This window comes from Haemaphysalis longicornis, unplaced genomic scaffold (assembly GCF_048455015.1).
Source record: "Haemaphysalis longicornis isolate Haplotype H1 unplaced genomic scaffold, Haemaphysalis longicornis Haplotype H1 scaffold_8, whole genome shotgun sequence".
Taxonomy (NCBI): Eukaryota; Metazoa; Arthropoda; class Arachnida; order Ixodida; family Ixodidae; genus Haemaphysalis; species Haemaphysalis longicornis.
Genome location: NW_027526445.1, coordinates 69,551,118 through 69,695,296, shown reverse-complemented (window position 1 = coordinate 69,695,296; position 144,179 = coordinate 69,551,118). Strand labels below are relative to the sequence as shown.

The 144,179-nt window shown below is 48.8% G+C and overlaps 1 long non-coding RNA gene and 1 other non-coding gene across 2 annotated transcripts; both read left to right on the top strand.

The window, feature by feature from the left end:
• Positions 1 to 73,924: 73,924 nt before the first annotated feature.
• On the top strand, positions 73,925 to 117,604 carry LOC144149636 (uncharacterized). The gene is made up of 4 exons (XR_013318343.1): positions 73,925 to 74,126; positions 74,234 to 74,413; positions 82,806 to 82,994; positions 117,356 to 117,604. It is a non-coding gene; the product is annotated as an uncharacterized LOC144149636 (long non-coding RNA).
• Trnat-cgu (transfer RNA threonine (anticodon CGU)) lies at positions 115,573 to 115,645 on the top strand. Its single transcript has one exon. It is a non-coding gene; the product is annotated as a tRNA-Thr (tRNA).
• Positions 117,605 to 144,179: the final 26,575 nt, after the last annotated feature.

Sequence of the window (144,179 nt, the reverse complement as noted above, 5' to 3'; positions counted from 1 at the left end):
TGCGCGGCTCCGATCGTCGACGAGGTAGGCCTTGTTGCGAGATCTCGGGTTTCCGGCACCATGTATTGGACCTCGAGGTCCTCCGGTTGCAAGGCCATCGAGAGAGAGCGGATAGCGCACGTCTGATGAGACTGAGGTCTTCAATCAAACTGGTGCGCGTGGAGTGCGGGCGCGTGCCACCGCTCGGTCCGTGCTGGTGAAGGTGATGATGATCGACGTCGTCAGTTATGTAGGAAGAGGAAGGTGTTCCCACAGAGAGGGTTCCAGCAGGGAGGAAGAACGTCCCCAAAGTTGAAGTGGAAATCCCTTCCACTTTGAATAGTAACAAGAGCTAGAAAGACTACACCAAATCCGTGTTATCTTTCTAGTCTATTGATTGTAGGGTTTAACTCGCCGACGCACAGCAGGCGATGAGGCGCGATCTAGTGGAGCGTTCCGGATTAATTTTGACCACCTGGGGATGTTTATCGTGCGCCGAAATCTTGAACACATGGGCGTTTTTGCCTTTCGCCTCCAGCAGAAAAGCGGCCGCCGCGGCCGGAAATCGAACCCGTGACCTCGTGCTCAGCAGCGCAACGCCTTAGGCACTGAGCCACAGCGGCGGGTTTTTGTCTTTCTAGTCCTTGTTGCCGGTTGCCGGCGTTGTTGCCTTTCAAATCCTTGTTGCTACTATTGAAAGGATAAGCGTTTTCCATTGCATCTATGGCATCACGCAGTACCTACAGATTCCACGTCACCGAAGTTCCACTGTTAATTCAGACTGCGCTGCGTCAACTGCAATCATCACCGAAAGATCGCCGCACGTCAGTATACCACCATGTGCTACGCCACGCCCGCGCTGTAGCTTTCGGTTTCTTAACTACATAATAAGGATGTGCCACTGCTGGTTTAACACTTTCTATTTATTCAAATGTCGCGATGCGGTGTCGCACTGGAATATCGGAACTTCCTGTTGTTACACTTACGATAAAATTTGAGCAAAATAGCCGCGAATAAGAACCGTCCCGACATTCTCACATTTTAAAGTGATGCGGTACTAAATATCTTGCAGTGTACAATGGTTTATTGGTAAATAATAGTGTTACAAAAAATGCTTGGAAGTTAAGATTCGGTACCTACTTATATCAGAGCTCTGGGCGACTTTTAATGTGTTGCATCCTCTGCCGAGTACCCCCACAGCCAGTACTGTGTAACGCCCTGCATTTCCACAAAAATGAAGATTTGGCGGGAGTAACGCTTTTATTCGTTAAAATTCCGTAAATGGGGGCAATTGTTCGGACAGAATTTAAAAACCAATAAACAAGAATAATATCAAAATTAGTGGTAATGGTGAACCGTCTAAGGTCGTGCCAGAAAATGTGCATTTGCCGAAAGTAACAACGTCAATCGTTATCATTGCGTAAATAGAGGTATTTGGTCCTTGGAACTTTGAAACACCAAAACATAATATAAAACAAAACTAACCAAAATGGCGCACCGTGTGATGCCCCGCATTACCACGAAAATGCAAATTTAGCGGAGGGTATACCTTCATTCGTTATACTAACGTAAATGGAGATAGTTGGTCGGGCAGAATGATGAAAAACCAGAAAATGAGAAAAATAGAAAAAATGAAATTTCAACAAGAATGATCACACAAAATAAAAATATTCGTCTAATACATCTCACCCCAAAACGGAATATTAAAAAACTAAGTCTCAAAAGAACGTTGAACATGTCGTAAGTGGACCCACTCTGCTGCGCACCTTGCATCTTCAAAAAATATATATTAGCGATGTGAAGGCACTTTATCCGTACATTGGTATATATTTACATCATTGGTGAAAGGAAAGAAGCGGCAGCTTACAAAGAACAGAATATTCCCATGTCCTTTTCTGCTCATAGTTATATTTTTCTGTAAAAACTTTCACTCCAGACAAGCGACATCAGGATGCTGCGGATTCTGCGCACCGTTATCTCACTTTCTACAGCTTTTAAAATCAGAAACAATATTACGCAGCGGCAAGTTTTATAGGAGTGCTTCACATTTGGCGTTTGTAGTTTTATCGACCGGGAGCAGTCTAAAAATATAATTATTTTTTGCCGCTTTATAACTATACTGACACATTGTCGCTTTGACATCGTTCGATTGAAACGAAATAGTAAGAATATGGTATACCGTCTATAAGAGAACGAATGGCTCGTGCTTTTCATTCTGAAAGGGCACTATATATTAGCTGGCAATTGCATCATTATATTGTAAAAAATGGGAAAAAAATTATATTATCCGACTTCGTTGTTTAATATCCTGTAAATTTGATGTTAACGGAACTTGTGCATGTCCGGGAATCCGCGTGAGTGCTTTCAACTTGAACTATATGCAGGCACTCCGGTTTATTGACACGGCGCCACAAGCGAGCACTTAGTATAATGGCGTATCTCAAATACTGATACAGAACAAAAGATTTTGTTGCTAAGTTTAAATGGAGCAAGTAAAAAGAGTTCATTTTCGTCTCCGCAGTCTGCAGTTTACAAAAATTGTGCAAAATATGTTTCGCCTATTTTCCGGTTCACTATTTGTAAATGCTACTTAGATGCCAGCTTTCCCTCGAGCTCACGAGCAGTGTGATTCACGTTACCCGCCAAATAATGCCTAGAAAGTAGAGGTACTAGTTTGGTACGTCAGCAAAGCTTAGTAGTTTCCGTGCGTGTGCTTAAGTTCAGTCGTGTCGTTTCTGGTATTAAAAGAGAGGCTGTTGCCATCTGGCTGCCAGATATGACCTATAAATGCTGAGTGGCCGGACCGAAGACACGTTAAAAAGCGTTAAGCGGCAATTCAAGCCTGATATTTGTCCCAACGACTGACAGAATTTTTTCTGGAGATTTCTTTTGCAGCATAGGCGATATGCTCCTTATTTTGATACAAGTGTGCCTCACCTGCATTGCCAAAGCCTTTATTTTTAGCGCCACCACTCACCAGAAGTTTTAAATTATGCTGAAAATACTTAAACAACTATCACCGGCGCTGAATTGCACCAACGCATTCTGGAAGAAAACGCAGGCCAAGTTTTAAACAAATGACTACCATCCCTTATTTTATGCTGCTGTTTTCTTGCATTGGTGAGTGCCGACGACCGTTTACACAATAGAACTGGATGCCTACAGTTCCTTATCTTCGCGCTAAGAGCACATTTGTACGTTTTACCTCTCCCTGGCTGGACTTTATTTTATTCTTCGAAGGACGAAATCATGTGCATGATTTGTTCCTTATTCAAGGTGTTTGCTAACCCTAATACTTCGCACTGTCGTGTTGCTTGCACGTTTCAAGTTTCACAGTGAACCTGTTTTCCGTACCTCTAATCTTCGCTACAAGCAGAAACTCTGAAACTCTCTGGATGAACTAGCCCAAAAGCGAAAACGCGCTTGCGTTCAAGATTTCGGCGCACGTTAAATACCCCTAGGTGGTCAAAATTAATCTGGAGCACTGTACTAAGGCGCGCCTCATCGCCTGTGTAGCGTCGGTGCGTTAAACCATATAATAACTGAATCATATTGTCTGGACGCTTATATAAACAAAGGAAGCAGCCAAAGTACTCCGCTCAAGGAAGAAGCTTTGCATTGGATAATTATACTTCAACTTCAGTGCGTTGACAAACGTCCTTAATGTACAGAAAGCAGAACGTAGAGGAATACCCAAGCGTCTGTTTATATAAACTGGGGATGTGAAAATGTTTTTTAGTTAAGCTTTAATTCACATTTATTTTTGTGCGCGCAGAATACCCATTACGATTAATTACAAAAGAAGAAACATAATCAATTTTTAATAGAATTATAGGTCATTGGCAATTTAAACGGCCATATTATGGAGTAAACATAATATGACAAATTTTGATTCTAAATTTCTGTAATTTTACATTACGTAAGAATTTTTTTATTTATTTCTTTAACAACCGCACTACTAATTGTCTGTGCACGAAGTCGCGGTAATTAACAATGGTACGTAACATATTTCTTTCAACTACCGTTAAACTGCTTGCTCTTATTTATCACAGTAGCTCCGACGGCGCAAATTTTCGGGGCTAATATTATTTTACAGTTCGATTCCATAAGTAAACATAACTTGAAGTGTCAATGGCGTCAGGAATCTTGGTGGAAATTGTAGAACTGAGGAGAAAAGGTGAAGATAACAACGTAGTTCTCCGTCAGAGGAGGAGCGAAAGCTTAGCCGACATGTGGGAAAGGACGAAGACAAGGAAACGGTTGGTGGAAGGGGCCGGCGTGTGAGGCGACCTGACGGGGCGGCACTTCCAGTTTGGGAATACCGCGAGGCAGCAGCGGCCGTGCCCCGCTGGCCCTTCGAGCAGCTGCCGCGGGCCGCCACGCAGACTCGACCATAGGCGACCCTGTGCCTCTGACAGCCTGGACAATCTGCTGGCGTCACAGCGTTACTGAAAATGCGGTAGGACAACACCATATAGGGACGAGTACTGTAGTGGCTAGGATATTTGTATTATTGGAACTGACATGGCATGCCGGTTTTGTTATTTATTACCTGTGAAAGTTTATTAATGCAGATATTTTATCTGTTTTGATGTTTTTCGTACGCTTCGTTAAATTTTCTTGTATTACGTTCCGTGTCCCCGACTTCCATTCTTTTCGCTACAGTGATAAGGACAAATGGTCTCCGATGCCCATGGAACGTATTTTGATTTAACCTCATTTATCGGCCGACGGAACAAGTTTCAGAACAGCGCGCAGAAAATCGACATTGGCGTGACGTCAGCACTTGGCTGGGACGTGGATGGCGTACCCAGGATTCGCCGATGTTTGGTACGAACTCGTGACCTTGTGACGTCACTTCACTAGCACGGCTCGGGGAGCAGCCGGCATGACGCCGGCGGTGTTCACAAGCTGATGCTCGCAGCCCCTGTACAGGTGACACCAGTGACCGTAATAACACCCTTGGCGAAAAAGGCAGTTCCCCATGCGGGAAAGAAGCTGATTCTGTAGCCGACAATCCCAACAAAAGTAGCCATCCTCTTCGTTATTGCAAAAGGTTATCAAATATTTCCTGAGATGTTAGGCTTAACTGGTCGAGCCAGATAAGGACTTCAGAAAGAAATGCCTCCAATGGCGTCTGGAGTGTTATGGTGTGTTCGCAAAATAGGGAGGTCATGTCCTGGCGAAGCCATCCGCCCCGTCCCGGCTCAAAGAATACGAAACCGAAACTAACGATGTTAAGACCGTTATATATCAATAATTATCGCGCGATCAGGTATTTAGATTGGTGTTTCAGCCTTCGTAGGCCAATTAGCATCGCTAAAAGCAAAAAAACACAACATAAAAATTTTATGTCAGTACAACGTCAAAACAATCTGGCAGCTGACGTGAACCGAAAAGCACTGTCACTAGATGAGGTTTCAGAGTATCGGAACTTTTCCCTCCTATTGTTCCGTGCTGCCGCCATGATCATTTGTCAGATCGCACCACATGACATTTGTTTCCACTGCGACGACTCATGGGCGTCGCCAAATGCGCATTTTGTGCGTTTTAGTGAATGAACTGGGGAAGATTTGCCTTGACCTCTCTGCTCTGCGGCTGCGCGCGACTGACGTTTCAGCATTTCAGCAGCAGAAGTGTGTCCGAAGATGCCATTCTGCTGCAGCGTCGGCAGTGTTCTGAAAAAACAACCAAGTCGAATTCAGAAGCGAGGTCGCAGAAACGCCAATCTCGCAACACTGGTAAACCCCAAAGGCCCATCAGGACTTTTTTTTCCATCTTGCTCACCTCGGCGCCAGGCCAACCATTCGAAAGGTGAATCGTAAGGTCTGGTTTGAGGCAAAGACGAACGACCGCTAAGCTTGGTTATTTAAACTTGGGAGTGGGGGCACGGATGCAACAACGTCGCCTACCCACACCTGCATCGCTTTGCAGGTTTTCCCACTTTTTCAAGCTGCGCGCTATCAACCAAATGTGCCCACTTTCTGCCGTCGTCATCGTGGGTTGAAATGGGTAACGCTACCGAAAGCGACCAATGGATTCCATCAACAGAATGCACGTCACCAACAGACTCACGGCATATAAAGCCCTTCCTTGGCTAGAGGGCCTTCAGTGGGAGGGGTGGCACGGAAGCATCAATGTCTCCTAACCATGCCTGGATCCCTCGGCAGGTCGATTTTTACTCGCCTACCTCCAAGTTTCCTTCGAACTGCCCTTGTCTTATCGTGCTGCCACTCCCAAAATGCTGCTTTAAGCCTTTGAGTACGCTGTAGTCTGGTGCTGCAGTTTTGCATTCCGGGGACATTAGGACAAATCCTGGTCACACGATAGAAGAATTACGCGAAAAAATTACAGCCAAGCAATCCATTGGTGCAGCTTGCACTAGTAGTGCAAGGCCGGAGAAACAGCACAAGTGGCTGCCCCTTTCCCTTCGTTGTAAACCCCGCTATTGCACGTAACATTTATTCCCGAACTTGCAAATGAAAGTTCTTCATGACTGGTAGGCCTTAATCGTTTCGTTCCAGGCTGGCACGTCTCCTCAAAAGTGGAAGCCGTTAGCACTCGCTAGAACCCGTGGCCCAAGCCCAAAGCCAACGCCCGCGCTACAAACACAAAGGAAATGCTTTGCGCCCGGAACGCCACGATAGCTCGATCGCAGATGCCGCTTTTACAACGTGAGTGACGACGGTTTGATTCCGACCACGGGGAGCATTTTTTTTATTTGCAATTGGCTGCACATGTTTTTGTTCCCCGCCGCAGCTAACACCCTACCCCTTGGGCCTTTGAGGTGGCCCAGTAGTTAGGTTGTGGTTTCACGGATCGAAGCCGGGATCTCCCTAACCACATTTCTTTCTTGAGGCTTCGAGGCTTTTTGGGGTGACCGAGGGTTAAACGTCGGCCTAAAGAGCTCAGCTTTTATAAAGACTTTGCGATATCGAACAAAAAATAGCTTGTATCTCTAACAGCTCCGCCAAGTTGGTTTCCTTAGAGGGCACTGTGCGAAACCTTGAGAAAGTAATTCAAAGTTAACAATACTGGTTGACTGATATGGGGAATATAACTAGAAGAAACAATCTCATAGTTTTTGGCATTCCAGAGAGCGTAGATGAAACGCGGGAAGCCACTGAACAGAAAGTACTTAAAGGTGTTTATTCTGATCGCCTTCGCGCCCTGGTATCGTCTCTGGGCCGTATACACAGGAAGTCTTTTGAACTGCAGACGTAAAACGGAACCCATATAAGCATATCAGATGATTACTCCCAACAAACATTTGAAGAGCAGAAACCTTCTGCTGTCTGCGCCCAAAGAGACAAGCAAGGCGGAACGAAGGCTAAACTCGTAAACGATAATCTTCTTATCATGATAGTGCGTATAGGTGAGACCTTTAGCCTAATCTTCGTGTACAACTTGCACTTCTCCAAGGCACCGCCCGTAGTAACTCTGGTCGTCACGATCAACACTCAGAGCCATGCGAACTAAGGATAACCAACGTGACATCCCAAAGCATTGCTAAAACAACCCAACTGCTGGAATGCTTGTCGTTGCTAGTCTACCCACACTTGAAACCTGGCTAAATAAAAATATCAGCAGGGGTAAAGTTTTTCATAAATTGTTTAACGTTCTTCGTAAGGACAGAACGGCGAAAGGTGGGTCCGTGGCATTGCTCATAAAAGGCACACTCAGATACGATCTCTTTCCGTTAATCGACTAGCCTGAAAGTATGTGAGCAAGCTTTTTGGTGCCGATATAGTGATAGCAATTGGAGTGGTGTATTGGCCTCTCGGCAGTTCCATAAACGTTTTGAGAAATGTATAGCCATTTATCAACATTAACTAATGAAAGAAGCAGAATGGACCTTCTCCACTACGCTAACAGCGCTAGTAGCGGCGAATACGAACATCACAATTTGTAGCTCTTGCATGCGACAACGAATGCGACAACGACTGCCCGTCACGCTGTTGTCCAACAATAAAAATCGTGGCGCTCGCCAGTTGTGATACCTAAGAAGCTTTCTTTGCATGTGTACCGCGCTGCGCATACTGCTGAAACGTCACTCTTTGGCTGCGCTGTTGACAAATTTCAGAACGTTTCCTAATGGCAGATTGTTCGCGCAATGACCACCTAATGCCGACCAGAGTCTGTTTCAAATTCGTCCCGGCGTGCCCACAGCATCTGTGGAAAACTACACTTGCGATATGAGCGCGAGCTGCGATATGAGAGCGAGTAATGGCGGCAACTCGTGGCAAAGGTCCATTGTACTTACCGAAGACTTTTATATATCTAGTGCGGCGCAGGAATTGCAGGGCTTACAGAGCGGTCGCACGCTGATAATATGCTAGAGATTATGGCAAAATGCAGCCTCAGTAAAGTTCTCAACAGGCCGACCCGAATACAGGAGCAATGCCAGACTACTCCTGACTTGATTGATTGAAGGGTTGAACGCGCGGACGCAACGCAAGCGATGAGGCGCGCAGTAGTGCAGGGCTCCGGATCGATTTGGACAACCTGGGGTTCGTTAACGTGCGCCGAAATCTCGTACAGACGGGCGTTCTTGCTTTTCGTCTCCATCAGAAAAGCGGCCGCAGCGGCCTGGACTCGAACCCGCGACCCCGTGCTCAGCAGCGCAACGCCTTAGCCACTGAGTCACCGCGGCGGGTACTACTCCTGGCTTGTTATTCTGATCAGATAAAACCTTAGTCCACCTTAAAAACGGAATTTCTCATTGTATGGTGCTAGCAGCTCGTCCCAGAATTTAACATAATTTAAACAAAGGAAAAGCTTCAACTTTGAGTGTTTATGATTTCGAACATTCCTATGATCAATCCTCGATTACCTTTAACAGGCTTTTGACAGCATGCACTAGGAAGACGATGTCAATTTGCCCTGGACATAGCCCTAATCTCTCGTCGGGCGCAGCCTCTCTCGATTTGTGCCTCTAAAACGCAAACCTGTTAAAAAGGCCAACCCCCTGGATAGCGCCAAATCTCATCCATTGAAAACGAAGGATGTAAGCGCGCGAGCAAAAAAAAACTGCGAAAAATTTTTGGCCTCGAGGATACCGTGGCGATACCTCCGAATGACGTCACTTGTAGGACACCGGGTTATGTTTTCGTCTGCTAGAACACATTTTCTGTGTTTATGCGTCCGCGTGTTTTTTGTTGTGGCCACCGTGTGCCCCTCCACGCTGTTTTGACGCATATTGCAGAAAAAAAATGACACCACCTCTCTACGAGGGAAGCCTGAGTTGATGCGAAGCATCTCGGAGGTTCCGAAACGTTCACGAGATTGGGTATCCAAATAACCGAAAATGACGAAACTCCGGCCGGCGCAGCGTGACGCAACCGAAGCAGCAACTGAGGGAGCGGCGCGCAGACCGGGTTTATTATATAGAGCAGATGGAGTGGAGAGGGGGAGATGAGAGAGTAGACGCGCATGCGCGCTTATCGCGCAGCTGGGGTGATGAGTAGCGTGCGCGCTATCGCACAGCTGGCGTGAAGAGGGGGAGGGGAGGAGCAGCGCGCGCGTTATCGCACAGCTGGCGGGGAGAGAGTGAGAGGAGGAGAAGCGCACGCGCTATCGCACAGCTGGTGGGGAAAGGGGGAGAGATGCGGACGGACGACGGGCGACGGACGGACGACGGACGACAGAGCCGAGAGCAAGAGGTGCTTTGCATCTAAAATGTCGTTTGCAGACCGAATAATCCGGGCAAGCAATCAGCGACTCGCTTATTCCCGGCGGCACCGGCGCGTCTAGGTAGTTGCGACCATCGCCACCGACAGCTCGTACGCAGCCAGCTAACGCCAAGGACCACGCAACTGATGCAGAGGAAAGTACGCTGTTAATTCGTTATGAAATGCTTGCAACGTGCCATGTACGATACTGTGTCGCAAAGAAAATAGACCTTGCAACAGCGACGGAAAGTTGCCGCTCAGTTGTGATCAAACGGCGCGTAGTGCACGCATTGCCCGGTAAATGAACGACTACATTAGAATGGTGAGCGGATTGCTGCGCCGAACATGCTTGAAAGTGCTGGCATGATCTGCAGTTTGGTTTAAGCAGTGCTTATTTCCCATCCCATGGTTTTTTTTCATGTTTATGCCTTGATTTGATTGACTATCATTATTCTCTACGCCTGATATGTTTACTTTTCGGGGCAACTTGTACGCAGTGTATGAACGGTATTGACGCAAGTTTTGAACGCCTTCGCTCGCATTTAGACATGCCTATGTTTACTCCGAATTACGACGCCACCGTGTGAATTTATAATTAGAACGCCGACTTTTGACTGTTTACAATGTGCTTGCGCCTTTCTCTAGCTTCAAGTTCCACAACTCACGACTTCTCACAGAAGGTTCGGCTGTGTACGAGGCGAAATACGTCGTGGGGTAATGGGGAGTTTAAGAATATGGAAACCACGTGTTGGGGGTTCCCAGTAAGTTAGGGGAACCGAAACACAATACGCTTGCGCGCGGCGAGCTTCGGAACAGGGTCTGCTCCATCAGCTCACAGCCGGCATCGGATACGTGAAGTCGGATATTGGGAACTTTAGGCTTAGCGTCGCGGCAGATATTTCATCGCCGCTATTGTTACAGTAGCAAATTTCAGTCCCTAACACAACTTTTATTCACACTGCCACCCCCTTTCTCGTATGTCGAACTGTGTATCCTTGCTGATAGCCGTTTAAGCGATCGATGCCGATTATTGCCGATTATTGCGAGAAGCCGATTACTGCGCGAAGCATCGCCATCCTTCGGGCGCTCGCCGCACCGTGCCTGTACGGGCAGGCGGTGGAGGGATCAATCCGCGGCCGGATGACGTAGATCGCGGCAAATATTGAAGCATCGCTTTGAAAATAACAGGTGATGAAACTACGTAGCACAATTTTTCACCACACTAACATCCACCTTCGCGAATGTGGAATAACTTTTCTTCGATCGGTGTGATTTTAAAAAGCGGCAACAACGTGTTGCTGCCGCGGCCTGTGTCGCTTCGAGCCGCCGGCGGGCAGGCCCGGCGGAGGTGTGTACGGAGCGTTTCGGTGAGCGGTAAGCTCTTCATGATTTCCTGCTTTACCCATTTCTTGCAAACGACAAGCGAAGTCTAGAAATTTGGCTCGGCAATCGTCGTAGCCAAAAATGTTGATCGGGGTAACGAGCCGCAGCTTACGCTTACACCGGGTTCGGTCGCATACGTCCGTATACAACACAACGCCCAAGTCGTTTGAGGGCAGCCAGCCCCAGTTGACACTGTTATAAGGTCCCCATGAGGTGGAACCATGCTTCACGCCCTGATAATTTACTTCAAACACCAAAAATTAATACCAAAATACACTCAAAAGTCACGTCCTAAAAAAAGTGTCACGTGCTGCAATCCAACTGCGCAGCAAAGTAGAAGCGGGGATCCAACAAGTGCCGTCAAAACGATCGCAGCGCTGCCGGCCTTTCCACTGGTGGCCCTCGGGCCCAATACTTGATAGCTGAGCTTAGTGTCGAAGTGCGAAAGGAGTTGAATGAGACTAAAACGCAATTCTTCCGTAATACATTGACCAAAGAAACAAAAGATTCGCCTGAGTAATCTTGGCGATAGCTATCTGGCAATCAACCCTCAATAAACGCAATTTTAGGGAAAGAAAACGTGTGGTCAGCCGATGGGCATTGCACAGGCTTTTAATGATTTTGCCGGTCCGTTTCTCCTTCACAGATAAACGAATTTTTCAGAAGAGCCAGGGGAAGAATTCAATGATAGCGCTGTTGTATCGCAAGAGGCGTGCGTGCATTGCCGTTAAACTTGGACATAAAAAAAATACACCATCTTCCTGTGGGGAACCCTGATGAGGATGCGAAGCATCGTGGTGGTTCCGTGTGGTTCTATTGTGTTGCCGTTATGTTGAGTGATCTGGTTTTTACTAGCGCCAGAGGGAATTCCGCGTCCGGGTCCACACCGGTGGCAAAGGCACGCAAGTGCAGTTGTGTTACGGTGAGTAGGCGGTGGTTCTCGAGGCGCCGAAACTCGTCCATCATGTACTTGTCGATGTTGCCTCTGTGGTAGAATCGGTAGTCTCCGTCAGCTTTGGTGAGGTAAAGGTTGTTGACATTGGTGCACCGGCTGAGAGCAATGTACACGCCCTCCTCTTCGCAGCTTTGTCTTCTAGTTCTTCTTCTTCGGCGGTTCCCCTACGGGAAGATGACGACGGTGATTAAACGCGAACCTATCTCGTGATGGATTCTTTGGTTGGCGAATCCCTAGGGGCATCCTTCCACAATCAGCATCAGAAGCGCTGCGGACGGGGCTGGTTGAGCTGCAAGGCGCGTGGCGCTTCCCGCCACAGCTTTCCCACAGGAAATTCAGCATCCCCCTGTAAAGTTTTCAGTTCGTCGTTTCCGTTGACGTTCAGCTTCGCGTGCCTTCGTTGTAGCAGTAGCTTCTTGACGTAGTTTGAATGAGTCAAGAACATAAGGCGCGTTCGTAGCACTTGCTCCTGTCCCGTTCCGAACGGCCGTGTTTTTCTATGCTCTCTTCTGGGAACAGCGCATCGGCCTTGTGCCGAGGTTCCACTTCGTCCGGAACTGACATGGATAACTGCAAGATCATTCTTCCCCGTCTCCCAACCTGTAATGTTGTCCTGAACACCGTTTTCCTGCATGCGGAATTGAAAGGCCGTCCGTACCGTGCTCCCGACTTTAGGGATGCCCTGGCTCGCGTGATAAACCTTCGTGCTGTAGTGTGCATTTGTCAATACCAAATGAGTCACGTGTGGATGCTTAATTGCGCCTCGAGCGTCGTAAAGCACAAGTTAGTTCAGTTTGAGCACATCACCGTCAAGGGACTCAAGTGTATGGTGTTTGACCCGGACACAAGGAACATCAAAATGAAGCTACTTTGGGTGCCGCGTCACATGGAGAACCGTCGGATTACAGAAGCTCTTGAGCCATTTCGGACTACCCAATCCGTCGTACGCGAAATGTGGCGGTGTCGAGGTATGGACCACATGGAAACTGGAGCTCGGGAAGTGTCCCTTACACTTAAGGACGGCGTCTCTGTCGCAGAGGTGCCGCATATGATGGACATTTATGGAAGCCAGTGCCTTGTTCTGATTCCTGGTCGGCCACCTCTTTGTCTGCGTTGCAGCAGGATTGGACATGTGCGGATACAGTGCCGAACACCTCGGTGCAGCGAGTGCAGGCGATATGGTCACACTGCTGAGGGATGCGTCATGACATACGCTGACAAGCTCTTCCAAGGTCAGGAACCATCGACCGATGAGGACCTCTCCGCCCCTGTAATGGACGTCACGGAGGTCGTTGATGCGACAGGGGAGATTAGCCAGTCGATGCTGTCGGAAAACATGACGGCTGTGCCCACGGCTCCTTCAGCAGGAGAAAACAAGGATATGTGTCCACCTCCAGTGTCCCTAGATTGTGAGCAGGATGGGGGCTCCCATCAAAGCCAGTCTAAGGTAACGTCATGCGACCAGCAGCAGGAAGAGCAAATGGACACGCATCTACTGCCTCCAAATGACGCGGTGGTTGATGACCACACTGTAGTGCCCCTTCCGGCAAGCGGTAGCGATCGCAGCGACATGTCTTCTGGGGATGTTGAAGCTGACGACGTTTCATACCCATCGTGGGCGGATGCCTCGGTACTGCCTGAGGACGTTTAGGGTGCCAGCAGTGGACCGACGAAGCGACCAGCTCCAGCTGCCAGCGAAAACAAACCATCCAGTGCCGGCAAAAAGCTGGCGTCCACTGTTTTGGACCATGCTGACACGGCCACCGGGGTTAGTGGAGGCGTGCCGCTGGCCGTCTCCAAGAAGCAAGTTAAGCCTCAATCGTCCCAGGCTGGCCGCAAGGGTGGTTCAGGTGGAGGAGGAATTACGTAAGCTGCTCCAACGGGATGGCAAGTGTCACGGCATTGCACGCTGCCACACTTAATGTGAGAGTATACAGGAACAGGAGAAGACAGTATCAGATCTTACGTCTCCTTAAACGGATGGACGTAAGCATCGCCGCTATTCAGGAGACAAAGCTTTGCGGTGATGAGGACACAGCGGCCGCATTGGAACCCTTTTTAGAACATTATAGTGCACGCGTCACTCATTCCGCAGGCTTGTCTGGCGGATGTTTCCTCCTCATGAGCAAGCAAGTAGGGTTATCTTGTCTCTCCTGCACTGTAGATAATTCAGAGCGTTTGATTTGCTTTGACCTTCCCCTTGGGGGTGTTGAATGGCGTATCATTTGCCTCTATGCACCAGTTAATTGTCGAGAACGTGATACCTTTTTCTTGTCGCTGGGGCAGTTCCTTCGAACACAACGAAAGCTCCTCTTTATGGGCGATTTCAACTGTGTCTCCAGTGAGCATGATCGTTCTAGACCAGCTGCGCGCTTTGACCGCAGTGCAGCCACACTGGCCGATTTAGTGCATGAGCATGGTCTTGTTGATGTCGGTCAGATGAAAGGAAGTGCAGTGCATTTTACTCATTTTCAGTGCAGTTAAAATGCCCGCCTTGACAGGATATATATATCAGCATAGGAAGTTTCTGGCTTTTCGGACTATAATGTACGTCCAATATTTTTTACTGACCACTGTATGGTCTCAATCTACTTCGGTAGGTCAAGACCACGTAACAAGCCCACTCAATGGGATCTGTGGAAACTTAATACCTCTCTACTGGCTGACGAAATTCTTTGCAAAAGGGTATCTGATTGCTTACAGCATATTCTAACAACTCCCGAACAATCTCTTTATGAGAAATGGGATCTCTTTAAACAGGAAATTAGGAATGACGCAATAGAGGAGTCAGCTCGGCTTTCGTTTTTAAAACGCTTTCATGTACGTGAACTTTCCCGTACATTGGTTGCGCTTCACGAACTGGAAGCAGTCAATGCGGGATCAACTTTGGAAGAAATTGGGATTGTTAAAGGACAATTGCAAAAATATGTAACTGAAAAGTATCATGGTGCCTTAATTCGGTCCAGAACTGAAAGGTTCTTTGATAGTTATCCATCTCGCCGGTGTCTTAGTGATGAGCGCCAATCCGCACTTGCAAAGGAGATAATTGAAATTTATTATAACGGTGTTAGGTAAACTGAAGCTAATGAAATAGTCAGTGCTTTCCACGCACATTACAACACGTTATTTGGGGGGTCCAGTGTTAATACTCGGCAATTAAAGTTCCATTCCCTCATTGACTTACTTCCCAGGCTTACAGAGGACGAGTGCATGACGGTTTCAGGGCCTATTACACTCGAGGAAGTTAAGAATGCCATCTCCGCACTTAAGACTAACAAGACCCCAGGGCCAGATGGCCTTGGTGGGGAGTTCTATCAAAAGTTTTATCCTTGCTCCAGTTCTCTTGGCCGTATTTACGGCTGCCTATGATCATAATATCTTACCGCCAACCTTTTATTCAGGATACACGGTGCTAATCCCCAAAACTGCGGATGCAGAAAAACTAAGGTATGTAGAGGGTTACCGACCAATCTCCCTCTGCAACGTTGACTACAAAATTTTTGCAAAAATTTTATCTAGGCGCCTTCAATTTGTAATGACTAGTTTAGTGGGGTCCCACCAAACTTGCGGTATTTAGTGCAGGAGTATTCACACAAATATTCATATCGCTCGTTCTGTCTTGGAGTGCGTGTCTGATTCGGTAGATCAGGTGGCCCTAATACAAATTGACCTTGCAAAAGCGTTTGATCGGGTTTCTCATGATTTCTTATTCGCACTTCTGGCAGCAGTCAACTTAGGTGATGTGTTATATAAGGGCATCAAGCTGTGCTATGATCGGTGCAGTACACAGCTTATCGTCAATCGTATTCTGTCTGAGCCGATTGCGATCAAGTCGTCTGTCAGACAAGGCTGCCCCCTGTCACCGTTGCTGTTTGCATTCTACCTCGAGCCTCTTTGTCTCAGCATTCAGCAGAGTCAAAAAGTGAAAGGTTTTTGCTTACAATCGTGCGAAGTTAAGGTGCTTGCTTATGCAGATGATATAGCGTATTTTTGCGCTGACAAAAGGAATGTCCAGGAAGCCCTTACAGTGACTAAGCAGTTCTGCGATGTGTCTGGAGCGGATGTTAATATGGAAAAAACGAAGGGATTTTGGATCGGACAATGGGGAACAAAACCATCCAGATTCGCTGGTATTATTTGGGATAGCGCCCCACTTCAGTACCTCGGCGTGCCGTTACATCAAATACGGAACACAGGGCCTCATTGGTCATCAGCACTCACGCAAGTTAAGGGTGCATCGCCGGCATCGAATGGGCGAGACCTCTCTGTGTTTGCACGTGCAAGAGTGTGTAACGTCTTTCTTGCCACAAAGCTCCTTTATGTGCTTCAAGTGCTTCATTGTGCGCGAGCAAAAGTTCAGGCCCTACATAGAGTTTTTGCAACATTTGTGTGGGGCTCTCAATGGGAACCTATGCGCAGGGACAACTTGTTTCTTCCTTTAAAGGCAGGGGGTGTTGGGCTCATGCATTTGTTTGTGCACCAACTCGTGTCTCGTTTTTTCTTCTACAAATTGGTTAATCACCCACTTTTACTAACTGTACTTCAGCAGCGCATAAGTTTCCATTTGCCTTTTTTGCTTGTATGTACGGGCGAAGTCAACAAGAAGCCTCCATGAGGATTTTTCAAAGAGGTCGTGGAGTCATTTAACTTTCTTACCGCGCGGTTTTGCTTGGAATATCTGTTCAGCATGTCAAGGAAAACTATGACGAACACTCTTATTGAAAGTCTATTCCCGGTGCCTGTTTATCGCCAGCCTTACTTAGGCCACCAGAAAAGCAATGTTTTAAAACGCGTAATGAGCATGTGTATCCCGCCAAATGCAAAAACATTTTTCTTCAAGCTTCATTCTTCCACACTCCCAGTTAAGACATGGCTACGCGAAAAAGGAATGTCTATTCCTTGGTCGGACAATTGTCGCCTCTGTAATCAACCAGAGACAATTGATCACTGTTTTGTGTTGTGCTGGGACGCTGTGTTCTTCTGGGGCGTTTCGCAGCGGACACTAAAAAAGGACATTGACATCACTCCGTACACCATTCGCTTCCTGCCATTTGAAGGTGTTAATCGGGTGCCATATGACGTTTTCGTTCTCCTAGGATTGTTTAGCTTGTGGAAGTGCCGCATGACTGATCGGCACGCGGAACCCCCTAGGCCGACCAAGTGCATCTTTCGGGAACAGGCAGCGTTGGTGCGGAGCGTTTAAGCTGCGCAGAGTGATCCACCAGAGTGGCTGCCCCTTTTGGATGAGTGCGTTTGCTTGCCTGAGTTTTGATCTTTGTTCGACTGATGTCCTTGCCCTTTGCTGTCTGTTAGTGTTTATATTGTGTGTTAAGTGTCTTGTCTTTTGAAGTTTTCTAAAATTTCCATGCATTAAAGAAAAAAAAATTGTAGCGTAGTGGGAAGAACACCGCGTACCTCCCGTTGCGGCCAGAGAGTCGTGGGATCGAAACCGGGCGCCGCTAACTATTTCTTTTTTTTATAGTGTAGTATCGCGGAGCTGTGGGTGTAAAGAGGAAAGTTGCGCATGCGCAGTGTGAGTGTGGACGGCGCCGCCATCAACGACGGTGGACCAGGCGAGCCTAAGAAATGCTCCGCATTTAAAAATCATGCCCGCCTGATATACTACGTTCATTTCTGAATCGGTATTCTGAATGCGTTTCATTTTCTTGTTAGAAAAAATGAAACCCAGAAGATCGTGTCATTGCAGAAAGTTCTTGAGCTGAGGGAATGGCTTAAAGCGAGAATCATGTCGGTATTTAAAACAAATATTACTCCCACTCCTGTGTGAGAACCCCTGTGTAGATGCGACGCATAGGGGGTTCCGTTGTTGTTTCCGTTAGGTTGATTCTCCCATCCCGTGAAACGTGCCGTGAACCCCCTGTACGGCTATGACGCAACGTGGCGCGGCTATGACGCAACACAATCCAACACAATCCACTTTAATCCAATCCAATCCAAATCCAATCCAGGCCAAGCCAAGCCAAGCCAATCCAATCGAATCCAATCCAATGACCCTCGCGAGAGAGTGTTCGCTATTGTAAAGGAGAGGGGGTGAGCGGCTGAGAGCGCTGCTCGCGCGGCGAGGAGAATGGGGGAGGGGTGTGGACAGACAGCAACAACGCCGTATGGAGGGACAAGGCGAGGGAATGAGATGCAGTCGCATCTAAAAACAGACTGGATGTGGAAATTACCGCTCAATTTATATGACGTGTGCAGTGTGCAAATTGGTAGAGCACATGAGCAGTAAATATTTGGCGGAATTCATTGAAAACAGCAACAATTTTATGCAAAACACCACATTTTTCACAGGCTCCTTTGAAGTATAACCCAATCATATGAAATTTCGCACTGTTTAGCCGAAGCCATCAACTCGAAAGAGCAAATTGATGCAATTTAGACCAATATTTCGAAATGCTTTGACGAAGTTTGCCATGTTAAACTTTTTAATAAGTTGTGTGATTTCGGTATTAACCCGGGGATTATTAATTGGATTCAGAACTTGCACATAACCAGCCACAGTTTGTCGAAATTGCTGGTGAACGGTCGTCAAGCTTACCCGTAACATTAGAGTACCTTAAGGGTCCGTTTTGGGGACTCTTTTATTTCTTTTTTATGTCAATGACATTGCGAACTCTGTACCTTCAGATATTGAAGTGATAATATCCACTGACGAATGTTTGCCGTTTGGTCGCATTCCGAGCGTTCGGGGCCAGGAACTGCTCATCGATTCTTTGAAAGTTTAGATGACCGGTGTGTCCAGTGCAATATGCAGGTAAATTACAGAAAAAGGGTTTGTGTAACAGTTACACAGCAGTCTCCTTTGTTATTTAACAGTAACATGAATAGCACAGAACTTATTGGTCCCACAATTTCATTGGTCCAACAATTTTCACAAATTTCAATTGGAATAAACGTATTGATAATATGTGTGCTACCGCCCAAAAAAAGCTAGGTTTTTTTTAGACGAAAGCTCTTCGACGCAGCTGTAGAAGTCAATACCCCTGTCACACGATCCCTTTCCATCGCGATTGAGTCGATCCGAATCAAGCTCAATCCGGATCGGGCGCTGCTGCACGCCGGTTTCAATCGCGAACGAGCTCGAGCCCGCTCGAATTCAATCCTGGTTCCCCAAGAGCGATTGAGGTTTCCATGATGATGATGATTGTCTTTTTATGACGCAAGGCCGACGAGGGCAAAGAGCGCCAGAAACAATTGTGATTTAATAAAAGCGATGAGAATTAAAATTACAATTGTAAACTAAAGTGAAGCAGAAGCTGTTTAAAAACAAATGAGATGGCTGGTGTAGAGGGCCAGGTTGTAATTACGTGCAGTATGAAATGAGCTGTAAAAAATTAATCTCTTTTAAAAACTTCGAAACATACTTAAAAGGAATTGTACCATTGTCGGCTAAAAAATGTGAGGGGTGGAGTGGGATGTGTTGTCTGTATAGTTGTGGAAAGTGTTTGCGTCGAGTTGTGGTGAGTGCGTTACATTGAATTAGGATGTGGATTACGGATAGGTGTTCTCCACACCTGCTACACAGAGGTCTTGGGGATCCAGTGAGCAGGTGGGAGTGTGTAGCATGTGTGTGGCCTATCCGTAATCTGGCTAGTGTAGCTTCATTGAATCTGTTGTGTGTGTCTGTTGTGTATCGTCCCAAGTGTGGTTTTATTAGGTGTAGTTTGTTGTCTGTCAGTTCGCTCCACTGTGTTTGCCATGTTTTACGAAGTTGTTCTCTGATGTGTGGCTTGAGGTATGTGTAAGGTAGTGTTGTTATGTCCACTGTGTTCGTCAGTGCAGCAGCGGCGGCACTTTCATCCGCCAGCTCATTTCCGCGTATCCCACAGTGGCCCGGAACCCAGCACTTGTGATGGGTTCCGGAATCCCAGCACTTCGAGATTTGAGGCGTACACCGACATAATAGTCTTAAAAAGAAGATTGATCACATAATTTTTAGACGACTTTCCAGATGATAGCGCGCGCACAACACTCAAAGAATCTGTGTAAACGATGGATTTGGGTATTTTATGTTGAAGGTTGTGATTCAGAATGAGGAGCACGCCATACGCCTCTGCCGTAAAGATACTACTAAGTAAATTCATAGTCTTAGAGATGCTTAAGTTTGGTCCGTGTGCCGCAGAGGACACAGCGGAAGCAGTCTTTGAGGCATCGCTATAAAATTCTAAACACTGATACTTTTGCTGTAGGGACAAAAAGTGCTGCAGAATCGCACTTTGTGGAACCCGGTTCTTCTGGATTTGTGTAACAGATGTATCACAAGAAACTGGGCGGAGATGCCACGGTGGTAAAAGGTCCGTAAACGATGAATTGTATAAGTCTAAAAACGAGAAGTCATAGTCAGAAGCTTCCTTCCTCGCTCTAAGGGAGAAAGGTACAGAAACAGATGGACGATTTAAAAACAGTTGCAATGAGGAAGTATCGTTAAATACTGGTTTAAAAGGATGGTTACTAGTTGATGACATTTTAAAAGCATATAATAGGTCTATGTAGATTCGCTGATGTTCTAGGCACCATTTATCACACTCAGCGTACAGACTGTGGACCGGGCTAGTGCGAAACGCACCTGACGCGAGCCGAAGCCCCAAGTGCAGCAATGGGTCCAGCATTTTCAATGTGGTTTTTGTTGCTGACCCATACACCACACTCCCGTAGTCCAATCTTGAACCTACTAAGCTGGTAAATACACGCAGCAGGAGTTGTTTGTCTGCACCGTATGCTTGGTGTGAGAGGACCTTTAAAATGTTCATTGTTTTTAGGCATTTATGTTTAAGTTGTTTAATGTGAGATATAAATGTTAGTTTTTCGTCAAACACTACTCCTAAAAACTTGTGTTCCTTTTTAACAGGAATTGATAGGCCGTTGAGCTTGATCTCAGGATCGGGCCGGATCGCGCGCAATTTAGAAAACACAACACAGGTGCTTTTAGCTGGATTAAGTTTAAACCCATTTCGGTCTGCCCAGCTAGCTAGTTTATTGGCACCAAGCTGAATTTGCTGTTCACAGATAGACATGTTACATGATTTAAAAGATATTTGAACATCATCTACATACATAAAACAGGATATTGTTGGTGGCAATGCCTTTCCAAGCGAGTTCATCTTCACTATAAACAATGTGCAGCTCAAAACTCCACCTTGAGGCACGCCATTTTCTTGGACATGAACCCTAGAGAGTGCAGACCCAACTCTCACACGAAAGGTTCGCTTGGACATGTAACTGCCAAGTGTGTTTAGCATGTTGCCCGACAAACCTAACGACTTCAGATCGCTGAGGATGCCATAGCGCCAAGCGGTGTCGTAGGCTTTTTCAAGATCAAAGAACAGTGTAATACAGTACTGCTTATGAACGAATGCATCCTTTATATATGATTCTAAGCCAACGAGTTTATCATTTGTAGATCGCCCTGCCCAGAAGCCTGCCTGGCAGCTCTCAAGACCGTTGTATTCCAGGAAATATACAAGTCTCTTGTTTATCATCTTCTCGAGAAGCTTGCAGAGGCAGCTTGTCAGGGCTATGGGACGATAACTTGCAGGGGAGGTGGGATCCTTCCCCTCCTTGAGGAAGGCCACTACTATGGCCTCCCTCCAGGACCTAGGTAACCGCCCCGAAATCCATATTCTATTGTATAGGTGTAAACGTGTTTCTAAAGTGTCTCGGTGTAAGTGTTCTATCATAGTGTATGTGATGTTGTCTGCGCCTGGAGCTGAAGGCTTACAAGTGTTGAGAGCAGCCCTCAGCTCAAAAAGTGAGAACTCAGAGTTGTAAGACGTAGTTGATCTGTTCATGTCACGTAGAGAGTTCTTTTCGGCAGATGTTTTGTGTTTCATGAAAGTGTCTGTGTAGTGTGATGAACTGGAGACGTGTTCGAAGTGTTGTGCAAGTGCATTAGCCTGGTCTTCTAGTGTGTCCCCTGTTGTGCTGACCAGGGGCAGGCTATGTGTATTTTGTCCTTTCAGTTTACGTATCCTTGTCCATACTTTACGTGTGTCTGTGTAGGAGTTTATTGATGTAAGAAAAGCGCGCCAACTCTCTCGTTTTGCCTCACGGCGCGCACGCTTCCCGAAAGCCTTTGCCCGTTTAAAAGAAATCATGTTTTCTGATGTGGGGTACCGGCGAAGGATACCCCAAGCTTTGTTCTGGGCCTCTCGCGCCCGCCGACAGTCGTAATTCCACCAGGGCCTCCTTGGGTGCCGCACGGCTCCGGAGGACTGGGGAATGGACTTTTCGGCGGCATCGAGGATGTGCGCCGTGACGAGCTCGGTTGCCTCCTCTACGTGTAGGTGTCTAATGTCTGTGTAGTGGAGTTGAGATGTTTCTGTGAATGTGTTCCAGTTCGCTGTAGCTTCGTTGAACCTACTATGGGAAAGAGAACTGTTTGGCCCTTTACCTATATATGTTAAGGATGTTGGGAAGTCGTCACTACCATAGGGGTTTGTGTCCACTCCCCATTCAAGAAATGGAAAGAGTACTGCAGAGCCAATAGCAAGGTCAAGGTGTGAGTAGGTGTTGTGCGCTATATTATAGTATGTAGGCTGTTGCTTGTTAAACAGGCATGCTCCCGATGATGTTAAGAACTTTTCGATGAGGCGACCTCGGGCATCTGTTCTAGAAGAGCCCCACAGAGGATTGTGTGCATTGAGGTCACCCATTAAAATGAAGGGTTCAGGTAACTGATCCACAAGAGCCTCGAACTCGGAGCTCAACAAGTGATAGTCTGGTGGGATGTAGAGGGAGCACACCGTGATTAGCCTATTAAAACTTATTACTCGGATTGCAACAGCCTCTAGGACAGTGTTCAGCTGGATGGTGTGACATGCCAAGGATTTGCGGGCAACAATGGCCACACCACCAGAAGAGTATGTGCAGCCGTCTCTGTCCTTTCGGAACACCAGGTAACTATTTAAGAAATTTGTGTGTTTTTTATTCAAGTGCGTTTCCTGGAGACACATGACACTTGGCTGATTGGAGTGCAGTAACTCGCATACATCATCCAGGTTCTTAAACAGGCCTCTACAGTTCCATTGTATTAAATTTTCTTTTCCCATTATTTTATGTTAGGAGTGACTGGAATGTGTGGTTATGTGTCGCTCGGTGCGGTTACTCTGGCTGGCTTCTTTCTTTCTTGGGATTGTGACGTCCGATCCCGTACCCTCCGCTGCGCAGCAGCGACGAACGGATTGACGTCCATTTTCTCTTCAGATGTCCTCGGAGTTGCCGACTTTTCGGGCTCCTTGGACTGTGGACCCTTTCGGGGGCCCTTTTCTGGGGCCACGACCGCCAGGGGTGCCAAGGGTGGCACAGGCGGTGGGGTGGAGGTGTAAGCACCTGCCGGTCCCTCCGCGTCCATTTCCTCCGTGCCATCAGGTGAACTGGGGGCCAGAGGAGTGGAACCGGAAGGAGCGGCACCACTCCCAACCGTGTTGGTTGCCACCGCAACCGCTGAAGGTTCCCCCTGCGGCACGGTGACGGATTGAGCTGCCAACAGAAACTCAGCGGGGGGCTCTGGCCGGGCACAGTCTGCGCCGCAGTACTGTGTCCCTGCCGAAGCAGAACGCCGCTCCGCCCCCCGGCGAGCTGCGTCTGCGTACCTCCCCAGGGGGAAAGAGGCGAACCTCTTTCGCGCCTCCGGGAAGGAAATGTTCTCGGTTACTTTTATGTTTATGATTTTCTTTTCTACTTGGAATTTTTCGCAGGTGCGGGAGTATGCTGGGTGGGGTCCCTGGCAGTTGGCACAGGTGAAGACCTGTGTGTTGCAATTATCAGTGGGGTGATCGTTCTGGGCGCATTTGGCGCAGGTTAGTCTTCAGCGACAAGCGTTAGTGCTGTGACCGAACCGCTGGCACTTGAAGCAGCGGCGCGGGTTCGGAATGTATGGACGGACTGGGCAACGGATGAATCCTGCATTTATGTGTTCTGGAAGTGTGGATCGGTCGAATGTTAGGATGATGTGCTTCGTAGCTATTTCTTTGTTGTCTCTCCGGATGGTGATCCGCCTCACTGCCGTCACACCTTGATCTTTGAGGCCCTCGAGGAGGTCGATGTCTGTCTCGTTTAGGAGATCCGTCTCAGAGATCACACCCTGCGAGCTGTTGAGGCTGTGGTGGGGTGTGATCCTGACATCTAGATCGGCCATGCGGGTTTGGTTGAGAAGACTTGTTGCCTGTTGCTGATTATTGAGTTCTACTAGGAGTTCACCAGTTCTTTGTCTTTTAGCCTTATAAGATTTGCCCACAAGGTTTTCAAGGAATTTCGAGATCAGAAATACAGACTTGGAAGTGATGGGGTTTTCTTTTTCTGTTGATTCGATTATTAGGAAGCGGGGGTAGTTGTCCGGTTTAGGGGCAGCGATTGCAGGGAGTAGTGGGAAGGAAACTTCGGTGCGGCCCCTTTTCAGGGACCGATCGTGTTTGGAGCGGGGTTTTGAAGAAGCCATGAATTAATAAATTCTATTCGGCCGTGGTGCATCCGCCCACCCCGGGGCCCAACAAGGGGACGCGACAGGTACTTGCAAGCAAGGCCTGCCTGCGCCAGATTTACACCACGGCTATAACCACATATGGCGTAACACAGGGTTGTTAGCCACACCAGGTTAACCCTAGCCGCCAAGAAAAGGAGAAGAACCAAGAAGAGAGAAGGTGACAGGAAAGTTGTTAGAAAGAGGATAGGAAAGTAAAAGATGTAGAGGAAGACAGGAAGAGGCGACTGCCGATTCCCTCCGGTCGGGTCAGGCCGGAGGTGCCGTCTACGTGAAGCGTGGGCCAAAGTGGTGTGTTGCCTTTGCCGAGGGGCCTTAAAGGTCCAAACACTCGGCATTGGCTCAACCACCAGGTTCCCCTTTTCCCCGGACACGGCTCTGCCACGCACGGCTAGACGTGGGTGCTCGGGGTCCGTGGTGTCGCACATACACCAAACATCTGCTTGCGCAGATGCCCCCTGCGGGGGATTGAGGTTTCCAAGTCCGGTCGGACGAAACAGGTTATACCCTCGTCGCTGCTGAGTAATGGCACAGACGCTGACAACGTCAAAAAACGCCCCAAATTGTATCCAATAACTCCACTCAAATAAAGGTTCGGTAATATCTATATAATTACATATACCTACGACCGCCCAAAGTTACCACGAGCCGGCCGCGAAATACATTTCTGACGCCATCTGGCGTACGTGAGTGCAAACGGTGCAATTCTCAATTAGGAATGAAACACGCTGTGTAGCAGCAGTATATTATCTCTATGTTTGGCTCAGCGGCGCGCTTTCCCTCTAGAGTCAGTATATTATCTCTATGGTAGCAGCGGTGATGCGTCGAGCGCGCCCGAAAGGTCAATCGCGCTTCGCTTCAATTCGGATGGAAAGTGCCCGTACAACTGTGGTATCAGACGATGGCATACAAAACGTTACTGCGGCCTTCTGTGGAATACGGAAGCATATTCTGGCAGCCGTTTCAAATGTATCAAATAAATAGGCCCTAGCGAGTTCAACGAATAGCTGCTAGGTTTATTTCTGCAACATAACGCAGGAATCAGTCAGTGACTGCATTCTTTGGCAAAGCTGAACTTCACTTCTAGCCTCGCGCAGAAAAATGACGATGCTTCAATTTTTGAATGAACACTACAAGGGCAAACTGAAAACTACAGTTTGCAAACACTGGTTCTTCGGCGGTATTGTTACGCCATCTATTAACGGTAAAAGTAACCAGGCTAACAAAAAGTGTGTTTTTGCCGTTGGCGGCACCCTAAGTGAACATACTAACTTTTGGTTGATAAACCTGCCCTCAATATATCATTGTCGACATCACGAAACACGCGATGCCGCGGGAGAATTGAAATTTCGGCCTAAATTGTTGAATTATTTAACAAAATTGTTTAACGAAATGAAACTCGCATGAGACTGGCCGTGATTTGACCCCGATGCAACGAGCAATGCTTTTGCATTCTCGAGCGACCGACATCGCCGTATGGGAAAGCCATACACCCCATCGCGCCAGCCGCGAGCGAGCCCTTGCTCAAGCGACAAGCGGGGTCGCTATCCGCCGGAGAAAAGGTTGGACATACATAAGCAAAAGCACGCAACCCGCTTTACGGGCAGGGGTGCCGGGGCGCACGAAGTTCGAATCGGTGGAGTATAAGTTGCAGTGTCACTAATGGAAAAGTACCTCCGTATCTTTCGCGGCTAAGTGCCGTGTGCTGTGCTCTACCAAACGCCAACGCAGACAAGTACCGCGATCAAGTGGAGCCCGACTTAACCAGGGGCACACCTAATTTGGAGTGCATGCTCAGGAATGGACGACTTCGGTCATGCTCCAGCTAGTTTGCGTTAACTGCATTCACTAAGTACGCCTCTACTACGGAATTGTTTCCTCGCACTATCCAACACCGGCAACTAACAGTAAGATGCGAGTCAGGCGCGGGCAAGGAGTGCCTCAATGGCGCGCGCGGGCTTTAGCGACTGGTTTTCCAAATCAGCAAGTGGGGAACGGAGGGTTAGACGGATCGGCTAACTACCTTTTGCCGCTATCTGTCGGAGATACTTTGGGTGTTAAAGTTCGTATATTATTCATTTCGGTAATTGTGAAGTCAAGTAAAACACGTTTTAAACTAAAGCGAAACTGAAAGCGTAGCTGACTCAGTCGGGCGGCCTACGGCACGAGCGATGTCGCGATGTAGAAAGGCTGTCGTCTGTATTTTAAATAATGTGAGCTCACGGAAAGTTTTGATTTATATTTATTTCACGGGCTCTACCACTTAGGAACAGTGTATTTCAGGAAAGGATTTATACAGGCTTCTACAATGAGCTTTCCCCTTTCGCCGCTTTTGTGAAGTGACAAACCGTAGCACCCAAAACCGTACGCGTCGTCGACAACTGTATTCACGGTTCTGGCATTCTGTACCTATATAAAGAGACGATAGTTGCGAGAATGGTGCATTTAGTTTCTCAGCACCGTAATACAGGCCAACTTGTTTACACTCTCTTAATACTCGTTCGCATGTGATAGAGCCCAGGAAAAAATACCTGGCTCAGGTCACCCGAGCGAGGCCAGTGCAGCAGAGACGTTCCCGCCGTACCTTGTCAGTGCGGCGGCGTGCAAAGACTACGTCATACAACACATGGCCGTCCAGCAAGTGTCGGACGCCCTTGAGCTTCAACGCCCGAAAGTGTCACCTCCACCCGGGGGTAGGCATGAGTAGGTGACGGAAGCCGAGAGGCCGGCTGACACGACGTGAGGCCGCGTCGCGTTTGCAGGACAAATAAAGATGTTTTCTCTCTCTCTGGCTCAGGTCGAACGAAGCCAGAGATAGAGAGAGATAAACAACTTCATTTTACCCGAAAAAATATTGAGCGCCTACGATCAGCGGATCGCGTTCGCATACGGTGGCTTCTCGTTTCGTGCCAGGTTGAGGGCTGCTACTTTAGTGTTGCCCTGCGCCATGGGCTGTAGCCATTTTGGCGAGTTCAATCCGCCCTAGTTGAGTAGTACACTGGGACCTATGAAAGTAGTCTCTCAGTGTTTTGAGTGGTTAGAAAACTTGTCGGGACGTGTCCGACTGCATTTCTACATTAGGTGTCTCAGCGTGGCCCAGTCTCCTCAGGCGTGACACGAGAGGCTGTATGAGTCTGGATATGTATTGCTGTGTGTACTAAATTAGCTACAGTGTCAGTCTGGGTCTGTGTTAGGCTGGTAGCTTGGCGTCGCGTAAGCTAGTCATTTTGGTGGGGGACGTTGAGTTGTGGTGTTCCGGTATCGTCCTGTAGTCGTCTATTGGTGCGGAATCCGCGGTGCATGTCCGGTGCGGAATTCGCCGACCTGCTCGCAGGCAAGCTCGCTTCCTTCGAGTTCAGAGTGTGCAGGCACCCACCTGAGTCAAATCGTCGTGCTGTCGTTGTTTCTCGTGATTTCCTTTCCGACGATATATTGCATTTCGAGTTGTATTCTGTCCCTTGCGTAGTTCTGATGGACGCCTGTGAGTCGGAGACGATTCTGCCGTCTGTTTTGCTGTTGGTCAGACGGGCTATTGCTAAGACGGTGGGTGTTTCTTCTGCCGCTACTATGTAGTCGGTTAGTACGGTGCAGAAAACTTGGGCGTCCTAGAGGAAGTTGATCGACGCGGCACCGAGCGCTCGTCGGAGTTAATACGGGGTGCATCCACATACCATACGAGGGGTAGTTTTAAGTGCGAATGCACTTCTTAAGCGACCCTGAATCACGCGTCCACCGCCGTCCGTCCGTCCGCACCACATACCCACTTAGGGCGATTGGCCAAGTAATCTGAATCACGCGTCCACCGCAGTCCGTCCGTCCGCAGCACATACACACTTAGGGCGACTGGCCAAGAAGAGTTCCTAATTTCTTTAGCACATACCCACTTAGGGCGATTGGCCAAGAATCGGGCGTGAGAAGGGCTAATGCACCCGCTTAAAGGAGTACTGACACGAAATTTCAAAGCTGAGATCTGCTCTAGCAATCAAGTACAACGGCAACACAAATAGGTGTCTGTGCATGGCACACACCCACGTGGTGGATTGGCCAGGAATCGGGCGTGAGAAGGGCTAATGCACCCGCTTAAAGGATTACTGACACGAAATTTCAAAGCTGGGATCCGCTCTAGCAATCAAGTACAACGACAACACAAATAGGTGTCTGTGAATAAATGCATCTTTCTTTCTTTGTAGTTGTGTGTGTGTGTGTGATCTCTCTTTCGCGAACATTACCGAACCGCGCAAATTCAACTCCTGCATTCGCACTTTCACATTCTTCCCCTCGGGGAAATGCGGGGAAATTTTTTTCAGCTGTTTTGTTAGGTGCTTCCATGTGGTTCTCCGTTTGTCCGCGGCCTGTAGTGCATGCACTTTTTTTCGAAGGGTTTCAATGCGAACGGTATTTATGGCTCCCCTGGTCGTTCCAAAGAGCAGGTTATGCCCATTTACTCCAGGAGGCACCTGGCCGTGTTGGTCCTGTAAAATCTGCCGAGCTGTTCCATCCTGTGGGCGTCTATGAGTCCATCTACCGTGTTGTGCACTGCCATTTTCATAAGGCTGCGTGGGGGCGGACTTCGGTATCGGTACACCCTCCTGTCCTAAGGGGGCCGTTCACTTCGTCTTTTACCAGATTACCAGGCTGGAAGAAGAGTGTGCGTATATCAGTTGCGTAGCCATAAATAAATAAATAAACATATATTATATATATATATATATATATATATATATATATATATATATATATATATACATTGTAAGCGGGAATCTTAAATGTCCCGTCATCAGGCCATAGCTCAGTATTATGCCTGGCCAATACCGCCTTCGTGTTTCGTCGTCGTCGCTGCATTGTGTGCATCCATCATCATCTCATCGCTCGTCGTCTTTCTCGGCCACGCGATCATCGCCATCATGGTTGATCCTGTTCTGGCCAGGGTGCCACTCGCCGAATAAACGTCGTCCTCCAAGTCTCCTAGCATTGCCTCTCAAGTGGTGGAGCGTGCGGTTTGATCCCTTGCCCTCCATCTCTGAGTGCACCCCTGGAGCTCCGTTCGGGTCGTCGCTTGCCGCGAGAGGTCATGCCTATGACGGCGGAATCTGCCAGCGAAACCGGCAGCCGAACCGGTGGTGCGGATCCAGCCGCTTTCCCACCTTACTTCGTAACCAGCCACCAGCGGGATCCGCCGATGTTCACTGGCCTTCCGGGTGAGGACGTCGAGGAGTTCCTTGATACCTTCGCACGCGTCAGCGCTTTTAACAGGTGGGACGACCACGCGAAGCTTCAAAACGTCTCGTGGTCCCTGGACAAAGCAGCCAGGACGTGGTTTCTGAACAATGAGCGCCGTATCAGTGACTGGTCGGACTTCACCACGGAACTGCGCCAGATTTTCGGCTCTTCCGCTGCTCGCTCCGAAGCCGCAAAGAAGCCGGAAAGCCGTGTCCAGCAGGCTCACGAGACTTACACCTCGTACATTCAGGATGTTCTTGCATTGTGCCGCCGCGTTAACAGCGACATGTCGGAGGGAGACCGCGTTCGTCACATCATGAAGGGCATCAATCAGTTTGCGTTCACGGCTCTCGCTCTTCATAACCTGCCGACCGTCGCTGATGTAACCACGACCTGCCAAAGGCTGGACGAACTGCAGTCTATCCGTCTGCAGCAGGAGGTCATCACGCCGCAGTACCCCAGAGATGACAACCTGCGCGCGCTGATACGGGCTATCATCCGTGAAGAGCTCCGTGATTGCCGTTCTCCTTGTGCTCCTTGTGCAACTGGCCTGCGGGAAATCATTAAAGAGGAGCTTGCCACTATGCCAGGCCTCACTCTTCCCGACCCTTCGACTCCTCTGACGGTTCCATCCTACTCAGAGGTTGCTCGCCGACCATCTATGCCACTGACGCCGATCCTGGCTCAACCTGCGACCAACTATGTGGCAGCCATTCCTACGGCCCTGGGTTCCCGTTCTCCTTATCAGGCATGGCGACCACCCCGACAAGACATAGCTGTGGGCGGACCGGTTTGTTATTACTGCGGTATACGTGGCCATATCTCCCGGTTTTGCCGCCGGCGTCAACAGGACGAGCGACGTGGCTACGACACCTACGAGCGCGACAACATGCGTTTTAGCTACGGCTTCCGCCAACAGCGGTATACGTCGCCGCCACGTCGTTCTCCCTCTCCACCTGGCCCCGCTGACTTTCCTCGCAACTCCCGAAACGAACGACGCCGGTCACCATCACCATACCGTCGGGCTGTGTCGCCTCTGCGACCAGTCTTGCGTGATACCAGCCACGCGCCGGGAAACTACGTCCTGCAGTTTTGGGGGGCGAAACTGAACACAAAGGGAAAATGTAAGACCCCCGGACCGGCCATGGAACACTTTGACTGTCATCGTTGAGGGAATTCCTGTTGACGCATTGGTAGACACGGGTGCCAGCATATCTATCATTCATGAACGTTTGTGCTCTCGACTAAAAAAAGTGAGGACTCCTTATTCGGGCCCAGCTCTGCGAAGTGCGAACGGGGATATGATTCGGCCTTCAGGATATTGTACTGCGCGCATACACATCAATGACAGTCGTCACCACGTTCAGTTTGCAGTCCTCTCTGCGCGCGTCTATCAAGTAATTCTGGGTTGGGACTCTTTACGTTCGGCATCTGCTATCATCTCCTGTGGTCAACCAATGATTGATATCGCTAGAACAGAGCTCGCAAGTGTCGATAGCGCGTCAGATCTACGTTTGGTGACGACCTCTGATTGTACACTTTTCCCTGGCCAAGAAGCTCTTCTTTCAGTGTCATCACACCAAATTGTTGACGGCGACGTGTTGATTGCACCAACGGGAAAATTCTTTGTTAAAGGACTGTTAATACCGCCGTGCCTTGTCCGTTTTTCTCGTGGATCTGCCTATCTCGCCGCTATCAATTTGACGTCGGAGACCCTCTTGGTACCACAACACGCCGCTATTGCTTCTGTGCCCCCCGATGATGCCATAGACGTTTGTGCTCTTGACTCTTTTGCAACAGTGGATAATTCTGCTGATCATAAACCACCGGCTGTCCCTATTGGTGCGAATATCAATCCCGACCTTTCCACTGAGCAAACGAACACCCTATTGACCCTACTGGAAAAGCACAAAGCTTTATTTGACACGAACTCTTCTGTTCTGGGGCAGACTTCTCTGGCCACTCATCGTATCGAAACGGATGGTTTCTGTGTCGTCCGTCGGCGCCCGTACCGCGTTTCACCTAAAGAACGTAAAATTATTTAAGAAAACGTGGACGACATGCTGAAGAGAAATATTATTCGTCCCTCAGAGAGCTCCTGGTCATCACCTGTGGTGCTAGCTCAGAAGAAAGACGGTTCCGTGAGGTTTTGTGTGGATTACAGGGCCTTCAACAAGATCACTCGCATGGATGTTTATGCGATGCCGCGCATCGACGACACGCTCGACACCTTGCAAGGGGCAGAATTCTTTTCTAGTCTCGATCTTCGATCGGGATACTGGCAGATCCCCATGCACGAAGCTGACAAAGAGAAGACTGCTTTCGCAACACCCGATGGCCTCTACGAATTTAATGTAATGCCATTCGGGCTTTGCAATGCTCCCGCTACATTTGAAAGAATGATAGACAATGTCCTTCGTGGCTTTAAATGGAAAACGTGTCTCTGCTACCTGGACGACATTGTTATCTTTTCGGCCTCATTTGCCGAGCACCTTCAACGCCTGGACAAAGTATTAACTTGCCTGAGCGAGGCCGGTCTCCAACTCAATGCAAAAAAAAATTCCCTCGCACTTCTCCGAGGGGGAGATTAAGTAAGTGAGAATGCACGGTTGCATTCGCACTTATGGGAACGCGATTCTCGCCCGGAGCCACGTGCAGGCTGTGAGACTGGTCGACCAACTTGAGCGCGGCGTCGGCCGCGTCCAAGTCGCTCCTCCGCTCGCTGCCGTCGTCGCTCACCACGAACACGCGCGGTCGCTTCGCTCCTTCTCCTCCTCCGTCCGATCTGCCCAGTTCGACTCGCCTCGGCCCGCAGTCGCCCTCCTCGTTGAAGAACATGGTCTTGGACACGGCGTTGAGGGCGATCGCCAGCTGCAGCGGGTCGTCCAAGTCGAAGTCGGCCGGGACGGTTTCGATGTCCCCGTCGTCGACGGCCGCAGCCACCGCCTCTTCTCCTTCTTCGTCGACTCGGTCGTCGTCCCCTTGGTCGAAGGTCTCGAGCTTACGCCAGTCGACGCGCACGCCTACGACGATTCAGGCGGATGATTCAGGCGGACGATTCAGGCTCGCTTACGAAGTGCATTCGCACTTAAAAGGAAGCGTTTTACATAGTTATCTCAGCTTTGAAATTTCGTGTCAGTACTCCTTTAAGCGGGTGCATTAGCCCTTCTCACGCCCGATTCCTGGTCGATCCCTCACGTGGGTATGTGCCATGAGGAGGCGTCCAACAGCCGCAGTCACTGAGCGGAGAGAGGAGGAGGAGAGTAGCGCGCGCCCATCTCCCCCCGTTGCTAGGGAAGACGAGGAGGAAGACGAGGAGCGCGCGCACCCGCAGCTGTTGCTATGCGGACTACGGCGGCGGACGATTCAGGCTCGCTTAAGAAGTGCATTCGCACTTAAAAATGCCACTTTTCAACCACATCCATCAAAGTATTGGGCGCGTTGTGAGTAAAGATGGCATTCTCCCCGATCCGGATAAAACGAGAGCCGTAATAAATTTTCCGCGACCCCTTCGTCAGAAAGAACTTCGAAGTTTTCCCGGATTGGCTTCATACTTCCGTCGATTCATTCGGAACTTTTCTGCAATAGCTTCACCCTTAAACAAGCTCTTAGCTACTGGCACACCGTTTACCTGGTCTAACGAATGTGAATCAGCGTTCCTGGAGCTCAAAAAGGCTCTTACTTCTGAACCCGTACTTAGCCATTTTAATGACAACGCACCGACGATACTCCACACCGACGCCAGTGGACATGGTATTGGTGCTGTGATCCTGCAACGCAATGCAACATCTTTGGAGCAGGTGGTTGCCTACGCCAGCCGGACGTTGACGCCAGCCGAGCGGAACTACGCAATAACCGAGCAGGAGTGTCTGGCTGTAGTTTGGTCCGTTCAAAAGTTTCCACCATACTTGTATGGTCGTCACTTCACCGTTGTAACGGATCACCATGCACTCTGCCGGCTATCCTCTCTCAAGAATGTAACCGGACGCCTTGGCCGCTGGATACATAAGCTGCAAGAGTACAATTTTGACGTGGTGTAGAAATCCGGCAAAAAGCACTCGGATTCCGATGCACTTTCACGCTGTCCGCTGTGAAACAGAGGAAAGTTGTCAAGCGCCACCTCCGTCAGAGCCAGCTATTACTATTGCCTCCACCGAGCACGTCAGCCCGGCGTTACCTTCTAATCTTCTCTCCTTACAACGAGCCGACACGTACTGCCGCACATTTATCGACCTTCTAGACGGTTCAACCCAACCTCTCAACAGCCGTTCACGTCGACAACTGAACAAATTTAAACTCATGAATGGCGGCTGCCTTTATCACGTCAACTATCATCCTACTGGCGACAAATGGGTCCCTGTGGATCCGCGTTCCCTTCGGCAAGAGATATTACGAACTTTTCACGACGATGCCACCGCTGGTCATCTTGCCTACATAAAGACATACGATCGCATAAAAAGCCGCTTCTTTTGGCCTGGACTTTCAACAAGTGTTGCCAAATACGTTTCATCCTGTGAACCGTGTCAACGCCGTAAACAACCCACCTCGAGTCCAGCTGGGACGCTACAACCCCTTCCCTGTCCTTCGACTCCATTCGAAGTTGTAGGGATCGATCTGTACGGACCCCTTCCAGCCACCCCAGCCGGTAATCGGTGGGTTGTCACCGCAGTTGACCACCTGACCCACTATGCCGAAACAGCGGCTATTCGCAGGGGTTGCGCTTCAGAGGTTGCGGAATTCTTCTTGCAAGCAATCTTCCTGCGCCATGGTCCGCCTCGCGTTCTGCTTAGTGACCGCGGAAGAACGTTTCTTTTTACTCTTCTTTCCGAAGTTCTTCGTGCCGCTGAAACCGTTCACAAGACTACGTCCAGTTACCACCCGCAGACAAATGGCATCACAGAGCGCTTTCACCGTACTCTTTCCGACATGATTTCCTTTTACATTCGACCGAACCACACCAACTGGGACACCATCTTACCTTTTGTCACCTACGCCTACAACACCGCTGTACAACAAACGACAGAATTCTCTCCTTTCTTCCTTGTCTACGGCCGTTCCCCTTCTTCGGTACTTGACACATCTTCCCTTTCTGCACCCGGATCTTCTACTGCAAGGCTGCCCGATCAGTTTGTTTCACGACTTGCGCAATGCCGCAGCCTTCCCGTATGAACACGGCAGCCTGCCAAAACAGCCGCAAGTCCCGCTACGATGAGAGCCATCGTTCTGTCTCCTACCAACCTGGGGAAGAAGTCCTACTGTGCACCCCTCTTCGTGCCCCTGGGTTATGTGAGAAGTTCCTTCCCCGCTTCATTGGCCCCTACACAATCCTTGCGCAGACCTCACCAGTTAAATACCGCGTAACCCATACTTCTGGTGTCACTGACCGCCGGTGCCGTGGAACTGAGATCGTTCATGTTTCCCGAATCAAGCCTTTTATTCGACGGGCTTCCCCTACCTGACTGTGACGGCCAGGATGGCCGCTTCCGCGGAGGGGGAATAATATTGTAAGCGCGAATCTTAAATGTCCCGTCATCAGGCCATAGCTCGGTATTATGCCTGGCCAATGCCGCCTTCTTGTTTCGTCGTCGTCGCTACATTGTGTGCATTCATCATCAGCTCATCGTTCGTCGTCTTTCTCGGCCGCGCGATTATCGCCATCGTGGTTGATCCTGTTCTGGCAAGGGTACCGCTCGTCGAATAAACGTCGTCCTCCAAGTCTCCTAGCATTGCCTCTCAATATTAATACATATATATATATATAATATATATATATATATATATATATATATATATATATATATATATATATATATATATATATATATATATATATATATGCCGGCAGTCTACAACGCCAAAGAAGGCATGGGGGATTGGTTAGACAATTTTTTTACCGTTAGTGACGTTACATTATTTTATTTTGTTATTAATTACGTGAGAAAGAAAGAAAGAAAAACACGCGCCCAGAGTGGGGTTCGGTCCCCACTCTGGGCGCGTGTTTTTATTTCTTTCTTTCTCACGTAATTAATAATAAAATAAAATAATGTAACGTCACTAACGGTAAAAAAATTGTCTAACCATTCCCCTATGCCTTCTTTGGCGTTGTAGACTGCCGGCATTTCTTTCTGTATTTCCTTCCTAACGAGCCCCTCATTTCCAAAACCCTACATATATATATATATATATATATATATATATATATATATATATATATATATATATATATATATATATATATATATATATATATATATATATATATATATATATATATATATATATATATATATATATATACCAGACCGGTATTCTGGAGGTCGTGGGTTCGGATCCCACCTGGCGGGCATTCTTTCTTCACTTTCTTTCTTTCTTTCCAAATTCTTAATCTGTTTCAATGGTCTACCACATCCTCCCCTTTGCTTTCCGAGGTTTTCTCGACTGCCAACCCTTATTTCTATATATATATATATATATATATATATATATATATATACACTGGGTGATCAAAGTTAAGGCGAAAGGTTTTTTTAAAAATAAGCGCTTAGATTTACGGGAAGACGACCTCTACACCGAGACATAATTAATTAACATTGAATAATTAACTTTTAGTGGCTACAGTAACCAGGCATGTTTGTATTGGAAAGTTAGACGCAATCTTGTTTCTACGCAGTTTCAATTGGGAAAATTCTTCTAGTGCATCCGTAGTCCGAGATATCAAACGGCGAAGTTTAATTGCCGTTCGCATGATTACGCATGCAAGACAGTCTGCAACGGCGCAAAGCTCCTCCCTTCTGTGTCGTGCCTGCTGGTTACGGTGTTTAGTACGACAAAGGGGTGGAGGCACAAAAAAAGGGATAACTGGCACCCATTCATTCTTGCCGGGCGTTACCGCAATCTGCAGTACTCGGAACCACTATCGAAACACAGAACAAGAAGTAGGAGCTATGCACCGGTCTTGACCTCTAGCATGCGTAATCACGCAAACGGCAATTATACTTCGCCATTTGATATCTCGGACTACAGATGCGCTAGGAGAATTCTGTCAATTCAAACTGCGTAGAAACAAGATTGCGTCTAACTTTCCAATACAAACTGGCCTGGTTACTGCTGCCACTAAAAAGTTAATTCACAAGTTATAATGAATTAAGCCACCTACATCAATAATTACCTCCTAATTTGGTGTCCCCTGAGCGCATACCCTCATTGTAGAGGTGGTCTTTGCGTAAATCTAAGCGCCTATTGTTAAACAAACCTGTACACATAACTTTGATCACCCTGTATCTATATATATATATATATATATATATATATATGGAGGGTTGGCAGTCAAGGAAACCACGGAAAGCAAAGGGGAGGATGAGGTGTGTCATTGAAACTGGTAAACAATTTAAAAAGAAAGAAAGAAAGAAAGCGGAGGAAAAATGCCCGCCGGGTTGGATCCGAACCCACCACCTCCAGAATACCGGTCTGGTCCGATGGCCACTACGCTACCGGTGGGGCTATTTTACCCTCCCCTTTCTGGGGTATTTATGTTAAGGTATTTTTGTTTCCTGCGCTTGGGGGTCAGCGCAACTATTATATATACTTCCTCCGACTTCCTCTTCATCAGCAGCGTAGCAGACGATGCTAGTCCTCATCATTTCTTTATATTCCTCATGAGCTGTCGCACGCTCTCGTGGCTGCGCCGGCTCGCGCCGCAGCTGGAGGACCCAGAGGTCCAACAAATATATATATATATATATATATATATATATATATATATATATAGCGGATAGCTCGGGATAGCGGGGCGGTTTGAGATAGGTGGGGAGGCAGTTGAAGTGGTGAGCGAATATATCTACTTAGGCCAATTTGTGATCCCGGATCCCAACCATGAGGCAGAGATATTTAGAAGGATAAGAATGGGTTGGAGTGCATGCGGCAGACATTCTCAGATAATGAATGGCAGCCTACCATTTTCACTGAAGATGAAAGTGTATAACAGCTGCATCTTACCGGTACCCACCTACGGGGCAGAAACTCAGAGGCCCACTGAGAGGGTTCAACTTAAATTGAAAACAACTCAGCGGGCAATGGATCGGGAGATGATAGGTGTAACATTAAGGGACAACAAAGAGCAAAGTGGGTCAGGGAACAAACGCGTGTTAAGGACATCATAGTAGAAATTAAGAAGAAGAAATGGACGTGGGCAGGGCATGTAATGCGAAGGCAAGATAACCGTTGGTCATTAAGGGTAACAGAGTGGATCCTTAGAGAAGGCAAGCGTTGCAGGCGGCTACAGAAAGATAGATGGGCAGATGAGATCAGGAAGTTTGCGGGGATAAATTGGTGGCAGGTAGCGCAGAACCAGGGTAATTGGAGATTATTGGGTTTGCCCTGCAGTGGGCGTAGATGGGCTGGTGGTGGTGATATATATAAATATTTATATATATTTATATAGAGACCATGAGGTTCGATGGGCCAGTGCAAAAATAGTGAAAGAAGTCGACTGACAAGTTGAAGAAGGAGTTTCTAACTCCGAAACTGTTGGCAACAAAAACGGGAAACGTGTCAGTCGACTTCTTTCACAATATATATATATATATATATATATATATATATATATATATATATATAATGTGAGCGCTTACTCGTGCACTCGCAGACTCGTGGCACTGTCGTAGACCATGCCCATTCACCGTCCACCGCTGTGGCCAATCTCACACCTGTACATAACCATTATAATCGTCATCTGTACATGATCAACATCATGAGTGACTGAGTTGTGGAGTCACGATCCGACGAGTAAAGGTGGAACCGCTCGATCTTCTGCCTTCCTGAGAGAAGCATCCTGTCTCCTTACAAGTGGTAGAGGTTGCGCTTTCTCCCGGCCTCTACCTAGTCCAGCGACACCCCTGTAGCTCCGTTCCGGCCGCCTTTTGTCGGCGCGAAGCCCTCCGATGGAGCGAGAGAGCGCCCCGAACGCATTCGCTTCTGCCTCGCCGCCGTTCCTGGTGACCTGCCACCAGCGCGAACCCCCGTTCTTCCGTGGCCTTCGCGGTGACGACGTCGAGGACTGGCTGGAACAACACAACAGGGTCAGCCAGTTTAACACGTGGGACGACGGCTTTAAGCTTCAAAATGTCGGATTCCACCTGACCAAAGTTGCCGAGACATGGTATTTAAATAACAAGGAGAGGCTGACTGACTGGGCTACATTCATCGAAGAGCTTCGCAAGGCTTCCGGCGTTTCGTCCGCTCGCGTGGATGTAGCAAAGAAGGCACTAGAAACCCGCATGCAGCATCCCGATGAAACGTACGCGTCGTATATCGAGGATGTCCTCGCTCTTTGCGGTCGCGTTAGCCCAGATATGTCGGAAGGCGACAAAGTCAAGCCCGTCCTTAAGGAAATCGCTGATTTTGCCTTTAACGCCCTCGCGCTGCAAAATTCGTCAAGCGTAAATGGCATCAGGGCCGCGTGTAAGCGCTTTCACCAACTTCACGCGATCCGCCTACAGCCGACTACGGGACTCGCTCGTCTTCCGCCAGAGCCAGAGTTGCGAGCTTTGATACGCAGCATCATCCGCGAGGAGCTCCAGCAACAAAGCTCCCTCAACTCCTGTGCTCACGGTGACCGCTGCTCCCAGCCAGAGACTGATTTGCGAGAAGTCATCAAAGAAGAGTTGGCGTCAATGAATGGCAGTCCTCGCAACTGTCATCCAGTTGCTCCCATCGGTGCTTCTTACGCGGACGCACTGCAACGACCATCCGTTGTGCCAGTGGACCTACCGTCATCTCCAACCATGCTCGGCCAGTTATCAGCCATCTCGCCCTGACCTTCCGTGCAGAGTACTTATTCAAACTGGCGGCCACGCTTCGCCGTTCGTTTGAACGAACGCCCGGTTTGGTTCTACTGCGGCATTCGAGGCCATATCGCGCGTTTCTGCCGACGACGTCTGCAAGATGAACGGAGAGGCTACGCACCTTAAGAACATGACGTCCGCTTCAACTACACCCTTCAAAGACCTGCGTACTCTCCTGGACAGCGCTCTCCGTCCCCTCAGGATTCAATGGACCGTTGGCGCAGTGGACGTGACTCGAGACGTCGTTCACCCACGCCTCCCCGTCGTTTTGTGTCGCCCATTCGCCCCGTGTCTCGTGACCCTGATCTCCAACCGGAAAACTAGGCGCTGCAGTTTGTGGAGGCACTGCATCGTTTGGACTGACTGAAACTACTCCAGAGCGCCCGTCAAATGTTTTATCTGTGGAAGTGGAAGGAATTTGTGTGCAAGCCTTAGTTGACACCGGAGCCAGCCTTTCTGTTATGGATTCTAATCTCTGTGCTCGTCTACAAAAACTGAAGACCCCTTACTCTGGCCCTTCGTTATTTAATGCAAACGGACATGTTATGCGGCCTGTCGCCAGTTGTACTGCACGAGTCTTGATCGGGAAAGATCGTCATCACATCCAATTTGCGGTCCTGTCACAGTGCTCTCATGAACTGATTTTGGGATGGGACTTTCTGTCCTCAGCTTCCACCGTTATATCCTGTCGCCATCCAGCTATTCAAATTACAGATATAGAGTTTACAGCTGCTGCGAACTTGCGGCATCAGTTTTTGACTCAGCATCAGTTTTTGACTCTTCTTGACCACGTCCTCCCGCCCGGTTGCGAAGACGTCCTGACGGTTTCATCGGACAACATTTTTGAAGGTGAAGTGATAGCTTCTCCTGCGAGCCGCTTGATTCCCCGAGGAATCGCCATGTCTACCTGCCTCCTTCGCTTTTCGCGGGGATTTGCCGCTCTGGCAGCGCTCAACACCACCAATGAGCCCATATTGCTACGTAAGGGCATGACCGTTGCCTCAGTAGTCGACAGCGAGCCTCTTTCGATCTTGTCTGACACTGGTACACCTTCGCTGACGCGGCATCATGCCCCCTCGGATGGTGTGCCTGGCATTGCTCCAACTGTTAGCCCAGACCTCACGGCGGCGCAGAGGGAACAATTGCTGACCGTTCTGCGGAAGCACAGCGCATCCTTCGACGTGGCTTCCAGCACACTGAAACGTACGTCGGTCGCCGCGCATCGGATTCAAACCGACGGCTCAGCCATTGTACGCCGTCGCCCGTACCGAGTATCTTCGCACGAACGAAAAATTATAGAACAAGTTTCCGACATGCTAAAGCGCGATGTCATACGCCCCTCATCAAGTTTGTGGTCATCGCCGGTTGTGCTTGTGCAGAAGGAGGATGGTTCAGTTCGATTCTGCGTTGACTACCATGCGTTAAATAAGATGACTCTTAAGGATGTATACGCGATGCCTCGCATTGATGACGCGTTGGACGGTCTCCAAGGGGCAGAATATTTCTCTAGTCTTGACCTACGCTCTGGATATTGGCAGATCCCGATGCACGAAAAGGACAAAGAAAAAACTGCCTTCGCTACACCAGATGGGCTCTACGAATTCAACGTGATGCCCTTTGGTCTGTGTAATGCTCCGGCTACATTTGAGCGAATGATGGACACTGTGCTCCATGGGCTCAAATGGAAAAGCTGTCTTTGCTATTTGGACGACATCGTTGTTTTTTTCAACTACGTTTCATAAACACCTGCAACGTCTAGATGAAGTGCTTACGTGCCTCTCAAATGCAGGACTGCACCTGAATACAAAAAGTGCACTTTCGCCAGCAAATCTATAAAAGTATTGGGACATGTCGTCAGCAAAAATGGAATCCAACCGGACCCAGAGAAAATTTCCATCGTTCTAAATTTTCCCCGTCCACTACAACCGAAAAACCTTCGCAGCTTCCTCGGGCTAGCATCATATTTTCGCCGCTTCATCCGAAATTTTGCGACTATTGCTTCTCCCCTGCACCACCTCCTGCGCCCTGGCATCGCTTTTGATTGGAATGAGGAGTGCGAACGAGCTTTCCAGTCCCTTAAAGTCACCCTAACATCGAATCCAGTGCTTGCCCATTTTGATGATGCTGCGCCAACCATTCCACACACGGACGCCAGTTGGCAGGGCATCGGAGCAGTCTTGCTACAACTTGACTGTCATCAGCGGGAGCGAGTAGTCGCCTATGCTAGTCGGTCCCTCACGACAGCAGAGCAGAACTACACCATTAGAGAGCAGGAGTGCCTCGCTGTTGTGTGGGCCATTCAAAAGTTCCGTCCTTACTTATACGGCAGGCATTTTACGGTCGTCACGGACCACCACGCGTTATGCTGGTTATCCACGCTCAAGAACCTCTCTGGACGCCTGGGACGTTGGATTCCCCGTCTCCAGCAGTATAATTTTACCGTCGCCTACAAGTCGGGAAAGAAGCACATAGACGCAGACGCCCTTTCACGATGCCCTTTGCCGCAATCGTCTGCCTCTACCTTCCCTGCAAACCACGCCACTCTATCGGTCACACCTATTCTTCATGCAATGGTTGATAATCCAGCTAACCTGCCGGAACTCCAGCGAAGCGGTACTTATTGTCGCACAATAATGGACAGGATGTAAGGCTCCACACCACCTCCCAAAAGTCGCCTACGTCGACAGCTAAGGAATTTCCGGCTTGTGGATGGAGTCCTCCATCGCTGCAGTCATCACCCTGAAGGCAGCAGGTGGGTCCCCGTTCTACCTCAGCCGCCTGGGAGAGCCATCTTAGAGGCGTTTCATGATGACGCCACGGCAGGACATCTTGGTTTCGCAAAAACCTACGACCGCATCCGTAGTCGCTACTTTTGGCCTGGACTCTCCACAAATGTGGCCAAGTATACTTCCTCTTGTGCCAAATGCCAACACCGGAAGCGCAGTACGTCACCTGCACCCGGTCCGCTACAGCCGCTTCCTTTGAATCGGTGGGCATTGATCTGTACGGACCGCTTCCATGCACACCAGCCGGCAACCGCTGGATTGTGACTGCGGTTGATCAATTAACCCGACACGCCGAGACATCACCCCTAAGAACTGGATGCTCCCAAGAAATCGCCGTTTTTGTTCTACAATGCATCGTGTTGCGTCACGGTGCACCTCGCGTGCTTTTGAGCGACCGAGGCAGGGCCTTTTTATCTATAGTTCTTGCCGAAGTGCTTCGAGCTGCCAATACCGTTCATAAAACGAGTAGCAGCTTCCATCCGCAAACTAACGGCCTCACCGAACGATTTCATAGGACTCTCTCCGACGATGCTGTCAATGTATATTAAGCCAGACCACACCAACTGGGACCACGTTCTCCCTTTTGTAACATTTCCCTATAATACGGCTGTTCAGCGCACCACCGGCTATTCACCTTTCTTCCTCGTTTTTGGCCGTTCCCCTTCCTTTGTTATGGACACTGCTTTCTTCACTGCTCCGGTGTCCCTTGCAACTCCGTTTTCCGACCAATTCATCACACGGGTCAATCACTGCCGTCAGGTCACCCGCCTGAACACTGAAGCCACGCACCAACAACGCAAAACGCAGTATGTTGCCACTCACCGCGACGTCCATTTCCGCCCTGGCGATAAGGTGTTACTCTGGACGCCAATCCGCTCACCTGGCGTGTGCGAGAAGTTTTTGCACCGGTATATTGGCCCCTACATCGTCATCGAGAAAACTTCTCCGGGAAATTATCGAGTGTCCCCGGCAACTGTCTCCACAGACCGTCGCAGGCGCGCAAGTGAAATTGTGCACGTTTCTCGCATGAAGCGTTTTATCCACCGTGCATCTTAAATTCCCGAGGCCCGGCGGCCGCTTGCAAGCACGAGGGGGGGAAATATGGGCGCTTACTCGTGTACTCGTAGACTCGTGGAACTGTCGTAGACCATGCCCATTCACCGTCCACCGCTGTGGCCAATCTCTCACCTGTACATAACCATTATAATCGTCATCTGTACATGATCATCATCATGAGTGACTGAGCTGTGGAGTCACGATCCGACGAATAAAGGTGGAATCGCTCGATCTGCTGCCTTCCTGAGAGAAGCGTCCTGTCTCCTAACAATTTATATATATATATATATATATATGTGTGTATATTGTCAGCTTACGTTGGCCAAGGAGAGGTTTTGCAACGGGAAGCGGCCACTATCTCTTTTATGCTTCGTTGTCGTTTAGACATTGTGCGCGTTCATGATCACCTCATTTCATCCTCCTTCTCGTCGGTTCATCATCATCTCCGCTGCTGGAACGGTGGCTGTCCTTTTGTGTCCGTGCCCGGCGCTCGCCAATAAAGCGGACCTCAAGCGTTCCCGTCGACTCTTTCAAGTGGTGGAGGGTGCTTTTGATAGCGCTGCCTTCCTCTCGCGGTCGCACCACTGGAGCTTCGATCAGGTCGGCGGTTGCTACTGCCCACCAGCTCCTTGCAGCCCGAGAGCGGCCACTCGGGCAGCAACGCTGCGGCCCCGGTCCAGCCTCCCATCAGAATCACCAGCTGTCAGCGCGATCCTCCGTCTTTCTCGGGCCTCTGGGGTGAATATTAGCTGGATCAATTCAACCGGGTAAGCGCTTTCAATCGATGGGACGATACATTCACGCGGAGAAATGTCTTGGTTTTCCTGAATGAAGTGGCGAAAACCTGGTTTCTGAACGAGGCAGACATTCCTGATTGAACCACCTTTGTAGAAGAGCTACGTAAAATGTTCGGCACGTCGACTCGTTCGGATGCAGCCAAAAAGAAACTGGTGGCCAGGGTGCAGCACCGTACGACACATACTCTTCGTACATCGAAGATGTCATCGCGCTTTGCCGACGAGCTGACAAGGACATGTCGGAAACCGACAAAGTACATCGCGTCATGAAGGAAATCTCCTCTTTCGCCTTTAATGCTCTTGCGGTACAGAACCCTACCACGATTGCTGACGTACGCTCAATCTGTCAGCGCCTGGACCACCTGCAGTGCAATCGCATTGAACAAGATTGTTTGCCAACCGGCTCCTTTTCGAATTCAGAGCTCCGTACTTTGATTCGGACTATTATCCGTGAGGAGCTAGAGCAGCGTGACGGAACGTGCCTCCAGAACGCCCACGCCCACACTCATGCCTGCGTGACTTGATCAAGAAGGAGCTGGCATGTATGACCACTGTTCAGCAGCCAGGTCGTCCTGCTCCGCTACATGCCCAGTCCTACTCTCAAGCTGTTACAAGACCAAACCTGCCTATGAAGCCAATCACTCCTCCGACTGATCACGGCCACTGGACCGCTATTTCGGCACCTGTGCCTTCACCACCTTCCTTTCCTGCGTGGTTAGCAACCCGGCCAACGAGTGAACGACCAGTGGGCTACTATTGCGGCATACGAGGACACATTTCTCGTTTTTGCCGGCGACGTCAGTTGGACAAGCGCCGAGGTTAGGCACCATACAATCGCGACACCTACTCCGGTTACGCCCCTCGTCAACGCGTCTACTAGCCACCTCCGCGCCAACGTTTTCCTCCTCAGGATGCTACCAACTTCCCTCCTGACTCGCGTCTGGCTAGACGTCGCTCTCCTTCACCCTACCGTCGCTCTACATCGCCCTTGCGCCCGGCCTCTCACGTTGGTGAGAACCGTGCGGAAAACTAGAGGCGGCAGTTTCTAGGGGTGAAACTGCGTCGCCAAGGAACAGTGCAAGTCCCCCTTACCGGCCATGGAATACGTTGACTGTTACAGTTTAGGGAATTATGGTTGAAGCACTTGTAGACACTGGCGCCAGCATATCTATAATTAATGAAAGTTTTTCCTCTAGACTACCCAAAGTGAGAACTCCTTACTCTGGTCCAGCTTAAGGTGGTGCGAATGCCTGTATGCTTCAACCCTAGGGACATTGTACAGCGCGTGTGATCATCAACGGCATTCGTCATCACATTCAGTTTGCGATACTCTCTCCATGGCCTCATCAAATCATTTGAGGATGGCACTTTTTGCGATCCGCATCTGCTGTTATCGCCTGTAGAAAGCCGATGATTGACATCACCGAAACGGACATTGCTAGTGCCGCTGACCATCCAGAGCTCCGGTTGACCTGTACTTCCGACTTTACCCTGTCTCCTGGCGAAGAAACCGTAATCTCCGTAGCTTCAGACCACATTTTTTACGGCGATTTGTTAATTGCACCAACCGGAAATTTATTCGTTAGAGGACAACTAATACCCCCGTGCCTTGTCCGTTTTTCAAATGGGTCCGCCTTTCTCGCCGCAGTCAATAGTACAACCGAGACCATTTCGGTACGTCAAAACGCCACTATTGCTTTCGTTCCCCGCGCTGACGCTACAGCTGTTCTTCCTTTCAGCTACTTATCACCTACGAATAATTTATCGCATTACAAATTGCAGACTGCGCCTGCTGGTGGAGTTATCAACCCTGACCTTACCACAGAGGAAACCGGACAACTGTTGATCCTGCTGGCCAAACACAAGACAATATTCGACTCTCACACCTCGATTCTGGGGCAGACTTCAGCGGCCACCCATCGGATTGAAACGGGTGGTTCCTGCATCGTTCGCCGACGCCCGTACCGCGTTTCGCTTAAAGAGGGCAAAATTATCCAAGAAAACGTCGACGACATGCTGAAGAGAAACATCGTTCGTCTTTCTGCGAGTTCCTGGTTATCACCCGTGGTGCTTGTTCAAAAGAAAGACGGCTCGATGAGATTTTGTGTGGATTATCGGGCACTCAACAAAATCACGCGCAAAGATGTGTACCTGATGCCTCGAATCGACGATGCTTTAGACACCTTACGCAGAATATTTTTCTAGTCTTAATCGTCGATCGGCCCCATGAATGGGGACGATAAAAAGAAAACCGCTTTCGCAACACCCGATGGACTCTACGAATTTAATATCATGCCGTTTGGGCTTTGCAACGCTCCGGCACCTTCGAGCGTATGACAGACAATGTTCTTCGTTGATTGAAATGGAAAACGTGCCTGTGCAACTTCGACGGCATTGTTATCTTTTCGTCCACTTTTAAAAAGCACCTCCAGCTCCTTAATCAAGTTTTAACTTGCCTCAGTAATGCCGGCCTGCAACTCAACGCAAAAAAATGTCACTTCGCAAAGGAAATCTATCAAAGAGTTGGGTGATGTTGTTAGCAAAGATAGAATTCGTCCTGATCCCGATAAAATTACTGCCGTCATTAGTTTTCCCCGACCTCTCCGTCAGAAAGAGCTGCGGAGTTTCCTGGGATTGGCGCCGTACTTCCGTCGTTTTATTCGCAACTTTTCTACAATTGCTTCACCGCGGCACAAACTCCTCGCTGCCAATTCATCATTTGACTGGTCGGAAGATTGTGAGGCAGCGTTTACAACACTCAAGCAGGCCCTCACTTCTCCTTTACTCAGCCATTTTGATGAAAACGCCCCAACAATACTCCATTCGGACGCCAGTGGCCATGGTATCGGGGCTGTGCTCTTGCAATGCACTGCTTCTTCTATGGAAAACGTAGTTGCGTATGCCTGCCGCACGTTGGCGCAAGCCGAAAAAAACTATACCATTACCGAGCAAGAGTGCCTCCACGTCGTTTGGTCTCTTCAAAGTTCCGGCCCTACCTGTGCGGACGTAATTTCACTGTTGTTACCGACCACCACGCACTCTGCTGGTTTTCATTCATCAAAAACTTAACCGGAAGCCTTGGCCGCTGGTTACTTCGCCTACAGGAGTGCAACTTTACCGTGACATACAAGACCGGCCAGAAACACGCTGATGCCGACGCTCTTTCACGTTGTCCACTGTCGTCAACAGAGGACAGATGCTTAGCGTCTGCTCAGCAAGTGGCAGCTATCCCTATTGCCGTCGCGGAACATGTCAGCCCGGAACTCCCACCTTATCTCGTCTCTCTTCAGCGTTCCGATACGTACTGTCGCAACCTGATTGACCTTTTGGACGGCTCAGCTCGACCACCCAACAGTCGCTCACGCCGCCAACTTAAAACATTTAGACTCTTGATTGGTGGTGGCCTTTACAACTACAGTTATCACCCTACTGGCGGCAAGTGGGTCAACGTCGTTCCTCGTTGTCTTCGGTCACACATTTTGTGAAGTTTTCATGACGACGCTACGGCTGGTCACCTTGCCTTCCAGAAGACATACGACCGCATCAAAAGCCGTTGTTTTTGGCGCGGCCTCTCAACCAGCGTCGCCAAGTATGTTGCATCGTGTGAACCATGCCAACGCCGCAAACGACCCACTTCGGCCCCAGTAGGGACGCTCCAACTCCTTTCATGCCCTTCACCTCCCTTCGATATTGTCGGGATTGACCTGTACGGACCTCTTCCTGTAACTGCTGCCGGCCATCGGTGGGTTGTCACAGCAGTGGACCACTTGACCCGTTATGCCGAAACTGCTGCTATTTCCTCGGGCTGCGCATCAGAAGTTGTCGACTTCTTTTTGCGGGCCATTTTCGTGCGCCACGGTCCGCCTCTAGTTCTTCTTAGTTACCGTGGACGAACGTTCCTTTCTTCGCTACTTTCCGAAGTGCTTCGAGTGGCTGCCACCGCTCATAAAACTACATCGAGCTACCACCCGCAAACAAACGGCCTGACGGAGCGCTTCCATCGGACTCTTTTGGACATCCTTTCCTTCTCCATTTTCCCTGAGCACATCAATTGGGACACCATTTTACCATTTGTTACCTACGCCTACGATACCGCTGTGCAACGTACCAATCGATTCTGACCAATTTTTCCTCATGTATGGGGGTTCCCCTTCGTCTGTACTTGAGGCGTCTTTTATCTCCGCACCTATTGCACCAACAGCGAACCTTCCCGACCAGTTTGTTTCTAGACTGGCTCACTGCCGCAGTCTTGCCCGTTTGAACACGGTGGCCTCTCAAGAAAACCGCAAGTCTCGCCACGACGAGAAGCATCCTTCGGTCGCTTTTCAGCCTGGTGAAGAAGTTCTGCTTGCCACTCCCCTCGGTGTTCCTGGATTGTGCGAGAAGCTCTTGCCTCCGATTCATCGGCCCTTACAGGATCCTGGAGCAAACCTCACCAGTGAATTACCGCGTAACGCCTATTTCCGGTGTCACTGACCGTCGGTGCCATAGAACTCAGATCGTACATGTTTCCCAGATAAAGCATTTCATTCGGCGTGATTTCTCTATCTCACAGTGACGGCCAGGATGGCCGCTTCAGCCGAGGGGGAGTAAAAGTGTGAGCGTGAAATTGGCAAAGGAGAGGTTTTGCAACAGGAAGCGGCCAATATCCCTTTTATGCTTCGTTGTCGTTTAGACATTGTGCGCGTTCATGATCATCTCATTTCATCTTCCTTCTCGACGGTTGATCATCATCTCCGCTGCTGGAACGGTGGCTGTCCTTTTGTGTCCGTGCCCGGCGCTCGCCAATAAAGCGGACCTCAAGCGTTCCCGTCGACTCTTTCAAGTGGTGGAGGGTGCTTTTGATAGCGCTGCCTTCCTCTCGCGGTCGCACCACTGGAGCTTCGATCAGGTCGGCGGTTGCTACTGCCCACCAGCTCCTTGCAGCCCGAGAGCGGCCACTCGGGCAGCAACGCTGCGGCCCCGGTCCAGCCTCCCATCAGAATCACCAGCTGTCAGCGCGATCCTCCGTCTTTCTCGGGCCTCTGGGGTGAATATTAGCTGGATCAATTCAACCGGGTAAGCGCTTTCAATCGATGGGACGATACATTCACGCGGAGAAATGTCTTGGTTTTCCTGAATGAAGTGGCGAAAACCTGGTTTCTGAACGAGGCAGACATTCCTGATTGAACCACCTTTGTAGAAGAGCTACGTAAAATGTTCGGCACGTCGACTCGTTCGGATGCAGCCAAAAAGAAACTGGTGGCCAGGGTGCAGCACCGTACGACACATACTCTTCGTACATCGAAGATGTCATCGCGCTTTGCCGACGAGCTGACAAGGACATGTCGGAAACCGACAAAGTACATCGCGTCATGAAGGAAATCTCCTCTTTCGCCTTTAATGCTCTTGCGGTACAGAACCCTACCACGATTGCTGACGTACGCTCAATCTGTCAGCGCCTGGACCACCTGCAGTGCAATCGCATTGAACAAGATTGTTTGCCAAACGGCTCCTTTTCGAATTCAGAGCTCCGTACTTTGATTCGGACTATTATCCGTGAGGAGCTAGAGCAGCGTGACGGAACGTGCCTCCAGAACGCCCACGCCCACACTCATGCCTGCGTGACTTGATCAAGAAGGAGCTGGCATGTATGACCACTGTTCAGCAGCCAGGTCGTCCTGCTCCGCTACATGCCCAGTCCTACTCTCAAGCTGTTACAAGACCAAACCTGCCTATGAAGCCAATCACTCCTCCGACTGATCACGGCCACTGGACCGCTATTTCGGCACCTGTGCCTTCACCACCTTCCTTTCCTGCGTGGTTAGCAACCCGGCCAACGAGTGAACGACCAGTGGGCTACTATTGCGGCATACGAGGACACATTTCTCGTTTTTGCCGGCGACGTCAGTTGGACAAGCGCCGAGGTTAGGCACCATACAATCGCGACACCTACTCCGGTTACGCCCCTCGTCAACGCGTCTACTAGCCACCTCCGCGCCAACGTTTTCCTCCTCAGGATGCTACCAACTTCCCTCCTGACTCGCGTCTGGCTAGACGTCGCTCTCCTTCGCCCTACCGTCGCTCTACATCGCCCTTGCGCCCGGCCTCTCACGTTGGTGAGAACCGTGCGGAAAACTAGAGGCGGCAGTTTCTAGGGGTGAAACTGCGTCGCCAAGGAACAGTGCAAGTCCCCCTTACCGGCCATGGAATACGTTGACTGTTACAGTTTAGGGAATTATGGTTGAAGCACTTGTAGACACTGGCGCCAGCATATCTATAATTAATGAAAGTTTTTCCTCTAGACTACCCAAAGTGAGAACTCCTTACTCTGGTCCAGCTTAAGGTGGTGCGAATGCCTGTATGCTTCAACCCTAGGGACATTGTACAGCGCGTGTGATCATCAACGGCATTCGTCATCACATTCAGTTTGCGATACTCTCTCCATGGCCTCATCAAATCATTTGAGGATGGCACTTTTTGCGATCCGCATCTGCTGTTATCGCCTGTAGAAAGCCGATGATTGACATCACCGAAACGGACATTGCTAGTGCCGCTGACCATCCAGAGCTCCGGTTGACCTGTACTTCCGACTTTACCCTGTCTCCTGGCGAAGAAACCGTAATCTCCGTAGCTTCAGACCACATTTTTTACGGCGATTTGTTAATTGCACCAACCGGAAATTTATTCGTTAGAGGACAACTAATACCCCCGTGCCTTGTCCGTTTTTCAAATGGGTCCGCCTTTCTCGCCGCAGTCAATAGTACAACCGAGACCATTTCGGTACGTCAAAACGCCACTATTGCTTTCGTTCCCCGCGCTGACGCTACAGCTGTTCTTCCTTTCAGCTACTTATCACCTACGAATAATTTATCGCATTACAAATTGCAGACTGCGCCTGCTGGTGGAGTTATCAACCCTGACCTTACCACAGAGGAAACCGGACAACTGTTGATCCTGCTGGCCAAACACAAGACAATATTCGACTCTCACACCTCGATTCTGGGGCAGACTTCAGCGGCCACCCATCGGATTGAAACGGGTGGTTCCTGCATCGTTCGCCGACGCCCGTACCGCGTTTCGCTTAAAGAGGGCAAAATTATCCAAGAAAACGTCGACGACATGCTGAAGAGAAACATCGTTCGTCTTTCTGCGAGTTCCTGGTTATCACCCGTGGTGCTTGTTCAAAAGAAAGACGGCTCGATGAGATTTTGTGTGGATTATCGGGCACTCAACAAAATCACGCGCAAAGATGTGTACCTGATGCCTCGAATCGACGATGCTTTAGACACCTTACGCAGAATATTTTTTCTAGTCTTAATCGTCGATCGGCCCCATGAATGGGGACGATAAAAAGAAAACCGCTTTCGCAACACCCGATGGACTCTACGAATTTAATATCATGCCGTTTGGGCTTTGCAACGCTCCGGCCACCTTCGAGCGTATGACAGACAATGTTCTTCGTTGATTGAAATGGAAAACGTGCCTGTGCAACTTCGACGGCATTGTTATCTTTTCGTCCACTTTTAAAAAGCACCTCCAGCTCCTTAATCAAGTTTTAACTTGCCTCAGTAATGCCGGCCTGCAACTCAACGCAAAAAAATGTCACTTCGCAAAGGAAATCTATCAAAGAGTTGGGTGATGTTGTTAGCAAAGATAGAATTCGTCCTGATCCCGATAAAATTACTGCCGTCATTAGTTTTCCCCGACCTCTCCGTCAGAAAGAGCTGCGGAGTTTCCTGGGATTGGCGCCGTACTTCCGTCGTTTTATTCGCAACTTTTCTACAATTGCTTCACCGCGGCACAAACTCCTCGCTGCCAATTCATCATTTGACTGGTCGGAAGATTGTGAGGCAGCGTTTACAACACTCAAGCAGGCCCTCACTTCTCCTTTACTCAGCCATTTTGATGAAAACGCCCCAACAATACTCCATTCGGACGCCAGTGGCCATGGTATCGGGGCTGTGCTCTTGCAATGCACTGCTTCTTCTATGGAAAACGTAGTTGCGTATGCCTGCCGCACGTTGGCGCAAGCCGAAAAAAACTATACCATTACCGAGCAAGAGTGCCTCCACGTCGTTTGGTCTCTTCAAAGTTCCGGCCCTACCTGTGCGGACGTAATTTCACTGTTGTTACCGACCACCACGCACTCTGCTGGTTTTCATTCATCAAAAACTTAACCGGAAGCCTTGGCCGCTGGTTACTTCGCCTACAGGAGTGCAACTTTACCGTGACATACAAGACCGGCCAGAAACACGCTGATGCCGACGCTCTTTCACGTTGTCCACTGTCGTCAACAGAGGACAGATGCTTAGCGTCTGCTCAGCAAGTGGCAGCTATCCCTATTGCCGTCGCGGAACATGTCAGCCCGGAACTCCCACGTTATCTCGTCTCTCTTCAGCGTTCCGATACGTACTGTCGCAACCTGATTGACCTTTTGGACGGCTCAGCTCGACCACCCAACAGTCGCTCACGCCGCCAACTTAAAACATTTAGACTCTTGATTGGTGGTGGCCTTTACAACTACAGTTATCACCCTACTGGCGGCAAGTGGGTCAACGTCGTTCCTCGTTGTCTTCGGTCACACATTTTGTGAAGTTTTCATGACGACGCTACGGCTGGTCACCTTGCCTTCCAGAAGACATACGACCGCATCAAAAGCCGTTGTTTTTGGCGCGGCCTCTCAACCAGCGTCGCCAAGTATGTTGCATCGTGTGAACCATGCCAACGCCGCAAACGACCCACTTCGGCCCCAGTAGGGACGCTCCAACTCCTTTCATGCCCTTCACCTCCCTTCGATATTGTCGGGATTGACCTGTACGGACCTCTTCCTGTAACTGCTGCCGGCCATCGGTGGGTTGTCACAGCAGTGGACCACTTGACCCGTTATGCCGAAACTGCTGCTATTTCCTCGGGCTGCGCATCAGAAGTTGTCGACTTCTTTTTGCGGGCCATTTTCGTGCGCCACGGTCCGCCTCTAGTTCTTCTTAGTTACCGTGGACGAACGTTCCTTTCTTCGCTACTTTCCGAAGTGCTTCGAGTGGCTGCCACCGCTCATAAAACTACATCGAGCTACCACCCGCAAACAAACGGCCTGACGGAGCGCTTCCATCGGACTCTTTTGGACATCCTTTCCTTCTCCATTTTCCCTGAGCACATCAATTGGGACACCATTTTACCATTTGTTACCTACGCCTACGATACCGCTGTGCAACGTACCAATCGATTCTGACCAATTTTTCCTCATGTATGGGGGTTCCCCTTCGTCTGTACTTGAGGCGTCTTTTATCTCCGCACCTATTGCACCAACAGCGAACCTTCCCGACCAGTTTGTTTCTAGACTGGCTCACTGCCGCAGTCTTGCCCGTTTGAACACGGTGGCCTCTCAAGAAAACCGCAAGTCTCGCCACGACGAGAAGCATCCTTCGGTCGCTTTTCAGCCTGGTGAAGAAGTTCTGCTTGCCACTCCCCTCGGTGTTCCTGGATTGTGCGAGAAGCTCTTGCCTCCGATTCATCGGCCCTTACAGGATCCTGGAGCAAACCTCACCAGTGAATTACCGCGTAACGCCTATTTCCGGTGTCACTGACCGTCGGTGCCATAGAACTCAGATCGTACATGTTTCCCAGATAAAGCATTTCATTCGGCGTGATTTCTCTATCTCACAGTGACGGCCAGGATGGCCGCTTCAGCCGAGGGGGAGTAAAAGTGTGAGCGTGAAATTGGCAAAGGAGAGGTTTTGCAACAGGAAGCGGCCAATATCCCTTTTATGCTTCGTTGTCGTTTAGACATTGTGCGCGTTCATGATCATCTCATTTCATCTTCCTTCTCGACGGTTGATCATCATCTCCGCTGCTGGAACGGTGGCTGTCCTTTTGTGTCCGTGCCCGGCGCTCGCCAATAAAGCGGACCTCAAGCGTTCCCGTCGACTCTTTCAAGTGGTGGAGGGTGCTTTTGATAGCGCTGCCTTCCTCTCGCGGTCGCACCACTGGAGCTTCGATCAGGTCGGCGGTTGCTACTGCCCACCAGCTCCTTGCAGCCCGAGAGCGGCCACTCGGGCAGCAACGCTGCGGCCCCGGTCCAGCCTCCCATCAGAATCACCAGCTGTCAGCGCGATCCTCCGTCTTTCTCGGGCCTCTGGGGTGAATATTAGCTGGATCAATTCAACCGGGTAAGCGCTTTCAATCGATGGGACGATACATTCACGCGGAGAAATGTCTTGGTTTTCCTGAATGAAGTGGCGAAAACCTGGTTTCTGAACGAGGCAGACATTCCTGATTGAACCACCTTTGTAGAAGAGCTACGTAAAATGTTCGGCACGTCGACTCGTTCGGATGCAGCCAAAAAGAAACTGGTGGCCAGGGTGCAGCACCGTACGACACATACTCTTCGTACATCGAAGATGTCATCGCGCTTTGCCGACGAGCTGACAAGGACATGTCGGAAACCGACAAAGTACATCGCGTCATGAAGGAAATCTCCTCTTTCGCCTTTAATGCTCTTGCGGTACAGAACCCTACCACGATTGCTGACGTACGCTCAATCTGTCAGCGCCTGGACCACCTGCAGTGCAATCGCATTGAACAAGATTGTTTGCCAACCGGCTCCTTTTCGAATTCAGAGCTCCGTACTTTGATTCGGACTATTATCCGTGAGGAGCTAGAGCAGCGTGACGGAACGTGCCTCCAGAACGCCCACGCCCACACTCATGCCTGCGTGACTTGATCAAGAAGGAGCTGGCATGTATGACCACTGTTCAGCAGCCAGGTCGTCCTGCTCCGCTACATGCCCAGTCCTACTCTCAAGCTGTTACAAGACCAAACCTGCCTATGAAGCCAATCACTCCTCCGACTGATCACGGCCACTGGACCGCTATTTCGGCACCTGTGCCTTCACCACCTTCCTTTCCTGCGTGGTTAGCAACCCGGCCAACGAGTGAACGACCAGTGGGCTACTATTGCGGCATACGAGGACACATTTCTCGTTTTTGCCGGCGACGTCAGTTGGACAAGCGCCGAGGTTAGGCACCATACAATCGCGACACCTACTCCGGTTACGCCCCTCGTCAACGCGTCTACTAGCCACCTCCGCGCCAACGTTTTCCTCCTCAGGATGCTACCAACTTCCCTCCTGACTCGCGTCTGGCTAGACGTCGCTCTCCTTCGCCCTACCGTCGCTCTACATCGCCCTTGCGCCCGGCCTCTCACGTTGGTGAGAACCGTGCGGAAAACTAGAGGCGGCAGTTTCTAGGGGTGAAACTGCGTCGCCAAGGAACAGTGCAAGTCCCCCTTACCGGCCATGGAATACGTTGACTGTTACAGTTTAGGGAATTATGGTTGAAGCACTTGTAGACACTGGCGCCAGCATATCTATAATTAATGAAAGTTTTTCCTCTAGACTACCCAAAGTGAGAACTCCTTACTCTGGTCCAGCTTAAGGTGGTGCGAATGCCTGTATGCTTCAACCCTAGGGACATTGTACAGCGCGTGTGATCATCAACGGCATTCGTCATCACATTCAGTTTGCGATACTCTCTCCATGGCCTCATCAAATCATTTGAGGATGGCACTTTTTGCGATCCGCATCTGCTGTTATCCCCTGTAGAAAGCCGATGATTGACATCACCGAAACGGACATTGCTAGTGCCGCTGACCATCCAGAGCTCCGGTTGACCTGTACTTCCGACTTTACCCTGTCTCCTGGCGAAGAAACCGTAATCTCCGTAGCTTCAGACCACATTTTTTACGGCGATTTGTTAATTGCACCAACCGGAAATTTATTCGTTAGAGGACAACTAATACCCCCGTGCCTTGTCCGTTTTTCAAATGGGTCCGCCTTTCTCGCCGCAGTCAATAGTACAACCGAGACCATTTCGGTACGTCAAAACGCCACTATTGCTTTCGTTCCCCGCGCTGACGCTACAGCTGTTCTTCCTTTCAGCTACTTATCACCTACGAATAATTTATCGCATTACAAATTGCAGACTGCGCCTGCTGGTGGAGTTATCAACCCTGACCTTACCACAGAGGAAACCGGACAACTGTTGATCCTGCTGGCCAAACACAAGACAATATTCGACTCTCACACCTCGATTCTGGGGCAGACTTCAGCGGCCACCCATCGGATTGAAACGGGTGGTTCCTGCATCGTTCGCCGACGCCCGTACCGCGTTTCGCTTAAAGAGGGCAAAATTATCCAAGAAAACGTCGACGACATGCTGAAGAGAAACATCGTTCGTCTTTCTGCGAGTTCCTGGTTATCACCCGTGGTGCTTGTTCAAAAGAAAGACGGCTCGATGAGATTTTGTGTGGATTATCGGGCACTCAACAAAATCACGCGCAAAGATGTGTACCTGATGCCTCGAATCGACGATGCTTTAGACACCTTACGCAGAATATTTTTCTAGTCTTAATCGTCGATCGGCCCCATGAATGGGGACGATAAAAAGAAAACCGCTTTCGCAACACCCGATGGACTCTACGAATTTAATATCATGCCGTTTGGGCTTTGCAACGCTCCGGCCACCTTCGAGCGTATGACAGACAATGTTCTTCGTTGATTGAAATGGAAAACGTGCCTGTGCAACTTCGACGGCATTGTTATCTTTTCGTCCACTTTTAAAAAGCACCTCCAGCTCCTTAATCAAGTTTTAACTTGCCTCAGTAATGCCGGCCTGCAACTCAACGCAAAAAAATGTCACTTCGCAAAGGAAATCTATCAAAGAGTTGGGTGATGTTGTTAGCAAAGATAGAATTCGTCCTGATCCCGATAAAATTACTGCCGTCATTAGTTTTCCCCGACCTCTCCGTCAGAAAGAGCTGCGGAGTTTCCTGGGATTGGCGCCGTACTTCCGTCGTTTTATTCGCAACTTTTCTACAATTGCTTCACCGCGGCACAAACTCCTCGCTGCCAATTCATCATTTGACTGGTCGGAAGATTGTGAGGCAGCGTTTACAACACTCAAGCAGGCCCTCACTTCTCCTTTACTCAGCCATTTTGATGAAAACGCCCCAACAATACTCCATTCGGACGCCAGTGGCCATGGTATCGGGGCTGTGCTCTTGCAATGCACTGCTTCTTCTATGGAAAACGTAGTTGCGTATGCCTGCCGCACGTTGGCGCAAGCCGAAAAAAACTATACCATTACCGAGCAAGAGTGCCTCCACGTCGTTTGGTCTCTTCAAAGTTCCGGCCCTACCTGTGCGGACGTAATTTCACTGTTGTTACCGACCACCACGCACTCTGCTGGTTTTCATTCATCAAAAACTTAACCGGAAGCCTTGGCCGCTGGTTACTTCGCCTACAGGAGTGCAACTTTACCGTGACATACAAGACCGGCCAGAAACACGCTGATGCCGACGCTCTTTCACGTTGTCCACTGTCGTCAACAGAGGACAGATGCTTAGCGTCTGCTCAGCAAGTGGCAGCTATCCCTATTGCCGTCGCGGAACATGTCAGCCCGGAACTCCCACCTTATCTCGTCTCTCTTCAGCGTTCCGATACGTACTGTCGCAACCTGATTGACCTTTTGGACGGCTCAGCTCGACCACCCAACAGTCGCTCACGCCGCCAACTTAAAACATTTAGACTCTTGATTGGTGGTGGCCTTTACAACTACAGTTATCACCCTACTGGCGGCAAGTGGGTCAACGTCGTTCCTCGTTGTCTTCGGTCACACATTTTGTGAAGTTTTCATGACGACGCTACGGCTGGTCACCTTGCCTTCCAGAAGACATACGACCGCATCAAAAGCCGTTGTTTTTGGCGCGGCCTCTCAACCAGCGTCGCCAAGTATGTTGCATCGTGTGAACCATGCCAACGCCGCAAACGACCCACTTCGGCCCCAGTAGGGACGCTCCAACTCCTTTCATGCCCTTCACCTCCCTTCGATATTGTCGGGATTGACCTGTACGGACCTCTTCCTGTAACTGCTGCCGGCCATCGGTGGGTTGTCACAGCAGTGGACCACTTGACCCGTTATGCCGAAACTGCTGCTATTTCCTCGGGCTGCGCATCAGAAGTTGTCGACTTCTTTTTGCGGGCCATTTTCGTGCGCCACGGTCCGCCTCTAGTTCTTCTTAGTTACCGTGGACGAACGTTCCTTTCTTCGCTACTTTCCGAAGTGCTTCGAGTGGCTGCCACCGCTCATAAAACTACATCGAGCTACCACCCGCAAACAAACGGCCTGACGGAGCGCTTCCATCGGACTCTTTTGGACATCCTTTCCTTCTCCATTTTCCCTGAGCACATCAATTGGGACACCATTTTACCATTTGTTACCTACGCCTACGATACCGCTGTGCAACGTACCAATCGATTCTGACCAATTTTTCCTCATGTATGGGGGTTCCCCTTCGTCTGTACTTGAGGCGTCTTTTATCTCCGCACCTATTGCACCAACAGCGAACCTTCCCGACCAGTTTGTTTCTAGACTGGCTCACTGCCGCAGTCTTGCCCGTTTGAACACGGTGGCCTCTCAAGAAAACCGCAAGTCTCGCCACGACGAGAAGCATCCTTCGGTCGCTTTTCAGCCTGGTGAAGAAGTTCTGCTTGCCACTCCCCTCGGTGTTCCTGGATTGTGCGAGAAGCTCTTGCCTCCGATTCATCGGCCCTTACAGGATCCTGGAGCAAACCTCACCAGTGAATTACCGCGTAACGCCTATTTCCGGTGTCACTGACCGTCGGTGCCATAGAACTCAGATCGTACATGTTTCCCAGATAAAGCATTTCATTCGGCGTGATTTCTCTATCTCACAGTGACGGCCAGGATGGCCGCTTCAGCCGAGGGGGAGTAAAAGTGTGAGCGTGAAATTGGCAAAGGAGAGGTTTTGCAACAGGAAGCGGCCAATATCCCTTTTATGCTTCGTTGTCGTTTAGACATTGTGCGCGTTCATGATCATCTCATTTCATCTTCCTTCTCGACGGTTGATCATCATCTCCGCTGCTGGAACGGTGGCTGTCCTTTTGTGTCCGTGCCCGGCGCTCGCCAATAAAGCGGACCTCAAGCGTTCCCGTCGACTCTTTCAAGTGGTGGAGGGTGCTTTTGATAGCGCTGCCTTCCTCTCGCGGTCGCACCACTGGAGCTTCGATCAGGTCGGCGGTTGCTACTGCCCACCAGCTCCTTGCAGCCCGAGAGCGGCCACTCGGGCAGCAACGCTGCGGCCCCGGTCCAGCCTCCCATCAGAATCACCAGCTGTCAGCGCGATCCTCCGTCTTTCTCGGGCCTCTGGGGTGAATATTAGCTGGATCAATTCAACCGGGTAAGCGCTTTCAATCGATGGGACGATACATTCACGCGGAGAAATGTCTTGGTTTTCCTGAATGAAGTGGCGAAAACCTGGTTTCTGAACGAGGCAGACATTCCTGATTGAACCACCTTTGTAGAAGAGCTACGTAAAATGTTCGGCACGTCGACTCGTTCGGATGCAGCCAAAAAGAAACTGGTGGCCAGGGTGCAGCACCGTACGACACATACTCTTCGTACATCGAAGATGTCATCGCGCTTTGCCGACGAGCTGACAAGGACATGTCGGAAACCGACAAAGTACATCGCGTCATGAAGGAAATCTCCTCTTTCGCCTTTAATGCTCTTGCGGTACAGAACCCTACCACGATTGCTGACGTACGCTCAATCTGTCAGCGCCTGGACCACCTGCAGTGCAATCGCATTGAACAAGATTGTTTGCCAAACGGCTCCTTTTCGAATTCAGAGCTCCGTACTTTGATTCGGACTATTATCCGTGAGGAGCTAGAGCAGCGTGACGGAACGTGCCTCCAGAACGCCCACGCCCACACTCATGCCTGCGTGACTTGATCAAGAAGGAGCTGGCATGTATGACCACTGTTCAGCAGCCAGGTCGTCCTGCTCCGCTACATGCCCAGTCCTACTCTCAAGCTGTTACAAGACCAAACCTGCCTATGAAGCCAATCACTCCTCCGACTGATCACGGCCACTGGACCGCTATTTCGGCACCTGTGCCTTCACCACCTTCCTTTCCTGCGTGGTTAGCAACCCGGCCAACGAGTGAACGACCAGTGGGCTACTATTGCGGCATACGAGGACACATTTCTCGTTTTTGCCGGCGACGTCAGTTGGACAAGCGCCGAGGTTAGGCACCATACAATCGCGACACCTACTCCGGTTACGCCCCTCGTCAACGCGTCTACTAGCCACCTCCGCGCCAACGTTTTCCTCCTCAGGATGCTACCAACTTCCCTCCTGACTCGCGTCTGGCTAGACGTCGCTCTCCTTCGCCCTACCGTCGCTCTACATCGCCCTTGCGCCCGGCCTCTCACGTTGGTGAGAACCGTGCGGAAAACTAGAGGCGGCAGTTTCTAGGGGTGAAACTGCGTCGCCAAGGAACAGTGCAAGTCCCCCTTACCGGCCATGGAATACGTTGACTGTTACAGTTTAGGGAATTATGGTTGAAGCACTTGTAGACACTGGCGCCAGCATATCTATAATTAATGAAAGTTTTTCCTCTAGACTACCCAAAGTGAGAACTCCTTACTCTGGTCCAGCTTAAGGTGGTGCGAATGCCTGTATGCTTCAACCCTAGGGACATTGTACAGCGCGTGTGATCATCAACGGCATTCGTCATCACATTCAGTTTGCGATACTCTCTCCATGGCCTCATCAAATCATTTGAGGATGGCACTTTTTGCGATCCGCATCTGCTGTTATCGCCTGTAGAAAGCCGATGATTGACATCACCGAAACGGACATTGCTAGTGCCGCTGACCATCCAGAGCTCCGGTTGACCTGTACTTCCGACTTTACCCTGTCTCCTGGCGAAGAAACCGTAATCTCCGTAGCTTCAGACCACATTTTTTACGGCGATTTGTTAATTGCACCAACCGGAAATTTATTCGTTAGAGGACAACTAATACCCCCGTGCCTTGTCCGTTTTTCAAATGGGTCCGCCTTTCTCGCCGCAGTCAATAGTACAACCGAGACCATTTCGGTACGTCAAAACGCCACTGTTGCTTTCGTTCCCCGCGCTGACGCTACAGCTGTTCTTCCTTTCAGCTACTTATCACCTACGAATAATTTATCGCATTACAAATTGCAGACTGCGCCTGCTGGTGGAGTTATCAACCCTGACCTTACCACAGAGGAAACCGGACAACTGTTGATCCTGCTGGCCAAACACAAGACAATATTCGACTCTCACACCTCGATTCTGGGGCAGACTTCAGCGGCCACCCATCGGATTGAAACGGGTGGTTCCTGCATCGTTCGCCGACGCCCGTACCGCGTTTCGCTTAAAGAGGGCAAAATTATCCAAGAAAACGTCGACGACATGCTGAAGAGAAACATCGTTCGTCTTTCTGCGAGTTCCTGGTTATCACCCGTGGTGCTTGTTCAAAAGAAAGACGGCTCGATGAGATTTTGTGTGGATTATCGGGCACTCAACAAAATCACGCGCAAAGATGTGTACCTGATGCCTCGAATCGACGATGCTTTAGACACCTTACGCAGAATATTTTTCTAGTCTTAATCGTCGATCGGCCCCATGAATGGGGACGATAAAAAGAAAACCGCTTTCGCAACACCCGATGGACTCTACGAATTTAATATCATGCCGTTTGGGCTTTGCAACGCTCCGGCCACCTTCGAGCGTATGACAGACAATGTTCTTCGTTGATTGAAATGGAAAACGTGCCTGTGCAACTTCGACGGCATTGTTATCTTTTCGTCCACTTTTAAAAAGCACCTCCAGCTCCTTAATCAAGTTTTAACTTGCCTCAGTAATGCCGGCCTGCAACTCAACGCAAAAAAATGTCACTTCGCAAAGGAAATCTATCAAAGAGTTGGGTGATGTTGTTAGCAAAGATAGAATTCGTCCTGATCCCGATAAAATTACTGCCGTCATTAGTTTTCCCCGACCTCTCCGTCAGAAAGAGCTGCGGAGTTTCCTGGGATTGGCGCCGTACTTCCGTCGTTTTATTCGCAACTTTTCTACAATTGCTTCACCGCGGCACAAACTCCTCGCTGCCAATTCATCATTTGACTGGTCGGAAGATTGTGAGGCAGCGTTTACAACACTCAAGCAGGCCCTCACTTCTCCTTTACTCAGCCATTTTGATGAAAACGCCCCAACAATACTCCATTCGGACGCCAGTGGCCATGGTATCGGGGCTGTGCTCTTGCAATGCACTGCTTCTTCTATGGAAAACGTAGTTGCGTATGCCTGCCGCACGTTGGCGCAAGCCGAAAAAAACTATACCATTACCGAGCAAGAGTGCCTCCACGTCGTTTGGTCTCTTCAAAGTTCCGGCCCTACCTGTGCGGACGTAATTTCACTGTTGTTACCGACCACCACGCACTCTGCTGGTTTTCATTCATCAAAAACTTAACCGGAAGCCTTGGCCGCTGGTTACTTCGCCTACAGGAGTGCAACTTTACCGTGACATACAAGACCGGCCAGAAACACGCTGATGCCGACGCTCTTTCACGTTGTCCACTGTCGTCAACAGAGGACAGATGCTTAGCGTCTGCTCAGCAAGTGGCAGCTATCCCTATTGCCGTCGCGGAACATGTCAGCCCGGAACTCCCACCTTATCTCGTCTCTCTTCAGCGTTCCGATACGTACTGTCGCAACCTGATTGACCTTTTGGACGGCTCAGCTCGACCACCCAACAGTCGCTCACGCCGCCAACTTAAAACATTTAGACTCTTGATTGGTGGTGGCCTTTACAACTACAGTTATCACCCTACTGGCGGCAAGTGGGTCAACGTCGTTCCTCGTTGTCTTCGGTCACACATTTTGTGAAGTTTTCATGACGACGCTACGGCTGGTCACCTTGCCTTCCAGAAGACATACGACCGCATCAAAAGCCGTTGTTTTTGGCGCGGCCTCTCAACCAGCGTCGCCAAGTATGTTGCATCGTGTGAACCATGCCAACGCCGCAAACGACCCACTTCGGCCCCAGTAGGGACGCTCCAACTCCTTTCATGCCCTTCACCTCCCTTCGATATTGTCGGGATTGACCTGTACGGACCTCTTCCTGTAACTGCTGCCGGCCATCGGTGGGTTGTCACAGCAGTGGACCACTTGACCCGTTATGCCGAAACTGCTGCTATTTCCTCGGGCTGCGCATCAGAAGTTGTCGACTTCTTTTTGCGGGCCATTTTCGTGCGCCACGGTCCGCCTCTAGTTCTTCTTAGTTACCGTGGACGAACGTTCCTTTCTTCGCTACTTTCCGAAGTGCTTCGAGTGGCTGCCACCGCTCATAAAACTACATCGAGCTACCACCCGCAAACAAACGGCCTGACGGAGCGCTTCCATCGGACTCTTTTGGACATCCTTTCCTTCTCCATTTTCCCTGAGCACATCAATTGGGACACCATTTTACCATTTGTTACCTACGCCTACGATACCGCTGTGCAACGTACCAATCGATTCTGACCAATTTTTCCTCATGTATGGGGGTTCCCCTTCGTCTGTACTTGAGGCGTCTTTTATCTCCGCACCTATTGCACCAACAGCGAACCTTCCCGACCAGTTTGTTTCTAGACTGGCTCACTGCCGCAGTCTTGCCCGTTTGAACACGGTGGCCTCTCAAGAAAACCGCAAGTCTCGCCACGACGAGAAGCATCCTTCGGTCGCTTTTCAGCCTGGTGAAGAAGTTCTGCTTGCCACTCCCCTCGGTGTTCCTGGATTGTGCGAGAAGCTCTTGCCTCCGATTCATCGGCCCTTACAGGATCCTGGAGCAAACCTCACCAGTGAATTACCGCGTAACGCCTATTTCCGGTGTCACTGACCGTCGGTGCCATAGAACTCAGATCGTACATGTTTCCCAGATAAAGCATTTCATTCGGCGTGATTTCTCTATCTCACAGTGACGGCCAGGATGGCCGCTTCAGCCGAGGGGGAGTAAAAGTGTGAGCGTGAAATTGGCAAAGGAGAGGTTTTGCAACAGGAAGCGGCCAATATCCCTTTTATGCTTCGTTGTCGTTTAGACATTGTGCGCGTTCATGATCATCTCATTTCATCTTCCTTCTCGACGGTTGATCATCATCTCCGCTGCTGGAACGGTGGCTGTCCTTTTGTGTCCGTGCCCGGCGCTCGCCAATAAAGCGGACCTCAAGCGTTCCCGTCGACTCTTTCAAGTGGTGGAGGGTGCTTTTGATAGCGCTGCCTTCCTCTCGCGGTCGCACCACTGGAGCTTCGATCAGGTCGGCGGTTGCTACTGCCCACCAGCTCCTTGCAGCCCGAGAGCGGCCACTCGGGCAGCAACGCTGCGGCCCCGGTCCAGCCTCCCATCAGAATCACCAGCTGTCAGCGCGATCCTCCGTCTTTCTCGGGCCTCTGGGGTGAATATTAGCTGGATCAATTCAACCGGGTAAGCGCTTTCAATCGATGGGACGATACATTCACGCGGAGAAATGTCTTGGTTTTCCTGAATGAAGTGGCGAAAACCTGGTTTCTGAACGAGGCAGACATTCCTGATTGAACCACCTTTGTAGAAGAGCTACGTAAAATGTTCGGCACGTCGACTCGTTCGGATGCAGCCAAAAAGAAACTGGTGGCCAGGGTGCAGCACCGTACGACACATACTCTTCGTACATCGAAGATGTCATCGCGCTTTGCCGACGAGCTGACAAGGACATGTCGGAAACCGACAAAGTACATCGCGTCATGAAGGAAATCTCCTCTTTCGCCTTTAATGCTCTTGCGGTACAGAACCCTACCACGATTGCTGACGTACGCTCAATCTGTCAGCGCCTGGACCACCTGCAGTGCAATCGCATTGAACAAGATTGTTTGCCAACCGGCTCCTTTTCGAATTCAGAGCTCCGTACTTTGATTCGGACTATTATCCGTGAGGAGCTAGAGCAGCGTGACGGAACGTGCCTCCAGAACGCCCACGCCCACACTCATGCCTGCGTGACTTGATCAAGAAGGAGCTGGCATGTATGACCACTGTTCAGCAGCCAGGTCGTCCTGCTCCGCTACATGCCCAGTCCTACTCTCAAGCTGTTACAAGACCAAACCTGCCTATGAAGCCAATCACTCCTCCGACTGATCACGGCCACTGGACCGCTATTTCGGCACCTGTGCCTTCACCACCTTCCTTTCCTGCGTGGTTAGCAACCCGGCCAACGAGTGAACGACCAGTGGGCTACTATTGCGGCATACGAGGACACATTTCTCGTTTTTGCCGGCGACGTCAGTTGGACAAGCGCCGAGGTTAGGCACCATACAATCGCGACACCTACTCCGGTTACGCCCCTCGTCAACGCGTCTACTAGCCACCTCCGCGCCAACGTTTTCCTCCTCAGGATGCTACCAACTTCCCTCCTGACTCGCGTCTGGCTAGACGTCGCTCTCCTTCGCCCTACCGTCGCTCTACATCGCCCTTGCGCCCGGCCTCTCACGTTGGTGAGAACCGTGCGGAAAACTAGAGGCGGCAGTTTCTAGGGGTGAAACTGCGTCGCCAAGGAACAGTGCAAGTCCCCCTTACCGGCCATGGAATACGTTGACTGTTACAGTTTAGGGAATTATGGTTGAAGCACTTGTAGACACTGGCGCCAGCATATCTATAATTAATGAAAGTTTTTCCTCTAGACTACCCAAAGTGAGAACTCCTTACTCTGGTCCAGCTTAAGGTGGTGCGAATGCCTGTATGCTTCAACCCTAGGGACATTGTACAGCGCGTGTGATCATCAACGGCATTCGTCATCACATTCAGTTTGCGATACTCTCTCCATGGCCTCATCAAATCATTTGAGGATGGCACTTTTTGCGATCCGCATCTGCTGTTATCGCCTGTAGAAAGCCGATGATTGACATCACCGAAACGGACATTGCTAGTGCCGCTGACCATCCAGAGCTCCGGTTGACCTGTACTTCCGACTTTACCCTGTCTCCTGGCGAAGAAACCGTAATCTCCGTAGCTTCAGACCACATTTTTTACGGCGATTTGTTAATTGCACCAACCGGAAATTTATTCGTTAGAGGACAACTAATACCCCCGTGCCTTGTCCGTTTTTCAAATGGGTCCGCCTTTCTCGCCGCAGTCAATAGTACAACCGAGACCATTTCGGTACGTCAAAACGCCACTATTGCTTTCGTTCCCCGCGCTGACGCTACAGCTGTTCTTCCTTTCAGCTACTTATCACCTACGAATAATTTATCGCATTACAAATTGCAGACTGCGCCTGCTGGTGGAGTTATCAACCCTGACCTTACCACAGAGGAAACCGGACAACTGTTGATCCTGCTGGCCAAACACAAGACAATATTCGACTCTCACACCTCGATTCTGGGGCAGACTTCAGCGGCCACCCATCGGATTGAAACGGGTGGTTCCTGCATCGTTCGCCGACGCCCGTACCGCGTTTCGCTTAAAGAGGGCAAAATTATCCAAGAAAACGTCGACGACATGCTGAAGAGAAACATCGTTCGTCTTTCTGCGAGTTCCTGGTTATCACCCGTGGTGCTTGTTCAAAAGAAAGACGGCTCGATGAGATTTTGTGTGGATTATCGGGCACTCAACAAAATCACGCGCAAAGATGTGTACCTGATGCCTCGAATCGACGATGCTTTAGACACCTTACGCAGAATATTTTTCTAGTCTTAATCGTCGATCGGCCCCATGAATGGGGACGATAAAAAGAAAACCGCTTTCGCAACACCCGATGGACTCTACGAATTTAATATCATGCCGTTTGGGCTTTGCAACGCTCCGGCCACCTTCGAGCGTATGACAGACAATGTTCTTCGTTGATTGAAATGGAAAACGTGCCTGTGCAACTTCGACGGCATTGTTATCTTTTCGTCCACTTTTAAAAAGCACCTCCAGCTCCTTAATCAAGTTTTAATTTGCCTCAGTAATGCCGGCCTGCAACTCAACGCAAAAAAATGTCACTTCGCAAAGGAAATCTATCAAAGAGTTGGGTGATGTTGTTAGCAAAGATAGAATTCGTCCTGATCCCGATAAAATTACTGCCGTCATTAGTTTTCCCCGACCTCTCCGTCAGAAAGAGCTGCGGAGTTTCCTGGGATTGGCGCCGTACTTCCGTCGTTTTATTCGCAACTTTTCTACAATTGCTTCACCGCGGCACAAACTCCTCGCTGCCAATTCATCATTTGACTGGTCGGAAGATTGTGAGGCAGCGTTTACAACACTCAAGCAGGCCCTCACTTCTCCTTTACTCAGCCATTTTGATGAAAACGCCCCAACAATACTCCATTCGGACGCCAGTGGCCATGGTATCGGGGCTGTGCTCTTGCAATGCACTGCTTCTTCTATGGAAAACGTAGTTGCGTATGCCTGCCGCACGTTGGCGCAAGCCGAAAAAAACTATACCATTACCGAGCAAGAGTGCCTCCACGTCGTTTGGTCTCTTCAAAGTTCCGGCCCTACCTGTGCGGACGTAATTTCACTGTTGTTACCGACCACCACGCACTCTGCTGGTTTTCATTCATCAAAAACTTAACCGGAAGCCTTGGCCGCTGGTTACTTCGCCTACAGGAGTGCAACTTTACCGTGACATACAAGACCGGCCAGAAACACGCTGATGCCGACGCTCTTTCACGTTGTCCACTGTCGTCAACAGAGGACAGATGCTTAGCGTCTGCTCAGCAAGTGGCAGCTATCCCTATTGCCGTCGCGGAACATGTCAGCCCGGAACTCCCACCTTATCTCGTCTCTCTTCAGCGTTCCGATACGTACTGTCGCAACCTGATTGACCTTTTGGACGGCTCAGCTCGACCACCCAACAGTCGCTCACGCCGCCAACTTAAAACATTTAGACTCTTGATTGGTGGTGGCCTTTACAACTACAGTTATCACCCTACTGGCGGCAAGTGGGTCAACGTCGTTCCTCGTTGTCTTCGGTCACACATTTTGTGAAGTTTTCATGACGACGCTACGGCTGGTCACCTTGCCTTCCAGAAGACATACGACCGCATCAAAAGCCGTTGTTTTTGGCGCGGCCTCTCAACCAGCGTCGCCAAGTATGTTGCATCGTGTGAACCATGCCAACGCCGCAAACGACCCACTTCGGCCCCAGTAGGGACGCTCCAACTCCTTTCATGCCCTTCACCTCCCTTCGATATTGTCGGGATTGACCTGTACGGACCTCTTCCTGTAACTGCTGCCGGCCATCGGTGGGTTGTCACAGCAGTGGACCACTTGACCCGTTATGCCGAAACTGCTGCTATTTCCTCGGGCTGCGCATCAGAAGTTGTCGACTTCTTTTTGCGGGCCATTTTCGTGCGCCACGGTCCGCCTCTAGTTCTTCTTAGTTACCGTGGACGAACGTTCCTTTCTTCGCTACTTTCCGAAGTGCTTCGAGTGGCTGCCACCGCTCATAAAACTACATCGAGCTACCACCCGCAAACAAACGGCCTGACGGAGCGCTTCCATCGGACTCTTTTGGACATCCTTTCCTTCTCCATTTTCCCTGAGCACATCAATTGGGACACCATTTTACCATTTGTTACCTACGCCTACGATACCGCTGTGCAACGTACCAATCGATTCTGACCAATTTTTCCTCATGTATGGGGGTTCCCCTTCGTCTGTACTTGAGGCGTCTTTTATCTCCGCACCTATTGCACCAACAGCGAACCTTCCCGACCAGTTTGTTTCTAGACTGGCTCACTGCCGCAGTCTTGCCCGTTTGAACACGGTGGCCTCTCAAGAAAACCGCAAGTCTCGCCACGACGAGAAGCATCCTTGGGTCGCTTTTCAGCCTGGTGAAGAAGTTCTGCTTGCCACTCCCCTCGGTGTTCCTGGATTGTGCGAGAAGCTCTTGCCTCCGATTCATCGGCCCTTACAGGATCCTGGAGCAAACCTCACCAGTGAATTACCGCGTAACGCCTATTTCCGGTGTCACTCACCGTCGGTGCCATAGAACTCAGATCGTACATGTTTCCCAGATAAAGCATTTCATTCGGCGTGATTTCTCTATCTCACAGTGACGGCCAGGATGGCCGCTTCAGCCGAGGGGGAGTAAAAGTGTGAGCGTGAAATTGGCAAAGGAGAGGTTTTGCAACAGGAAGCGGCCAATATCCCTTTTATGCTTCGTTGTCGTTTAGACATTGTGCGCGTTCATGATCATCTCATTTCATCTTCCTTCTCGACGGTTGATCATCATCTCCGCTGCTGGAACGGTGGCTGTCCTTTTGTGTCCGAGCCCGGCGCTCGCAAATAAAGCGGACGTCGAGCGTTCCGTCGACTATCTCAATATATATATATATATATTAATATATATATATATATATATATATATATATATATATATATACATATATATATATATATATACACATATAGCAGGTAAGAAGTTCCGGACTACCGTAGAAATAGGTTAAAACTTGGGTGCACACACTTGGAAAACACTGAACAAGGGTTTTATTGTTCCCAACAGTTGCGAAAGGCAACTGTTGGGAACAATAAAACCCTTGTTCAGTGTTTTCCAAGTGTGTGCACCCAAGTTTTAACCTATATATCTATATCTATATATATATATATATATATATATATATATATATATATATATATATATATATATATATATATATAAATTATATATATATATATATATACCGTAGAGCGAACAGACGAACGGGTAACAAACAAACTTTATTGACGTTTCGGCCTGGGACAGACCTTCGTAAGAATATATATACAAATATATAGGGAGCAGTTGAACTTTTGAAGATGGTAGAGAACACAAAAAAAGAAAACTTTCAACTAGGTAAAAGCACGATTGTTGCCAACGTTTCAGCAAAGACACGTGCTTTCGTCAGGGCAGCGCGCCAGCCAGGCGAGAAATTGCCCTGACGAAAGCAAGTCTCTTTGCTGAAACGTTGGCAACAATCGTGGTTTTACCTTGCTGAAAGTTTTCTATATATATATATATATATATATATATATATATATATATATATATATATATATATATATATATAACACAGAAATAACACTTGGCAGTCAAGAAAACCTCGGAAAGCACAGGGGAGGATGGAGTAGGTCATTGAAACAGGTAAGAAAAGAAAGTGGAGAAAAAATGCCCTCCAGGTGGGATTTTTTCTCCACTGTCTTTCTTTCTTTCCAAATTTCTTATCTGTTTCAATGACCTACCACATCCTCCCCTATGCTTTCCGAGCTTTTCTGGACTGCCAGCTCTTATTTTTGTGTTATTTTCAACGAGCCCCTCATTTCCTCATCGAAATATATATATATATATATAGATATATATATATAAGTATATATGTGGGGAGTATATATATATATATATGGGGGGTATATATATATATATATATATACTCCCCAAAATTCACAAAACTGGCAATCCAGGCCGCCCTATTGTCTCTTGCAATGGTACTCCAACATAATGAATTTCTAGTTTTCTTGATTTTATTTTGAAAAACGCAGTTCCCACAATTCCGGCCTATATCAAGGACACAAACCATTTTTTGAGAGAGATGTCTGGACTGGTAATCCCCCCTGGCAGCTTCCTGGTTACAATGGATGTATCATCGCTGTACACAAATATCTCCCATTCAGACGGCATCAGGTATACCATGGAGGCATTTCGAAACGCTGATATGGCACTAGAGATTAATGAGCACGCCCTTATTACCCTACACGACCTGGTGCTTCGTTACAATTATTTCCAATTCGAAAACAAACATTACCAAAAAAAAGCGGCACAGCTATGGGCACAAAAATGGCACCAAATTACGCGAACTTATTCATGGCGGCACTCGAGGGACCCTTCTTGGAAGCTCAACCCATTCGCCCACTCATATACAAGCGATTATAGGATGACATCTTTTTTGTCTGGCCGCATGACGAGGCAAGATTGCATAAGTTCATTTCGGATTTCAACGCGGTCCCCTCTTCTATAACTTTTTCCGCATATTATCTCAAAGACATCGGTAAACCTTCTCGATGTCACCATTCAGGTAGAGGGCACGACCACGATCACGGCCCTATATAGAAAACCCACAGATCGCCAGCAGTATCTGCACTTTGAAAGTGATCATCCACGGCATTGCAAGATCAGCATTCCCTATTCCCAGGCCCACAGATACTGCAGAATTTGCTCTGACAACGCCGACTTTGACCAGAATTCCCAACAACTAAAAAATGCCCTCATTCGTCAAAAGTACCCAGGAGCAGTGGTCGATGACTCCATCAACAGAGCTCGTAACCTAAATCGCGAGGAAATTCTACATGGAGGGAATCCCAGAAATGAAGGAAGCCAGACAAATCTTGTCCTCACCCACTCATCTGCGTTGCCTAAACTTAATAACATTGTTTCGAGACATTTTAATATACTGCAACAAAGTAGCCGGCTATCTTCAATTTTCCAAAAGCCCCCCCCCCCCCCCCAGTTGTTTATTGTCGCGCAAAAAAATTGAAAGATATGTTACTCAGAGCAATGACGACTAACATTGAGGGCACTCAACGGGCACTCAATCAAGGAAACACGTTGTAAGGTCTGTTCACACATGACAACCACCATTACTGCTAAAGCCAGCTCCTCAGATTACGTATTCAAAATAAATGCGCATCTAAACTGTGACAGCCATAATGTCGTCTACATGCTTCACTGTGACATCTGTGGCAGGCAGTACATCGGACAAACAGAAACCGCCTTCCGTAAACGCGTTAACAACCACCGTTCTCACGCTAAAACACAACCGAAATCTCCCATTTCAAGACATGTCAGCCTCCCAGGACATTCTTTCGACCAAATTAAAGTCACTCTGGTAGAGACCGGTTTTCACACTAAACGGGAGCGCGAACAGAAAGAGTCGTATCTTATTTATAAGTTCGAAACGCTGACTCATGGTATCAACGAGCGCGATGGCAGCATGTCGTGCCTCCGGAGGACCACGGATGTTGATTGACAACAGAACGTGGATGTACATTGTTCCACCCCCTTCTCCCATCATAAAAGTTTTTTTTTTAAATTATTCAGGACCACCCACCATTAGCTCAGACAACGGGCGCATACCGAGGGGGAGCGCCGCCCAAAAAAGCCGCCTAAGCCCCGCACTTGACGTGCTGTGCGATAAATGCTGTCCACGTTGGGACACCTAGGAAGAGTAAGAAAAGAGAGGGAGGTGACTTTCAACGGCAGTGCCAGTCTGGCCGTACTTTGAGATTCTCATGTTCGTAATTGCGGTGGCGTAATTCAGCAGTTTTCTGTCTCGGCCCTCCATTGAACTACACGCTTGTCGCGTCATATGTGTGCCTTTACATTGCTCTACGCTGCGGCTGAGGACAGACGGGGCACTCGTCGCCTTTTCCGAACTCGCCGCCCCCCTGAGTAACTTCAGCCCTGTCTCCCGCGCGGTCCGACCCCTGTGCGGCTCGCAATTGGCTGCCGCTAGTGCCTTTCTCTTTCGCCATGTCGCAGCCATTCAAAGGTCAAACAAACTAGACTTATCACCGGTTTCTTGGTAAAAGCAATGCCTCTCATTTTAACGGTCTGTCCTAGGTTAACCCACGAAAGAAATGCCGGGCCAAGACAGCGTCCTTAGTTACAACACCACCGCCCCGCTCTTCCCATCTGTGCACATGCGCTGTGTATTTTGTTTGCAGTTCTCTTCCATCCAAGCCGCAGCGGGCCCATAGAAAACTTTGCTCCCGCTCCCTTCCCCTACCCGTTCCGTTTTCTCACTAAAACCACCACTTTTTTTTAAATTCTCGCCCACTCAGCACCAAGCCCCGCAAGTGGTGTTGTTACCGGGTTTACGTTCTCTGGCGTATTCCCCTCCTTGAAGAGAGAGAGGAAGAGAGACTCCTTCGCATGCAGTGTGCATAAGGGTTCTGTGTTCATTTTGGGATTGTCCCTGAGGAAGGAAGTTCCACTTCCGAAACTGTTGGACTAATTTATAACAAACATGTTAACCGCAAAGTTGTTCTTATCTTTTACCTATATATATATATATATATATACTACATTGAGGGGTGTGTCATACGCCGCAAGTAAAATGTCGGGAAGAAAAACAGCCCGCTGCCAAGTAATTTGCTAATTAGTTTTGTTTTTACCATGGTCCTTCTGATTTTACTTTTTTTATTTTATTAGGCAATGTGTAAATTGCGTGGGCGAAAGTGGTCTATAAAAAGACTGGGATGCCTCGCTCATTAAATTTCAGGGTGTGTTCGTCACATCCTCACTATCAACTTCTGGTTACGCTGTACAGCAGTAGTCCTTGGGAGTGCCGAAGGAACCTCTCATTTGCGGTAAACGGACAAGACAGTACACTCTACGTGGACAAAAACGAAAATATTTTTTCGTTTCTATTTATCACGTCGGCTCTTCACTCCATTCAAAAGGTTCGGGAAGCACAACGGAACGCATTGTCTCATCCCCTAAAAATTGCGTCTTTACAAAATGGGCCGTAAATTTGGCGCTGTTTAATTTTCAAGATCAGTCACAAGGTGGCAGTGTGGATTGGACGCGGTGTCTTGTCGGTCACTTTATATTGACTTGAACCAAATCCGAACGTTGCTTTACGCCATATGCATGCTGCAGAAACGGCGGAAAATGTGGTTTTGACTCCTAGCACTTCTAAACAGCGACAACGTGGCAATTCGCTTTGCATGGTATAAATTGCTAAGCTGGTAAGCATGCATTTTTCACATAATGGATTGGTTACACGAAAAGAAGAACCAATGGCACTAATGCCTTCAGCAGCGTCAAATATATTTGAATGGCCTGTAATCGCGCGTTGGCATATACAGAATTTTTATGGCTGCCATTCTGCTGACTTCCCTTTCCTTTTTTAGGGCTAGCCCTTCCGAATAAAACAGTGCCGTCATTCTGCAAGGACGAGCCGTATGAAGGGAACTGCAGTTACTATACAAAAAGGTGGTTTTATAATTATGAAACAAAAGAATGCGAAAAGTTTGAGAGCGATGACTGCGACGACAGAAATGTGAACAACTTTGGAAGTGTATTTGAGTGCCAGAGGGACTGTAGAGGTATGTCGTCGTGTTGTATTTCTTGCACAGTTATGACACGCAGTTTGTAAGTGTCTCTCCCATACAGTTAATTGGCTGTTTTTTGTTATTTTGTTTATTCTTTTCAGACCCACATTATGGCAAATGTTCACAAGTACCTACATATATACTCTGCAATATCAGTAATTGGCGGTCTGCATACTTTTTTAATACGCGAACAAGAAGGTGCCAGTTGATTCCTTACGAAGCTTGTTTTGTAAATGCAACGGTCTTTGAAACTAAGGAGGAGTGCGACAGAGAATGCGCTGGTAAGAAAAAAATACCTTATAGTATTTTTATTACATTTTTATTTTATTTTTAATACATCGATTCTATATTATTAATATACAATCGATGTATTTTCAATACATCGATTGTATGTTCTTTACTAACAAACCGTTAGGTATGTATTTGCTGTGCGAGTCAAAATACCTCCAGCAACGCTTAAATATCGAGTCCTTGCAGTTGTCCCGTATTCAACCTGAAATAATGTTCATCTTGCCTAACCAGAGAACAGCTGCGCGTGTGATGTGTTCAGCAGTATGCAGTCGTGCTACAAAAGCTATGGTTGTACTAGGGCGAACCAGCGACTGGAAAACCAGCGCCTGGAAAGAACCAGTTACTTCGGGCATCATGTTTAGGACCCCTATAGCCGGTGACGCCTTCGACAGGGAGACTGAGACGTTGGACGTTACTCGTTACGATTTTCATTACTCGTCGCACTCGCAAGTGCTCACCCTTGCGGAAAATAAACTACGGCAGCCGCAATAACACTTTCGAAATGCACACGGCGGTTCGTTTCAAACTACGTGAGCCGCAGCGAAAGTCTAGCGTTACGTCAATTCCTATCTCTGCGTGGGATCCGCCAACTTTATCCCGGCCACCAGCTAGTGTCTGCGAGCACCATCGATTGCACACCGGCGGCTTTAAAGCTAAACGATCAAGCCACTTTTTCCAGTGTCTGAGGTTGGGCGGTTCTCGTATACTTTACAGTTTTCGTTAGTGACACGCGAAATGTAAATGGCCTCGGGTAGATCATTGTCCATAGAAAACAGGGATCATTTGGAACATTTACAGAGCCACGATGAGTGTCGAGATCGAACAGAATCAGCACTTTTTTTCCGGCTATGCACCTAGACAACTCGCGTAATGGCATTACCCGGCAGACCTAAATGCTATCAACTACAAGATTTCAGCGTGGAACTGGCTATAATCGCACAGGTAATGTATAGCCTTGGTTGACAGCGACCACACGTTCCAATTGTTAAGCATGGTTTTGTGCTACTCAGCTTAGCACTTAGAACGGTCATACTTCCTTGATGATTATCCGAAAATTCATCTATGTGACGGAGAAACCATTTTAGTACACATTAGTAAAATAAGTAGATCCAGGCAGGATCATATTAGGACAGACCCAGGGTGGGGAAGACGGAGGTGTACTAGTGCTTTTGGAGGGCCTGTGATCGGTGGCGTATTTTACCCCGACATTCATTTGTCCTGCCCTACTGACTGAGCTTTGATATAAAAATACTCTTACGACAAAAACTTCGAGGAAGGCAAAGAAGAGCAGAACAAAAAAATATATACCAGAGAGTCAGATTTGTTTCCTCCCAACCAGCCCTAAGGCCCTTCGCTCGCACATGCTGCTATGATAATTTTAAGATACCGTGCGGAGGCACAAGTCAGAACGAACCACCACGCGAAACGTCGCGATACCGGGCACACCATGAGACCGCGGTTACCTCGAATCTAAGGTGCACTTGCAAAAGCGAACTATGAAACTGTAACGAGAAAAAAAAATTACCAGCGGCTTAGCTCGGCTATTCCAGGATAGACGTAGCGTGATCTAAGGTTCAGCAATCCAATCCAATCCAATCCAATCTAATCCAGTCCAGTCCAGTCCAGTCCAGTCCAGCCCAACCCAGCACAGTCCAGTCAAGTCACTGCTCCTCTCGCATCCGCAGTACGGCTGTCCAGGAGCCACGCGAAACGGCTATTTAGCAGCTCCCGCACTGCGTCAGACTTGGCCCCTCCGCAACGGAGGCGCACAGCTAGGCACGCGGCAGCCCCTATCTTCTGCCGCGGCTATGACGTCAATCCTCGGGAATGCGCAGAGCGGCGAATGTGCAGACCCAATTCTCTACACACCCGTACTCCACTTGGGTTGGATTTCAATCCAACACAGTCCAGCTTAATTCAATCCAATCCAATCCAAATCCAATCCAAGCCAAGCCAAGCCAAGCCAATCCAATCCAATTCAATCCAATCCAAGCCAAACCAAACCAATCCATGCCAAACCAATTCAATCCGATCCGATCCGATCTAAACCAATCCAATGCTCCTCGCGCTTGCGCAGAACGGCCCTTAACGGCCCACGCGAAACTGCTCAACCTTGGCCAGTGTAGCTTACGCTACAAAATGTCACTTTTTATGCCCTGTTGCTAAGGCTGCTCCAGTGAACTCTGGAGAACTGTCTCCAACTTCATACACGTACACCATAATATATTTAGGTGCTTAGATGATTTGTGTTCTATGGTTTCCTCACCCAAAGTTACCTATCCGCTTCATTATGGGGACTTCTTTCAACAACTTTTCGTTACACCTGCAGGAAGGGCAGAGACTGGTCCACGACTGCCATCGGCTCGGCGACTCAAGCTGTTCCAGGGGTAATGGTTATCGAGGGCAATATTTCCTTCAAGAAATGAAGCGAAATAGAACCTTTTGGGGTCGAAGACCCTAAGGTACTATGACCGCACGTAGATATTTGAAAGAATTCATTTAGATACAGTTACACTTGGAAAAGACGTATTTGACAAATAGTCGCAATTTTTTGTTACCTGCAGGTTTACCGTTAAGGATAGCGTGAAGGAAGCAGAAACGAAACCAAAATGCTGGACATAAGTGAAGGTGAACTCACTCTTCAAGGATTCATTTCACCGTGAAAAATTGCGTGATTTGCGCCTGATGCTTTCCTTCGAGTGTAGTCGCTACATGGCACTCGAAAGAAGCAATGTCACATACCCGCCTATTCAAAAACGTAACTGAAGTGTCACTTGTGCCTTCTGACACTTTTTTGTGCCGTAACTGATTTAAAGCTTCTAAACTTCTGCTTGCACTTTCGCCTTTCCGTCTTTTCGCGAACTTGACGCTCTTTCCCGAGCTCAAAATTGTTTAGATGATGCTAGCTAGGATGCTGTACCGAGCGGCGACGTTTTCCTTCCTCGATGACCTAGACGGCATTTAAAGTTCGGAGCCTTTGTAGAAAAGACAAACCGCTTAGTTTTCTGTCAGGTGAACTCACAACCAACGAACCGACACCACAGACAGCAGTGAAAACGCGCGAACACACGCCGACAGGGCGGCCTGGCACCTAACCGACACTGTACGCCCACGTAGAAACGCCGGGTAGTTTGCGGTGCGGCCGAAATTTGATAAATTAGTGCGTTTTTCAGGTGATTTTGCCAAAAAGTGCAAAAACGAATGGCGCATTCGTGTAGCGAATTCGTTACATCAAGGTTAGCCGTTGCAGCGCCTTCATTACATACAAGTCGCAAACAAATGCGCTTCAAGGGGGTGGCAAATGGGGAATTGAAAGATGTCAAATCTACGGATTCGTTATGTAGAGGTTCGTAACTTCGAGGTTGAACTGTATCAGAAAATTCCGAAATTATCCACACCGGTCAACTTTAGGCACATTGCCTCCTCTATCGTCACAAGCCATCAGTGATCATGCAAAGACAAAATCAGTTGAAAAAACAACATCATCGAGGTCTCGTTTGTGTTTGGGCACTTTAATCACGAGCTTCCACAAAAGCCAGGGGCGCTTCCATCCTTACAGCATACAGCCGTGGTTGCACCTGAGGCCCCTGTATATACACTGCACTTTTCGGCCGCCATCCAGCAAAAAAGCGGCCATTAATCAAATCGAAGGGCTTTTGTGGTGACCGAGGAAGATAACCATCGGATATTTATTGCTTTCTCCACTGCCGTCTGCCTGTAGAATGGGGCTCACCGAGGGCCGTGCTTTCAGGTTTAGCGTCAGGTCCGGAACCGGCTCGCTGATCTGCACGATGGCCTTTTCGTCAAATCCCGTTCCCTAGTTTCCGGGGGTATGGATGCATACAGCTCAAAGAATTTGTCGATCAGCGGGGCGCGCGGCAACACCGCTTTCAGAAGGAGACATCTCGTGCGCGCACGCTTGAACGATACGGTAAACTCAAAAGGCACCCCCTTGGGCTCCACAGACACTTAAAACAGACCGGAAGAAAGGGTAACTCGAGGGACAGTGGCATTGCATGATGTACGCCTTAGCCACAAAACCCTCCGAGTGTGCGCACAACCCTCATTGTCATAAGCCACGCATTTTGCCGCATAGGCAGGCCCGTTTGCTTTCTTTGGTCACCGTGTGCCGCAGGAGCTTCAGCTGATACAGGCAAACATCGTCGCTTTCCTTTCGGGCTTTTATCTATAGCAGTCTTCACGCATCTATTTCCGGCGGCCCCTCTTTTTTCGCCGTCATTTACTGCAGACCACTTCTTGCTTCTTTCGACTTTCTTTGACGAGTCACTCTCCTTGCTGAGTCGACCAACTATTCCAAGCATGGCAACACGTCGCCACGCATTGGAGTGCCAGGCAATGCTTGGAATTGGGGAAAATAAAAAGGGACAACACAGGGGGCTAACCCGTGACTTATCCGGCTACCGAGCTGACCCGAGGGGCAACAGCTTTTGGCACAGCGCTACTCCGCCACTATCGTAACTGATGCGCTTCGGTCCCCGTAAGCACCAAGGCATCGGACAGGCATTGACGCATGAATGTTTCTCATAGTGGCACGTTCGAATAACGTGCCCATTTGTTGACGGGCGGCGTTCTAGAAAAAACCGGGAGAAGGCTACCGGCCGGGAAAAATTCGGGGTATGTGTGAGGCTGAATCCCCGTCCGTCCACCCCTCCTGGCTACGCCACTGTTTACAGCGTCTAAAAGCTTTTCCGAAAGTTCTGCAGAATTTAAATATATTTTCTCTAGTCTGCAGCGAGCACTAGTGTACTACTTTAAGTCGTGAACTTTGTCCGTAACTAGTGAGCTATCCAAAATGCTCAGAACGGCAGCCGGGGCACGCCAGACGGTGGCTACAAATGTAGCCTTCATCGTCGATGTTGTATACAGTTGATGACATCAGTTGCTCTGTAGTTTGCCTGAAACCTGCGGCATGAAGCATGAACTGGAAGTTTTAGTGGGTCATTCACACGCAAACTTCGTGAGTGCAACTTATGGCGGGCACGACGCAGTATGGCGGCGGGCGCAGAGCTACGAACGAAGAGAATCCACACATTATAGGGCGCTTTTTTTAACTTCTCGTACAGTTCTCTTACATTTAGGGAGATCAATCGCTTTTCGTGCCCACGTATTACGTCTTTCCTTCAAGGTAGGCACTACGAAACAGTACAGTCCTCCTAAAATATTCTATTGAAGATTTCCCACCTCCGCTGATGAGGCGTGCGCGCCTGTCGCTCCCAATCCTCCAGCAAAGCCGCAACTTGTTGGCAAAAAGAGTATGCCACAAAGAAGCTAATTATAGGCCCATATTTCATAGAACAATGTGAAAGAATTAAAAAGGATTAACAGCACCATTCGTCTGCGGTCATGAGAGGGTTTTTTTAGAAAGCTCGACTGGAAAACATAGGATTAAGGATAAACGGAAAATACCTGAGCCATTTGAGGCTTGCGGACGACATAGTATTGCAGAGTGAGAGTGCAGAACGCCTGTAAACAATGCTTGGGAAACTACAAGCGTGGCCGTGTCGTTAAAGATAAATAAAAATATATCCAAAGTAATTAGGAATAAGCATGCGAAACACGTCATTTCCGCTTAGGAATCAAAACGCTAGAAAAAGTAAAGAATACAAATACTTTCGGCCAGATGGTTAGTGCTGACCCCAATTACGAAAGAGAAATCCAGCGCAGAATAGGCATGGGGTGCGGAGGACTCGGCAAGGACTCCCAAATATTCAAAAGTAAGCTACCTCGCTCACTCAAAACAAAAATCTACAAGCAGTGCACATTGCCGGTTATGATGCATGGAGATGAAACTTGGTGCCTTACTAAGCAACTAGAAAGCAAACGTAGGTCGGCTCAGCGCGCCAAGGAACGGATAACGTTAGGAGTAACTCTGAAGGACAGGAAATGAGCTACCCTAATCAGGGAACAAACTAGAGCAAAAAAAACTCCCATCTCCCCTCGCGGGAACCCCTGTGTAGATGCGACGCGTAGGGGGTTCACGTTGCAGCGTTGGACAGCGGAGGAACGGCGCTGGAACGATGGAGCGGAGCGGCGCAGGCACCGCGTTTTATAGGGCGCATAACGGTGAGGGGACGCGCCGGCGCCAGTGCGTCTGCCGCAGCTATGACGCAACACAATCCAATCCAATCCACTTTAATCCAATCCAATCCAATCCAAATCCAATCCAAGCCAAGCCAAGTCAAGTCAATCCAAGCCAATACAATCGAATTCAATCCAATGCCCCTCACGAGAGAGTGTTCGCTGTCGGAGAGGAGAGGGGGTGAGGGGCGGAGAGCGCAGCTCGCGCGGCGAGCAGAATGGGGGAGTGGCGGACGACGACAACAACGCCGACGACGCCGGATGCAGGGGCAAGGCGAGTGAATGAGATGCAGTCGCATCTAATAATATCTTAGTTTAAGTAAAGAAAATAAAACGGACTTCTGCTGGCCATGTACTGAACGGATTTGTACCTGTAAGACTTTATGACAAAGCGCATACCATCGCAATGAAAAAAACAACCGGTGGACAATTAGGGTAAGAGAGTGGACACCAAGAGATGAATATAGAAGAAGACAACCCATAGTCCGATGGAGGGATGAAATGAGGAAATTAGGGGGTAAACCATGCCCTCGAGCAGCGCATCACCGGAGCAGTTGTACGTCAGTGGGAGAGGCCTTCGTCCGGCAGTAGACCTCAGTAGGCTGCTGCTGATGATGATGCTGATTCGTTTGCGGGCCCGCATAAGGCCTAAAGATGCATGTGGAATCACGTTTACCAAGCCGGCATAATCATTAGAAGCCACCAAACATCCGGTATATGGACCTTCGCTGCTGCCGCGCAGAAACAGTAGTAGCAATAAAGAGAGAGAGAGAGAGAGAGAGAGAGAGAGAGTGAGAAGAGAGAGAAGCTTTAATCACGGTTGAAGGGAGCATATTTGTCCAAGACTCCATTGGTAAGGCGGGCTGTCTTCGCCCTTTCCGCTAGCAAAAGCTGCGTTTCAGGCTTGGGCTGGCCAGCTTACTCTCCGACTGCTCGCGTGAAGGGTTGTGTAAGGGAGGAGGACTTATGACCCCCCTTTTGTGGCCCTAGTGGGCGCTCACTATAAAACTTATGCTTTCGCTTGAGCAAAAAGTACACCTATTAAGCTAGCTGGAATAAATGCATTTTGTACACCCTTTGAAATAAGCCTAAGTATGCATTTTTACATGGAACGCTAGACATCGCGACCAGCACCTGAGCATGATCAATTTTGAACATTTTTGCAAGTTCATTTCTTTACTGCGCTGGACCTACCCGCTTGCCGGCTGCCATATTTTTCTTCCGCACTTACCATGAACAATATAAAAAAAGTATGCACCTGTATTGTCTCTGGAAATGTGGTAAAATGTGGAAATGTGGAAATGTGGTAAAAGTGTGTAAAAATCACCCAGAAACGCCGCTTTGCTTTTCGTCAAAGCCCATTTTCAAACACACATCAATGCTCTGTAGAAAGGATGCGCGCTCCTTTTGCTATCACCTAGAGTTATTTTACTGGGCTCCATAGAATATATTATGTATGGAAAAAAGAATTTCGCAGAGTAGATTTTCGTCACTGCCGCGATATTCAAATTGCCATGAGACACGAAGCCGAAAAACGGGTCGAGAACAACTAGTGTAGGCTAGTGATCAACCATGAATTTCTATTGCAATTAGAGATGGTTGAGAGAACTTTTTGTGATATTTCGCATAGAATGCCACCTTTGTTTCTTGTAGTACACTCTCCAATTAAAGGCAGTTCGTAAAACAAAATTTCTGTGGGTAAAGCAGGTTATTTTCTGTTTGCAATACAACGATCTGATAGCCACGCCTGGCGGCTCTTGTTGAAACTGTCGCTTACAAACGTTTATACATACCTTCTTGAATATTTCTCATTTTGAACTTGTTTACTCGCTATCACGACAACATAAAGTTGAGAATTAGGCCACTCTGATGAGCTCGCCTTCCCACTACTGCTTTCGAAATTCTCCGTTCCCCCTTTTTCTCGTTAAATACACGGGCACTTGCTGAATTACACTCGTGAGGCGAAGTAATACTTTAAAAGCGCAAATTTCTTTTAAATATGGCTCAGCGGTTTTATAGGATTTATGTTTTCGCCCCCTAGGAGCTGTAACAATCGCAAAGAGGCCGCGTTGAAAATGCCTCGAAAGAGCAGCATAGGTGATAGGTAATCCCGCCTCCTAATCATTACCCATAAAACAAACAGCCCGGGAATTCCCTTCTGGATTTGAGCATATTCGTTTTTTCTGTCCTTGAAACCATTATCGTTACTCAGCGCTGCTCAACGCAAACCTGATGTACCTAACTTGGAACTAGTATTCTAGCTGTTTTAATCTACTTTTACAGATTTCGTGGTAAACCCATGTGGCTTGCGTATACTGCACAGTTCCGAAAAGGATTGTTGGCATGGACGGCAATCAATACGCTACGGCTACGATTACACGACGAAAAAGTGTGTGAAATTTACTGCCGCATCATGTGCGCGAAACCCAAACAACTTTCTCACTAGAAACGAATGTTACCAAATGTGTGCAAGTAAGGCTCTCCTCTCTATTTACGATTCCTACCTTGCGAGTAAGAATAATCTAAATATCTCTTCATTCCTGGGATAAGTTGTAAGGTGATCGCGTCTAGCACCAGAATCTCAGCATGTGGCTAAAGCACCAACCATAAACTGACAAGTTATACAGTAGACTCAAGTTAAGATGCACTGGGTTGACCAGGGTATCTCTAAAAGCATGAGTCCGTTTGTTCGGTTTTCCACATCAACAATGCCAAAAAGCTCAGCTTAAGACAAACCGCCTGTCACGTACTTTTCTTTTAAGACCATATTTCCCAGTGCCCGCCACCGCCGACGCTTCGCAGAGCATTCACGCGCCAAAGGGAAACGTTTAGTGAAATACTGGGGATGTGGAAGGGGGTAAGAAAGAAAAATAGCTCTGTGCGGTCATTCATGCATGGTAGGCCGCGTGCCTTCGCAGCCATCCTGGCCAGAGTGATAAGGAACTGCTCCAGGGAGGAGGAAAAGGGGGATGAGCAACTTGCGGTGGCGTGTTGTTTAGGGGTATCGAGGCAAGGCAGTTAGGGCAAACGTTTAGGGTGATGATCGGCATGCCTCACCTCTATGATTGTAGTGCATATCTGTCATACAAGACTAAGGAACTAAAAAGGGAAGTCCTGTACGACAGGCATGACAATCATACCTCATTCGGTGCTATATATATATATATATATATATATATATATATTGTGATGTAGTGCCGGTGGACGAGGAAGAAGAGGAGACCGAGCGCGCAGCTGCAACGGGTGCGTGCAGAAAAATCGAACCAGGCCGGTGATCAGGGGACGCCTGTGACGCGCTGGGCTTGAGAGCGCGGCCCTGTGATCGTTTCGGGGAAGACCCGGAGCGCAACCGCTGCTGTTCCCGAGAGCCGTCCGCCGCTGATCCCGAGAACCCGTGGGCTGGCCGTGCCTGGAGCTGGTGACGCGCTGGGCGAGAGAGCGCGGGTCCGGATTCACCTGGAGGTGGAACCCTCCGCTCACACCCGCTGCTACGCCCTCGAGCCGTGACTCATCGGAAAGGTCGACGATGCCTGCCCGACGTCCCGGGCCTGGTTACGACGGGGCCTAGAACCAGTCATCGAGCCAGCCTCGCCGTGACGTCCTCGTCGACTCCGCACGCTCCGGACTTCAACACCTCGAGGGGCTTGGACAAAACCCCGTAGGACGTTTACTTTCTTTATTGCGGACATTTCCGTTAGCCTCTTCCCTTTTTAACGTTTGAATCTTTCGTCTCGCGTAGTTGCTTTCGTGCCCTAACTTCTGCTTCTTTCATGTCAGGCATAAAGCAACGTTTACTTGCGCACGCACTGGCCACTGACTCGTGACTTTCACGCCAACCCTGGGCCCATTCATTACATATATATATATATATATATATATATATATATATATATATATATATATATAAGAGAAAAGGTTCCTGGCTATGAGGTTAGCTGTACGATAGAGAAGTCAAACTGAAAAACATAACAACATTTATTCTAACGTTTCGACCGGGGGCCGGTCTTTTTCAAAGATATATATATATATATATATATATATATATATATATATATATATATATATATATATATATATATATATATATATATATATATATATATAATTGTTGGGGGTGCAGAAGACCATTACAATAAATCTGATGACCAGTACATTCAACCTAGGGTAGCCTGACAGGAAGATGGGGGGAGGAAGAGAAAAAGGAGGAAGGATACCGCGATACTGCTGGTTTGGACGTGTCATTAAACCAGCGCTGTCCCCACAAAGGGCCCCTTGAGCAATCTTGGTGATGGTTTTGGCGACACCAGGGACCCCTTCCCCAAACATAAGCTGTGACCTACCGTGGTGATGTGTTTGAAGATGAAGGGTAAGAAACCACGAACGGTCGCCGTTGGAGCCCAGGTCAAGCTCTGGTAGACGGGATCCCTGTCTATTTACCAGGCACGGAGCTCCGGGACCTCTCCAGGTCTCAGGGTGAGGCTCACGAAGAAAGTACCCCCGTTGCCCTGCTTTTATACAATGCTATGTGGTATTTTCAGCCGCCCCCCAAACGTGATCGGTCACTGAAGAAGGGCGCACCGATGTATTTTTCCCCCCTTGGCCATCTTTAACATTTCCTGAACCGGATAATTTTTCTCAATTTGTTGTCATTTAATTCCTCAATCCAGCCCAACCTCTTGCATCGCAGTCAGTGAGTTCGTTGCAACATAAGGCATAATTGGAATATGTTACAAGGTTAAAAACAAAGGACTGGTGAGCAGGCCACAAAGCTTGTAGCTCAAACTCGACTGGCTGTTCTTGACATCAGGGTCACACCCCACCGGAGCCTCAACAGCTCCCAGGGTGTGATCTCTGAGCCAGATACGTTGAACAAAACGGATGCGGATCTCCTTGCGGGCTTGAAGGATCAGGGCGTCACAGCCGTGAGGTGCATTACCTGCCATAGAGACGACAAGGAGATTCCCACCAAGCACATAATCTTGACCTTTACCCGTTCAACACTTCCGCAACATATAAATGCCGGCTTCATCCGATGCTCCATCCGTCCCTACATCCCGAACCCACGGCGCTGTGTTAAGTGCCAGTGGTTCGGGCACGGTACAAACTCTTGCCGTGGCCGAACAACCTGCGCAAAATGCGCGGCTTAGGATCATCCTACCGACAACTGTCCATGCAACACCCTCTCTTGTGTGAACTGCAGGGGGCCGCATGCGGCACAGACCCAAAAATGTGAAAAATATTAATTAGAAAAAAGATCATAAACTTCAAGGTCACTGAGAACGTAACCTTTCCAAGGCGAGAAAGAGGTTCGCCTCTTTCCCTCTGGAGAGGTACGCCGACGCAGATCACCTGGGGGCGGAGCAGCGTCTGGTTTCCACAGGGACGCAGTTCAGCGAGTCTCACCTTGTCCCTCCGCCGCCCCCCGCTGGGTTGCTTCAAACAGCCCAACCCGTCACCACGCCGCTATCTGAGGCAGCAGCTATTGTGGTGTTAACCGCCTCCGTGGGTACCGGTGCCGCTCCAGCCCATGCCTCCCCTTACTCCAGTGCGTTGGAGGGTGCGGAGGGGACGGACACCGAGGGCCGCGCATCGGCTCCCACCGCCACCGCACCGCCCAAGCCATCTCTGGCGCCCCCGACGCTCTCGGCGGTGGCGGGTCAAACCAAGGATCCCCGAAGGGGGGTGAAGTCGGGCAGGCCTGGTCCATCGGGCACCCCTTTGACATGTGACGAGGAGATGGATGTCAGGCCGTTCGTGCCAACAACGCAGCGCAAGAAGCGGGGTCAGACTTTCAAGCCAACAGAAAGGCCCAAAAAGCCCAGTCCTAGATTCACAGCCACCATAAACATACACACTCCCGTAGGTCTCACACTAAATAATGGGGAGAGAAAATATATTTCAGGGGAACTGAAGAGGCCTTCTTAAAAATCTTGACGATGTGTACGAGATACTGCACTCCAATCAGCCAAGTGTCATCTGTCTACAAGAAATACATTTAAATTCCAAACATACAAATTTTTTGAACAGTTACCTGATATTTAGGAAGGACAGGGATGGTGGTGGTACATCTTTCGGGGATGTGGCAATCACTGCCCAAAGGTCCTTGGCGTGCGACACTATCCAGTTACAGACCATCCTTGAGGCTGTTGCCATTCGTACCATAATTTTAAATAAGCTAATAGAAGTATGCTCCGTTTGCATCCGTCCGGATTTCCAGCTCTCCAGATCGTATTTCAAAGGCCTTGTAGATCAGCTACCAGCATCTTTTATTATTTTCGGCGACCTCAACGCACATAACTCTCTTTGGGGCTCTGCTCGCACAGATGCCCGAGGTCGCCTTGTCGAAAAATATCTAACATCTAGGGATCATGCCTATTAAATAAAACAAGCCTACATACCATAATATAGGTCACAACACTTATTCACACCTCGACTTGGCTATTGGCTCTGTAGTACTCTAACCATCTTTTGAATGGGATGTTGGCACTAACCCACATGGTAGTGACCACTTCCCAACCACATTAACATACATAGGTAAAGGCCCGAACAGTTCACCTTCCCATAACAGGTTCAATGGAGCTACAGCGAACTGAACTACATTTACAAAAACATTCAAACTACTCCACACATCCATAACATACCTACACATTGAACAAGCCGCCCAACTCCTCACGGCGCACATCCTCGCCGCCGCCAAAAAGTCCATTCCCCAGTCCTCCGATGCCTGTGTAACCCAAGGAGGTCCTGGTGGAATGAGGACTGTAGGCGGGCGCGAGAGGCCCAGAACAAGGCGTGGGGTATCCTTCGCCCGTACCCCACGTCCAGTAACCTTGTATCGCTTAAAAGGGCGAAAGCACTTGGTAAGCGTGTGCGCCGTGAGGTGAAGCGAGCTAGTTGGTGCTTTTTTAATAACATCAATTATTTCATACACGGACACACGCAGGGTATGAACCCGAATAGGAAAACTCAAAGCACAACAAACACACAGCCGACCTCTGTTTTGCACAGCCGGGGATACACTTGAAGACCAGGCTAATACACTTGCAAAGCACTTTGAACACGTGTCCAGCTCTGCCCATTACACGAAAACGTTCATGCATCATAAATTATCTGCAGAAGAAAAGCCGCTGCGCGATAACCACAGGTAAGCTACGTCTCACAACTCACAGTTTACACTTTATGAGCTGAGAGCTGCTCTGAGCACATGTAAGCCTTCATCTCCGGGCGCAGACGACATTACATACGGTATGATACAGCACTTACATACCGACACTCTGAAAACAATGCTACACCTATACAATAAAATATCACTTTCGGGGCCCCTACCAAAGTCTTGGAGAGAAGCCATTGTAGTGGGTTTTATTAAACATCGGAACGACCTGTCTTCACCAGCAAGTTATCGTCCCATCGCCCAGACAAGCTGCCTGTGCAAGCATCTCGAGAAGATTATTACACGAGGCTCGCGCACTTTTTAGACTACAACGGTCTTCTGGGCTGCCATGCCGTCTTCAGAGCGGGCCGATCTACAAACGATCAGCTGGTTGGGTTAGAATCTTACATCAAAGAGGCATTCATCCATAAACAATATCGTATGATGGTATTTTTTGACATTCAGAATTACGACACTGCATGGCGCTACGGTATTCTTAGTGACCTTAAGTGTTTTGGTTTGTCAGGCAACATGTTAAATACGCTTGCAAGCTGAATGTCATAAAGAACCTTCCGTGTGAGAGTGGGCTTTGCACTTTCACGGGTTTATGTCCACGAAAACGGGGTGCCTCAAGGGATAGTCACTTGGTAAGGCACTACCGCCAAGAGTCTCTTATTTTATGTATGTAGACGATGTTCAAATGATCTTTAAATCCTCTTATTTGTCCATATGCGAGTGCCAAGTTCAGCTTCGTGTTGACAAACATGCTGACTGGGCCGACAAGAATGGTTTTAAACTAAATCTAGAAACGCGTACTTGTGTTGTATTTTCAAGGAGGCGTGGGATTCATCCTGAACCTGACATTGAACTTAAAAGTGTTTCCATTCCTCTCAAGAAGGAACAAACTATTTTAGGCGTGGCGCTTGATGAAAAACTGACATTCATTCCACACATAAAACACCTGAAACATAAATGCTTAAAAACACTAATTATACTGAAGGTCACATCGCATTGCTCCTATGGAGCAGACAAAGAAATACTCCTCCGTGTTTTCACCAGTTTTGTTGGCTCACGGTTGGATATAGGTGTATCGTCTAAGGGACCGCTTGTAAAACTGCATTGAAAATGTTAGACCCAGTGCTGCACTTAAGGCAACGTCTGGCATCCGCAGCTTTCCGGACGAGCCCCAGTGAAAGTCTATATGCATAGTGCGGTAAGTGTAGCCTTGAACAGCAGTGGACTTGAATATCCCTGCTGTATGCCATTAGGTGACCTCCATGAAGAATCACTTTGTCATTTTATTATCAACGACAAATCATCCGCTCATTTGTACACAGCACGTCCATCTTCCCCTGCTCCATTCTCCTTGACAGTGAGAGCCTGTACGGAGAGACTAGGAATTTCATTTGCAGAGAGCATGAAGTACTCTATTGCTGACTTCGTCCTGCCTTGAGACAAGTCAGCAATCCATTGTGACATATCCTTTAAGTTCACTGACACGCAAAACGCGAACCAGAAAGATAATAATGCAACATTTTTTTGCAACTGAAAGACTAATACCCGTACACTGGCTTTTACACAAATGCATCCAAGTATTCTTGTGCTCCGTCATGTGCTGCACATAGTCCCCACTTTACCTATTCAAGGACATTAAACATAAACAGTAGCATATTCACAGCAGAAGCGTATGGCATTTTAATGACAGTACGGCACATCACAAAAACCGTAACACAACACTCCATAATCTTCACAGACTCTTTAGTGTAGTTAGAGCTTTACAATCCTTCAAAGAAGCAAGAAATTTTGTTCTCACTGGATCAATTTGTTCTAATTGGATCAATAATGTCTGCCTATACTCCAAACTAAAAGTAATTGTTTGCTGGGTTCCCGGACAGAGCGGCATTCTGGGAAACGAAATTGCAGACAAGAATACTGCTGAAGCTGCTCTCCGGATCACCATCGATGTATACCATGTTCCTTAGCTCGTGCTGAATCCCTTGGTACGAAGGCCTCTTCGTAAATCTTGGCAGTAAACATGGGATACACAAACAGACCACACGCTACAAACTGTAACGCCACGTTTAGGGAAATACATAGCGGAAAGACAAGACGGACACACCGAAGTAGCCTTAGCCAGGCTATGCATAGGCCACATTTACATAACACATTTACATTTGCTAATGATATCTGCATCACGATATCTGCATCTGTATCTGCAGTTTTACGAGCTCGCCTTCAAAAAGCCTTCAATTCAATGGCGGACTTTTTGACAAGACGCGGCCTCGAAATCTCGGCTAGGAAAAGTGCTGCAATAGCTTTCACCAGGCGTGATGCCTCCTGCTATCATCTTTCAGCGGCAGGGGTCCCCATACCCTTGGTGGACTCACACCGATTCCTGGGCGTAACACTTGACAGGTCGATGACGTGATCCCCTCACGTTCGTCTACTGAAGGAGAAACTGGGCTCCTTTGCTCAGGTGTTACCCATGCTGACCAGCGGCTCAGGAGGCTGTTCTGTTGGGCCCCTCCTACGTCTCTACACAGCACTCTGCAAAGGGCTGCTATGACACAGCCTCCCAATACTGGGTCCTCTTTCCAAGACTAACACAAGGCTCTTAGAAAGTATGCAGGCCCGAGCTCTGCGGTTTTTTCTGGGTCTTCCGAAGACAATTTCTACGCTGGAGACCATACGAGAGTCTAGGCGCTTTTTACCCAGTGTACCTATGAAAGAGGAGCAGCCCCCGCACGGGGCACCTTGAGTATTCATTGTGACGGTACTGGCGATACCTCGGACCCCGAGTCCCCAAACATAAGCTGTGACTTAACGTGGTGATGTGTTTTTAAGGTGAAGGGCAGAAACCTCTAACGGTGGCCGTCGAAGCCTTGGTCAAGCTCCGGCCGATGGGCTCCCTCCCTGTCTACCAGGCAGGGAGCTCCGGGACCTCTTTGACTACCAGGGTAACGTCAAAGGAGAAAATATCCCCGTCTCCCTGCTTTTATACATACTGCATGGTATTTTCTCAAATCCCCCCTCCAATGATCGGCCTCCCGAAAGAGGCCGCACCAAAGTACTTGCTAAAGAGAAGGCTGACCATTTCTATAAACATATTGTAGTTCATTCCACAGGGGACACCCCTGTTGGCAAGAAGTGAGTCATTCTTTTGGCCAAATGCATTGAGTCTATTGTCGGCTCAGACTATGATGCTAAGAAGCTTTCATCCGGCGACCTACTTGTTCAAGTAAAACGAAAAAAATCAAAGCGAAAACCTCCTGAAACAGACCACGTTGGCTGACCTGGCTGTTTCTGTGACTCCACATAGAACTCTCAACTCCTCTCAAGGTGTAATCTCATAAAAGGAATTACAGTCTGAGACAGAGGTGGAACTTCTTCAGGCGCTTCAACCTCAAGGAGTAACCTCTGTCAAACGAATTGTAATCCGCAGAGCAAATGAAGAAATCCCAACAAAGCATCTTATTTTAACATTTGATTTCACAACCCCACCCGAAAAGATCAAAGTGGACTTCCTAAGCTGCAATGTACGACCATATGTCCCTAATCCCAGGCGATGCTTTAAATGCGAACGATACGGCCATGGAACTCTATCGTGTCGAGGAAAGCTGACTTGTCCTAAATGTTCAGAGTCTGACCATTCGTTGGAAGACTGTCCAAACGCACAGTGAAGTGCCCGAATTGCAGTGGCCCACACGCTGCTTATTCGCGAACCTGCCCAAAATTCAAAGCAGAAAAAGAAATTCTACAAATGAAAGTAACAGAAAACATCGCCTTTGCTGAGGCACGCCAAAAGCACAAGCTGCTTTCGGCCACATCTTATGCAGACGCTGCCCGCCGGGGGCTGGGGCGGCGTTTGGTCGGGGGGCCGTCAAAACAGCACACGACGAAAGGGCACGCGACAGAAGAGCACCGACGTAACAGCACGGCGTCAAAAGGGCACGAGACAAAACAGCACGCGACAAAACAGCACGGCGTCAAAAGCGCACGCGACGGTAGAGCACATCGCCAAAACAGCACAGCGTCAAACCAGCACAGCGACAGAACGGCACGATTTGAGGGAATGCCTAACTGGGCAATTGGTTAGATTTTAAAGCGTATACAAACATTATAGAGGGTGGAAGATGCTCTGTAGGAGTTTCTCTTCATGTTCCGCTACTCTGTCTCGAAAAAGATGTTCCGGCTTTAATTTTACATTATGTAGGATGTTTTAAATGAAAGCGGCGAAAGCAAAGGCCGTCATTTGGTAAAACTATTCAGACACCGAGAGAAAACGAACTTGTGTAGAATCAAAAAATTCAAAAAGGAAAGACGAAAGGTTGGGCTATATGAAACTCAAAATGGCTTTTGTTTCCTTTTCAACATCAAGGCTTATAGAAACGATCCCTTACACTAATAGTTTTTTTAAATAGCCCTTCAATTTTTGCGGGTAATATTAGAGTATAATAATAATAACAAGCTATTGCCTTGATACCCCCTTACAAAACTTTTTGGAAGTCTCTGCGTATCACAGTTCTTTCGATTCTATTCCAGCCTTACAGTTCCGATTGAATGTAGAGGTGCCCCAATATGTGGAAGTTCTGTTCCACCTAATGTGACTCGGCATTGCCTACACATTTTTTCTTGTGTAAAAAATGGCGCAGCTTGCACTGCAAGGGAAAAAGCAGAGCTAGCGGTCCTCTCCCTTCGTCGGAGACCAGGCTATTGCATCTCACATTTATTTCCGAACTTGCCGCTAAAGGGTCTCCAAGACTGGCAGGCCTGGATCGTTTCGTCTGCAGGCTTCCACATCTTTCCCCAAGTGGGCCGGTGACGCTAGAACTTGCGGCCGAGTCTAAAGTAAACGCCCGCGCTACGAACCCAAAGGAAATGCAGTGCGCCCGGAATGCGATGCTCAATCAGTATCCATAACACGAGGATCCCAGGTTCGATACCGACCGCGGGCAGGGGCCCCTTAGGGGCTGGGGATGTTGTTGTCTCCTGTCATCTCCTTCGTCATCGTCTTCGTCGTCGTAATCGTCGTCGTAATCGTCGTTTTACGTAGTCATGGTGCTAAAACACAGGAAAAGTCGTTTATGCCTCACGCTAGAACGTAACGCGTAATAAAAAAACCGAAACACTCGTTTACCCCTCGCGCTGGAGCGCTTCGTAACGATTACTAAAAAAACACCGGGACACTACTTCACGCCTCGCGCAAGAGAGCTTTGTGCTTCAAAGACGAGAGAATTTTACAGCAAAGCTGTATACCTCTACCCCCAGTGGTTTCATCTCCGGGGCAAGGCGCGAAGAATGCACTTATACGCTGTATGCATTGCCCCACCTCAGGTTTCACGTTAGTAGAGACGGCCCAGGATTTTTTTCTTTCCTTTTATTGTTATTGTGTTGGCCACTGCCGCCGCTACAACCGTGCCACCCTCGGGCCATTGGGGTGGCACAGTGTTAGGTTTCCGGTTTGATGGCGTTTCTGGTTTGTGGTTTCATGCCCTCCGGAACCACGGTTATTTCTCAGGCTTCGAGGATTTTTGGTGAGACTGACGGACAAAAGTGGGCCTAACCAGTTCTGCTGTTAAAATGACTGTGAAAATTCACCATCCCGCGCATGCGGAAAGCACAAGGAAGATGTTTCCAGCGTGTTATTTTAGACTGCCCAGTATATACTCGAGGCTAAAACGTTAACTGCGCCACAAACAATAGCAGTACCTAACCATAATATGGTGGGTCCAGAAACTATTAGGTATATGGCCTGACGCTGAACGTCAAAATAAGGTTGTCCGTGCCTTCAATACATTCTTTAACTCAACAGGTATCCCTTCAAACTAATGACGGATAGTTCAGGCCTTTCCCCGAGATTTCCTGAATACGATCTCAGAAGGACCAACTAAACCTCGGGAACCTTGTGGACGTTGTCGTGTACTTGTGATTTCGTTAATTGAGTCTATGGCCCTTCGTTCAGCGAAATGGAGTAGCCGGGTTTTACTGGCTTCCAACCCTTACTCTGAATAAACCAGTTAACCCCGCTACCTACCTATTTTCTAAAAGACCTAGATGGGTTCTTTGTCAAAAAAGCTTTAAACATAGCTTGACTGGAACCAAGGATTCAATACATTGCATGGCTTACACTGCATAAACCTGCGGTGTCGAAATATTTACAATGTAAACAATACGACGTTCCCTCGAATGTGTACCTTGTAAAAAATTGGAAAATTCAAATTCGCTAGATAAAAAGACAAGAAGTTATAGCAACCAACACACAAAGTTTGAACACAATAGCGAACAGTGTTTGCGAAAGAAGAAAAAATCCCGTACCATCTCCACTCACGTGAAACCTGTGGAGGGGAAAAGCGTGCAGTGTATAACAGTATTCTTGTCGCCTTGGCGTTTTTGCCCATGGAGATGAATCCTTTGGGGGGTAGAGCCTAGAGATATACAGCTTTGCTGAAAAAGTCTGGTTTCTTTGAAGCAGGAAGCGTTCTAGAGCGAGGCGTTGGAAAACGAGTGTCCCGGTGGGTCCTTTTAGTACGCGTTTTTTCTCATGGTGATGTCACTTTCTAGCGCGAGTCGTTGGAAAATGAGTGTTCCGGTGTTTTAGCATCGTGACTACAATGACGACAATGACGAGAGACGCAGAAAGCCCGAGCCCCTAAGAGGCTTCGCCCCAAAAAAACATTGAGCAAATACACATAACCTAGTACGATGAAGTAGTGACCGATGATTGGCTTAACATACAAGACAGCGATTGCGAATAAAACAGAATTCGATCATTGACTACAACCTACCATAAATGACATTCAGTGTAGCAGGTTGCAAACTAAACAGTATATACGCAGTCACTGCGGCGAACAATGTAGTTGTTCAATTCAACGCAAATTATTCTTGCACAGCTGCTATTCAAGGCGAGACCCTTCCACCGTGGGCATAAAACCATACCGGTGGCTTTAAACAAGTAAGCCTACAATCACTTAACGTGCTGAAATAAACCGCCACCAAATAATGCCTTTCTTAGCGAACGGCGTTTTCGTAGAAGGAGTGTTCTGTCAAGACGTATCGTTGAATTAAATCGTACACATCTAGAGAAGCGTCTGTTGCGCGGATGGACAAATATAAGTGACGTTGTTGTATTATATTCACGCTTACTGCATTTAAAGTTGGTATTTTGACAGCAATCTTGTGTTCTTATTTTGTTGTGCACTATAGGTATCCATGCCACTCATTTATTTTTTTCAAAACAAAGTTATAACTATGAAGGGCTTAGCTCTTTGGGCTTCTGCGGGATAGTTGCATGCATTTTTTTAACATGGCAAAAATGTATACCGTGTTTAAGTTGCTGCCTTTCATGTGCTACATGTGAACACGGCTCCAGAACACAAAAAGAAATAATAAAGGTCATTTAATGAGGAAGACAGCTGAAACACCAAGCTTTCTCTGGTTTAAATGCAGAAAGTGGGCGCTTACGATTCGTTTCTTCGAATTCGATTAATTGAGATGTTAGAGCGGCTGGGAGTATAATTCGAATGAGAAAGCACGCCATTCTGAACTATTTATTAGAGATGTTCTTCCTCGCAATTCTGCGTTATTTTAGGCCAGCAGATGGTTATGAGGCCTTTCCAAAAATGTACATTTATTTGTGGAAAATGCGGCGACATATTTGAAGCTTTCAGTCAATTCTGTTCTTTATTGCTTTTTTTTTCTAGGGACTTTTTTATAGAACAAATCAGTGACAGTACCATCGTGTATTTTTTTTTCTCACTGGTTTCTTGTAACGACTTATTGCCGTATTTTTTTTTAGCAAACTGCGACAACAGCTCAGTAACATAGCGCCACGGCCTGCGCAATGCAAGTGAGTGCGTGTTGAAAAATCACTTAAAAGAAAGTTCAACCAATGAAAAATGATCGACGAGCGATCCTCATTAAATAATCGCCGGAGGTATTGTTTCAAAAAACACGCGCAATTATAATTTCGCGATCTCAATCATGTTTCCAATGGTATTTTCCGGGATTTTCTATTTCAGTCTTTCTTACTTATAAAATATCTATAACACGCACACTGTTTATTTGATGACTTAATTTTTGTAAGTTTGTTCTTTCCATTTCTGGGCGTTAAAATTTTCATTGGATCAACTGCCTGCAGTCACGCTGTTATAAAGATGAAATGTGTCAGCTTGTTTTGCCTTAGTCTGCGCGTATGCTTTCGTAGTACCTGCGAAAGTCTCCCTAGGTTTTTTATGCCAGGAATGCCGCAGATGAGAGGGGGGGGGGGGAGGGAGCGTAGGTGGCGGCCGAACAGCCCGAGGGAAATAATTGAGACGCTATTGTACAGGACACTTTAGACTCGCCAACTTCACGTGCGTGCCTCTGCTTGCGGGGGAAAGGTGGACGAACCCAAATTCCAAGGAAGGAATTCCGGGCGCCCCGCGGGCCATTGACGGTCGTCATTGTATTGGCGTGGGTCCTCATCTTTTGGAGGGGAAAAACCTGATGCGGTAGACGAAGACGTTGACCAGAAAGGCCGGCCGGCTTGAGCCGATAGCTGGCGAGTAGTTATCGCCTTGAAATATACGCAAACAAAGTTGTAATAAGCGAGTTTTGGCACAAGCAATCATGATATAATGAGCCAGAGAGTTTAATCTCGTCTACATCGTCGGAGCAGCCGCAACGAGTCCCAGTGTCCCCACGCAAACAAAGTTGTAATAAACTAGTGATGGCACAAGCAATCATAGTATAATGAGCCGGAAAGTTCAATCTTGTCTGCATCGTCGGTGCAGCCGCAACGAGTCCCAGTGTCCCCCTCGGGGTTCACGGTATCCGCACAATAAAAGAACGTGAACGATATGACGCGAGTAAATCAACACAGCCGCTGCTTGAGCTGGAGAACATGGTTATGTCGTGCCCGCTAATTAAAGTGATGAAAATGACTGGAAAAACAAGCCAGGAGGGGGCCCACCAGCCGATATCCGGACATTTCTAGGACATGCCCGTGCAGGGCGTTTCGGTGCGGACATTTCGGTCCACGGACATTGCGGTGGGTGGACCACGAAACAACCCGAACGCCCTTTGCCAGTCTAAGAATCCCCCTTTGAAAATAACCGCGCTATTTGCACTCGTGTTCACAATCCCTCCTCTGAAATACTCACGTCAGCATTTGCCCCGTCCGTGTAACCTCGACTGCGCCCTCTCCTCAGTGAAAACGAGGGGGGGGGGTCGGCTTTTGTTGCACCCAAGAGGAAAAAAGGGGCAGTACCATCCCTGCGCGGGACTATATAATGGCCTGCCCCCCTCTTCTGACACAACAGCAACAAACGGATATTACAGGGCGTGCGCGGGGACGTACAGTGCGTGCACTTGCTTTCAAAAAGGTCTGTGCTTACTCCCGGACAATATCGCAAGCTTGTCTGGAGACAAAACTAGGGGCAACAGTGTTATAAAATTCAGTTTATCGTGACAACGCAGTTTACTTAAAACTTTTCATAAGATTTTCTCCATTTTGGGGGGCAAATGAGTGTTTGCAAAGCTGCTTTCTTTGTAAAGGGTGTGTGCCTTCTATTTTCCGCAAATATCATTGAGAATATATACCATAGTGAACACCGCCAAAATGCCTTAGCTGATTTGCTTGCCGTGAATAGTTATGGTCCATATCTTATGGTCCCGGAACAAATGGTCCGGAGTTTAAGGCCCCGGAACAAATTGTCCCGGGCACCTCTTCGGGCAAAATGATTCCGCAAAACCTTACGTTGCCTCTTTGTTCAAATTTGTTGCATCTTGCTTAAGTGGTGTATTGCCTTCTGTAACAAAACTTTCAGTAAACGATCGCTTCATTTTAGTATGCATTTTTGCTAAATGCAAATGCATGGCGTAACACAGTTGGCCTGATTTTGTTATTTTTTTATTTGTTTCCGCCGTTATTTTCCGCTTTTCATTTCATTCTTTGTTGTAGATGTTTGAAAATACATTTTTATTTTTTTAGTTGTTTGTATTATTTTTTTACGTCTGTATTTCTTTCGTATTATTTATTTCTTTATTTATTTTCTATTTATCAAAATTCCACACTAAAGTTTATTTCTATTTACGCCATTATAACTATTAAACCATTACATCCGCTAATTATATATATTCGCCAGTTCTTCCCACCCCTCTCCGAGGTTTTCCTTGCCACAGCAACTATGTTAACAGCAACTCAATCCAGGTACGGCCAGACTCCACGCTCCTTTCTCACCCAGGAAGACAGTTTTTGAGTCCGGCCGTCTTCCAGGAAGGCGCACCTGTCGCGAGGAGCCGCCGCGAGTAAGAGATGTTGGTGGCAGGCTGAGTTCCGAGTAGAGCATGCCTGATTACGACTAGCTCGCGCACCATCGGCTGGGCTGCTGGTCCAACGTGGCTATCACGACATTCAGCAACATGGCAAATTTCTTCTAAAGAGGGCAACGGGGGCCAGCTCAAGCAAAAGTAGTATTGTACCGAAGCGAACCCCCTACACTCCCCCCGCCCGCTCCTTCCTGTTTGATCTCGCCAATTTTTAAGGGGCGTCCCAAAAAGGCATGTCTGGCGGCGTGGAGCATCAACTTGCATCAATCGTTGACTTTTCATTGAACCATGACAAATGACTGTCTTTGGTTCTCGCAATTTCTGGGAAAGTAAAGCCGTCAGAAAGGCCAGCGAAAACATGTTTTTGTATTTGCGCGAATAAACTGCATATATTTGTGCTCAAATGCAATTCCGAACAATAAAGTTTGTTGTTGATGGTGGGCAACCAGTTTGAATGAGCTCAGCTGCTGCCCTTAGCAATTGTTACGCTCCCGCAACACGCCGGCAAAATTAACAAATCATGTTAGCAGCAGTCTTCTAAACCTTGCAGCAAGATATGAGGCATATTAATAGCTACATTGCATATTTTTATAGAAAAACACAAGTATCTAAGCTGGAATAGGCAGAATCTGAGCTAGTTGGATCTTAATTGATTAAATACTGGCCAGCCTAAATTTAACTGGGGATCTAATCAATCTAAGCTGCAAGCTGCCAAATTATGAAGGTCCAAAATCTTTATGATCGCCGCTTTGCTTTATCCGAACTGCAGATATCCAAGCCTTTGAGATGGAGAGCGCCGTAACGCAGCTTAGCTAACGGAATATACCATTCACCGTGTAAAATTCTTTTTTGAAATAGCGATAAATCGGCGAGCGTGATCCACTAGTACAGCTCTATGTTGTCTGATATTCAGCAGTACCGGCCCACTCACATTTTCGATACTTCACATAACCTAAATAATACTGCCACTGTAAACAGGCTCCCCGCACAGGCTCAAGTGGGACTCGCTTCACAAGCTTTAATTAGAAGAACAATGCATAGGAAGCATGGGAGAACTTACACGTATGACGACAAATTTATATGCAGCATTTAACTCAAATAAATTCAGCCTTAACAAATATATTTTACAGGGAGATCAAAGTTAAGTCAACAGGTTTTTTTTTTAATTAGGCGTTTATATTACGTCAAGACCACCTATACAGTGAAGTTATGCATCCAGAGGGACACAGAATGAGGTGCTAAATATTGATGTCGGTGGCTTAATGAACTAAAATTGAATACTTACTTTTTTGTGGCTGCACCAAGCAGGCATGTTTGTATTGAGAAGTTACAAGTAGTTTCATTCGGCAGAATTCTTGTAGCGCATCCGTACTCTGAGATATCGAACTGCGAAGTTGAATTACCGTTCGCATGATTACGCATGCCAGATTGTGAAGACCGGTGCTAAGCTCCTCCCCTTTGTTCTGTGTTTCGATAGTGGTTCCGAGTGCTGCAGATTGCGAGAACGCCAGCCAAGACTGAAAGGGCACCAGTTGTCACTTTTTCTTATGCCTCCTCCCCATTGTCGAACTAAACACCGTACACAGCATGCGCGTTACAAAAGGGAGGAGCTTTGCGCTGGTCTTCACTGTCTTGCATGCGTAATCATGCGAACGGCAAATAAACTTCACGGTTCGACATCTCAGAGCACAAATGCGCTAAAAGAATTCTGCCAACTGGAACTGCGTGGAAACACAATTGCCTCTAAATGTTCAATACAAACATGCCTGCTTACTGCAGCCGCTAAAAAGTAATTAATCAATTTAGGTAATTAAGCCACGGACATCTATAGTTACCACCTCACTGTGTGTCCCCCTTGGCGCATCACCGCACTGCAGCGGTGGTCTTCACGTACATCTAACCGTCTAATTTTAAAAAAAACTGTCGACCTGACTTTGATCACCCTGTATATAGAAAGATGCAAAATACATTGTGCACAAATACAGACATATAAATATAAATACACTGACCTCCTCCCTCCTTCTCTCATAGAGGTGCTCATGCATAGGTGCAGTAGTGGTGGGGCCATTTTTTCCTACTTTGAAATTGGGATCATTTGTTCCTGGACTATTTGTTCCGGGACCATTAGTTTCGGGGACATTTGTTCCGGGGGCATTTCTTCCGAGACCATTTTTTCTGCGACCGGGCGTGGTGTAGCACTGGTGAACGTAAACCAACACGGCAACTCTTTGAGCCGGCGCGCGTGCCCCTCTCATAACCACGAATTCAAGTGTTGAAAAAAAAACAAATTGCGCGAACGCGTGCCTCAAACTACCGCGTAATTCGCGGGTGGAGTGGCAGAGGGCAGCAATGGTTGGATGACAGAGACTAGAGCAGTGCGGGGGCCGGAATTTCTAGGTCCGGCCCAGCCCCGCCTGGTAGAGGCATGGCCAGGGCAAGGCCCGAGCCCGACAAAACATTAAGATAAAAGCCCAAGCCCGGCCCGAGACCGACAGCATTTAATTAATAAAAGAAACACGAGCCCCCGCACCGTTTTTTAAGCTCAGCCTGAGTCCGCCAGACTCCAAACATGAGCCCTCAAAGTTTGGTCTTTTTAGCCTAAAATAAGCATAGAGGTAGTATATTGAATTTACACTTGTTCAATACTTAGACCTATATCTGTACAACATAAATATCCTCACCTAAAAAATGTATCTTTACAGAAAATTTTGGGAAAAGAGGCACTGCAGTTGCGACAGCCTTCGAACTTAAAGCACAATGAGGATCGCTTTAATGATGCTGAGAAAAGTGGATATTTTATTTATGCATTTCTTGGACAGATGTTCCACGTTTCGTTATTTCATTCAATTCGTTTCCGAAAGAAGTTTTTTCCTACTTGTTTTTGACGCTAGCAGATCTGCCGAGAGGTAGTTTAACTTGTGCTTCTCTCAATTTCATTTTCCAGGGTTCGTTGTTGGTTTTCACCAGGTGTCTATCAAGTAGACTTAGGTTCCTTCCATGCTCACAAAGGTTTCTACTCAAAAAGTCGCTTTATGGGCAAAAACGTATGCGCATAAAAAGCTGTAAAAAAGACCCAAGGGTACGTTACCTAATCTTTGGTGGTATGGTCTGCACAAAGTGCAATGTCCACGTCACATTTGTTCTTTTTTTTTAGTTTGAAAAACAGAGGAACGAGACAATCATGTACTCTGCTACCAGAGTGCTCTCGTTTTCTGACCCGTTCTCCCCAGTGTGCTGACGAAGTCCATCCGTTTTATTTTGTAGGCTTGAAGGCTTTGTAAGTGAAATGCGTCATTTTGTTATTTTTTTAGCGTCACCACAGTGACAGACTGACAGCACTTCGCTTTTTTTTGTTTTCGTTTCACCCAAGCGATCAATGAGCCGAATTTTTGTTGTAAATATTTTAAATTTGCGGCCCACGACTGCCGGGATTCAGGGTCTACCTGGGCCGCCTCGGCCAAAAATTGTTTTCGTTCAAGTCGAAGCCCAGCCCGGGCCTGAAAAAAGGCGTTCTACCCGGCCTTAACACGGCCCGCGGGCCAGGCCGAGCCGGGCTCGTCCTGGCTCGTCCAGGTTCGGGCCGAGGCCCGGCCCGAACCTGCTTGATAGAGACGCGGCCCGGGCCTGGGCCCGGCCCGGTCCCGGAAAACTTCTTAAATGTGGGCCCGAGCCAGACCTGAGCCCGCAGAATTTGATAAAATAAACCCGAGCCCGCCAGACTTGTTAGATGCCATCCCTAGTCCGACAGGTTATAAACATGAACTATAAGAAGCTTGCTGTTAGCTTAAAAAGCGTAAGCACAAAGCGAATACGACTAATTTTATTTAAATTTCTATTCAACTTGGACAGAACTTTGTACAACTTCAGTATCCTCACTTAGAAACTGTTCTTTCAGTATTCGCGAACTCCATTTGCCACTTCGTTTGCCAGTTTTCGAAATAAAGACACACCGAGGATACTTTAAAGGAGCCATGAAGAGAAAATACAACTTCGTTTTATTTGAAAGAACTAGGATTCAGTATCTCACTCAGCTCCATTACAGCCACAAAAGATGTTTTTTTAACAAAAAAAAAGCAAGAAGTATTTAAAAACTTTCAAATTTGGCGCCACAGTGACGTGTTATGAGCAAGACTGACGTCATACGGGCCAACAATAAAACATAATTTTCAGTGCGTTAACTGCACGTTAGCATTCAAGTGATGCGGTCAAATGGAACTAGAGGCCCCATTACAGACGTCCAGTCATGTGTCGTCACGACAGGTCAGTTAGGCGGCCGCCAATCGCACAAACAAGGTTCCGTGACGTCATAGAAAAGTTGCGGGAAATTGGCTAGGGGGTCGCGACTGCTTCACACGTTTTCTTTAATATCTCAGTTATTTGTTCGAAGATTGCGATGATATTGGTATCATTGTTATTGGGACTAAGCAGTCTTTCTAATAAACCCAACTTGTATTTTGTCTTCATGGCTCCTTTAAATGATTCGGAGAAAGTGGATAATTTTTTGTAATATTGCAATTCTTTAGCAGATACTGCAGCGTTTGCTATTCCATTACTCGCCGAAATTTGAGAAGACGATGCGTCGGGTTTCACCGCTTTATTTTAGTATTTTTCTCTGGTTACGTTGGCAGCAATATTTTATCGGCACTTCTGTTCGTTTTTTCCCATTTTCATCGTTGTGAAAAAAATTCTTCCTGGAAGAAATCATGGGCTCTGCTTCAAAATTTGGTCCTTCAAACTCTGCACATAGTCCAAAGTCCAGGGAGCGTTTGTTGTGTTTGTGTTTGTTTGAAAGAAAACGGAAAAGACAATCATGTGGCTAGAGTGCCATAATTTTCTGGCCTAATCTCTCCCGCTAGGCTGATGGGTCCCAGATACTATATATATTATGTAAAGGCTTTCTAAGCGCAATCATCTTTTATGATATCTGTTAACAGCGCCGTAATGAATTTACACTTCACTTCTTTTTGTTCTCACTTAACCTGAAGATCAACAAAAATCTTTTTGTTGTCAACAATTTATGATTTGTGGCACAGGATTGCCGGGCCTCGAATGGCATGGCCCGAAAATTTTTGTTCAAGCTCGAGCCCAGCCAGGGCCCGAGAAAATGCGTGCTACCCGGCCCGAGCTCCGCCAGTGCACTTCGTCAGACAACCTAGCTACGCCACCGCATCCAACTGTTTCAGGGCTGTACCCTTGCGGTGTGCCGTTTTGTCGTATGCTGTATTGTTCGCGTGCTATTCTGTCGCGTGCGCTTTTGACGTTGTGCGATTTTGTCGCTGTGCTTTTTCGTCGCGTGCGTTTTTGACGCTGTGCTTTTCTGACGCTGTGCTGTTCTGTCGCGTGCTGTTTTGACGCATGCCCTTTTGACGCCGTGCTGTTATGGCGGTGCTCTTCTGTCGCGTGCCCTTTCGTCGCGTGCTCTTCTGTCGGTATACCGTTTGGTCAGCACAGCGACACAGTGCAGCCTTGCTGCTGATGTGTTGCTGTCCCAGCCCCCAGCTGAGCAGCCACCAGCTGCCTCTACAACACCTGTAGAGGCTGCGGGGTCCTGTCTCTTGCCGGACTGCCTTCGGTAGTCCAGCGGTGTCAGGACTCGCCCAGTATGGCGACTCCAGCAAATGTGGCGATTGTGATCGCCGCTGGGAGCTCTGCCACTCTCACTGTTTCCTCTTCACCGGCGCTAGGGACACCTGAAGGCACGGAGATGGAGACGGGAGGGCCCACGACAGCGCCCATCCAAGCTCCACCGCCTGCCCCGCCCGCGGCGCAGGCAAAGAGCACCCGAAAGGGTACCAAATCAAGGGGGCCCAGTCCGCTGGGCACCCCCTTGCCTTCAGATGACGACATGGACGTCAAGCCCTTCCGGCTTTCATCGCAGTGGAAGGAACGCGCTGCGACGTCCAGGTCAGTAGAGAAGGCCAGAAAACCCCTTCCAAGAGTTCAAGCCCCGAAAGACCCTACATAAATAGTCACACTCCAGTAGCTCCGACACATCCTAATGGGAAGAGAAAACATAATACAATGGAACTGCAGAGGCCTTCTGAATAATCTTGACGATGTATACGAAATACTGCATGCTTATCAGACAAGTGTAATGTGTGTTCAGGAAACACATTTGAATTCTAAATACACAAATTTCTTGAACAGTTACCTCGTATACAGAAAGAACAGGGATGGCTGCATGCACTCTTCTGGGGGTGTGGCCATAATAGCTTGGAAATCCTTAGCATGCCACCCTGTCACTCTCAACACTGTCCTTGAGGCTGTGGCAATTCAAACAATAATATTTAATATCTTATAACGGTATGCTCCATATACATTCCTCCTGATGTTGCACTTTCAAGCTCTAACTTTGAGGTGCTGGTTGACCAGCTGCCCGAACCATACATCCTTACAGGCTACCTTAATGCTCACAACTCTCTTTGGGGCTCTTCTCGCACGGATGCCCGAGGTCGCCTGATAAAGAAATTTCTTACATATTAAGGAGCATGCCTTTTCAACAATAAACAGCCTACATACCATAACATAGGACACAAAACATACTCATATCTTGACTTGGCGATTGGCTCCGCTGTTCTCTGTCCTCTTCTCGAGTGGAGTGTGGGCACTGACCCATACGGTAGTGACCACTTCACCACCTCACTAACATGTACAGGTAAAGGCCCATGCAGTCCATCTTCCCAAAACAGGTTCAGTGAAGCCAGAGCTAACTGGAATATATTTACAGCGACATCCAAACTACACTACACATCCATTGGACACCTACACGTTGAAGAAGCTACCCAACTGCTTACGGCGCACATCCTCGACGCCGCCGAAAAGTCCATTCCCCACGCTTCAGGTGCCCGCGCAACCAGCGGAGGCCGTGGTGGAAGGAGGACTGTAGGCGGGCGCGAGAGGCCAGAACAAGGCGTGGGGTATCCTCCGTCGGTACCCCACGTCGGGAAACCTCCTCTTGTTCAAACGGGCCAAGGCATACGGAAAACGTGTGAGCCGTGAGGCAAAAAGAGATAGTTGGCGCTCATTCATAACATCTATAAACTCATACACAGACACACGCAAGGTATGGACACGTATCGGCAAACTCAAAGGACAACAGACACACAGCCGGCCCCTGGTGAGTACAACAGGGGACACACTGGAAGACCAGGCTGACACACTCTCACAACACTTCCAACACGTGTCCAGTTCAGCACACTACACGAACACTTTCCTGAAGTATAAAGACTAGTGAAAAGAAGTCCCTACACGACAACAACAAATCACAGACTTCTTACAACTCTTTGTTTTCACTACATGAGCTGAGGGCTGCTCTGAGCACGTGTAAACCCTCAGCTCCAGGCCCAGACAACATTACATATACAATGATACAACACCTACACGCAGACACACTTGAAGCACCTCTACATCTATATAATAAAATATGGCTTTCGGGGCACATTCCACACTCTTGGAGGGAGGCCATTGTAGTGGGTTTCTTGGAGGAGGAAAAAGACCCGTCGTCCCCCTCAAGTTACCATCCAATAGCCCTGACGAGCTGCCTGTGCAAGCTCTTCGAGAAGATGATCAATCGCAGGCTCGTGTACTTCCTCGACTACAATGGTCTTCTCGAGAGCTGCCAGGCAGACTTTAGGGTGGGGAGATCGACGAACGATCAACAGGTTGCACTTGACTCATATATCAAGGATGCCTTCGTGCATAAGCAGCACTGTTTAACTGTCTTTTTCGACCTCGAGAAGGCCTACGACACCGCTTGGCGTTATGGGATCCTTAGTGACCTCAGGTCATTCGGTGTTTCGGGTAATATGCTGAACAACCTTGTTAGTGTTTTGTCAGAGAGAACGTTCACAGTAAGAGTTGGTTCTGCACTTTCAAAGGTTCACGTCCAAGAAAATGGCATGCCGCAAGGTGGCGTGTTGAGTTGCCCTCTCTTCATAGTAAAGATGAACTCTCTTAGAAAGGCACTGCCACCAACAATCTCTTATTCTATGTATGTAGACTCCGTGTAAATATCTTTTAAATCATGTTATATGTCAATATCCGAACGTCAAGTCCAGCTTGGTGTCAAGAAGCTTGCCGGCTGGGCAGACAAGAATGTTTTTAAACTGAATCCAGCAAAAAGCTCCTGCGTTGTGTTCTCCAGGAAGCGCGGGGTACATCCGAACCCAGACATTACTCTTAATGGCGTGTCCCTTCCTGTGAACAAAGAGCACAAGTTCTTGGGTGTTGTGTTTGACCAGAAACTCACATTCATTCCACACATCAAGGAACTTAAACATAAATGTCTGAAAACAATGAATATACTTGAGGTTCTCTCCCATCAATCGTATGGTTCCGACAAAGAACTCCTACTACGGCTCTGCACTGGTTTGGTTGGGTCTCGTTTAGACTATGGCAGTGTGGTATATGGGTCGGCGACTAAAACAGCTTTGCGAATGCTTGACCCAGTGCTACACTTGGGGCTACGGCTTGCGTCGGGTGCTTTTCGCACTAGCCCTGTCGAGAGTCTGTATGCCGAGTGTAATAAGTGGAGCCTTGAGAACCAACGGACGTACATGGACTTACTTTATGCTTTTAAAATTTCATCGCTGAATCACAATGCTTTTTATCCTGTCTTTAACGACACATCCACATCTGGGCTTTTTGTAAATCGCCCATCCGTTTCTCTTCCCTTTTCACTTAGAGTGAGAGAGCGAGCCTCGGATCTGAGCGCTTCGTTTTTAGATGTGTACAGATCATCCTTTTCAGACATTTTACTTCCTTGGAAAGTTCGTCCTGTGTACTCCGACCTTTCTTTTATGAAACTTGACAAAAATCGGGTACCGCGAGCTGCAATACTGCAGCACGTTCTGTCTCTGCGGTTTAAATACCCACTTGCAGAATTTTACAGTGACGCGTCTAAAACCTCCACTATTGTCTCCTGCGCTGCTCATGGTCCGAATTTCAATGCAGCCAGAACCATGAGCGTCCACACAACAATTTTTCAGCAGAAGCATATGGAATTTTACTGATTGTACGACACATACTTTAAAATCAAATTTCGAAGTCTATCATCTACAAATATTTCTTGAGTGTTGTTCGCGCACTGTCATCGCATACACCCCCAAAAAAACCTCTTAGTTAATCTTGTATTTAACACTATCATGTCTGTGTATGCACAGAAGCATCAGCTGCTCCTCTGCTGGGTCACAGGACACGCTGGGATTGCTGGGAACAAGTTGGCAGACGGGAGGACCGCTGCTGCTGCACTCAGGAACACTGTAGACATAACAACCGTACCATATACAGACCTCAAGCCACACATAAGACAACGCTTGCGTAGAACATGGCAAACACACTGGAGTGAACAGACAGAATACAAGTTACACGTTATAAAACCACGCTTGGGACCATACACCACTGACACACGCAACAGACACACAGAAGTCGCATTGGGTAGGCTGCGGATAGTGCACACCCATGCAACGCACTGGTATCTGCTGACGGGATCCTCTAGACCCCAGTGCAGCAGGTGCGGAGAGGCCCTATCCGTAGTGCACATACTAATCACATGCAAGGCACTTCACACAACACGACACAAACACTTCAGAGAACTCTACAGACAACATATTCCCCTACATCCATCGTTTTTCTCGGTGACGATGCCATTGTTTCCGTGAAACGTGTGTTTGAGTATTTGTCAGACGTCAAGTTTTCAAACCTCATTTCCTATCACGCATAACCAAATCTGGCCCTATACACCAGCCATCACCATTGGCATTAATTGATTTTATTGTTGTTCTGGCTTTAGTAGCCACTATTTTTTTAAGATACTTTTGTTTGGCGCTCTTTGCCCCAGCTGGCCTTGCGCTAAAAAACTCCAACCATCATCATCATCAAAGAGGATCAGCTTCGCCGACATCTGCGGCTGGCGACTAGAGCCCATTTACATCCTTTGAGTTCTACCTCCGCCTTAGAGGTAAAAGACCATCTACCACCCTTGTGTCAGAAGTGCCCTGCGCCGCTTCATCTCCTGCACTGGTTGTACTCCCCCTGGCGAATTGTCACCACAATACCGGGCATCAGCAGTAAATCAAGGTTGCCGATTCCAACCCTAAAGTATTTCACTCGCGAGCACATGTGGAACTGCTACCCTAACCACAAGCATATCTACACTGATGGATCAGTGACGGCCACATCATCTGCTGTCGGAATCTGGGTTCTGTCAACGCGCACCACAATTGCGGCCAGGTTAAGCCAAAAAACAACGTCGACGACCTTAGAACTTGCTGCCTTGCGCTCCGCTTTGCAGTACATTACTGGGCAAGAATCTTCTGTGTGGGTGATTTTCACAGATTCACGGGTGGCGCTACAGCAACTAGCATCATTCCCGCCCGAGCAACTGGCCCACGAAATACACACCCTGCATACACAATCTGCCAGCATGCTTCACGAGGTAGTGTTACATTGGCTACCTGGACATTGTGGGGTGAATGGGAATGTGGTGGCCGACGAAACAGCTTGCGCGGCCCACACCCAATCTAGTGTTATCATCCCGATTCATTTCTCTAGACGTGACGCCGCGACCCCTGCGTACTCCGTAGCGCGGCAGTTACAACTCTCAATATGGACGGACGGAACAAAAAATTATCAGCCATTATACAGAATTGACCCCGCCTGAACTTTTCGAATGCCGTGTGGAGTGGGAAAGCGTGACGAAGCAGTCGTTTACCGCATTCGCCTCAACTTCGCTTTACCAGCCACTACTTGAAAAGACGTGCCGAGTTGCCTCCGCTCACTGTCAGGTATGCAGTGTTCGTGAGGACATAAAACACGTACTGCGTGTGTGTCCCCGTTATGACACCCCGCGGCTAACCTTGAAGACAACTTTGGGACTGCGTACTGATGCACCATTGAAGCTTTGCGACGCCATTGGTCCATGGCACTCAACTGCCATGGCAACACGGAGTGCATGGGCCTTGGTGTCACTTCTCCGTGACTCCAGCCTGACCGAAACTCTGTGAATGTTTGCCTTAACTTCACTTCTGTTTGTGTCCTGTGCGCGTGATTGTGCATCTGTCAATTTGTGTGCTTATTTGCTTTTGTAGTGTCTTTATGAGGTTTTGTGTCTTCGTTTCCTTTCACTTTCGCACATCTAATGTTCATGTGAAGTAGCAAGCCAAGTTCGCTGCCAGGCTGACTTCTCTTCAGCATTAAAGAGATTCCTCCTCCTACTAACTTGATCTTCGAGACGCCTGTGCGGCAGGTGTGGAGTATGCCTATCCTTAGTTCCCAGACTAATCCCATGCAAGGCACTCCACGCCACACGGCACAGAAATTTTCCAAAAATCTACAGACGATAAATCCCACTCCACCCATCGCACTTGTTAGGCGATGAACCAATGTTTTCTGTTCAAAGTGTCTTTAGTATTTATCAGAAGTTAAACTTCTCAATCTCATATCGTATCATGCATACCAAACTCTCCGGAACACGAACAGCAAAGATATTGATGGCATTCAGCTACGACCGGTTAAATTTGTGCTGGATGTAATAACGCCAGTTATAACATATGTATGCAACCTCTGTTTCGCGGCTGGAATTTCTCCAAAAAAGCTTCAGGTAGCAAAAGTCAACGCGATATTTAAAAGTGGTGAGAAAAACGACTTCACAAACTATAGACCCATATCAGTGCTGCCAACGTTCTCTAAAGGCATAGAAAAAATAATTTCTTCGATAATTACTTCCTTTTGTGATAAGTTTCTCATTTTTTCGGACGCCCAGTACGGATTTCGACGAGGAAAGTCTACCACACATGCGCTACTTCAAGAAAAAAAAATCATATTGGATGGTTTTGAGTCAAAGCTACTAATTCTGGTAATTTTTGTGGATTTTTCGAAAGCGTTCGACAGACTTAATCATGCGACTTTACTAACCAAACTTGAGCAATATGGTATCCGAGGGACGACCTTAAACCTAATCAGAAGTTACTTGCAATTTCGTAGTCAGTGTGTTGTCATTAACAAAGCCCATTCCAATTTTCTTTCTATCAGTGCAGGGGTTTCGCAGGGCAGCATTTTAGGGCCGTTACTATTTAACTTATACGTCAACGACATTATCCAAATATGTAATATATGCTGATCCAAATATGTAATATATGCGGATGACACAAGCCTTTTCCTCACTGCTAATACCACTGAGAATTAACACGTGCACCAAATACTACCTTATAAAAACTGCATGAATGGAGTAAGGCTAACTCCCTAGCTACCAACGCATTAAAAACTAAATCAGTTGTTTTCAGAACTAGAAACACAATAATGCGCGGCCCTGTGAATTTATTCCTTGATGGCTCTAAAATACCCTGTGTTCCAAATGTCAAAACCTGGGTGTTACATTAAACGAGCATTTATTTTGGGACCCGCACATTGATCAAATAAAGACTAATCTTTCGAGGTCGTGTGGGGTTATCGGCAATGTCCGGTACTTTCTTCCGCAAAATGTGAAATTGCTTATTTGCAACTCATTGTTTTACAGTCAACTAACCTATGCTCTGTTGGTCTGAGGGACGACTGCACAAAGCCATCTAAACAAACTGCAAACATTGCAAAACAAGGTATTACGAAATGTAACAAACCGCTGTCGTGATTTACCGTCTAAAGACCTATACCTCGATCTAAAAAGGATTACAATCAAAAGCCTATATTCGTACATACTTGTACGATACTACATAAAGGAAATGAAGACTGGTAGTAGGTTCTTGGAGGATACTGCTAAATTAACAAAAAATACAATAACTGGAACGCTCCGCCACAACCCACATTGGCTTACTCCCCTCCCCAGGACAACCTACGGAAAGCAAAGAGAGCAATATCAGCTACCTTACCACTTAAACCAACTATACCTATGAAAACTACAGCCAGAAAACCTAACGCTTAAATCGTAGAAGCAATACAATGTTGATTTGGCGCTCTTGAGCTAAATGTGCATACGTGTTATCTGTACTTTCATTCATGCTTGTTTTTATGTTGTACCATGGCTCAAGTTGTGAAATTCTCTAGGATGTAAATAGGGTTCATATTTGTTTAGTATCAACTATGCATTGTATATTGTACCATTTAGAAATTGTTCTGCTCAATTTTTGTTTCATCTGTTTTTTTTCTCGTTTTTCGCACTTGGTTGGTCGACTGAGGGTGACTTGTTTCTGTTCGTTTTTTTTCATTTTTTTTAACGTATGACACTTCCTTTGTAATTAGAGAACGCCAGTGCTGCGCTGCCGTCGACGTGTGTACACGTGGTAGGGTCCTGGTCAAGCCAGCGCCTGTGCTGGCTTTCTGACCCCTCTCCTTGCAACGTGACATGTAACTACATCAATGAATATTTGAACGGAGAAAAAAAACCTGACTGCTTTTTTAATGTGTATGTATTGTAAAATTGTAACCACTACCCTCTGTAATGACGTCCGGTCCTGAGGGTAAATAAATAAAAAAAATAACCACAACCTGGCCCTCTACACCAGCAATTTCCATTGTCTTTATTTGTTTTTACCTCTATTGTTGATCAGTCTTAGTATTCGCTCTTATTCCATGCTAGTCAACCATCTGTGTTTGGTGCTCTTTGCCCTAGTTGGTCTTGCGCCACTAAAGTGCAACCATCAACAACCAGCGCTGTGTCCTCTTTAACAACTGCCCGTAGGAATATATATATATATATATAGAGAGAGAGAGAGAAAGAGAGAGAGTTGGCAGTCAAGAAAACCTCGGAAAGCAAAGGGGAGGATGTTGTAGGTCATTGAAACAGATAAAGAATTTGGAAAGAAATGAAAGTGGAGAAAAAATGCCCGCCAGGTGGGATCCGAACTCACGACCTCCAGAATACCGGTCTGGTGCAATAACCACTACGCTACCGGCGGGGCGATTTTCCCCTCCACTTTCTGGGGTATTTCTGTTTAGGTACTTTTGTTTCCTGTGCTTGGTGGTGGTAGCCAGCGCCACTCGGACTACTCGGGATGAAGGGCACCTTCTTTTGAACCCCCGGGCCGTGACTCGAGTGTCTACGACATGTCGAGAGTGGTCGACCAGCGTTGAACTCTCTTAAGCTTCCTATGACACCAAGACTGCCAGAAAAGAGGCCCTCCCTATGCATGTAGCGAATCAGAATAGGAAATGAGGCGCTCGTTGAAAATAACACAGAAATAAGAGTCGGAAGTCAAGAAAACCTCGGAAAGCAAAGGGGAGGATGTTATAGGTCATTGAAACAGATAAAGAATTTGGAAAGAAAGTATGAAAGAAAGATTTTGAACGAACCCCCAACCACAGGAAACAAAAATACCTAAACATAAATACCCCAGAAAGTGGAGGGAAAATCGCCCCGCCGGTAGCGCTGTAATTTTCGCACAAGACCGGTATTCTGGAGGTCGTGGGATCCCAGCTGGCGGGCATTTTTTCTTCACTTTTTCTTTCTTTCCAAATTCTTCATCTGTTTGAACGACCTACCACATCCTCCCCTTTGCCTTCCAAGGTTATCTTGACTGCCAACCCTTATTTCTGTTATTTCAACGAGCCTCTCATTTCCCATTGTGATTCGCTATATATATATATATATATATATATATATATATATATATATATATATATATACATATATTAACGGTGTACTCACACGTTGAGGGTTGTACGAGGTGGAAAAAGTGAGTTTATTCTAAAAAGGCTAACTTGTGCCCGACAGCAAGCCAGTCCAAGCCAGCTTCGACTTATTTTTCTTCTTCCCTCGGCCCCCAAGAGGCCCGAAACCTTCTTCTTCTTCTTCTTTGATGCATTATCAAACTCCCTAATAGGATTCGGCTGACAGCGGAATCAACCTTACAGTCGTGTCATTTCCACCCGCCTCCAAGCTGGCATCGACCCGATGCCATTGCGATTGAACAACAGCAAAAGAAAGGACAAGCAGTCGGTCATGCCGGCGGCGTACTGTGGTGGGATATAGTCCAGCATGTAGTGCTTCTTCAATCTTGGGGGTCACACGTGCGGGTGTAGTAAGGCTTAATGCGCGCCATATGCACAACTTCCGGGGCAGTTTTTCGGCGGGAAGAACGTGCCGTGGTGCCTTCGGGTAAAACCTCGTAATTAACGTCTGACAGACGGCGAATAGCACGATACGGGTCGAAGCATCTGCGAAGCAGCTTTTCTGAAAGTCCTCGGCGGCGGATCGGTGTTCAGACCAACACGAGGTCACCTGGTCGATACTCGACGTGACGGTGGCCCTTATTGTATCTTTCAGAGTCGACTACTTGTTGCCTTCGAATGCGTAGACGTGCGAGCTGGCGTGCTTCTTCGGCCCGTTGCGTAAATGCTTCCACATCCGTGCTGGTTCTGTCGCCATGTGCAACCGGCAACATTGCATCTAGGGTTGTCGTCACAGAGCACCCGTAAACAAGTTCAAAGGGTGTACTCTGAGTGGATTGTTGCACGGCGGTATTGTAGGCGAATGTGGCATACGGTAGAATTTCGTCCCAGTTCTTGTGCCCCTGATCGACGTACATGGAAAGCATGTCCGCTAATGTTCTGTTAAGCCGTTCTGTAAAGCATTTGGTTTGGGGGCGGTAGCTGGTGCATTTTCGATGAGTGCTGTGTGTTAAGCTTAAGATCTTTTGCAGGAAGATTGCTGTAAAGGCAGTGCCCCTGTCGGTGATAACAATCGTAGGTGCTCCATGTCGCAGAACAATGCCTTGAAGAAAGAATTTTGCGTCTTCTGAGGCGGTGCCGTCGGGAAGGGCCTTAGTCTCGGTATAAAGCGTCAGGTAATCAGTAGCAACAATGATCCACTTGTTCCCCGACGCCGATAATGGGAAAGGCCCAAGTAAATCCATCCCAACCTGCCGGAATGGTGCAGCGGGAGGATCAAGTGGGTGAAGGAACTCTGCCAGCCTGACGGCTGGTTTCTTCCAGCGCTGGAAATCACGGCAAGTCCTCACATACTGTCGTACTGACCTAAGCAGGTTTGGCCAGTAGTACTTTGCATGGATCCGTGCGAATGTGCGACTAACCACCAGATGTCCGGCGGAAGGCTGGCCATGCTAGGCTTGCAAAATTTCTCCTCGAAGAGCAGTGCACAACCAGAAGAAATTTCTCATTAGTGTCGTAGCTTCGTTTGTACAGCACGTTGTCCCGCAGGAGATATGAAGGCAAAGACCGAAGAAATATTCATGGTACTGCGGTGTATACGCAAAAGTTAATAGTGGGGGACTGCTCTCAAGTCCGGTGTTAAACATCAGCGTACATACTGAGCATGTCGGTGGTGGTTTTGTTTAGCCGTTCCGTCAGGCCGTCCGTCTGAGAGTGCAACGCACTGGCTTTTCTTTGAGATGTGCCGCTGAGTGTGAATACGTCCAGCAGCAGTTTCGCAGTAAATGAGGTCCTACGGCCCGTATTAATAAATTTTGGAGCCCCATGTCGGAGAACTGTCCTCGTGAGAAAAACTGTGCCACCTCAAGCTCGGTGGACTTTTGAAGAGCTTTTGTTTCTGCGTACTTGGTCAAGGAGTCAGTGGCGACAGCTATCGACCTGTTTCCCGTTGCAGAGTTGGGGAAGGCGCCCAGCAGGTCCATTCCGACTTGCTGGAACGGCACTTCGAGAATTTTAACCGGTTGGTGAAATACGGCTGGTCTCCCGGGCCGTCCCTTGCGTCTCTGGCAGTCCCGACTAGTTCGGACGTACTGCCTCACGTTTCCCGACAGCTTGGACCAGTAATACGCCTTCTTGATTCTTGCATGCGTGCCTGCGTAACCAAGGTGTCCAGCGGCCAGCTCATCAATGCAAGCCTGCAAGATGTCGTTTTGTAAGGTTGAAGGGACGACAAGAACGTAAAGCCGGCCCTTCAGGGCGAAGTTTCGTTTGTACTACAAAACGCCGCTGTGAAGGCAGAATGTTGGCACACTTTTAATGAAACACTTGTTGGGGCTGGTGGCATTGCCTTGTAATGAGTCGATCAGTGGTAGCAGTTCTTGGTCCCCTGCTGCTGTTACGAAATTGCGGCCGCAATGAGGACTCCAATCAGTGGCCGATCGTCGATTTCGTCGTCATCAGAGGGCGAGTGACCAACCGGTGCTCTCGAGATGCAGTCTGCATCAGAATGTCGCTTGCCAGATTTGTAGACGACGGCGCGCGCCGGGTGGGATCCGAACCCACGACCTTCGTGGAGATCGTGGGTTCGGATCCCACCCGGCAGGCTTTTGTTCTCCACTTTATTTCTGTCTTTCCAAATTCTTTCAGTTGCAGTGACTTACCACATGCTTCCCTTTGCTTTCTGAGGTTTTCTTGACTGCCAACCCTTATTTCTGTCTTATTTTCAACGAGCCACACATTTTCTATTCTGATTCGCTTCATGCATAGCGAGGGCCTCTATTCTGGCAGTCTTGGTGCCATAGGGAGCTTAAGAGGGTTCAACGCTGGTCGACTACTCTCGACATGTTGTAGACACTCATGTCACAGCCCGGGGGTTAAAAAGAAGGTCCTCTTCACGCCGAGTAGTCCAAGTGGCGCTGGCTACCACCCCCAAGCGCAGGATACAAAAACAACATAACATAAATACCCCAGAAAGTGGAGGGGAAAATAGCCCCGCCGGTAGCGTAGTGGTCATCGCACCAGACCCGTATTCTGGAGGTCGTGGGTTCGTATCCCACCCTGCGGGTATTTTTTCTCCTTTCTGTCTATCTTTATAAATTCTTTATCTGTTTCAATGACCTACCACAACCTCCCCTTCGCTTTCCGAGGTCCTCTTGACTGCCAACCATTATTTCTGTCTTATTTTCAACGAGCCCCTCATTTCCCATTCTGATTCGCTACATCCATAGCGAGCGCCTCTCGCAGGATGAATCAATAAAGGTCATTTCTCTCTCTCTCTCTCTCTCTGTTCTGGCAGTCTTGGTGCCATATGGAGCTTAAGAGAGTTCAACGCTGGCCGACCACTCTCGACACGTCGTAGACACTCCAGTTACGCCCCGGGGGTTAAAAAGAGGTCCCCGTCAACCTGAGTAGTCCGAGTGGCGCTGGCTACCACCCCCAAGCACTGGATACAAAAATACCTTAACATAAATACCCCCGAAAGCCGAGGGGAAAATAGCCCCTCCGATAGCCTAGTGGTCTTCGCACCAGACGTGTATTCTGGAGGTCGTGTGTTCGGATCACGCTTGGCGGGCATTTTGGCTCCACTTTTTTTTGGTCTTTCAAACTTCATCATCAGTTTGAATGACCTACCTCATTCTCCCCTTTTCTTTCCTATGTTTTTATGATTTTCTACCCTTATATCTGTCTTAATTCAACGAGCCCCTCATTATTCCATTCTTATTCGCTGCATGCATAGCCACGGCCTCTGTTCTGGCAGTCTTGGTGACATAGGAAGCTTAAGAGGGTTCAACGCTGGTCATCCACTCTTGACATGTCGTGGACACTCGAGTCACGGCCCGGGGTTAAAAAGAAGGTCGCTTCCCCCGAGTAGTTCCAGTGGCGCTGGCTGCCAGACCCGAGCACAGGAAACAAAATACCTTAACATACATATCCGAGAAGGCAGAGGAGTAACAGCCCTGCAAGGAGGGTAGTGGTCATCACACCAGACGCGTATTCTGGAGGTTGTGGGTTCGGATCCCACCCGGCGGGCATTTTGTTTCCACTTTCTCTCTGTCTTTCAAATTCGTCATTTGTTTCAATGACATATCACATACTGCCCTTTCCTTTTCGAGGTTTTCTTGATTGCCAATCCTTATTGCTTTGTTACTTCAACGAGCCCCTCATTTTCACATCCCTATTTGCAACACACACACACGCACACACACACAGGCACATACACATATATATAATCCAGTACTTATTGCCAAAGCTATTAGGCTACTTTGAATGTGCTTTGTAGCGCCAAATAAGGTACTTGTCATTTGTTGAGATACAGCGTTAAAGAAGTCCAAGTCGAGAAAAATCCGCCGTAATCGGTTTCCGACCACGGAAGTGGCACTGAGTACCATTTCCGCTCCAGAAACACCACGTTGCGGCCTTCTGAAGCGGGGCCCAAGCCTCCGCATGGGGCCGAGTCTGAAGTTCGTAGGTGCCCACCATTTCTAAAGACCTACGAATGAATCTTGAACTAATTTCTTATTCTATGATTCACCACTTTTACTCATTGCAGCGTGATAATATTACAGTGGAGCAGAATTTTATGCATTCTCGGTTGACATGAGTTCTCCTTCCAGTCTCTTTTTCGCTAGTATCACTTGCCTTGCAAAAGACAATTCGCTCCGCCAGCCTGTGCGTTTCTTATGTGCTACAAGGCGGTATAGGTATTGAATCCTTAAAGTATTATTTAGTGATAGCACAAAACATGGGCACTGAAATTGTCCACTTTATATTCCAGGAAATTCGCCGTGTTTAGCGCAGCAATGGACACCAGAGGTTGGAATATGGAGCATGTATGTTTATAACGCTGCCGCCGATAAATGTGTACAAACCAAAGTATGGCATTTCTGGGATATGGCGAACAGATTCAGCGACAAAGCTAGGTGTGAAAATACTTGCATGGCCAATTTTACGTCACGCAGCTAAGACAAAAGCTCTGCGTTTCTTGTATCCGTGCTCAAGTGCGGCGTGTACAAAATAAAAAGTCAAATACGTCCAGTGAGTCGTATCTCGATGCTTTTGGTAACTATTAAACGTTTTGTGGCCTCCCAAAAATCTGTTCACTCCAAATGTTTTAATTGTGCTATTCTAAATGCTTTTTTGTAACAAACAAAGGGGATTCCGTAGAAACAAATCATGTTCCCCGCCATCTAACGACGGAAACGAATGAACACGAAGCTTTCTCGTGACGAATTCTCTGGTTGGCCAGTGCCACACTTCGAGTGTGTGCTACTTTTGAGGTATGTATCACTTTTGTAGACCCCCCCAGCATCTCTCGGGCGGGTACTCCGTAGCCTAAAGTTTGGGTTTGGGGTGTACTGCGCGAACCTGTACCCGCTGCGGGGCGTTCAGAGAAGAATTTTTTAAAGTGAATGGCGGTTTGACGTGTTTGTACTTTACGTCAAACGTATTTGTATTTTACGTGAAATGTATATTATTGTAGGCGGAATTCCCAACGACCTAACCTGCCTACCGGAGCTTTCAAAGAAGACAGCCAGCAATGCGCGTGGCGATCTGTCACGACTGTGAACCGGCGGTAAGGGCGATATTAATGACTAGGACCACATAATGGCTAGGCATTCTCCTTCCGTGATTGAGTAGTTAAGCTCGGAAATGGAAAGAGGACGGCTGGCATAGACGATAACAAACTCAAGACCAGTTTGTCGGTGCGCCAAAGCAGCCCCAATTCCGTACCGACTGGCATCCGTGAGTACTGCTGCGGGGGCATGCGGTCAAAGTGAGTGGGAAGACGAGAGTGGGTCAGTACAGGTGGTGGAGGTAAAAAAAGATTACCGCGGTAAGGCGGCCGCGTGATCGGAGCCCCACGAATACGGAACCCTTCCCTTCATCAGGTTCGTAAATTGTCTAGAAATACTGTAATGTAGCGGCAGATGACACGAACCGTCTTCGGGCGTCTTTCGTCGAACGCGGGGCTGGAAAGTTCTGAAGTACACGAAGTTAACCCGGGGGCCCTGTCAAGTGGGATTCACACGACGGCGGAACCCTCTCTTTTTGGCCCGCGGGAACCGCTCACGTGACCGGTTTTAGGCTCCGCCCCTCGGTGGGGATAGCCCACGGAGGCTCCGGGAAAGAAAATGCCTCCGCATGTTTTCGCTCGACGGCGGTGGCCCTCGGCGGGGAATGGAACCTGTTCCTCGGCGCTGTCGTCTGCTAGTCACTCCGCGTAGCTCCGCACGTGTGGATGCGCCGCCAGGCCGGATAATCCGGTCACGTGCTGTTGACTTCACATATCCGTCCGCCTCCATGAGAGGGTTTCTCCGTCGTGTGAATCCCGCTTTACGGGTATCAAATGGGCAATGCCACAGAGAGCCTCGCCGCAGGAACGAGGATGACACCGAAGTGGCTGGGGCGTACATTGCGCGAGTGCTGCCATATACACCGCGAGAAACCGGCTTTGGCGAACGGCGAAAAAAATTCACGAGAAAAAAGCACGCGTAGCACTACAGCACATCACTTATTAATAGATCCAGAATCAAATCGTGATCTTTCCTCAGAAATGTCGTATATACCATGAAGTCCTGACTAGCACCCTAAAATGGCATCCCACATCGTCGCACGAACCTGTTTTATCATTCATGTATTCCTACAACAACCAATGTCTACAACCATTCCTAAAACTACCCAGAACCGCCGTCCTTCCTCAAGTGCTACCATAACCATTCCATCTCCTCATCCAACTGCTATTGAAAATACTTTTGTTAACGCAAATCTTTTAATTTTTACTAATTTTAATAACGATTTGTGCGCGTATGGTCTTTATTTTATTCAACTCTCTCCTGTAACACATTTGGGACTTGAAGGCGCGATAAATGAAATGAGATGAAATAAAATGAAACAAGTATCACAATTAACAGTTTGAAAACAATCCCCATCAACCAGAAGCTTCCGACGGCTTTATTTCAGGGCTGAGAATGTGTACGGTTACGTCACAAGCGCACGGCGCCCATACATAAAGACGTCGTGGTTTTCAATCTCGAGGGCGACGTCGCTCCGACGGACACCATAAGGCTACTGTCACTGAGACAGGAAACCTGCCCCTAAAAGTGGCCTTTGAAGTGACCTCAAGCACAGATTACAACATTGCCTAAGTTGAACGAAGTAATCTTCTGTGGCAAGCCGAATTCCGATCTGGCTTTGATATTCGTTGTGTTTACTCAAAAAAAGATCACGAGTACTGATACAGAGCTAAATTTGGCACTATACAACATCAGCAGTGAAGTAATAGGGAAATTTACAAAAACAGTTTTCAAAAATAGTGGGGTACTTGGATTATCACTCCAACACTAACTGTTGACACCGCGATAATAAACCCGGCATTCAGTTTTAACATGTATTACAATGGTGTGGAGAATCTCAGCCTAATAAGTACTATTCCTGGGGAATTCGTGACTACGTTGATGCTCCCCAGTGTGTTCACTCAGTCAGTGTTTATGTGCCTGAATTAAAAACGCTAGAGGCGACACCACAGGAGTGATGTCATACTTCTTGCCAGTAAGCTGTATTGGCCTCTTCAACTGCATTTTCAGGCGTTACGTGGCAAGACTACAAATTGAGTCATGAGACCCAATCACTTCATCTATTTTCGTGATGATCTAAAGTGCTTACTGTATGCGTGAAAATTTAAATAGTAAACATTGGGACTCACACAATGTTCGGTATACAACCAGTTAGAGTGGAGTTGTCATTTTGGCTATGCCCGCTGTCCTCGTTGCTTTGTGGCGAAGCCTTTATGAAGCCCTTTCGTGTTAATACATGGCAAGTTCTGCTTGAAGGGCAATATATACTTTTCATAAATCTATATTTTTATCAAGATTTAAAAACTAAACTTCAGACGTTCTCAAGGAGAAGTTATTCCGTTATACAATTATGCAATCGTATTGTGCAGCAAGCCTCTACATATATGACTCCACCTTCTCTTCCCTTGTGTCAAGTTGCCTCTACGATTGGTGAGACTCAGAGTTTACACGAAAGTGAACACACTGCGCTCCGTTGCTTATTGAAGCTGCGATTGTAAAGGTCTAGTAAAGAGTGACAGCACTCTAGTCCAAATTTACGAAAAACTGAGCCAGATCTTTTTTCTGTGTGTTCTCTTTTAAATCGTTCCCTGTCAGTCGCGTATCCTGCCAAACACACGTTTATTCTTATTGCGCTGAGTATATTTAGCTTCCTCCTGCAGCCAACGAAGATTCTAAGTGTGCTTGAAAAATTTAGAAACGATCGCTCTTATTTATAAGGTCGGGTCTGCGCTACCAATTTGATTCCGCTTGTGTAAAAAGTTACTGTTGGAAACTTAATTTACTTTACCTAATCTGCTTATTTTAGCCCTCCTCTCGCTGTTTCTCACTTCTACGAACCGTATTCCCCGCTCTGTCATTGTCGCTTACCTTCGCGGACAATACAAAGGATGCACACTGCTACCAGCAACAACTCTGGCTTTAGTAAGGCACTGCTACTGCTAGAGCAGCAAAAATAACGAATTCTGTGAGTGCTTTAACAAAATCAAACAGGCAGCACATATGAGCTGGCGCCCATTTCTGGTGACCCAGCTCATGGGTGCATATCAGTATTCTGATGTACTTCAACGTCAGAAGGGCGCTCTAAAGAGAAATCCCATTGAGGAACGCGGAGACCCAATTTCGAACCTCGCCCTTGGCGAAACCGTTGAGCTAACATCGTTTAGGGTTACGATCATGAACGAAAGCTAGCAATTCTTCTCCTAGAATGTTGACTATACGAAAACCTCTCTTTTTACTACAACAAAGCCAAGAAGGGGCGTCGTGCTACACACAGTACGGAAATTTCAGCGTGCAGATGTTCAATACCGAATGGTTATAGAGCTAGAGATGACATATCTGCTTTGTTATGTGGACTTCTCATGTCCTGCGTTGTCATGATGACTTCTAATGGCTTTCTCTACGGCGCCCTATGCCTTGAATTCCCCACTGCATTTCAAACTCACACAACATCCATTTCACTATTTTGCAACGCCTACGCAGAATACGGTCTTACAAAAATGCCCTAGCAGACAACTTGATGTACAATATATGAGGATTTTCAAACAACGTGCTCATGATCCGCGGTGGATCTGTTGTAGAATGTTTAATTCACAAGTCACGATCTTTTTTTAGACTAAAACGGAAGACTGGACGCTCTCATATGGTCACGTGTTAATTTAGTGTTTCCTTCTCTTATTTCCTTTTTGTTGTTTTTGCCCATGTGTGTATAAAAACCACTGGCCTAAGCAATAAATCTCAGTTGTTAGTCAGCGCCGTGTTTGTGCCCTCTTCTGTCTGTCTGTGTCGCTGGCGCTGTTATTATGAACTTTTTTTAGACAACTTCGACACCCCGATGGTTCCCGGGTTATTTGGATTTCAGGCGACGACTGTATGGAAGACAGGAACCACGGCAGATGCAGAAACGATTTAATGGGTCCCATGTTACCACAAGTACGGGGGGTTTGCGCCGTTCGATTCGTCGTCTGCTTTTTAGCTAGTTTAACATGGCGCACTGCGCCACTGGCGACGTCTACGTAGCAATATTATTTCCTCTAATCATCGTTAGCGTAGGTCGTCAGTGTCGGTAAAAGGGCGCCGTAGCAAAAAACTTCAGGCCTCGAGTAACTGTCGTGATGAACTGATTTTTTAAAATATAAACTGTGGATGATCTACAAAAAAGAAAAACATGTAAATGAACCTATGCATCTGTCTCAGTACAAATGTTTGAATGAGCGATCTACTTCACGTTGGCAATAACCGCGTTATATTCACATTCATTCGGGTCTAGTTGTCCGAGCATGAAATAGATCTGAATGCAATTATAAAGAATGATATCATTGTCTCTAATTACGCTCACGCATTTCAAGAACATGCCAAGAGACCAGCGAAACACAAATTACAAAGCCACATAATCACCCGGAGTTTGCCAGGCCAGGCATTGCAGGAAAATGTCGGTAAATTCAGACTCGTTGAAGACTGAAGAGCGGTTAAAATATCTGTTGGATCGTGTCACGGCACTACACCGGCATACTGCACCAAAATCCACCCACTAGCGTTGTCTATCCTGGTGAAAAGCTTCCATCATACAAGGTGAATGCTTTCCGTAGTTGTTACTAAGTCTTTCTGGTTTTCCTGCTTTGCCATTCCGAATGAGCTCCCGTACATTCCTGATTTTGGGAGGAGAAGGTGCTACAAGGGAGGATCAATTTTACATGGTAAACACTCAGCGCAACGGCAAAGTTTGTCCGCACACTTCACACTTTGAATAAGGAATAGTCTCCAGACCCGTTGTTTTCACACTGTGATTTACTGCACAGGCAATCTAAAAGCATTGATCAGTTCTAGATATTTCATATTGAAGTAGAATATCATTTTAATTTGGCCTGAGTATCATCTGGCAACATCATTGTCATGCAAAAAAATAGCAAGCTGAATTGATGTTGAAAAGTGGCTTCGCGGGGGTTCTTCGACTTAGAAATACAATTAAAAAAATATTTTTTAGTTCAGTACTTCTACCCAGTATACACTAGGTATTTGGTGCTGTTTACTAACTGATCATGCATAACCCAGTAAAAAGCTAAGCCTGACAATCTGGATCTGCTGGGCGCGCAGCACGACATAGACACATTCAACACACACGTCTCACACGTTGACAACCACAAATAAACTGAGCAAGAAAACCAACGAGATGCCCGAGGAGAGCGAGTACAGCTTAGTTAGCTTAGGCACACATCTGCTGTTCTTGCTTTTATACCGAGCAGCGGAAAGCCCTCTGATTAGGTGACCTTTTTGCAAAAATTAATTGTTTTAGTGATTACTTTAGCATTATGCATTTTAATGTGAGCGTACAGAAGTCAGGTTGTGGATTTGCAAAAACTTTTTAATCGCCATTTTGAGTGGGAAAAGTGCTGTAGTTACCATGTGTGATAATTCATAGAATTTTTACTATCAGTGAGCGTTAGTATCTAACAAACTGCAGTTACTAAGATCACGGTCTAGACTAGTAACGGTTCCGCACTTAGTGGCAGGACCTACGAACCGTTCTGGGGGTAGTAAACTCCGTAAGCAGTTAGTATGCATACAGCCGTTACTACCCTTGTACGAGCTTTTTTGTTAAGGCGTACATAAAAGTAACGAAAGTATTCCGCTCACCGATACACGTTCGTATTTGCCAGAATCCCGTCGCTAGCTGTGTAAGACTGGTTAGGTACAAAATTTAAAAACTCCTCGCTGTAGGGTATCTAAAAACAAACCATTTACGCGTCAACAACCGAAAACGAAGATTTTTCACGCATATACAGGTCCACAAAGACAAACTCTAAAAGTGAACTGGCTTGGCCGACAGCATACGGCGGGTAAAGAATATTTATTATAATAAAATACAAGAACACCTGGTAACAATGATTACTGCGGTGAAGCGACGGCGCCTGCTGTCAACGCGCTCCGCGTTTTGACAGGTGATTGCCCCTTATTCATGACATCGTCTGCATTCCTCATCCAGTTTGTCGTAGCTGAGCTAGTCTACAAGCAAAGCAAGTCCGAAAAATCACGGAAACTAGTGTCACGTTCCCAATAGTAGAAGTAACGAACTGTTTGCCCCGCGCGGTGGAAAAGCCGGCTGTGGTGACGAGACGCACGAGCACTGCCGTTGTCGTAGAAATCAAGGAGTGGCGATTCATTAGGTCCCTATAGAACGAAATTGGAAATGCCGCTGCACAGAGTAATAAAACACACGGACAGCCACTGAATTTACAAGCAGTATTAATTTAAAAGCACTCCCTTGCGTACATTTAATGTAAGAGCGGCCCAGGCGCAAATAGGATACCACTCCCCCTACTCTATTTCGTGTGTTACCGTTTTTATGTTCAGTGCCAAAGCAGGCCGAGGAGTCCTCAGTACCCTCTTAAACATGTCACCCCACGCCCCGCACTGAAAAACGCGATTTCTTTATCCCATAAGAGGATGCACTGTTCCCTTACGCATTTTCCCCTTGTCTGGCAGAACAACCTCCCGTACTCTCTCGTGCTTGAATGCAACAAGCCTTAAAATGGTTTTAATGGACAAGTTTCAATTCCGGCGTGCAATTGCATGGACGCATGTGCAACACCATGTTGCTGCCTGTGCCATTCTTGAGATCTGTAGTGATCGCGCATACGGTCCTAAATGCACCCCTTCAACCTACCGCTGTAAACAGTTCGCGAGGATAAAGGTATTGGATATACGGCAGCAACTGCACACTGTTAATTTTCTCTTTTTTTTGGGGGGGGGGGCGGGGGGGGAGGGGGGGTTCCGTAACGTAGAAACCGTTGTTAACACTTTCTTAGTAGTGCAACTGCAAAGGCCGGAAGCCTTTCTGAGGCATAAAATAGGTACGCCGTGCGTTTGAGCTAGTGTTTTGTAATTGTAGGAGAACCAATTCTGGCGGGGCATTACGTGTTTTTTTTTGTTTTTTTTGTTCTCCTCTGACTCAGGCACGCTAAGGCAGTCTGACCTGGGGCTACTTTATCTTCCTGGTTAATGTTTTTTCACCGGCTTGCAAGGGCTGCTTGGGCAACCCAGCAGAGATCAAGCGCTGAACCTGTTGGCCGAAGCTTTACTAGAGAGTGCGAAGGCCGGTCTTTTCAGGGCATCACGAAAGCGCACGTTTGCGATGCTCCGTTTTATTAGTTTTCAGTGCGAAGTACCAAAGCCCAAAAGGCTGCCATTAAAACTCGGTTTGTACATGCAAAATACCCTTTGAAAAAGTTAGTCTTGCACCAAGAAACATACTGTTGTTTAAAGGCACTTCACATATCGGTTTTCGTTCCTTACAGCAACCTTTGAAAACCGGAATAAACTTATCAGCAACAGGGCGCAGCATTTCCTTTGGTTACAAATCTCATATCTGTGGGTAGGATAAGCCATAGAGAAAGAAGCAAAGAGTAATCTTGCTCGGTGGGGTAAGGTGTCACTGTTCGTTACTCATGGGCACCACAGATATTGGCCATTCAAGAGCTAATAAAACTTACTCCGTGGCATCCAACCCACGGCTTTAGCGTAACAGCACCATATTCATAAAATGACAGAGGCCACGTGTTACGCTATCGCAGCCGATGCTTTTCCTTTAACAAATAACCCATAAACGTTTCCAAATTACCTTCGATCGTCGAAACCCACGTACACAAACCACCATCCACAATGTGGGTATTTTTCAGGTTTTCAAGCTGCCTGATTTTTTCACCCTGAGCGGCCATGTATGGGTTTTCTTTACACAATATTCACTTACACAAGGACGGGGGTTCGATTCCAGGCTGCAGCGGCCTCTTATCTGATGTAGGCAAAAAGCGAAAACGCCCGCGCGTACGAGATTTAGGGGTAGGATAAAGATCCCCAGGTGGTCAAAATTAATCCGGAGTTATCCACTACGGTGCACCTCATCGCCTGCGTTGCGTCGGCGCGTTGAACCCCACGATCAATCAATAAAATATCCACTACATAGTATCTTCTGCTGTCGTCTCCCTTCCATGCCCTTATTTCTTTCGCGCTAACTTTTGGATGATTCATGTTTTCCTCTTTCGTGATTTCAATGACCCGCCTTTCTTCAACTCAGTCTATAGACAAAGCATTCTCTTTTTGCTACACGTCTGTATTAGTCCCCACTTACAAATACCGTGTACAAAGTTCACACATCACTCAATTTATGGCAGGCCGAATGAGCGAAACCATACCCTCGTATGAGTAAAAACCAGTTTCCATTAGAAGCATGGTAAAACCATTTTTGCCGTATATTATCTAAAACAACTAACGGCATGTTATTAGGTCACAGTATTGCCTCACGCGACTTAATCGAACCGCGATATTTCCCGCAGACAAACGCGAAATCCGGTGGTTCCAAACTACCTTGATATTTACGGTCGGGATCATTCGGAGATGATGCCGTCTAGTCTGGACATCGGTTCGTTAGCCCCGCTCCATCACAAAAATTACGCGCCTGAAATGAGTGACCCTTTCTCACCTTTCAAAGCCCCCACACCCTTTACAGTGACGGCACTCATTGTCGTCGTCATGACGTACAAAGCATATGAACTTTAGTCTCTAGAAACTTTATGAATCACGGACATTCGCAATTGTGTTTCACAAGGTGGATAAACGCACTCGGAACGGTTGTATGCAACAAAAAATAAAATCGCTTTTGTTTGTTATGTTTGGTGCAAATTTATACAGCAGACCCCGCGGTAATTTAGGTCTTCTAGCAATTGGCGACGTAATTACCGCAAATTTTTGCCCTTATTTTTAGCGTTAACGACATGAGACGCAACGTAAAAAGCGACTTAGTGACATATCGTCTGATGAGCAGCGATGCAGTCATCACGGCTCTAGCAAAATTTCTAAGCTCAAGGAGACTCAATATTTTACTACTACTCCGTAATGCAAGCCCTTCTGAAAGTTGAGTCAGTTCTGTCCGACATAATAGAAAACGTTTCAGCCTTTGGCTTCTCTTAATTGGCTTTAAATTTCTTTGCCACCTCCTGTCCATATTTTTTATATTGCACACAGAATAATTGTGGTTAACTACCTGAACTCTGCACTTCGGTTACACATTTTTATTGTGCCTAGACTTTGTATACGTAATAAAGATAAAAAAAGCCTAGACTTTGTATACCGTTGGCGGGGCGACACTAACTGATGTATATAGACTGTTCCCTACATGGCAATTGTCAGACAATGTGCATTTCTGGGTATCGTCTTGTTCGAATCAATGGTTGTTTTTCGTGTGTTCTTTCGTTGTTGTCTGAGGTTTTACACTGAACACTCAGAAACACAACTCATCATGCTTTTCTTTCTGAAATGCTCTCCTGAGGTTCGACGCATAGCTCTCACTGAATACACACCACATTGGTAAACCGTAGCCTGTTTACAACTAAAATAAAACAACTGAAGTATGCAATACTTCCTAATGCAAAATTTGTGCGCACTGCGAGCATCAGTCTTCTTGGTCATGGCGCATATCTGCTGTGTCTGGCAAAGTGATTGCGTAATCAACGAACGCACGTCGGCGCGCGCTACTCTGCCGTTATCTCGTAGCGCGTCGCCGGCGCCGGCCAGCGCATTATTGCAAATCCTTTTTGAACTACCCGCCCAAAAGCCACGTGGTTCGGATTAGCGGCGAACAGAACAGTATCAGGGGGGAGGCGCTCCTTGGCGGCGACGCATAAAGAAAAATGTGAGGGGGAGGCAGTGAGGGAGATGACACCATAGCTGCGCGTACCGCCTTCCTCCTCACCCTTTACCAGACACTCCTCTCCGTTTTCTTTCGGCCGTTGCTGCTGTATTTGCTCACTGGGTTATGCGGACATAACAGAAGCCGCGCCAGCGATACCCAGGTGCCGGCCGGGATAGGGCTGCGCCGAGCAACACTAAGGCAGATCTTATTCACTGGAGGAGCAGGAAAACCTTTTATTGCAGAGCATGTCACTGCTAAACGCGCTGGATGAGAGCGGATTCCTCTCAACAGGATTCCATATGCTGCTTCACAACCTAGCCCCTGGTAACCAGCCGTAGCTGATCCTCTGAGGCGGGGTTGGGCAGCAAGATCTCCCATTGCCCGCTAGAGGTAAGGGTGGGGTTCTTAGTGGAGGAAATGCGGATGGGGGTGTGGTGTTTTGGGCTCAAGTCGCACTCTTCGATCATGTGCTGATGAGTACCAAGCTGTTTACATAATGGACAGGTCTTGTCGTACTGATTTGGAAACTTGCTATTTAGTAATCTAGGGTGAGGGAAGAATCCTGACGGCATCCGTCGACACATTGCCTTATCTAACGATACATGACGGTATCTGTCGATACATTACTCCCGCGTGAGTTCAGAATGCGGCGTTGGAAGTTTCTGCCTATCCTCTCGATACCCCGCACGGGGCACCTTGAGCAATCTTGGTGATGGTATTGGCGGCACCGCGGACCCCGAGCCCCCATATTCACGCTGTAACCGACCGTGGTAATGAGTTTTAAGGTCAAGGGTAGAAACCTTAAACGGTGGCCGTCGGAGCCCAGATGAAGCTCCGGTGGATGGGCTCCCTGCCTGTCTACCAGGGAGGCAGCTCCGGTATAAGGGTAACCCCAGCGAAGAAAGTACCCTCGTCCCCTGCTTTTCTACTAAAGCTTATGGTATTATGAAACCCCACCCCAAACATGATCGGCCGAAGTTTCGAAGTTTCTTTTCACATTCATATCGTAGTGAACCAATATCGTAGTGACAACTTCCCAACCACATTAACATACATAGGTATAGGCCAGAACAGTTCACCTTCCCATAACAGGCTCAATGAAGCTAGAGCGAACTGGAGTACATTTACAGAAACATCAAAACTACACCACACACCTATAACACACCTACACATTGAAGAAGCACCCCAACTCCTCAAGGCGCACGTCCTCGCCGTCTCCGAAAAGTTCATTCCCCAGGCCTCCGGTGCCCTTTGCACCTCAAGGAGGCCCTCGTGGAATGAGGATTGTAAGCGGGAGCGAAAGGCCTAGCACAAGTCGTGGGGTATCCTTCGTCGGTACCCCAAGTCCAATAACCTTGTATCATTTAAAAGGACGAAAGCACTTGGTAATCCTATGCGCCGTGAGGTTAAACAAGATAGTTGGTGCTCTTTCTTAACATCAGGTAATTCATACACGGACACACGCAGGGTATGGACACGAATACGAAAACTCAAAGCACAACACACACACAGCCTATCCCTCGTTTACACAACAGGGGATACATTTGAAGACCAGGCTAATACACTTGCGCAACACTTTGAACACGTGTCCAGCTCTGCACATTACACAAACATTTTCATGGACCATAAAATATCTACCGAAAAGAAGCCGCTGCGCGATAACAACAGGTCAGCTTCGTCTTACATCTCACAGTTTACACTTTGAGCTGTGGGCTGCTCTGAGCGCATGTAAGCCTTCCGCTCTGGGCGCAGACAACATAACATACAGTATGATACAGCACTCACACATCGAGAGTCTGAAAATACTGCTACACCTATACAATAAAATATGGCATTTGGGGCACCTACCAAAGCCTTGGACAGAAACCATTGTAGTGGCTTTTCTTAAAGAGGGGAAGGACCCGTCTTCCCCAACAAGTTATCGTCCCATTTCCCTGACAAGCTGCCTGTGCAAGATCCTCGAGAAGATGACTAACAGGAATCTCGTCTACTTTTTACTGTACAACGGTCTTCTCGAGGGCTGCCAGGCAGACCTCAGGCCGGGCCGATCTACAAACGATCAGCTGCTTGGGTTAGAATCTTACATCAAACACGCATTCATCCACAAACAATACGGCATTTTTGGCATTCAGAAGGCTTACGATACTGCATGGCGCTACGGTATTCTTAGTGACCTTAAGGGTTTTGGTTTGTCGGGCAAGATGTTGAAAACCCTTGCAAGCCGCACGTCATAAAGAACCTTCCGCGTGAGAGTGGGCTCTGCACTTTCACGGGTTCATGTCCACGAAAACGGGGTGCCTCAGAGGGGGAGTTCTATGTTGCACACTGTTTATAGTAAAAATAAACTAACTTGGGAAGGCACTACCGCCAACAGTCTCTTACTCTATGTATGTAGACGATGTTCAAATGCCCTTTAAATCCTCTAATCTGTCCATATGCGAGTGCCAAGTCCGGCTTGGTGTTAACAAACTCGCTGTCTGGTACGGCAAGAATGGTTTTAAGGTAAATCCAGACAAGTGTACTTGCGTTGTATTTTTAACGAGGCGTGGGATTCATCCTGAACCTGATATTGAACTTAAAAGTGTTTCCGCTCCTCTCAAGAAGGGACAAAAATTTTCAGGCGTGGTGCTTGATGAAAAGCTCACATTAATTCCACACATAAAACATCTGAAACATAAATGCCTAAAAACACTGAATATACTAAAGGTCGTCTCGCATCGCTCCTATGGAGCAGACAAAGAAATACTCCTCCGTGATTTCACCAGTCTTGTTGGCTCGCTGTTAGACTATGGGAGTGTCGTCTATGGGACCGCCTGTAAAACCGCATTGAAAGTGTTAAGCCCAGTGCTGCACTTGGGCTACGTCTTGCATCCGGAGGTTTATGGGGTCGACTTAAGTTCCCATTATTTTCAGTTCCATCGCGGCGTTGCGGGAGGAGAATGAGAGGAGAGGAGTGCGCGCGCGCGTCATTTATACCGCGGAGCTACACTGCGCCCACAGCGGAGAGAGAGAGAGAGAGAGTAGACTTTATTGGGTTCCAGCATGCGGGATTCCCTCCGGCCGCGCAGGGCGCGGGGTTCACCCTATCTCACGTTACACTAGAAGTCCTAGTGTCACGCGGGCCTAGACCTTAAGGCCTTCGTGCCCCGGCGCCGCTCGGGTTACTGAGGGTGTCCCCCTTTCGCCTTTGCAGCGCCAGTGCGGCCTCGAGCTGCCGGACGGCCCTTCGCTGGTCTTCTGGGTCCGTAGACCCCACACGCTGTTCTACTTGCGGCGGTAACACCGGACCGTCCGCGCTGTCTGCGTCACATCCCCAGAGTATGTGAGCCAGGGTGGCTCTCGCGCTCGCGCACACACTGCACATTTCACTCACGTAGAGTTCGGGGCACACGTGTCGCGCTAGCGATGGGGTCAGCACAGTCTCGGTTTGGAGCTGGCGCAACCTCACCGCCTCCCACCGAGTAAGATCCCTGTGCGGAGGCGGGAAGCCACGCCGTTGCTCCCTGTACCACGCGAGGATGTCGCCGTAATCGAGCAGATGCTCCTCGCCTTCTTCGGTCGCCGTCGCGTCTTCGGAGGCGGGCGCGGCCGCGGTCCGGCACGTGGCGAGACCACGGGCCGCGGCATCCGCCTCCTCGTTGCGGTTCGGAGATCCTGGTATCAGGTCCCTACCCATGTGGGCCGGGAACCATTTTAGTGTCAGCCTCGACTTGGACTCGTCGCTTGCCAGCGCCCTAGCAGCCGCCCCGCACACGGCTCCGCGCGAGAAGCTACGGATGGCCGTCTTGCTGTCAATGAGTATTGTCCGCACGCCCGGGGAGCGCGCCGCCAAGGCTATCGCCATCTCCTCGGCCTGGCTCGCGCTCCGCGTACGCACGCTGCATGACGTGACGATCTTGCCCGTCGTTGCGGCGACCGCCGCCGCCACGTAGGCGTCCTTGTTCCCGACTTTGGCCACGTCCACGTAGACGGCGCCCTCGTCGTTCTGATGTTGCAGCAGCAGCGCCCTGGCTCGCGCCGCTCGTCGTCCCTCGCTTTCGCCGGGACCCATGTTCTTTGGCAGCGGATACACCACCAGTCTTCGCATGGTTGACTCCGTGAGTGGAGACGTTTCGTGGTCTTGTTCCTCGGGGGAGGACAGGCCCACTCATTCCAGCAGCCGCCTGCCGACCGCGGTGCGGCCCAGGCGCGTCAATTGAGCAGTACGTTGGGCCTCGCCGATCTCCGAGAGCGTGTTGTGCGCTCCCAGAGATAGCAAGGCCGTCGTCTTGGTGCCATTGAGCAGGCCCATGACACCCGCATACGCCTTGCGGATGGCCGCATCGATTCGCTTCCTCTCCGCTTCCGTCCACTTGTGAAATGCCCCCGCGTATGCTGCGTGGCTAACTGCAAATGCCTGCAGCAGTCGCAGGAGGCTCGCTTCTCGGATTCCTCGGGACCTCGACGTGACCCTCTTGACGAGTCTCGTCGCTATCCCGATCTTCGTTACTATGTGGTTGGCTGCCGTCCCGTTCGTGCGGTGGGCGTCCACGTACATGCCCAGTACTCGGAGGCTCTGGACGTGCGGGACCGGCGTGCCGTCGCTGGCTCGGACGACTATGTTGCATTCCGCTTCTTCCGCGGCCCGCTTTCTCCATCTTCCCGGTGGTGGGAGCACCAATAACTGGGACTTCTGTGGCGAGCACTTCAGCCCCGTGTCTCTCAGCGTGGTCTCCACGGCGTCGATCGCTGCCTGCAGTCCGGCCTCGATGTCGCCGTCGCTGCCGCCCGTCGCCCATATCGTGACGTCGTCGGCATAGATGCAGTACCGGATCTTCGGCCCAAGCGCGTCAAGGCTCTTGGCGACGTCGACCATCACGATGTTGAATAGAAGCGGGGATATCACGGACCCTTGCGGGGTTCCGACGCTTCCTAGCTCCCTCTCTTCGAGTCGTTCGCCTCCCACCTCTAGCCTCGCCGTGCGACGAGTGAGGAAGGATCTTACGTAGTCGTACGTGCGCTTGCCCATGTTGAGCTTCGCCACGCAAGTAAGGATGGCCGAGTGCTCCACCTTATCGAAGGCGCTCTGCAGGTCCAGGCCGAGAATGGCCCGGTTGTCTTTCTGCGGAACGCCTCCGGCTGGTTCTAGTACCTCGCGTTGCAGCAGCAACATCGCGTCTTGCGTCCCCAGGCCAGACCGGAATCCCAGCATGGAGTCGTTGTAGTGACCGTTCTCCTCCAAGTACCGCTGCCACCGGTTGTTGAGGACGTGCTCCAACACCTTGCCCACGCAGGACGTGAGCGAGATGGGGCGCAGGCCCTCTATTCCCGGCGGCTTGTTGGGCTTGGGCAGTAGTATCGTCTTGGCCGTCTTCCACTGCTTGGGAAGGCTTCCGCTCGTCCAGCAGGCGTTGAAGTACTTCGTCAGGGCCGAGACTGCAGCGTCGCTGATGTTACGTAGAGCCTTGTTTGTCACTTTGTCCGGTCCCGCGGCTGAGCGACAGTTCAGGGCGTTCGTTGCCTGGCGAACCTCCCACTCCTCGATCTCGCGGTCGAGCAGTGGGTTGGGCGCGCCGTCGTATTCCGGATGCTCCACGTGGTTTGTGGCCGGGAGGTACTTGTCGTTTAGCCGCTTATGCATCTCCGCCTCGCCTAGCTGGTTGGCCGCGGCGTGGAGGATCTGAGACATGCGGTGTCGTTGATGTTCCTTACTCTTGGTCTCGTCCATGAGATGGCGCAGGAGGGCCCACGTGCCTCCCCTATGGAGTTGGCCGTCCGCTTCGCTACACATGGCATACCATTGCTGGGCACACAGTTGGCGGCTGTAGCGCTCGATTTCCTTCCCGAGTGCCGCGACGCGTTTGCGCAGCGTTCGGTTGTGCCTTTGTCTTTTCCATCTTCGTTGTAGCGATCTCCTCGCCTCCACGAGATGGGCGAGGCGCGGGTCCACCCGATCGGCTTCCTCCGGTACCTCGACTTCGGTCGTGGCGTCCTTGGCGGCGGAGACAAGGCTCGCCGACCATCTCTCCACGTCGTCCACCTCGCCCAGATCGGCTTCCCTGAACTTGTGCCAATCGGTGAGGAGCTGACGTCGTTTGGTCGTTCCGTCGACCACGCGAGCGTGGGCGAGCGGTATCGTGACTTCGACGATGTGGTGGTCGCTTCCGAGATTCCAGCCCGTGTTCTTCCATCGCGCAGTCCCGCCTCGCGGGAGGTGCACGAACGAAAGATCGGGCGTGGTGTCTCTGGCTGTCGACGTTCCGATTCGCGTTGGTTGTGCCGGGTCGGTGAGCAGCTCGAAGCTCGCTTCCTCGGCGTCTTCCAGTAATCTCCTTCCCTTCACCGTTGTGCGGGTGTACCCCAGTTCCTCGTGCGGTGCGTTGAAGTCCCCGCAGACGACCGCCGCGGCCCCAGAGCCGTGAGCGGCGTCGCGGATCTTGTGCAACAGGGTCTTGAATCTTTGGTTTCCGTGCTGTGGGTTGCTATATACATTTGCTATGTACACCGTGGTCGAAGCCTTGTTCTTGCCTCTTCCCTTCTTGCCCGCAATGATGATTTCCGTCACGTTGGCTTCGATGGCGGAGTCTTTGTAGTTTAGGATTTCGTCCTTGCCTACGCTCGTGATGCCTTTCCTCACAAACGTGCACACGCCCTGCGCGGCGCCTTTCCCACAGGTGCGGGCGCTCGGCGGGCGGGCGTACGTTCGGTAACCCGGTAGCGAGGTGATCTTGGGGTCTTCAGCGTGTGTTTCCTGGATCGCTATCACGTCGGGAAGCTCCTTCTGATCAAGCGACCGCAGGTGCTGTTGAAGTACTGCCTTGCGGCACCGGTAGCCGTTAGCGTTCCAGTGCCACACCACTATCCGATCTCCTTGAGGCCGTCTATCCATGTTTGGGTAGGGTTTCCATCTGAATTTGGGCTCCTTTACCAATCATGTTGAATTGGGTCACTATGAAGTTCTTGAGGTCCTCGATGGATTGCTTCACCTCGGCGAATTCTTTCTTTACCTCAGCAAATCCTCTCTCGACCTTGATCTCCAGGGCGCCCACCCGTGCGGTGAGGGAGCCAATCTCCCTGTCGTGTATCACCAGGCGCGCGTTCATCTGCCTGATTCTCGTTTCGTAGTCGAACCCGCCGCTAGATGGCGGCGCCGGGTTGGTGATGTCCTCTTCTTGCTGGAAGCTTTCGTCCTCGCTGTCGTTGAGGGGAGCTGGGGCCCGCTTCTGAAGCTTGGGTGGTGTTGGTTTGAACGTCGGCGTTCGCGGCGGCGACGGCATTTTCGGTGATGCCGGTGGCGATGATGTTGCCGTTGGTAGTGTGATCTTCTCGACCGGTGGCTTGGCGCCCAGCGCCGTAAAGCTGGCCGGCTTCGGTGCCGATCCTAGCGACCACGTGGGAGTCGCCTTCTGCCGTTCTTGTGCAGCCAGGAGCTTGTCGATAGTCTCCTGCTGTTTCTTGATAGTTTCCTGAAGTACTTGGATAGTGCTCTCCAATTGCTTCATCCTTTCTCCTTGCGGGGAAGCTTGCTTGGCCGCTGGCATGGCCGGTCTGCCGTTCGTTTCGCGCGCCCCGCCCGCCCGCGCGCCGCCGCTAGGGGCGCCCCCGACATTCCCGCCAGGGGCGTCACCGTTGCCGCCGCGCGCGGTCGCCACGGTCGCCCACGACCTTGAGCTGCGTGACGTACTTCTCTTCCGTTCACTGCTCTTCCCTCTCTCCTTGCTCTTTCCCCGGCTTGCGCTGCGGCTCTTGTGACGTGTTGTTTGTGCGCCAAGTTCGGGAAACTCCTCTTCTTCGGGAAACCGGACTTTGATCGCCTGGCCGGCAGATTTTGCCGCCTTTTCGGCCGCCATCTTGCGCTCTTGCTCGCGCTGGCGGACTAGGAATGGAGTCTTGAACCTATTCTTACAGTTACCGGTGCCCGAAGCGTGCGGGCCTCCACACAACTTGCAGCGCGGTCTGCACTCCTTCTCGTGGTTTGGACCCGGGTTGGATCTTCCACATGCGAAGCACACTTTCGCGTTAGGGTTAGGGCAGACATCCTTTCGGTGGCCGACTTTGCCGCACGTGCGACACACTTCTTTATGTTGCCTGTACAGTCTGCACCGTACTATCATGCCCCCGAATATAACGTGCGAGGGGACTTTGTTACCCTCGAACAGGATAATTACCGATTTGGAATTTCCTATTCTCTGCGCTGCCAGTGCCGTTGGGTTGCGTTCGTTCACCACAGCGTTGTGGATCACCTCCGCAGAGTGTGCCTGCGAGATGTAGTCAACCACTCCTTTGGCCGTGTTCTCCGGCGCCACGCGGTACGCAAAGATCTCGAAGTTGCGTCCGCCTATTGCGATCTCCCGCACGCGGTCGTACAGCCCAGCGCGTTCTTCGCTGGCCGTGCCGACCACGAAAATGTTCTGCACTACGTTCGGACACACGATGTCCGCAAGAAAGGCGTTCGACTCCATTCTAGCCGCGACGGCCATAGCCCGAAGTAGCTCGAGCGGATCGGTCTTCCCTACCGGCAAGCCGCCACGTGGCCGCCCAACCACTTTGTGCTCTCCGATAGGCATGTTGGGCATGCGAGCCGCTTTCGAAAAGGCGACGTTCAATTTCTGGGCAAACTGCGCTCTCGTAGGTTGAGACGACGAAGAACGCTTACCGGTTTGCTTGGCCTGCTGCGAAGGCGCTTGCAAAATCTTCTTAGTCGACCGGCCGCGCCGAGTGGCGACGACCCAACCGTTGTGGCTCTCCGACGACGATTCCTCGCCGAGCGGCGTTCCACTCATAGTTATACCCGTGCGGCCGGAACCGCGGTCCAAAAGTCCATCACAATCCACCGCTGGAGTAGTATCCATGTCCGGTAGAGGCTCCGATGACGACATCTCTTCGCGGATGAAGTCCGAAACAGTCGCCGATGCGGCCGAGGCCGCTCCCGTACCACGCCGGCCCGTTAGGCTTAGCGCGGTCGCCACCTCGGTTTTCGGAACTGTGGGCGTAAAATGCCCAAAAGTCCATCGATTTTCAAAATTCTTTCAGCAGGTCGTAGCGGAGATCAAACTGAATCTTTACACACCTTTCCGGTCAAGATGGGGCAAGTAGAACCGCAGATCTTCTTCATCCCGTGTGGAGCCGTTGCGAAGCACGTCCGATCGCCTCTGACGCTCGCAGCGCCCCCCGCCCACAGCGGAGGATGCAGCGGCTACCTTCGCGTCTCTAACCCTAAGCTGCTTCACATTATCGCGCGCGGAGACACAGGTGTCGCGGAGAGGAGAGGAGAGGAGCGGAGAGGAGCGGAGAGGAGCTTCGGAGAGGAGAGGAGGAATGCCGGAGACAAGAGGAGCGTTGGAGAGAAAAGGAGGAATGCCTCGCATACTACTCAGGGTTCCCTTACGGGAAGATGACGACGGTGGTTGAACGCGAAGCTATCTCGTGATGGATTCTTTGGCTGGCGAATTCCTAGGGGCATCCTGCCATAATCATCATCAGCGGTGCCTGGCCAGGAATGCGCAGTGGTGGTGTGTGTTATGAATGGGCCAAGGACCACGCAGGCAGAGTCTAACACTGGTTATCACACCGAAGACTATATAAAGAGGTATAAGTACGAGCACAGGACAGTAGATGGTGGGACGTTATAAACAGGACAGGCTTGGGTGTCGCACGGGAGCACAGTCAACAGTTAGGAAATAGTCTCTCGCAGTTCGGAACGTTCGAGCAATGCCCGATGAGCAAGTCAGCTTGCGTTCCGTCACAATGTGATACAAGCGGCTCAAACAGCAGGAGCGGCTGCGCCCGACAGCCGGAACGAAGCGTCAGCAATTGGCGCAGAAGCGCAGTGATGACGTTGCCGAGATGCGCTCCCGAGCGTTGGCGGAGGGTAGCGCCAGTCCCGCTTAAGGTGGCCCAGGCGTCTCACGGGGTCGTTTCCCACAGACCGCGCCTTGTTCCGCCGCTTGCCTTGCAGCCGTCGTCATTCGAGCCCTCGTGATCACGACCCCGCGGCCCCCTTCCTCGTCATCGTCGCTGTCATTCTGCTGGCTCAATTTCGTGGCCAATCACTCACATTGCCATTCATCACATCACCCCCACCTTACAAAAACTTATTAGGGGAGCAAACAACTATTCTACTAGTCACGGCCCCGGGTCACGGTCACAGCGCACTCACGCACAGCATGCAGTAAGAAATAGTCAGTTGCACGAAGGCTTGTCACGCTGGTTCAGACGCATGGCGTAAGGAAGCGTACGAAAGGTTTGTTCTCAATATATGAGTCAGTAGCTTCCATTAAACCGTGTCGTTGAGCATTTGTGCAGCGGCAAGTTGTCCGTCGTTCTCTGGCTGCAGATGTGGCATGAGCGCACAAACCGCTTAACACCATTTTGGAGATCCGCCCAGTAGAAGTCGCCTAAAATTCGCTGAGCAGTCTTGCGAATGCCCGCATGTCGAGGTGTGACGTTCTCATGTGCAGCTCGGAAGATGAACTCCCAGAATATTTTCGGCACTACCATCTGCTTCACCGTCTTTCCCACTGCAAATTGGCACTCTCTATATAAGAGGCCTTCGCTTTCGAGGAGTGTCGCGGTGACCTCGTGCGGACCGAGACTCCCTCCCAACTTTTCGGTAACAGGACCTCAAAGTGTAGTCTTTGCGCTGCTCTTGGGGTAGTCGATCTCTGTTAAAAGGAGTGCACGAAGGCGGTGGCACGTTGAACCGTGTGGTCTGCGGTCGTTCAGTCTTTGCAACGGCGAAAATCAGATAGCAAGGCTCCGAACGTAGTGTTCGTCCCAGGCTGCTCTTCGGTGTTTCCCTGTTGCCAGCAACTTCATACTTCCAGTCACGATCTGGCTGGTGAGGCTCCCTGACTCCTGGAATATTGCTGAGAATCAGGTCGTAGATGGGACGACTCATGCAGGCTGCGATGATCTCTCCCACCAACTACGGCGTGTGGACCCGGATTTTTGCTTCTGGGAGTTCCTGGACGGAGCCATCAAGAACAACAAATCAGCGTGTCATCCCAGTCAAGCAATTGTCGTCGACCATACCTCAGCGGACGATGGCTGTGTCATTTCCAGTGTTTCGGAGCACGCTGGCGAATTTTCCTAGCCCTCTTCCAGGAAGAACTGGCATTCCCTTGACGAGAAACGGTGAATTTCAACCGCTGGTGTTAATATAGTTGGAACCACGTCCAGTTGGTCCCGACATCTGGCCCCTGTGGAACTTGGCATTCGAGACTCTCATTGGACACTCGTAAATGGCACATGCGATCGCTTTGTCTTGTTCTCCTGACCCGCTTCGACAATTGTCAGAAAAGCCAACTTCTGTGTTGCCATTTCTCGGTGTGTTGGCTGCACCCTTCGTAATGTCCGGCTCGTCAGTTGGAAGCTTCCCCAAGTTTCCAAAGCCCTGCGGCTCTAGGAAACGGTCCGTGACGTCTGCCAAGGAATCCAGGGTGGCACACTCGCGTTCCTTCAAGAAGGCAACGTGTCTCGGGTGGCAACAACAGTAGAATTGCTCCCAGATTAACAAATCGCGGATACCTTCGTAGGTCTTGGAAATGTTGGCCATTTCCACCCAATGATCGAAGTAGCTCGAGAGCCTCGCCGCAAACTGCTTTCCCGTCTCGCCAAATTAAGGCCGGGCCTTCCGAAACTTCTCCTCGTACCCCACTGCCGTGAATCGGAACCGCTCGAGCAGCGCTTTCTTCACCTTAGTGGAGTCAAGCGAGTCCTCTTTGGTCATACTTCCAATCGCTGTCATCGCTTCACCAGACAAGTACATAGTGAGGCAGACGACCCATTTTTCCAGCGGCCACCCTTGCCCAGTCGTCACGCACTCGAAGCGCTGCAAGTACGCGTGTAAGTCATCGCGTCTCTCATCAAACAGGGGCAGGAGCTTCTGCAGATTCCCGAAGGGCACATTTGGGTTCGTTGCGTTCCCGGCAGTAACGGTGGTGGTGTTTTGCGACACTTCTTGAAGACGAATCTTCAACTCCAGGATTCGAATTTCCCTCTCGGCAGCATCCTTGGCTATCTCGGCAGCTTCTCGCCGTCCCTCTTTTTCGCGGTGTGCGGCTTCACGGAGTGCCTCTCTTTCAACTGCCCTCTCTGCAAGCTGCTCCGCCCGCTGGGTGTCGATTCACTGGGTCTTCAAGACACCTGTGCGGCAGGTGTGGAGAGGGCCTATCCGTAGTTTACTTACTAATTACATGCAAGGAACTCGACACCACATGACGAAGACACTTTCCATAAATCTACACCCAATAAATCCCACTCCAACCATTGCACTTCTTCGGTGATGAACCAATTTTTTTCCTGTTCAACGTGTTTTTAAGTATTTATCAGAAGTTAAATTTCTGAATCTCATATCGTATCGTCCATAACCACATTCTTACCATCTACAGCAGCCATTTCCATTGTCTTTATTTGTTTTTACCTCTGTTACTGATCAGTTTTAGTATACACTTTAACCTATGCTACCTAACCATCTGTTTTTATCGCTCTTTGCCCTAGTTGGCCTTGCGCCACTAAAATGCAACCATCATCATATCATCTTGATAGTACCGCACTATCTCCCTATAGGCGACCATAGGTTGACAGCTGGCCTCCTCCGCAGCCGTTGCTCGGTATGTTAACGCGCGGGCCTCCTGGTGGTCAAATTCATTGCCCTCAACGATGGAGTGGGTCCGAACCCATACTAATTCAACTTGGCTCTCCGGAGCCGTTTTGTCCCTCAGGATGCGAAGTACCCGCCGGAATACCCAGGCTGACTGGAGGTTCCTGTACACCTGCTGTGAGTCGATGACAACCTTGTAAATTCCCGGGAGTGTGGGGGCTAAGGCAATTGCCATCTCTTCCGCTTCTTCTACGTCTCTGCTTTGAGATGATATCCTTGTGAGCATCTCGCCCCTCGTTGTCACCACCGCCACTGCTCTGGTTGTCCCTTGTTTTTGGAGGCGTCCGTGAACAAAACACCGTCTCCGCTCTCCACTAGCGTGTTGAGAACACGAGCCCTAGCTTCAGGCCTGCCTTCATGGTGAGCCGGATACGTGTTCTTTGGTTCAGGCTTGGTCTTTATTGCGTATAGCCATTTGTCTGCAAGCTGTTCTCGATCGGTCAGTTCTGCCACGTTCGAGCATATACTTCTAAGGACATGGCGACCCGGCTTAGTGCGACTCAGCCCTTGGCTGGATATGTGGCCCTCAACCAGCTCTTCTACTGTGTTGTGTAGGGCCATCAGCAGGAGCTTGTCCGTCGATGCACTCCCGGCAACTCTGATGGCTTATTTAACTGCTTTGCGTATTATTCTATACGCCTGGCTCTCTTCTCCGTTTCCATCAAGAGGTAAGGTGTGGCGTACGTTATCCTTGACAACACAAAGGCTTTTACCAGCCTCAGAGTACCATTCTCTTTCAGTCATCTGCACCTCGTTTCCCCCCGCCGAAGCATGTGCACGATCTGTTCTGAGTGCTTAAGCTTGTGCACGTACTTACGTAGTGGCCTTGTTGGTTGCCTGGATGGTGAGCCCCAGAATCTTAACAATGGGTCCTGGAACGATGTCTTCGCCCTCTAGAACACCTTCATATCTTCCAGCTGTGTCTTGGGCACCCAAGGGCGGCAACCACAACTTCAGACTATAGAGGCGAACATCGCAGTCTACACTCCTTCTCGCATTTACCAACGACATCTGCGCCTGCTTGTTGCGTTTGTTCAATCCGTCCTAAGGAGCCCGCCTTCGTCGTCCAGACCAAAATGTCGTCGGCGTAGAGCGCGCCCACACAACCTTCGACTACTCCGAGCGCCTTGGCAGGCACAAGGGTGCCATATTAAAGAGAACAGGCGACAGGACGGAACCCTGTGAGGATCCCTTACTTCCTAACGCTATGGGTGGAGATACCTCTTTCCGCCCCCCCCCCTTGATTCGAGTGCTGCAGCCTGACAGGAAATGCCGCACGTAGTTGTATGCCCGCTCTCCAGAGCCGGTGGCATGAAGGTTGGCTAGGATGGTAGCGTGGGAGACATTTGGCCTGTTCTAATTACGGGCGATCTGGCAGCCCGCAGGCAGCCAGAAGCTTGCTGCCGGGCAGGAAGTTGCGTCGTGATTACCTGGTTCAAGCGCCTCGGGATACCGGAAGCCGGTACCGAGAAATTCTAGCTGTGACGAGCGCTGTGGAGCAACGTTTCTTCCGGTTGTCTGCTACAGTTTCAGCGGCAAAATGTCGGACGACGAAAGAAGTGCGCTCGCTGCTCTCCCAGACGCGTTGTTTGCGGACCTACGTCATCTTGAAAATGAAGAGTATACGATTGCGGCGCCGACGTTTTCAACGTGTGCGTCGTCCTCGCGATGGTCCAGCGGGAAGAACGGCACCGCGTACCCCTCTACAAGGAGAAGGTTGTGCCGACCTTCCGGGAGTTCGAGTTCAGGAGACTGTTTTGCCTAGTCGTGGTGTACAGTGGCAGCCCTGGTCGCCGAATTTCAATACTCCGAATTCTACCCCGAAGGCCTGCGAGGACGCCTCGAAATTCCTGCCCAGAAGACAGTTCCGATTGCTCTGTCGTACATCGGTACACAGTGGCCTTGTACATGATCACGAATTCGACGTGAGCCAGTCATCTGTTCACACCGCAGTCTACCGAGTTATCTGATTTCTTTATTTCAACTGCAGACGGGAAATATTTTGGCACGACTGAGCAGTATTTGAGCTAAACAAGCGGGCGTTCTACACTCTCGTTCGTCGAGGAAACGGAGGACTGCCGTACATGATCGGCGGGATTTATGGGTGCCGCATTTCCAGACCCTCGGAGTCCGAAGGAAGTTACCGCAATTGGGAGGTTGGGAGGTTTCACTCCATCGTATTCCAAGGGATCTACCTTGCGGACATGGTGTTCATGGACGTGTTCGCCGACTTTCCTGGCAGCGCCCAGGACGCAGAGTGCTGCGAGAGAGCTTTTTTTTCTTTCCGGAGGAAGAAACGAAAACTTTCATTCATGACACGCGGACAACCAACGTACTCGCTTAGAACCCCACACATGAAGTAATAAACACAGGCATGCCTTCATCTAGAATAGACCCTATGCAAAATGCGCCCCGCCATCTCACGTCGACTCCGGTAACTAGGTCCGCCATTTTGGTACGGTCGTTTGAAACCGAAACCAATTAGCAAAACATAGAAGGTGGGCATTGACCGGTTTTGGTGATGGACTACAATACCGGAGCATTGCTTCGTGCCGCAGTGCACGCAATGCGGAAATACCAGTCCAAATGGAGAAAAGGTACCTGAAGTTCCACGCTTTTGAACGAACTTTCTGACGCGAACTATGCCGGCGCGAGCAACCTTTGTGATACGCTGGGCGCGGTGCGCTGGGAGCGAATATTTGTCGTTGGTTCGCTACGCGCGGGATTCCGTAGTCGCTGTCCGGATAAAAAATAAAGCTGCGTTGGGGTTCTGTGGTCCAACCTTTGTATTCTAAATGAAGCCTGAGCGTGCGACACCTATTCATGCGACTGACAGCGGCACTCGACCGGGAAAACAGTACTACACGTTGCCAAAATTACGCTGTTTCTTTACTCGTCCCTGTGACTCTGCGCCCACTTCATTTCATTGTAAATGGTACCGCTGAGTCCCTACACGATCCTTTATCTTACCTAGGGATGTAAACAAACTTTTCTTGCCGCACTACGGCGCGGTTGAAAATTTCATGGCGCGGCGTCACGGCGCGGTTGAAAATTTCATCTGTGGCGGGCGCGCACGCTCTGGGAGTGTGTTGTTGGTTTATTTACGTTGCATTTAGCTGCGTGTCGTTGCAGAAGTGGCGTACACTGTTTTATGATGATCTAACGGTGGAAAATTCGAGCTTTTGCACTTGGTTCCCGATTTGCTCGGCTGAAAGGTTTGTTGTTACGTCAGGTTAACTTGGTGCCCATTGTCATTTCAGCCACGATGTATTTACTATCGAATATTTTGCGACTAAAATACACTCACTCCTATAGTTTGTCACATGCTGCATGCATGCCTCCGACGTAATGATAGTGGCCATTGATGTAAGTAGCTGAGACAATTTTCAAGCTTTATTAAAAAACAAAAGAAAACGGCCAGAGTTGCATCAGGCCGCCGTGCATGAGCTTGAGTGCTTTTGCATTTTTTGTATCCACAGTTAAAATCCCAGTAAATTAAACTACTTCGCTGATTTAAAGCGCGTGCTGTACAGCAAACTGTGGATATAAATGGAACAAAGGGAAGCATTCGTGCACCCCTGCATGCCGCGGTCAAGTCAACACGACGTTGCCCAGCCTCTGCGTGCTCGCTAGATGACCACGGCGAAATGTGGCATGAATGTTTGCTGGTAGCTCATAGGTGATCCTTCAGGTGCCATGC